Here is a 135,063-nt window from a genome sequence, read left to right on the forward strand (position 1 = left end):
GCCTGCTGCTAAGGACAATGGACCGGCAGGCCCCTGAAAAATGTTCAGCGTCAAGGAAGGAATCCCCAAAAGATGGGAGTCCAATAGAGCAGACTGCTCCTGGGACCTAGCCTAAGGGTGTTTAGATTGTAACCTGTGTGGTTACCTTGTAAGTATTAGTGATTCTTGAACACTAGGGGGCTGAACTATGCTGGTCCACTTATGTGGGAATATTTTTCAATAAACAGTCAGCTCATCAGCTGTATTCCATCAACCAATGGAAAACTATTTTCAATCTGCAGTTGGAATTGTCGACTGGCCAAATAATTCTCCAGGTAATCCACCAAAAGAAAATGGTTTATTGAAACAGAATCACCAAGGAGTGCGTGCACACTGACCTACCTGCTTATTATCACCCATGTGGGAAAAAAAAAGGGTACAGCCCAACCTGGCTTTCCCCTTTATTTGCATCCCCTCATCCCCCCCACACCCGAAGTTATCATAGAGTTCAAGAGGAAGTCAAGACTAGAGAGTTAACAAGGGGGCCCAGCTCCACCCATAGTCCTCCCAGCTCTATGGTTAAACATCTTAAGGGGCCTTCGAGTGACTCAGTTGGTTAGAGCCGGAGCTCTGGGCAACCGGGACCTGGGTTCAATTCCCACATGGGCCAGCCAGCTGTGCCCTCCGAAACTAGAATGAAGTCAATGAGCTGCAGCTCAGCTTCCGGGTGGCCAGATGGCTCAGTTGGTTAGAGTGTGGACTCTCAACTACAAGATTACGGGTTCGACTCCTCAACTGCGCCCCCTGCAACTAACAGCGGCAACTGGACCTGGAGCTGAGCTGGGCCCTCCACAACTAAGATTGAAAGGACAACAACTTGACTTGGAAAAGTCCTGGAAGTACACACTTGTGGGGACAGAGCCAGGAGTGCAGTTTCCAGGCTCTAGACCTCACGTGGAAATGTGCTGGCTCAGGTAGTAAATAGCCATCAACTGTGATTGGATGGCCATCAGCTGTGGCTAGTTGGCCATCAGCTGCAACCAGTGAGCCATTGGCCACTAATATAACTGCTGTGGTTACGCTAGCAGAAAATGGGGGCTGGTCAGGAGATGGTGGCTGAGCTAGCAAGCACGGATTGTGGATTGCAGCTAGCAAGTGAGGTTGGTTGGCAGAGACAAGTGGACGGCAGGTTGCGGATCGTGTGGCTCCTGTCTCCTGTGTCTCCAACCCAGATGCCAGCAAGAATATAGTGGTATGACTCCCCTATCTATGGCTCCGTGGATGTTCCTTTTTGTCCTCACCATATCCTGCGTTCTTGTGCGGGGAGCGGGAGCTGAGACCCTGCATGACACATGGCGCAGCGAGCAGGGTATGGCGCCAGGAAAAGCTCTCCGAGGGATGGTAGAGCAGATTGTGCGTGTGAAAACTCAGCCTTGGGAAGCCCATGAGGAGCGGCGCTGGAAACAGGAAACGCAATCTGCCTGGGAGAAAAGTGACCCCCTCGGTGAATTGGTGGTCCTCTCAAGCCTCTGGATGGCATGCCGCCCTGTTGGCCATAGCAGGCATCACCTGCTTTTTGGTAGGCTGCTGCTGCCATAGGCTCCTAGAGTTGTGGAAGTCTTGCGCCAGGGCCACCACCCACTTGGATGCCTGGCACGGCGAGCAGGATCCCGGCCAGGTAGAAATGGTGTCTGACTCCAGGTAGGAGAACAGATGGCCTCCACAAAGTGTGTGGCACCCGGTGGCCACTGTTCTCAGGAGTTGGACCCCCCAGGAAGGGTGGGAGGACATGGACGGCTCTCAGGCCAGTGTGGAGAGGGCCCTGCAGGCTCTGGCTGAGCGGTTGCCGGAGGAGGAGAAGGCTACAGCCGGCCACGTGGGCTGGATGTTCCTCATGGCCTTGAGTCTCAACACGGAAAGTATGCTTAATAAAATGGCCCAGGTGCCAGACCAGGTGTCCTGGTTGGAGGCGCTGGAAGCCCGGGTTCACCTGTTAGAAGAGGGGCCCCACAGTGAAGACTCTGAGGAAGAGGCGGAGGAAGTGGAGACAATGTAGTGAGACAATGTAGCTCCCAACCCCCAAGCCCGGCCAATCTTGAAGCAAAGGGTAAAACGTGAGCAACCTTTGGGCCCCAGGGGTGTTGCTGCCGGCAACCCAGCTATGACTGAGTTCACGACCTACACCCCTTACACTCCCACTGACTTGCAGGAGCTGGGGAGGCAGTACAGACAGCGCCCTGGAGTCTCGGCTTGGCTACTACGTTTATGGGATCAGGGAGCAGACAGCGTTCTCTGCTCCCCAGGCAAAATGGAAAAGCTAGCCTTCGTGACAAGGTTACAGAATTGCCATAGGTTGTCCCAAGACCAGGGCAACCACACCCTAATGGAGTGTGGCTCACTGCTGTGGTACGCACAATATGGGGAGAGGCTGGCGAACTGCCAGATACTGTGGGTAAATGGCAGTCATATACGGAACTTATTCAAATCATCCATGAAATGGGTATGAGACATGCTATTTTTAACCCTAATATGCGAGGGCCGGATGACGAGCTTTTTACAGCCAGCATGAGAGATCTGGTTTTGGATACTGCACCTGCGAGTGCTTTTGGATCCTTGGTTGCCATTCTTACGCCCTATGTGGGGCGGCGGATCCATGAAGTTACCATTCCATGGCCACCCTAGGGGATGTTGAAAGCTGGAGGCAAAGGAAGTTAAGACAGGAGGTCTGGGAAGTTGAGACCTGGAAGCCCAAATCAAAAGCAAGGGGGCGAGGTCATGGGCCTCAGAGAGTAATACGCATGCAGATGTGGCGTGATCTCGTGGCAGCAGGGGTCAATTGGGAAAAAATAGACTGACAACCCAATGCACTCTTGTTGGAACTTTGGGAGCAGTTGCATCCGGAACAGCAATTCAGGAGAAGCCTAAAGGAGGAGTCTGGCAAAGCACGACCCGTGTCCCTCCAGGACTTCATGCGGCCACTTGAGGCCAACTCCTTTTAGCTTGATTAAGAGTGGGGCCAAGGTACCACGTCAAAGGAGACAAGCGGGGACCGGAGGCCCCACGTGGAACTGTCCATACATTGGTCCCCTTCTAATGTGCAGAGGGTTTTAGCCCTAGTGGACACTGGCACAGACTGCAGTCTTGTTTATGGGAACCCAGAACTGTTCCCTGGACCAGCAATCTGCATTGATGGCTACGGGGGAAAGACTGACTGTAAAAGCCATTTCCCTAACACTGAGTATAGGAAGGCTTCCTCCTCGTACCTACAAGGTTTATGTCCCCCCCGTTCCGGAGTATATTCTAGGAGTGGATGTGCTACATGGCCTCAGTTTACAGACGTCGGTTTGAAAGTTCCGTCTCCGGATCTGGGTGGTGAAAGCGGTGACACGCGGGCATGCTCACCACCCTCCTCAAGTGTTGCCACAGCCCTGGCGCGTGGTTACAGTGCGACAGTACCGCCTGCCAGGAGGGCAGGAGGAGATTGGTCGTACAATATTGGAATTGGAGAAGGCACATATTGTGAGGCCAAACACACAGTCCCTTTAACTCCCCAGTATGGCCTGTCAAGAAGCCAGAGGGGGACCTGGCGAATGACTGTGGACTATAGGGAGTTAAACAATGTGACGCCACCTTTGCACGCATCAGTGCCTTCAATACACGATTTGATGGATCGTCTGACTGTCCGCCTGGGAACATGTCACTATGTAGTGGACTTGGCCAATGCTTTTTTCTCCATTGACAGTGCACCCGATTGTCAAGAGCAGTTTGCTTTTACTTGGGACGGGTGGCAGCAGACTTTTCAAGTCCTTCTGCAAGGATACTTGCACAGCCCCACTATCTGCCACGGGCTCATAGCCCAGGATTTGGCACAGTGGGATCACCCATCCTCTGTGGCCTTGTTTCATTATGTCGATGATATTTTATTAACAACTGATTCTCTTTCAGATTTAGAGCAAGCAGCTGCCTCTTCTCTGCCACCTGAAGTCACGTGGCTGAGTGGTGAATGAGGAAAAGGTCCAAGGCCCTGGCCCATCCATCAAGTTTTTGGGTGTTGTGTGATCAGGTAAGACAAAGGTCATACCTGAGGCAATTACTGACAAAATACAAGCCTTTCCCCAGCCGACCAGGGTCTTCCACCTGCAGACATATTTGGGTCTGCTAGGATATTGGCGGGCATTTGTACCCCATTTTGCACAAATGGCAAGGCCCTTGTATAACATGATAAAAAAAAGGGGCCTCATGGGATTGGACAGAGGCTATAGAGCAAGACTTTGTTGCCACAAAATGGGCAGTGCAGCAGGCACGGGCTCTGCAAGTAGTAAACCCTAGCCGCCCATTTGAACTTGATGTTCACGTAACCCAAGAGGGGTATGGTTGGGGTCTCTGGCAACGGCAGGAGCGTCTCCGGCTGCCAGTGGGATTTTGGTCCCAATTGTGGAAAGGAGTGGAAATCTCTCCAATAGAGAAACAGCTGGCTGCTGTGTACGCAGCCCTAGTGGCCACAAAAGCCATTACAGGAACGGCATAGGTGTTGGTTCGAACAACCTAGCCCATCCAGGGGTGGGTCCGTACATGGACCCAGGGACCCAAAACGGGGGTGGCACAGACTACCACCCTTGCTAATTGGGGTGCCTACTTGGAGCAATGTAGCACCCTTAGTTCAGGCCCTTTGAGCACAGAGCTACAACAGATCCTGTGGCCTGTGGAGCTTGTAGCCCAGGCTGAGCCAAGCACTCTGCCTAGGGGGCAGGACTTGGAGCCCTTGCCCTACAAAGGACAGCCCCCAGTACCTGAGGATGCCTGGTTTACTGATGGTTCTAGCCACAGAACTGCAGCTGTTTGGACGGCTATTGGTGTGCAGCCCAAAACAGACACCATTTGGTTTGATACTGGGATGGGCCAGAGCAGCCAGTGGGCTGAGCTATGAGCTGTGTGGATGATAATCAGCCATGAGCCTGGGCCCCTAGTTATTTGTACTGACAGCTGGGCGGTGTTCTGGGGCCTAATATTGTGGCTCCCTATGTGGAAACACCAAAACTGGTTGGTAGGACACTGTCCATTGTGGGTTCAAGCCATGTGGCAGGACCTCTGGGACCTAGGGCACAGAAAGGAGGTGACCCTAATGCATTTCACAAGTCTCTCCACCTTAGTGTCACCAGGTAATGATGAAGCAGATGCCCTAGTACATGTCCGGTCGTTAGAATGGGCCCTTGCCACTGATGTGGCCCATTGGCTGCATAGGAAATTGCGGCACGCTGGAAGCCGAACCATGGGGTGGTGAGCAGACGCTGGGGTCTGCCTTTGAAATGGCAAGAGATAGCAGATGTCTGCTATGATTGTGCCATCTGTGCCCAGGACAGCCCCAAAGGCGGAGGCTTCCCTGGTAGACACAGCAGATTATGCAAGGAGGGTGCCCCTCACTTGCTGGCAAGTGGATTACATTGGACCCCTGCCTAAGGCCCGCAATGCGATATATGCATTCACAGCAGTGGACACTGCTACGGGGTTGATGTTTGCTTGGCCGTCTCCGGTTGTGGATTGTGTGGCTCCTATCTCCTGTGTCTCCAACCCAGACGCCAGTGAGACTATAGTGGTATGACTCCCCTATCTGTGGCTCTATGGGTGTTCCTTTTTGGCCTCACCATATCCTGCATTCTTGTGCAGGGAGCGGGAGCTGAGACCCTGCAGGACAATACTGTTCCCCAATAAAAGTTCTGTTACCCTTCTCCCCCCCAAAATAAATAAAACCAATGCAATACAACATTTCTTCTTAAAAAAAAAAAAAAAAGCATCTTAAGATGCCAGTTCACTTTTAACAGAATCCAAGTGTCCACGAGAAAAACATCCAGCCTAAGAAAAAGGTTATGAGTTTATTTGAGCCAAACTGACGACAATTGCTGGGAAAGAGTCTCAACAGATTGATAAAATGCTCCGGTTGTTTTGCAATTTAGTCCATATATTTGTGGGGACAGAGCCAGGAGTGCAGTTTCCAGGCTCTCGGCCTCACGTGGAAAGGTGCTGGCTCGGGTAGTAGATGGCCATCAGCTGTGACTAGTTGGCCATCAGCTGTTACCGGTTAGCCATTAGCCACTGATATAACTGCCATGGCTATGTTGGGGGGTTGGTTGGTTGGCAGAGAAGTGGATGGCGGATTGCACATCGTGTGGAGCCTGCTTCCTGTATCTCCAACCCAGTGTCGTGCGGGGAGGCCTGCAGGGTCTCTGGTCCCGCTCCCCACATAATGCAGGATATGGTGAGGCCAAAAAGGAACACCCACGGAGCCATAGGTAGGGGAGTCATACCACTACGGTCTCACTGGAGGCTGGGTTCACTGGACGTGCGACCTGCTGTCCGTTTTGTCTGCAACCCACCGACGACTCTCTTTCACTCTCCTCCACTCTCCTCGGCTCCTCCGTAGCCGCAGCAGTTATATTGGCGGCTAATTGGCTAACTGGCTACAGCTGACGGCCAATCAGCCACAGCTGACGGCCATCTACTACCCGAGCCAGCACTCCTCCACGTGAGGCCGAGAGCCTGTAAACTACTTTCTGGGGCAGAGCCACACCCAGCCACTAGTGAGACTATAGTGGTATGAACCCCCCATCCATGGCTCCGTGGGTGTTCCTTTTTGGCCTCGCCATATCCTGCATTCTTATGTGGGGAGTGGGACCAGAGACCCTGCATTACACGTGGCACAGTGAGCAGGGTACAGCACCAGCCAGAATCCCCAAAGGGGTAATGGAGCAGTTTATATGTGTGAAATTTCAGCTTTGGGAGGCCTGTGAGGAGCAGCACCGGGAACGGGAGGCGTGGTTGGCCTGGGAGATTCGATCCTCCAGATGGCATACCACCCTCTTGGCCATAGAAGGTGTCGCCTTCCTTTTGGTAGTCTGCTGCTGCCGTAGGCTCCGAGGGTTGCAGACATCTTACACTGAGGCCTCCACCCACTCAGAAGCCTGGCACGGCGAGCAGGATTCCGGCCAGGTAGGAATGGTGTCTGACTCTGGGCAGGACGACATGTGGCCCCCACACAGTGTGTGGTACCCAGTGGCCACTGTTCTCAGGAGTTGGACCCCCGAGGAGGGGTGGGAAGACATGGAAGGCCTCTCTGGCCAGCGTGGAGGGCCCTGCAGGTTCTAGCTGAGTGGTTGCCAAAGGAGGTGAAAGGTACAGCCGGCCGTGTGGGCAGGATGTTCCTCACTGTGTTGCGTCGTAACATGGAGGACGCGCTTAATGAAATGGCCCAGGTGCGGGATCACCAGACCCAGGGGGAGGTGCTGGAAGCTCGGGACCGCCAGTCAGAGGAGGTCCTCACCGTATTGCGTCATAACTCGGAGGAAGCGCTTGCTGAAATAGCCCAGGTGTGGGACCAGCAGTCACAGTGGGAGGTGCTAGAAGCTCAGGTCCGCCTGTTAGAGGAGGAGCCCCACAGTGGAGACTCTGAGGCAGACAATGTAGCTCCCAACCCCCACACCCGGCCTATCGTGATGCAAAAGGTAAAGCATGAGCAACCTTTGGGCCCCCAGGGGCATTGCTACCGGCAGTAACCGAGTTCATAGCCTACACCCCTTACACTCCCACTGACTTGCAAGAGCTGGGGAGCCAGTGCCAACAGATCGGCCCTGGAAAGCCGATCTCAGCTTCGCTGCTACGTTTATGGGATGAGGGGAAGACAGCATTCTCTGCTCCCCAGGCGAGATGGAAAAGCTAGCCTCTGTGGCAGTGTATCCGTCCCTGTGACAAAGGTTACAGAATTGCCATAGGTTGGCCCACGACCAGGGCAACAACACTCTAATGGAGTGGCTCACCGCTGCGGTACACACAGTATGGGGACAGGCTGGCGAGCTGCCAGACACTGTGAGTAAATGGCAATCGCATACTGAACTTACTCAAATCATCTGTGAAATGCGTATGAGACATGTTATTTTCAACCCTAGTATGTGGGGAGCTGGACCAGAGACCCCGCAGGCCGCCTCGCACGACAAATGGCGCAGCGAGCAGGGTCTCCTGCATGACACACCAGTACCCCAATGAAGGGTCTTCCAGCACCCCAGTCTCGCAGGCGGCCAGGCAAGACACAGGAAGTAGGATCAACACGATCTGCAATCCACAACCCACTTGCTAACCACACTTGCTAGCCGCAATCTTCCATCCGCTTCTCTGCCAACCAACCCCACTTGCTAGCTGCAATCTGCAGTTATATTAGTGGCTAATGGCTAATCGGTAACAGCTGATGGTCAACTAGTTACAGCTGATGACCATCTACTACCCAAGCCAGCACCTTTCCACGTGAGGCTGAGAACCTGGAAACTGCTCTCCTGGCTGTCCCCACATTGACTACCCTATTTTATATAAAATTTGAGCATCTGTGGATTTGGGTATCCCCACAGGTCCTAGAAACAATACCTCTGTGGGCACCAAGGGCCGATTCTGGAATTAAGTTTTAGGGAAGTCAAAAGTCATAGGCAGAATTTCTACTCTGTAGGGTTGGGGGGTTTGGCATTCTTACCCCCACCTTGTTCAATGGTCAACTGTATATGAATTTCTAGGCCCCATCTATTATTAAGTGGTTGATTTTAAGAGTAATTGATATTTTCCCCATGTCATTATTTATTTTTAAAAAACTTTTCCTTATTTTGACATTCCTTCTACATCCATTAACTGGTATATTTTTATAAAGTAAGTCTACCTTTATAAAGCGGAACTGTGTGGTTACATCTAATATTAACCCCATTCTAAAGGCAGGATGTATGTATGCCTCTTTAATTGACACTTTCTAAAGTAATCAGTTGTTTTAAAAACCACTTTGAATGTGGATAACTTGTTATTTTGGCTTTTTCTTTTGAGATTAGAGCCATAAATTTTCATTGAATCAGTGTATTTCAAATTACAGAAATCAATATTCCTTATATTGGCCCAAATGTTCACAATAGCAAGGATATCTTCTTCACAACACCGTTTTTTTAAAAATTTGATTTCATTAGTTATTGAAAATTTTCTTGCTTTTTGACCAGCCAGCTCTCCCGGGTTCACTTTATTCTTTCTCTATTCCAGATGCAGAATGAGCCACTTCTCCAAAAAGTCCTGGTTCCTTTCAGTTGGAAGTGACATTAGTGAACACAATCTGGGCACTGTTGGGTTGACACTGCATTTAGACATTTTCAGTGGACAGAAGTAGGAAAAGAATGCTTGTCTCCCATTCATATTTTCAAATAAATTTTAACCCTATAATGTTTTTCTCTCAACTTACTGAATCCTAACTTTATTAACATAATTATATCCTGTTGCCTACAATATAAAGAAAATACTTTCAAAATAACAATGGCGATAGTTCTAAAATAACTATGGTATAACTGAAGGAAATCTGAAATATTTTTTGTAATCCCTTTTGTCCTTTAAATGGCTCCCAGTAAGCATATAAAGTCAAGATACCACATTGCTACTTTGTTGATGATGAACTATTTAAAAATGCTGTTGGGATAACAGGGTAGTTATGTGGAAAATGATCAAATTCATTCAATACCTCAAACTATATGTCAGAACAAGATACAAAGCGATCAGAAATATAAATGTAAAAAACAAAACAAAACAAAAAACTCATAAACATAATTAATGTGTTGTTTATAATGGAAAGTCTAACCATAATGCAAAATCTAAGAGTCATAAGAGGCACATTATAAACTGCTGAAAGCTAAAGAAAAAGAGAAAATCTTGAAAGCAGCAAGAGAGAAATGACTCATCTCATTGAGGGGAATGATAGACAATTTGATTAATGCCTGGCACTTCATTAAAAACAGTGAACAAAAGAAGCCAGTGGAATAAAATATTCAAAATGTTGAAAGAATATTTAAAAAAATCAAATAAGAATGCTATATCCAGCAAAACTATTAAAAAATTAAGGGCAAAATAAAGACATTTTCAGATAAATAATATGCAAAGAACTTTTACAATTCATTAAGAAACCAACCCAATTAAAAAATGGGAAAAAGACTTGAATAGACATTTCACTAAAAAGGATATATGAATGGCTCATAAACAAATGAGAATATGCTCAACATCATCAGGCAAATGAAAATCAAAATAATAATGAAATATTACACCCACTAAAATGGTTACAATACAAAAGAGCGGGAATATTGTTCCACAGGCTACGGAGAAACTGGAACCCTCATATATTTCTGCTCAGAATGTAAAATAGTACAGTATCTTCCATTTAAAAAAACTATTTAAGGGAAATGTATTATTTTCTAGGAAATTATGTTACAAATACTGACTGAAAAATAACCAGACAATCAGAATAAATCTGAATAACCAATTTTAATATACAGATTTAAAGGCATTGTAGGGGATTAACAAAGCCTGACTCATTTTAAGCCAGATATAGTTCCAATGTGACATAAACTCTTCTAAAAAATAAGTCTGTTCCCATTATTATACATCAGGCTATTAAAAAAAAGAACGAAAACAATTTTAACTTGAATCTTCATTAAATATGTAGGGACGGAGTCCCAAAGAGCAGTTTCCAGGGTCTCGACCTCACGTGGAAAGGTGCTGGCTTGGGTAGTAGATGGCCATCAGCTGTAATCAGATAGCCATCAATTATGATCACATGGCCATTAGCTGTAACTAGTTGGCCATTAGCCACTAATATAACTGTTGTGGCTATGCTAGCAAGTGCGGATTGTGGCTAGGAAGTGCGGTTAGCAAGTGGATTGCGGATTGTGTTGATCCTACTTCCTGTGTCTTGCCCAGCCACCATCGAGAATATAATGGTATGACTCCCCTATCTATGGCTCTGTTCCTTTTTGGCCTCACAGTATTCTGTGTCCACCCACCGAGAGCGAGACCAGAGACTCTGCATTACACTTGGCACAGCGAGCAGGGTATGGTGCTGGCCCAAGCTCTCCAAAGGGCGGTAGAGCAGTTTGTGCATATGAACACTCAGTCTTGGCGGGGCCTGTGAGGAGCAGTGCTGGGAGGAGGAAATGCGATCTGCCTGGGAGGAACATGACCCCTCGGTGAATTGGTGGTCCTCTGGAGCCTCTGGATGGCACATCGCCCTATTGGCCATATCAGGCGTCGTCTTCCTTTTGCTAATCTGCTGCTGTTGTAGACTCCGAGGGTTGTGGACATCTTGCACCGGGGCCACCACCCACTGGGATACCTGGTGCAGTGAGCGGGATTCCGGCCAGGTAGGAATGATGTCTGACTCTTGGCAGGAGGACATGTGGCCCCCACAGTTGTGTGGTGCCCAGTGGCCACTGTTCTCAGGAGTTTGACCCCCGTGGAGGGGTGGGAAAATGTGAACAGAACGGTTCTCCGACCAGCATAGAAGGAGCCGTGAAGCTGCCAGAGAGCTGGACCCCCGTGGAGGGGTGGGAGGATGTGGATGGTTCTCCAGCCAGCATAGACCGGAGAAAGTGAAGGTCGTTGTGGCCATGTGGACTGGGAAGTGCTTGCCAAGGCACTTGGCAAGTCCCAGGTGTGGGACTTGTAGTCCTAGGAGGAAATGCTTGCTTAGTCCTTGGTGGAGGATGCGGGTGAGGTCAAGGTCGTCCCTCGCCCCCAGGTTGGGGAGGACTGGGAGCCCTCACCCTGTGGAGAGGGCACATATTGTGAGGCCCTGGCGAATGATTGTGGACTATGGGGAACTGCCTTCCAGACCTGATTTGATGGACTACTTTGACTGTTTGCTTGGGAAAGTACCACCATGTATTGGAACTGGCAGATGTTTGCTTCCTGTGTCTCGTCTGGCTGCCAGCGAGACTGGTGCAGGAAGACGCCTTGTTGGGGTACAGGCGGATGTTTACTGCCTGTGTCTCGCCCAGCTACCAGTGAGACTGAGGTGCAGCAAGACCCCTGTAATGCACGGTCTCTGGTCCCGTTGCCTCTCTTGGCGGGTGGACAGAGAGTATGGTGAGACCGAAAAGGAACAACAACAGAACCATGGATAGGGGGTTCATACCACTATATCCTTTCTGGCAGCTGGTCAAGACACAAAAGGAAACATCTGCCAGTACCCAACAAGGGGTGTTCGTATACCCCTGTCTCGCTGGCGGCCAGGCTAGACACAGGATGTAGGATCAACACGATCCGGAATGTAATCCACTTGCTAACCGCACTTATTAGCCACAATCAGCAATCCGCTTCTCTGCCAACCAACCAACCAACAAGCGTAACCACAGCACCACAGCAGTTATATTAGTGGCTAATGGCTAACTGGTAACAGCTGATGGCTACCCAGCCACAGCTGATGGCCATCTAATAACCGAGCCTGCACCTTTTCACATGAGGCCGAGAGCCTGGATGGAAATTGCTCTCTGGGATTCTCTCACCACACTCCACCCCTGTAGGGTCTCACCTCAGAATCTACATCACTAGCGTCTTCCACGAGGGGCCCTGTGTGAGGAACCTGGAGGTGGATGCAACATCCTGGGCACAGCCAGGCTTTCTGGGCACAGCTAGGTTTCCTGGGCACAGCCAAGTTTCCTGGGCACCACCAGGCTTTCTCAGGGTACCGCCAGTTTTTCTGGGCATAGCCAGGGTTCTCAGGGTACTGTCAGTTTTTCTAGGCACAGCCAGACTTCCTGGGCACAGCCAGGGTTTCTCAGGGTACTGTGCTGGAACAATAGTGGCTCACAGCCAAGGTGCTTATATATTCTCGATGGCGGCCAGTCAAGACACAGGAAGCAAACATCTGCCTGCACCCCAACAAGGGGTCTTCCTGCACCACAGTCTAGCTGGCGACTGGGTGAGACAGAGGAAGCAAACATCCGCCTGCACCCCAACAAGGGGTTTTCCTGCATCACAGTCTTGCTGGCAGCTGGGTGAGACACAGGAAGCATACATCCACCAGTTCCACTACATGGTGCTACTTTCCCAAGCAAACAGTCAAGCGGTCCATCACATCAGGCAGGGATGGAAGGCACTGCAGTGTGCAAAGGTTGTATCACCTTATTCAATTCCCCATAGTCCACAGTCATTCACCAGGGCTGTGAGTTGGCCTCACGATGTGTGCCCTCTCTGCAGGGCGAGGGCTCCAACCTGGGGGTGAGGGACGACCTTGACCTCACCCGCATCCTCCACCAAGGACTCAGCAAGCATTTCCTGCTGGGACTACAAGTCCCTCACCTGGGCTGCCTCAGCAAGCACTTCCAGCTATAACGACCTTCGCTTTCTCTGGCCTATGCTGGTTAGAGAATCATCCACGTCTTTCCACCCCTCCACCAGGGTCCAGCTCTCCAGCAGCTGCACACCATTTCCTATGCTGGTTGGAGAACTGTCCACATCTTCCCACCCCGCCATGCGGGTCCAACTCCTGAGAACAGTGACCACTGGGCACCACACTGTGTGGGGGGGCCCATGTCCTCCTGCCCAGAGTCAGACATCATTCTTACCTGGCCAGAATCCTGCTTGCTGAGTCAGGTGTCCGAGTGGGTGGTCGCCTGGGTGTAAGATGTCCACAACTCTAAGAGCCTACAGCAGACTACAAAAAAGAAGGCGATGCTTGCTATGGTGAAGAGGATGGTATGCCATCTGGAGGCTCAAGAGAATCACCAATTTACTGAGGGTCATGTTTCACCCAGGCAGATCAGGTTTCCTGTTCCTTGTGCTGGTTGAGACCCTGCTCGCTGTGCCAAGTGCAATGCAGGGTCTCTGGTCGCATCCCCACTCTCGGTGGGTGGACACAGAATATGGTGAGACCTTAAAGGAACAACAACTGAGTCATGGATAGGGCGTTCATACAACTATCTCGCTGGTCGAGACACAAAAGGAAACATCTGCCAGTACCCCAACAAGGGGTCTTCCTGCACCCCAGTCTTGCTGTGTCTTGCTGGCGTCCAGGCAAGACACAGGAAGTAGGATCAACACGATCTGCAATGTAATCCGCTTGCTAATTGCACTTGCTAACAGCAATGTGCAATCCGCTTTTCTACCAACCAACCAATGCCTAGCGTAGCCACGGCAGTTATATTAGTGGCTAATGGTTAACCGGTAACAGCTGACGGCCATCCAGCCACAGCAGATGACCATCTGATTACACCTGATGGCCATCTAATAACTGAGGCAGCACCTTTCCTCGTGAGGCCGAGAGCCTGGAAACTGCTCTCTGGGACTGTGTCCCCACAACCCCTTGTTGGGGTACTGGCAGATATTTGCTTTTGTGTCTCGACCAGCTGCCATCGAGAATATAGTAGTATGACTCCCCTATCTATGGCTCTGTTGTTCCTTTTTGGCCTCACCATATCTTTCGTTCTTGTGCAGGGAGTGGGAGCTGAGTCCCTGCATTACAAATGCATAATGTGAAAACATAAATATGACTTTAGCCGTTTAAATTTAGCCAGTTAGCAATCAATATTAGCCAAATGCAATTCATTCTAATTTAAAAAAAGATTCAATATTAGGACATCGGTTGATGCTATACACTAAAATAACAGATTTAAATAGAAAAAATATTTCAGCACTGCAGTAGATCCTTGAATAAGATATTTGATAACTGAATCATGCCAAGTAATGACAATTTAAAGTCTTTTTAAGCAAGAAAGTTTCAGTAAACGTTATGAGCAGCAAAAACACTGGGAGTATTTCCATGAAAGTGAAGCTCAGACCTAGCCATTCACCACTGCACAGGATGCCTAAGCCAGAATCCAAAGAGGAGGAAACAAGAAAAGAGAATCAAATAGCTAGGACAGCTATTATTCACAGGTGACATGATTACATACCCGAAACAGTGGAGGATTTATTTTAACTGTTAGGGCTAATAAGAGAATTGAGAACATAGAGCAAATTCTTAACATACACCAATCTTTCTTTTGTAGCAGTAATTAAAAAAACAACACAAACAAAAACAGAAACAGCCTGCATTCCCATTAGCAAATATACTGTGACTTCTTCTTAGAAGGCATTTCCAGATTTATGTGAAGCCGTCAAAATTTTTCAAAGGACATGATTAAAGACTGAAAAACACATCATTGCTGATATTTAACACAATGTAAGGGAAGAAATGAAGCTGTTGAATATTAGGTGATCTGGTTAAACTAATTTTTGACAGTCAATATAAAAGATAATCATCATTATTATGAGTAAAATTAGGCCCCCCTCCAAAGATATGTTGAAGTCCTCACCCCAATACCTCAGAGTGTGATCTTATCAGGAAATAGGGTCATTGCTCATATAATTAGTTAAGATGAGATTATTCTGGAATAGAGGGGGACCCTGGCTTCTAATTCAATGACTGGTGTCCTTATAAAAAGAACACCATATGAAGGACATGCAAAGAACACCTTGTGAAGACCAAGGATGGGGTTGGTTGATACACCTACATGCCACGGTACCTCACCTCAATGACTGCCAGAAGCTATTAGGTTGGTGCAAAAGTAACTGCGGTGTAAAAGGTTAAAAAAAAAAAAAAAAAAATTTGCAAAAACCGCAACTACTTTTGCACCAACCTAATAGAAGAGGCTACTTTCAGAGAGAACAGGGCCCTGCCCACGCCTTGATTTCACCAGACTTCTAGCTTCCAGAACCATGAGTCAATAATTGTTATTTTAAGCCACCCAATGTGTGGTACTTTGTGATGGCAACCCTAGGAAACAAATACACTCACCAAATGCACAATGAAATATGTAAAATTAGTTACCAGATACTGAAGAGTATTTTCAACATATAATGATTAGAAAGGCATTGAGACTGCATCTGAATCTGATACGATATATTTAAAAGGAAAAAAGTAATTTGGAAATTAAAAAGAAAAATGTAATAAATGTGGGACCAAATTTAAATAAAATTTGAGAATACAGGAATGGAATAAAGTTGCTCCCTATATGAAAAGCACACTGATCAGTGGGGCTTTGGGGCTGTAAACACACCACGACTAGCCAGCCCTGTTATGGGATGAGCCTTGGGATGGAAGAAACAGGAGGTTCCACAGGACAGGAGTCTGTCACCTCGCCCAGGAATCCGGGGGATGACTCCTCGAGGTAGTAACCGCGAAGTGGGGGCCAGGAGAGAGGCATGTCTCGGCTTGGAGAACGCGATGAGGGCGGGGAGGTGTCTCAGGACCGGGTGAGATCTGCAGAATTCCAGGACCAGGGAGGGGATTTGGCAACACGCACTGCCCGCAAGGGGTGGGCACCCGCGACGGAGGTGGGAGAAGGGCAAGAATCCACGTACAGAGTGAGGCTTTTACACGGCGTAGGGGTGGATGAGGACGGTCAGTGAAGGGTTTTAAGCAAGGAAACGAGGCAGGTGGCGCCCACACGGCCAGAATGCAGAGAGGGAGCAGGGATCGACCTCGGAGCGATTGTAATACGTAATGCACGTGGATTCCTGAATTCGGAAGGTCTCCTAACGACACTGGGACTCACCACGGGAAGGATGGGCGTATTTTAACGTCCGTAGCGACTCCCAAAACCCGAGCTGTGGAGGTCTACGGACTGGGAGGCCGCCAAACCCATGTTTGAACCAGAAAGACAAAATCTCCCTAAAGTAAACTTGACCTCCGCTTCTCCGGATCAAACTCCGGGTCTGCCGGAAACTGTGCAAACGCCGATGCTGGAAGGTGCAGGGGGCGGGGCCCGGGCGGGGCCTTGGCCAACGAGTGGTGGAGGCCTGGGCTGTCCTGGCTGGAGAGGGAGCACAGGAACTGCGGGTTAAGGTTACGTAAAGAGGGGGTCTGAAAAGGGGCGGGTCTACCCTCCGCCCCGCCCCCAGGGCGTTTCTGGTTCGGCCGAACAGAATTTGACCTGGGTTCATAAGCGTTTGAATTTCTTTCCCTTAATGGAGTTACTTCCTGCTTATTTGAAGTAAATGTTTCAAACAATGTAAGATAAAAGTTTAGGGTGCTGTGGACCAATTGTATTTGGAAGGTGAGATCTTGTCCTTTTAATAAACTGAAAAAGTTTTAAATCAAAGACAGTTTTTGCTGGTGGGTGGAGACACTGTGAGTGGAGCGGGGGCGCTGGCACCACAGTGGGGATTGAGGTAGTAGAGCAATTGTTGGTGACTGTCCAAACCTGTAGATAACTTTCATAAAAAGTTGAGCGAAACAGAGGAGGCGCCTGGAAGCAAGACTTCAATAGACTGAGCAAAATGTTTTGGAGAATGGTAGTTTGCAGCTTCTTTTATGCAGGAATTGAGGGAACAGGAGGAAGATTATGTGAAGGGGAGAGAAAGCAAGGTGGGGATGGGATTCCAAGATAGGTAACAAGATTACGTGCTGTCTTGAGGGTGGTTACAGTTTATTTCAAAGGTGTGTTAACCTAGATGCACAGAAACAATGGATAGGGCTTGTTTAAGGCAAAGATAAACCTTTTCTACTAAAGAAGTTACAGGCCTGGGGCTTGACTACCCACGACCAGCCCAGTTAGGGATTTATGATCAGATCATCCTGTGAGGTTATTTTCCGTAGAACCCCTTTTTCTTCCACACAGTGGTTTGGTCTGGGAATATTTATGGCTGTGACAATTAGAACAGATTATTTAATTAATCAAGGACTGGAGTTGTCTGTATAGGGGATAGAAACTGGAAGATGAAATGCAAAAATCTGCTGGTGAGGAATGTGCAATTTTATAACGACTTCGTCAGTACTTAATTCCTGTTTCTGTTCTCCACTCACTCAGAGTAGTAACCCTGGGGTCACGTCCAGGGTCTTTCATGGACCAAGGAAGGACCTGGGTATGTGGGTGGAGGGTATCTGATAATTGAGGTCACCAATCCATTACTTTAAAATATCAATTAAAAATTAAAAAAAATAGATATTAATGTTTTAATTCCTCTTTATCTTCAGTTTGTTGATCTATTACACACTGGAGGTGATCTATAAATCCATATATTTTAAAAATAAAGTTGGATGGCATCTACTTTTTTCAGTTAGCTGAAATTTTCTTTTGCCCTACTGTAATCTCATATTTGATGGATGTTCTAGAGGTGCATTGAAGCGGAATAAAGAACATTTCTTGGTTTCATTTGTGTTTACTAACTTAGGTATACTATATCTGCAGTATGGACCTCACTGTAGGATTGATTACATGAGGACCTTCCAACAGGTAAGAGTTTTAAGGTAATTTCTAGTTCAACAACTGTTTGTACTCACTATTGTCATGGAGTGGAATTAACCCCTGGTCATTCGCAAAAGGTGAAAGCATTCACACAAGACTCTACAAAGTGGGAGAGTGAAGAAAGGTTTTATTAAAGTTGAGGCAGAGAGAGAATGCCCATGGCAATGTCCAAAGATGACGCTGCCATTGATTGTAAGGAAACACCAGCAGGGTAGGGTGTCGCTGGGGTAGAGTCCAGAGTCTGAGAGTAAACAGCTGCAGTTAGCTTTTTCTTACATAGGAAAGAGGGAGTCGGTCAGGCAGGTTTGAGGGCTGACATCCTTCCTGGGGTCTGGTCTGCTTGAAGATGAAATCTCCAGATTCTGGACTCGGACTCGGCCATCGAGGTCTGGGACTTTAATGTGTCACCAGTAAAAACTGCAAGAGGTTGTAAATTAGATTCCAGCATCCGGTGTCTGGGCACTTGAGGATTAAGAAATTGCTCTCTTCCAGGTTAGGATGTTGTTAATTAATGAGGCATAGGTGGCCTTGAGAAAGGGAACACACAGAGTTCTTCAGTTTTATCAGTGAGGGGAGAAACAAAGAGCAAACAGATGAATATCAGGATGAATCAAACTGCAAACAAACTAGGTTTAATCATAGGTGGCTAGACAGCGAACTATGCAGTGAGTTAAACTGCAAACTGGCTAAGTCTATTAACTGTGCTATTGATTTACTGAGTTTCACCCTTACAACTATATGCCCAATCAGAATGAGAATTCGCCTAATTTCCTAGCTCGCAGAAACAATAGGTCTTTCCCCATTTTAACAAAGAAAAACGATTTTTCATCTGTCCTCCAGTCTTAAAATGTTGCTTTAATTGCTAAGTTACTAAAAGAGGGACATTGATCTCAGTAAAGCTACTTTTTTTTTTTTTTTTAAGATTTTTATTGGGGAAGGGGAACAGGACTTTTATTGGGGAACAGTGTGCTCTTCCAGGACTTTTTTCCAAGTCAAGTTGTTGTCCTTTCAGTCTTAGTTGTGGAGGGTTGCAGCTCAGCTCCAGGTCCAGTTGCCTTTGCTAGTTGCAGGGGGGCGCTGCCCACCATCCCTTGGGGGAGTCGAACCGGCAGCCTTCGGAGTTAGGAGCATGGAGCTCTAACCGCCTGAGCCACTGGGCCAGCCCAGTAAAGCTACTTTTATTGAAGGCGTTTAAATCCATATCCATTTCATTCAGGAGTATAGTTATAATCCAAATACAGTTTTCATGTTTAATATTTATTTCTCAACATACATGGTATATTAGATTGCTTTTATCACTTGTGCATTAGAAATTAATGTTAACTTAATGATAATTTAAAAACTCATTGTTTATCAAAATTTTAAGAAGAAATAGCTTTAAACACATATTTTTTATAGAGAACTATCATAAGGTATTAAATAAAAGTATTGTGATGGGAGAAAAAATTAATATGAGTATATAATTCTTTGGGGGAGAAAATTATTCCACAATTTCCAGAGGGAAAAATGTACCATATTCATCAACCCTAGGATGCCAGAATTCCACTGAAAAGGAAACCAAGGTATTTCTCACTTGCTTCAAAGTCTTTCACAAGTTTTCCTGACAATCTAGTGAGATATTGGCACGTTAGATGATGAGACAGGCAGAGTTAACAGGAGTGAGCATGTGAATTAGCAGGAACGAGCTTAAAAATTAACCACTTGTTTTTGAATTCCCTGTCTAGCACTGTACCTATAAGCTGACAAGCACCTTCCATCCATCATAGATGGGAACAGAACAGTTCCCAGGGGAGGCCAACTGCAATGGCAACCCCCTGCCAGGGGTAAACACCCATCGTAGATGGGAACAGAATGGTTTCTAGAAGAAGCTCCCTGCAAGCTGGTGAGCACCCTGCATCCATCATGGGTGGTTGCCAGAGGAGGCCAATTGTAATGGCAACCCCCGGAAGCTGACAATCACCCTACATCCTGCACAGAAAAATATAAAGCCCCAACTAAACAGAAACCTGCTGCAGCTGTCTAGTCTACACTCTACTCCGGCAACTTCTCTGCTGGTGCTTCTGTCTGACTTCTGCTCCGTTGTCTGGGCACAGCTGCCTGTTCTAGACACTGCCATGGGCATCCTCGCTGCCCGACTTTCTCTTACTTACAACAAACTTTTTCTTGTTTTCCTACTTTTATGAGTCCCATGAATTCTCCCATGTTCTGTGAACAACCAGGGGTATCAAAAAAGCCCCAATCCATTAAATGTCTTTAAAATAATTAATTCTACTCAATTAAAAGAAAGCATATAATTTCCTGGTCTATTTCAGTAGCTGCTGCTCCTTTTTTTTTTTTTTTTTAGATTTTATTGGGGAAGGGGAACAGGAATTTATTGGGGAACAGTGTGTACTTCTGGGACTTTTCTCAAGTCGAGTTGTTGTCCTTTCAATCTTTAGTTGTGGAGGGCGCTTCAATCTTTAGTTGTGGAGGGCGCAGCTCAGCTCCCGGTCCAGTTGCCGTTGTTAGTTGCCATTGTTAGTTGTGGGGGGGGTCGCAGCCCACCATCCCTTGGAGGGAGTTGAGGAGTTGAACTGGCAATGTTGTGATTGAGAGCCTGAGCGCCAACCAACTGAGCCATCTGGCCACCCAGGAGCTGGGCGGCAGCTCATTGACTTCATTCTAGTTGCAGAGGGCACAGCTCGCTGGCCCACGTGGGAATCGAACCGGCAACCCCGTTGCCCAGAGCTCGTGCTCTAAACAACTGAGCCACCCGTCCACCCCAGGAGCTTCTTAATGAATCTCTTCCTTTATAAGCTTCACTTCACTTGGCAATCATAGAGAAGTCGTTTACAAACATAGATTTCATATTGTCACTTTCCTGCTTAATTCCCCATGGTCTCTGATTGCTCTCAGTTTGAAATCCAGATGTGTTACCAAAGCTGCTTACTATAATCTGGTCCATGGCAACCTCACTTTTCTTCCCATACCAATTTCATTCCATGCACACACACTCCTGGCATACACGGCATATTTCTCTTCTTCCAACACATCTTGTCTCTCCTCGTCCAGGGGTTTTGCATAGCTCTGTCCTGTGTTTTAAATGACCAGCTCCTTCCTCTAGCCATGGCTGACTTCTGCGCATTCCTCTTGTTTCAGTTCAGTATTGTCTCCTAGCAGAGACTGTAAAGGACACATTTATGCATCCCTTTGGGTCCCCTCAGGAGAATTACCTTCTGATCATTCTTGTGAAAATTTGTAGGTTTTTCATTTTTATCATATCCAACTGTAGCCTCCACCCCTTGCCTAAGGTAACCAAAAATCTGACATTTCTCTCTCTCTCTCTCTGTCTCTCTCCCCCTTAGATTCCACCCATAAAAGAGATCATACAGTATTTGTTTTTTCTCTGTCTAACTTATTTCACTTAGCATAATGCCCTCAAGGTCCACCCATGTTGTTGCAAATTGGGATATTTAAAAAATTCCCTTTAGATTTCCTCTTTGACCCAGTGGTTAATCAAGAGTATGTTATTTCGTTTTTGTGTACTTGTGAATTTCCCGGTTTCCTTGCTGTTACTGATTTCTAGTTTCATTCCATTGTGGTTCCACTAAATTGTCACCAAGTGTAACGTTTTAAATTATATACTTGTTTTGAGTTAAAATTTCAAATACGTGTAAAGTAGCTGAGGAAGAAGTAACATATTTCCTTCAGTTCCTTATCTCACAATGCCAATCTTTCTATTAATAGAAACAATCATTCATACTGGTCCTGCCTGTATCTTTCCAATTCTTTTAGAAATATGCATATAGATACCTAGTTAAATTTATGCATTTTATATTGCTTGGGTATTTTATGTATAATCTGTGGCTTCCTTTCAACACTTAACCCATATATTCTGGAGATGTTTTCATCTTAATTAATATATCTTTAGTACAAACTTTAAAACCCCCCATGTAAGCATTCTGCTATTCACAATATATAGATTATTTTACAAGAATGCTGCAGTGACTGTCTTCAGAAAGTCAACCTTTTAAAGTACTTCTTTACCTGGGTTGGAGGATGTGACTTGTAGCTGCACTGTCAAAGGGGATCGCATTTGAAATCATGACAGAGACTGGCTAACATCCTCCTCAAAGCTCTACCAGAAAGAGGCTGCAGCAAGATTACACTATATCCCCACCTGAAACAAATAACAGCAGCAACAACAACAACAACAACAAAAAAAAAAACCAAAAAAAAGATTACACTATCCTCTGGGCCTGGGTATGGATAATGCAAGGGACCAGATGGGGTAAACATGGGGGGACTGGGAAGGAGAGTGGGGAGTTTTTTCCTTTTGGCTCCTCACCCTACTTCTGTGTTTTCTTCCCCTCCTTGTATCTCCCAGCACCCAGACAGTGTTCCAGGCAGTGGCTCTTCATTCTCCCCAAGCACGCACCAGGTTGAATCCCTCAGTCTGGGGCACTTTTATCTTCTCCTGCACCCAGCGCTCCCTCATCCCTGCACTACAGAGGGTAGGATGGTGACCTAGAATGGACATTTGTGTCCAACAGAGATATAAAAGTTTGAGTTTTACCCTTCCAAAAAGAATCCAGGAATATTCTTTAATGCTGTTGAAGTAAGAGTGTGGACAGAGGGAGGAATCGGGACAGAGAGAGAGCAATTCTGCACTAGCAAATGAGGCACTAGCAAGACACATTTCCCTTCAGTATCTAGCAGCCTCTCAGCTGCTGTCAGCTCAACCAAATGATGATATAATGTTTTCCAATTACGTGAGGCTCTATATCAATTTAGAGACACCTTGACCCTTTTTCCTCCTGCTTGGAAGAGAATGAACAGCAAGCAAAGCACATTCAGGTTGCTTGTTTCAATCCTGTTTCTCACCCATCAGCCTCATTCCCAGGTAGGACAGTGGAGGGTCCTGATTCCTCCTTTCCCACCAGCATCCCATCATCATCAAAACTGGGAAGAAGAATGTAGAGACTTAAAATTTACACTATTTACAAGCCAGCAAGTTAGCATGACTAGTTGCATGGATCCCTGCAGAACACATGAGATTCCTGGATAGAACACAAAAGACTTAATTCTTTATGGCACGATAGGCAGCAAGCACTTCATGTTTGCAACTATGCCCCTTGCTCTTCCCAAATCCTGCAGTTGGGGTGATGCAAAGAGGCCCAGGTGTGTGCTGTACAGTGTAGATTTGCACCACAGATGACGATCCTCAAACTAAGGAAACCCCAGTATTTTAAAATGGGTTACAAGAGCATACTGTAAATTGGTAAATCCAATCCTAAATTATGCAGTATTATATTGAACATAAACAGACTACTCCCGTTAAAGTTGAACATATTTTACTATATACAATTTGGATATTTTTTCAAAAGGTATAGCTAAAACATAAGGATTGGAATAGAAAAATAAAAACACATTCCATATCATTTTAACTAACTAAGTAGAATGCGTACATATATGTACCAGGGGTGCCAAAGAAAATGTATGCAAGTGGACACTTTGGTCAATGTTGCTCAAGCAGTAGTTCGCCGTAATCAGAAGTGTCTGGATGCTGATGGTAACCACTGTGAGCACCTCTTGTAATTGCAGAAATCAAACGTGACTTGTATTCATCTTTTGTTACCGGTATATATTGAGTATTACAATTTTAATAGTTTTTTTCTTTCCTTAAAACGTGTATACATTTTTTGGCACCGTGTGTGTGTGTGTGTGTGTATAGAAACTAAAAATGTTTTTGCACAACATTCAGTATATAGTAGGTTAAACCAATTCTTCTGTTTTTTTTTTCCATTTTTGAATTTTTAATACTTTGCATCAGCTTTACAATGTAAATACAGACAAAGTTATATTAAAATACTTCCTAGAATTGAGGAAATATCCATTTTACTGCTTTAGAAAATCACAGGCCAGAAACTTTACATGAATAAGTTGAATTCATGACTTTCCCCTCCAAATGGCTATTCTCCCACTGTTTCAAAGTCAATGGAAGGCTCCAGCAAAACCTTATTCCTTTGCCTGAGAGACATGCGCATGTACCCTCAAACATTTCTTTGCAACATGTTCAATTGGCATCTTCACATAATAGACAAAAATCTTCCTTCTACAGATCCCCGAATCTGTGCAGTTTTGTCCCAGACAGCATGTATTTTTTCATAGTCAACACTTATTTGATAATTTTTAAAAATCAGCAAAAACATCCTTTTGTGTTCTCTTTTATCACACTGTTGGTCAACCTGGTCATTTCTACATGAAAATGTTTTTAAATATACTCATCTCCCTCATAGCATTGTATTTCATATTATAATCTCTCTAAATATGTAATGTACAAAACTTGTGTTTGGCCCTCGATGACTGCTTTTTGAAACTGAATCTACCCTATAGCTAAATTCCATGCTATTTACTAATCTATGGGAACTTTTTTCTTTCTTCAGTTTCTCAAATGACCACCTGAAATGGTATTCTTCTTACATGTGGGTTTTCTTACAATCCACTGAAGGTTAAAGCCTGGGACAATTAATTATGTCAGATTGAAAGCTACACATACGACTTTCCTGTAATCTGCAGATTGTTTTAGGAAAAACTGTTTAAAAGTGCATAGACTATGAATTTCTCCACTGCAAATATTAATGAGACTCCAGTTACATAAGAATTAACATGGTAATTTTATCATATTTCATTTACAATTGATTCTGTCTGGTTTACTACTCTCTTATAACTGTTTTAGAATTGTACTTAAACTTTGAGAAGATTAATGAATAAACAACTAGGCATTGTGAATATACTTACATTTTACATTTTTCTGATAATTGTAGGGGATGTTGTACTCCTTATCCAGGCAAAGCAGGACCTGGGCAATCTAGAGTCATCATGGCTCACGAGAATGTAGGGGCTGACTGCTGGGAAACATACAACAATCAGTGTAGCGATGTTCACCAGCCACAAACTGGGTCTGTTAAAAACAGCCAAGCAAACGTGAAAGATGGAGGAGAGGGTGTAAAAAGACACAAAGGTGCTCACCAGGGCACCAGGGCCCTGGGTGCCTCTGGTCTCAGGAGAGGGTCTGGGGGACAGACTGTTGCTATGTATGTATTGGACCTGCTGCTGGTGCCTGTACAGGATGGAAACCATGGAGGCACTAGCCCAGATCATGAGCCCCAAACAGAAAACATCATGCAGTAATACCAATGCTACATACAGTGACTGTGACTTTGGATAGAATAACAGTAGCCACAATCTCTTTTCTTTGTGATTTGTTTGTTGTTCCATTTGCCAGTCACATACACAGGAACTATAGTATTTAGCGTCACGTACAGAATCCAGCAGAGGAAGGTGGAGGTACCCATATACGTGGCAGCTTTCCTTTTAAGGTGTGCCTACCTGGAATTCCTGAGGCTGATGGTGAGGGCCTGGAAGACACTCAGGAGGCAGGTCGTGCCCACGGACACATCCCTGCTCATACTGTGAACATAGAAAATAGTTTGCATTCAATATCACTGAGGAAATATTTCAACCCAAAAGCTGCCACTGTTTCGGGTACTCCTTTAGACAGAACGATTAAGGTGTTGGCGACAGTCATGTGTTTGTGAATCAGATCTGCAGACCTCAACCTACATTTTGTGAAATGAAGGAAGAGATAATGGTAAAGAAGAGAGAAATTCCCTAGAGTTCCAACTATTGTCTGTAATAAAAAGGTGATTCCTAGCGCCAAGTTTCTGGTTGCCATCCTCTCAGTTCTCAGGGGCTGATATTGTCTTCAGAGCCGGAGATTCCTGTGTGGGAACATGAGGTGAAAGATGGAAAGAAATCAAGATTCTCTATGGGCATTAGTTCCCACTTAGAAATAATTACTTAAATTATTTCTTTTATTAATCATTTCCTCAGAGTTGAATATATAACCTTTAAAGCATACTGAGCGAATACGAGTCACAGTTATGAAGGCTGAACATGTAATAAATCCTTTATTCTTCCTAATGCCATGAGATGAGCAGCACTGTTGTTCTCTCTGAAAATATAAAGAGCATTTAGATAGATAAAGGTTAATGATTTGTCTAAATTCAATTCTTTATAAAGGGCAAAGTGGGCACTTGAACCTGGCTGGGCTGGTAAAAAGACAATGTCTTTAAAATACTCCGCCCAGCTAGTTAGCTGTGTTCTTCCAAAAAAAAAAAAAAAAAAAAAGTGCAGACGAATGTTTAGTCTTGATTGGTTGTATTTTATTTTGTAATTTCTAATGTTTCCATTAATGTGTAAAGATTTATTGCATAAACCAATACCAAATTGTGACGAAAGATTTAAATATTTAATAAAATGTATATACACTGATTGTCATATAAATTTATAGGGATCTGCTCCATAACAAGTTGTATTTAAAGAACAAATTGATACTTGTCACAGGAACCACTGAACACAATGTTAGTTCTAAACCATGGGGCATGAAATACCAAGATGTGATGAAATAGTAAAGAGTGGAGAATAAATATTACCAAATCTAAATCATATGGTTATCTATACCAGTGCCTTACTTAAATAAAAATGTGAACAATAAGGCAAGATTTGTGAAAGAAGTTAAGATACGAAGGTCTGACAATTAAGTTCGTTAACTTGTTGGAACGATGTTGCTAACTTTTTTGATAGCAGAGGGATTATTCACTTCGAATTTGTACCAACTGGACAAACAGTTAACCAAGTTGACTATTTGAAAGTGCTGAAAAGGCTGTGTGAAAAAGTTGGACGACTTGAACTTTTCACCAACAATTCATGGCTCTTGCATCACGACAAAGCACCAGCTCACACGGCACTGCCTGTGAGGGAGATTTTAGCCAGTAAACAACTGTATTGGAACACCCTCCCTACTCATCTGATCTGGCCCCCAATGACTTCTTTCTTTACCCAAAGATAAAGGAAATATTGAAAGGAAGACATTTTGATGATATTGAAGACATTCAGTAATATGATGGTGACAGCTCTGATGACCATTCCAGAAGAAGAGTTCCAAAATTGCTTTGAAGGGTGGACTAGGCACTGGCATCGGTGTGTAGCTTCCCAAGGGGAGTACTTCGAAGGTGACTGTAGTGATATTCAGCCATGAGATATGTAGCACTTTTTCTAGGAAGAATTTGCCAAGTTAATTGTCATACCTCGTATGATCCAGGAGTTCCACTCTGGGTATATATCCAAAGGAAATGAAATCACTATCTCAAAGAGAGAGCTCCATCCCCATGTTTATTGCAATTATTCACAATACCAAGATAGGGAAACAACCTAAGTGTCCTCCAACAGATGAATGAATAAAGAAAATGTGGTATATATACATACAATGGAATATTATTCAGCCATAAAAGAGCAGGAAATCCTGTCCTTTGTGACAACATGGAGGAACCTGGAGGAACCTAGGCTCAGTGAAATAAACTAGACAGTGAGAAATAAATACTGTATGCTCTCCCTTATATATGGAATCTAAAATAGTTAAACTCACAGAAGCAGAGAGTATAATAGTGGTTGACAGGGTAGGAAGATGTTTTTCATGGGGTACAAACATTCATTTATGGGATGAATAAGTCTGGGGATCTAGTGGACAGCATGGTGACTATAGTTGACAATGCTGTATTATAATCTGAAATGTGCTAAGAGAATAGCTCTTCAATCAGCTCATCATACATAAATACTAACTATGATGGATTTAATTGGTAATCATTTGACAATGTATACTGTATCAAATAATCTTAAATACACCTTAAATATATACAAGTTTGATTTGTCAATATTTCTTCAATAAAGTTGGAAAAAATCAGCCAAAACATTTTTTGTGTTCTCCCCTTTCCATTCCAGTTTAATCTGACCATTTCTACATGAAATATGCTTATCTCCCTCTATGTAATCATATTTGAAATGACTACCATCTTTGTCAGGACGTAAGGTATAAATTTCATTACTTGGGCCCAAATGCAACTACTATATGAAACTTAACTTTCATTCCAGCATCACCACATATTACTTCATTATTCCCTGGGAACATATTTTCTTCAGTTTCTTCAATGATCATCTCACATGCTATGTCTTCTTCTTTTCTTTTCTTTTTTTTTTTTAATTAAATTTATTGGGGTGACAATTGTTAGTAAAATTACATAGATTTCAGGTGTACAATTCTGTATTACATCATCTATAAATCCCATTGTGTGTTCATCACCCAGAGTCACTTCTTCCATCACCATATATTTGATCCCCCTTACCCTCACCTCCACCCCCACCCCCCTTATCTTTTTTTTTTTTTTTAAAGGACCATTTTTTTTTTTTTTAAAGATTTTATTGGGGAAGGGGAACAGGACTTTATTGGGGAACAATGTGTACTTCCAGGCCTTTTTTCCAAGTCAAGTTGTTGTCCTTTCAATCTTAGTTGTGGAGGGTGCCGTTCAGCTCCAAGTTGTTGTCCTTTCAGTCTTAGTTGTGGAGGGCGCAGCTTAGCTCCAGGTCCAGTTGCCGTTTCTAGTTGCAGGGTCACAGCCCACCATCCCTTGTGGGAGTCAAACCGGCAACCTTGTGGTTGAGAGCACGCGCTCCAACCAACTGAGCCATCCTGGAGCTCAGCGGCAGCTCAGCTCAAGGTGCTGTGTTCAATTTTAGTTGCAGGGGGCGGAGCCCACCATCCCTTGCGGGACTCGGGGAATTGAACTGGCAACCTTGTGGTTGAGAGCCCACTGGCCCGGCAGCCTTTGGAGTTAGGAGCATGGAGCTCTAACCGCCTGAGCCACCGGGCCGGCCCCCATGCTATGTCTTTTTTATGGAACTTTTCTAGAAACTCCATGTTCAGTTATTTTCTAATTAAATTGTTAGGTCAGATTGAACATCACACACTCAAAGACATTCCTATAATCTCCTGATTGTTCCAGGACCTACTACTGACAGGGGACATGGCCTTCTGGGCTCTACCTATGTCTTGAAGAATGTTAGTGCCTCAAGTCTGACATGATTTAAATCTTTTTGTTTATAGTGGTATTTCCAAAAATATAGTAAGAAAATAAAATACATCAAGGCAGAATAGAAATTTGAAAGTAGTGAATCTGGCATTTATTCATGTAAAACATAGGGATAAATAGCTAAAAATTTGTTTCCATCCACAAATATTGAGTAATCCATTATTTTCTGAGTTCCAAAGCCTCTTCTGACATATCACTGTATATTTTATATGAATATTTAGCGGACATATATTTCACATCATTAACTTCTATGTTTATTATTGCACAATCTTAGTTACTATTTCATTAAAATAGAGGGTGGTACCTAGAGGGGTACATTTCTCACAGTGTAATATTTCTTAGATTCATTTGTCTTCATAATTTTTGTCTCTGTGCTCTTTTCTGTTAATTTTTCAATTGCATTTGAGTGTTCTAAAAACCTGTTGAGATTTTGATTGGAATTAATTGAATTATACATTAATTTTGGGAGAATTGAATTTTTATGGTTTTTCCAACTATAGTCATATGTCACTCTCCATTTATTTGAATACTCTATCATGTCAACCAACAATATAATTATCTTTGTAAAGCTTTGAAGAACTTTTCCTGGATTTAGTCTGCAGAACTATTTAATATGGGCTGGTAATGTCAATAATCTTTCTTATAAATTATATTTTTGCTAATATGAATTATCTCAAATCCTGAAAGGCCTCTAGTATAGGCATTAAGATGTTCTCTCCATCACTTACCGCACCCAAAAGAGGGGTTTGGAATGGATGATGCAAGACTGGCAAAGTTTAACAAAATTTGAGTCTATGAGCTTAGGTTTTTTTTTGTTGTTGTTTCTTTGTTTTGAGATCATATAGTATGTCTTCCTCTGACTCACTTATCTCACTTTTCATAATGCCCTCAAGGTCATTCCATGTTGTTGCAAATGACAGATTTTTTGTGTGTATGGCTGAATTATATTCCATTATAAATAAAGCAAATGCGGTGTGCATATTTTCTTTATTCATTTATGTATTGATGGCTGCTTAGGTTGCTTCCATGTCTTGTTTATTGTGAATAATGCTTCAGTGAGCAGGGGAGTGCAGATATCTTTTTGATTTAATATATTTGTTTTCTTCAGATAAATACCCAGATGTGGAATTGTTGGATCAAATGGTAGTTCTGTATTTAATTTTTAGAGGGAACTCCATACTACTGTTTTCCATGTGTTTTTTTTTTCTAACTTGACAGAACAGAATCTTTACCCTACTCAGGTGTGTGCTGACTTGCATATTTATTTGCATATTAATGTCCTAATGCTGCTCATGGGAAGTAGCATCCCCACTATTGTCACAAACAACACTGAGAAACACAATATTACCTGTGTTACTCATTTAAAATTACATTGAAGCTCTCCCAAGGCAATTTAAAGTGGCAGAAGAATTGGAAACAATGATGGAAGACCCAGTTTGGAGATGATATTATTATTATATATCTAGGAACACAAAGGAATTGAAAGAAAAAAACTCATTAAAAATGATTCATTAAACTAATACAATATAACATTGACACACACACAAAAATAATAGTCTTCCTCTGTACAACTAACAGTCATTTATGAAGTGCACTGGAAGACGGTATATGATGAAAAAAATGAAGTAAATAAAAAATGTGACAATGTCTAGGCAATGTGAAATTGCGCACATAACTTCAATGAATTCTAATGTGAAATATTGGCATCATGTTCTTCCTTTTACTTGAACATCTGAAAATCCTGCTCAGGAAATTGTGTCTCATTTTTGTCTCTGCTCATGACTTAAATGGTGGTGCAGCTCAATAGTCTGAATATAAGAAAATACGGGGGGTTTTTTTGTTTGTTTTTTGTAAAATGACTTCTTATGGAAGTTGTTAGAGAATGCAGTGAGACACATGTGCTTGGCTGCCGGTCCCACATGTCAGACCCTAGATTTCCCTGGTTCCTTTGTTGCAATAACTGTCTTCAAAAAAGCCCACTTTTACAAGTGTCTGCCTGTAGGAATCGTGGAGAAAGAGCCTGCCTCAAACATTCCAAAGGTCCCTTTGGAGAAGCTAACTAGGAACTTGTAATTGTTTTGTTGATTTCTTTTTTTGTAATTAGCAACTGAAAGTAGATTTCAGAAACATTCTCCCTCGCCAGCCTGTACTCTGATGGCTGCTATAGCTGAAATGACAAATGCAGTCCTGAAGGGGTTGGTGAGTGATATCACAGAATCACTCACCAATTGTCAGGTTCAGCTGACTCCTTCCCTCATTTGCGTTGGCTGCTGTGACCTTCACATGAGCACCAACCATCCTGTCAGCAGGAATCAGTTGGGTGTTTTCTGTTTCAACTTGAGAGGCACAATCTGTAATGAAAGTGGGGCTGTCAGAAGTCTGGATAAATCTGTTGGAAAAACTGATGCTTCTGGGGTTGAACTTAGTCCAATGTCAAAGCCACGCAAGAGTGAGGAATAATTCCTGAGGCATGAGCCGGGCTAGTAAAGGCAGATGAGGTCCTACACCTCACACCAATCACGACTCCTAATTTAATTTACTGTAATTGACAAAGTCATTTTGGTGTTTAAGTAATAATGAAAACTGATCTTTAAGGTGCTTAGGAACTGAAATTCTTTCTGAGATCAATCTGCTTATTCTGTCTGCTTTACAGAATCATAAACTAAATTTCAGGATTACTAGATTTGTGCTTGTAACACATTCATGCTTGTAATAAAGAACAGGATGAATCTATAAGGACCATATAATACTGTGCAGAATCAGTGTATTCGAATCACAATTGCTGGAATAGAAATGTTTTCTCTAACTGGTGTCAGTAATTGTGTTTCTACTGAAACACCTGTGGTCTGCTGATAATTATATAAAGTTAGGGAAACAGCAGTGAAGGAAAAGATAACTTTATAACTATCAATTTCAGACAGTAGCTGTCAGGAATGCATATTTTGTGATACTGTATTTGGTTTAAAAACATTCTTATATCAAATAAAAAACTCTACTGTTGCAGTTCATAAAATATGCAAGATTTCATGCCCTAGAGATTCCATTTTGTTCATATGTCTCATATTTTAGTATCTTTCAAAATCTGTGCATCATTGCTCATAATTTTACTAAGTTGGGTATTAATAAATATATAAGTAGATGATCTGAAAATAATTAGTTTCTACTCTACACTATTTTATCACACAATATTGTTTTATGTCCTATAGAGTACAGCATGAATTTTTCAATAATTCCTGTAATAGGTGCCACTGTATTTTTTTTTTTTTCCTGGCATAAAAGCAAAGAAATCTTTCTTTTGCTCTCCTCATATCAACGCATTCTTCTGTTCATTTAATCCAACTTGTTATGCGGCAGGTTCCTGTAGCATTAAATTCCTATCAGTGCATCAACATTTATTAAAATTTATAAATCTTCATTCATAATGGCTTTTGGCCTATAGAAAATCTATGCACATAAATGGAAACTTGTTATAATCAAAATTATAAAATCACGACCAACCTAAAACCAAACAACAAAGGAAGAACGACACTAAATATGCATCTGGATTATCTGAAGAGTGCGGCCAGCCGGCTGTTTAGTGTAGCTTGGTGGTTCAGTGCACTGTTTTGTTACCAGCCAGGCATTTTCAAGTCCTCACTCTGCCCCTCACCAGCATATGGATTTAGACAAATCAGTTATCCTCTGTTTGCCTAAATTCCCCTTATCTTTATAGTTAAAGTAATAATAGTGTGTGTCTCATAGTTTTGTGAAGAACAAAGAAGTTACCACATGTATGCTCCTTGTAGCAATGATCCATACATCGTAAGATTTCTCTGAAGCTTATATAGTCAATTCTTCAACATCTCTTAATAAAAGACAAAAAAATTAAATCGAACCTAGAAATAAGTCAGACAGAACAGTGAATGGGGATATTGGAATTCAGTTGACCCTCCTGCATGCCTCTTATTCCCACGCAGGATCCAATGACTTTGAACACAAGTGTCAGTCACTGAGAACAGGATGGTCACCAGGGATCTGGCACTAGGAATGATCTTCTTATCACAGACTGTATTTGGACTCCTGGGGAACGTCTCTCTTTTTCACCATTATCTCTCCCTTAACATCGCTGGGTGCAGGGAAAGTGCACAGATTTGATTCTCACGCACATGATAGTAGTGAACTTTTTGGTTTTTCTTTCTAAAGGAGTCCCCCGGACAATGATAACTTTTGGATTAAGACATTTCCCCAATGACTTTGGATACACACTTATTTTCTATGTTCAGAGAGTGGCCAGAGGTGCGTCCATTGGCACCACCTGCCTCCTGAGTGTCTTCCAGGCCATCACCATCACCCCTGGAACTCCGGGTGGGCAGAGCTGAAAGTGAGAGCCTGCAAGTACATTGGCCCCTCCACCGTCCTGTGCTGGGTCCTGAACATACTGATAAATACCATTTTCCCTCTTTGTGGGATGGGAAGGTGGATCAATACAAACATCACAAGGAAAAAAGTCTATGGATACTGTTCTGTTCATCATGACAGAATCACTGACACATTGTATGCAGTGATGCTGTCGTCCCCTGATGTTTTATGTTTCGCGCTCATGCTCAGTGGCTCCATGGTCTTTGTCCTGCACAGGCACCAGCAGAGGGTCCAACACATTCACAGGACCCACATCTCGTCCTGGTCCTCCCCTGAGTCCAGAGCCACCAAAACCATTCTTCTCCTGGTGAGCACTTTCGTATCGTTTTACACCATCTCCTCCATCTTTCAAGTTTGTTCGGTTCTTTTTAATAATCCCAGTTGGTTGATGGTGAACATGTCTGAAGTATTTGCTGTTTGTTTCCCAGTGCTCTGCCCCTTTGTTCTCGTTACTGTGACTCCAGTGTCTCCAGGCTCTGCTTTGCCTGGATAAGGAATAAAAAAAACACCCTAATCTTGTCAGAAGCATGGATATTGCATGTTTTTTCACAATATTCAGTTGTTAATTCACTCATTCCTCAGATTTATAAAATTGTAAGCACAATTATGTGAGTCACATTACAAGTGGTGGCATGTGCACACATTATATGCATTTGTATACATATAAATGTGTGTATATACCCACACACATAGAAGGGTAGATGATAGATAGATAGATAGATGATAGATAGATGGAGCTCTAGATATAGATATGTATGTATACACACAATTAGATTATCTTTCTTAACCCCTAAGCAATAATGCTGGAAAAGTATACATTAATAGAGGTAAACATAATACTAATTATGACAAACTATTTTAAACTTCACATTTATTTTATCTGGTAATTACATGGCCTTCTTGGTTAATTGTTGAAAAGGACAAGGAATGTATCTTTCACTTTTCTACTTTAACTTTTATGTTTTAGCCATGTTTCTTGAAAAAAAAAAATCCAATTGAATATAGTCAAACAATGTTAGCCTTTAACAGGAGCAATTAATATATGTGTTTAAAATAATGATATATTTGGGATTGAAGTTATCGATTTACTGTGTTCTTCATGACACCTGTTCTATTTTCTTATTCTTTCTGTCTTCTGTGTTAACTTTTTAAATTATTGCACATTTTGCCTGTTTTTGGAGGTTGTATTTTCAGTATCTCTTTAACCGAGGCATTGCAGCATACTTAAAAAAAAAAAATCACAATGTGAAGTTATTTAATATTTTTACCTTCTACCTTGACAATATAAGACAATAATGACATTAACCTATTCATACCCTCCAAAATTTCTCTTTACTTGCAGATATGTATTTAAAAAATTAATATGTACGCACAGGTCAATGACATTTCACAAACTGAACACACCTATATGCAGTTCCTATGCCAAACAATGGAACATTGTCAGCCTGTGGCAGCTCCTACTCACTGTCCTTAATGGTGACCACTATTGTGACATCTAACATCTGAATCTCTTTACCTATTTTGTACTGTATATGAATGGAATCATATAGCACGAATTCTTTTGTATTTTGATTTTAACTTCCATATTTTGTTTTTGATGTTATTGCTATTTTGCATGTTATTGGTGATTCATTTGCACTGGTGACAGAATTTCATTGTGAGTGATTTTCTGTTTGGCACTCTAGGAATAGTGCCTATATCTGAATTCTAGGATGTGTTTTGATGAGATGTGTAGAAATTTCCCTTTGATGTATATGTGACAATGATATTGTTGTGTCATAGGGTTACAGGCAGACCTCAGACATATTGCAGGTGGGTTCCAGACCACAGCAATAAAATGAATATTGCAATAAGGTGAGTCACACCAAACTTTTTGGTTTCCAAGTGCCTATAAAAGTTATGTTTATGCTATATTGTAGTCTGTTACGTGTGCAATAGAATTATGTCTAAAAATACAATATATATACCTTAGTTAAAAACCATTTTACTGCTAAAACATGCTCACCATCGTCTGAGCCTTCAGTAAGTCCTAATCTTTTTGCTGGGGGAGGGTCTGGCCTCAGTGTTGATGGCTGCTGACTGGTCAGGGCGGTGGTTACTGAAGGTTGGGGTGGCTGTGGCAGTATCTTAAAACAAGGCAAAATGAAATTTGCCACATCGGTTGACTCTTTTTTTCATGACCGATTTCTCTGTAGCATGCGATGCTGTTTGATAGCATTTTACCCAGAGTAGAACTTTCAAACTTGGAGTCAGTTCTCTCAAACGCTGCCACAGCTTTATCAGCTAAGTTTATGTAATAGTTTAAATCCTCTGTTGTCATTTCAATGATCTTCACAGCATCTTCACCAGGAGTAGTTTCCATCACAAGAAACCACTTTCTGGTAGAAGAGGAATGGTAAAGGGGCTCAAATATAAGGTGACGGAAGGAGATTTGACTTGGGGTGGTGAACACATAATGCAATATACAGATGATGTATTGTAGAGTTGTACACTTGAAAACTATACAATTTTATTAAACAATGTCACCCCAATAAATTAAAAAAATAAAGAAATCACTTTCTTTGCTCACCCATAAGACAAGGGCACCAATAGACTTGCATGACACAGAGTTGCCACAAACCTTCATTTGTAAAAAACGCAATATCTGCAGAGTGTATTAAAGTGAAACACAACAAAATGGGGTATGCTTGTATATCTGTCCATCTTTAGGAGATATTGCCAACAGTTTTCCAACAGTTTGCCAACATAATGTGTGCATGAATTTTACACCCCACTGCAGTTGATGAGGTTCTTAGTTTATTTGCATCCTTGTCAACAAAACGTTTTCTGTCATTTTCATTTTAGCTTTCTGGTTATTGTGCGATAGTACCCTGTGGTGACTTTATTTGGATTTTCTTGATGAGTAAGAAATTTGAACATCTTTTCACACATTTATAAGCCATTGAGTAAACCCCCATTTTTTTTTTTTTTTTAAAGATTTTTATTGGGGAAGAGAAACAAGACTTTATTGGGGAATAGTGTGTACTTCCAGGACTTTTTTCCAAGTCAAGTTGTTGTCCTTTCAATCTTAGTTGTGGAGGGCGCAGCTCAGCTCCAGGTCCAGTCGCCGCCGCCAGTTGAAGGGGGCGCAGCCCACCATCCCCTGCGGGACTCGAGGAGTTGAACTGGCAACCTTGTGGTTCAGAGCCCACTGGCCCATGTGGGAATTGAACTGGCAGCCTTCGGAGTTAGGAGCATGGAGCTCCAACCGCATGAGCCACCAGGCTGGCCCCAGGTGTTTTGTACTTTTGAAGAAATCTTTTCCTATTCTAAGATAATAAGGATAGTGTCTTCACCTCCATTGGCTCACTCTTACTCGGGATGCTAAGCTACCTGTCAGAGGTGTTAGGACAAAGATTCTCTATGGTTTGAGAGATTTCTCGGGGTTTATTTTCAAAAGTTATTCCAGGAAGAAAGTGAGCATATTTTTATCATGCCTTTGGTTGAAAATCGAGTGGAAATAGTCTAAACACACAAAAATGGAAATGGAATAATTCTCGTGAGGAAAGACTGAAGACTTTGAGTAATACCATAATACATATTGGATAGCTCACAAAGTAGTTTATGACCCATAATAGAAATAAAGTAGTTTTTTTGACCTATAAAAAAAATAAAGCCATTCTAACTGGTGTGAGGTGGTTTTTATTTTCATTTCTCTGATGATTAGTGATACACAATGGAATACTATTCTGCCATAAGAAAAGATGAAATGGTGTCATTTGCAACAACATGGTGGATCTTGAGATTATTATGCTAAGCTAAACAAGTCAGACAGAAAAAGTCGAGAACCATATAACTTCACTGATATGTGGTATGCAAAACTGAAAACAACAAAAGAACAAGACAAACAAATGAAGAAACAAAAACTCATAAACACAGACAATAGTTTAGTGGTTATCAGAGGGTAAGGGGGGAGGGGACTGGTAGATGAGGGTAAACGGGATCAAATATATGGTGATGGAAGAACTGACTGGGTGGTGAACACACAATGTGATATATAGATGATGTATTTCAGAATTGTACACCTGAAACCTATGTAATTTTACTAACCATTGTCACCCTAATAAACTTTAATTTAAAAAAAATAAAGCTGGAGATAATAAAACATTTAGAGATAATCAGAGGTTTTTTTTGTTTGTTTGTTTTTTTAAAAAGGCAATGTATGCATAACAGTGTTTCCACAGAACATAATGTGGGAAGGATGTACGTATGTGTCCACACCAAGATGTTAAGATGTTAAGAGTGGTTTTCTATAAGATGTGGTATGATAGCATGTTCTTTTCTTTCTTTTTGTCACGCAGCTGCCTTCCCGTCTGTCCCCTCGTGCCTACCCCTAAAAAGAAAGAAGAGTCTGTGAGACTAATCCTTTCAGGGACTTTGCTTCACCTTTGTGCTTACACCTTATGTCTCCTTGTTTGGCCCGAAAGGATGGCTGGTCAGCCAATGATGGGTAAGACTCCTCAAGAGAGGAACAACCTAAGACAGGCACAGTCACGTGGGGAACTCACAGGGTTGATAGAGGTGGGCATAGACCCCCACTTCCCCCGTCGAAGGAGAGCTTCTGCCTCTGTGGCTGTATTCCTTCCCACAGCCTGCTTTGGAAGTGATTCTAGATGTGATAACGTCAGTTCTCCATCTCAGCAAGTTTCAGCATAAAGGTTTTGTCCCCTGGGGAGGTACAAACCACAATTACTAATACATCATGGGACTTTCGACAGGCAAGGGTGATTGGTTTGAACCAGCTTTCTGGTATCGTGTATGGGACTCACAGACTGTGGAGAAAACAATGCTACTTCCTTGTATGTGCATCAATAAAAGCCACAAGGAGGCCCGATGTGGGGCTCTCAGTCCTTTGAGGCTGTGAGACCCTTGGCCCCTGTTTCAAAACTTTCTTGATTTCTATTTCCTTCTTAACCCTTCGCCGCCCCTTCTCATTCTACTGCCCATGTTGCGCTGGATGCAACACTTTCTTTCCTTTTTTTTTTTTTTTTAAAGATTTTATTGGGGAAGGGGAACAGGACTTTATTGGAGAACAGTGTGTACTTCCAGGACTTTTCCAAGTCAAGTTGTTGTCCTTTCAGTCTTAGTTGTGGAGGGCGCAGCTCAGCTCCAGGTCCAGTCGCCGCTGCCAGTTGAAGGGGGCGCAGCCCACCATCCCCTGCGGGACTCGAGGAGTTGAACTGGCAACCTTGTGGTTCAGAGCCCACTGGCCCATGTGGGAATCAAAACAGCAGGCTTCAGCATTAGGAGCACGGAGCTCCAACCACCTGAGCCACCGGGCCGGCCCCAGGTTCTTTTCTTCATTGACTTACTTATATTTTCTCATCTTGTGAAAATGCATAATTGAAGGGGAATATTTAAAAGTTAAACATGACTATGTGTCAAATATTCTGACAACATTTACTCTTTTAAATATTACTTCAAAATGCAGTGTGTTATACTCCATACATCTTTGCGAATGAAGAATCGAGTAATAAATATTTTCCTTTGATACCTGTGTTCCAAAATTTCCACCTATGCGATATTTAGAAATGTTTGTTCTAAAGGGTTAGATGAATTTTCTTTTGTGAGCTTTGCTATTAATCTATGCCTATTCCATTCTTATATTAATTTCATATCTGCATAAAAGTTTTTACATTATTTCATAAATAGCAGTAGTAAGTAAAAACAGATTTGAAATTTAGACAAATAGAAATAAAATAAAGAGCAAAACCCCCCTTTCTTCTCCCAATCCTTTATCCTTATCTCTTCAAAAGACCCTTAACCACAGTTCCTGGTGGGACATTCCAGAACTTGTTATTCATACACTAATGTAAGTATGTACATCATGGAAAGCACATACTGTAGTGGTAGCAGAAATTCTGGGGACAAATTGGAATCCTCGTGCGGTCACTGCTTATGTAACATTAGGTAAGCGATTATGTTCTGTGTCTCACTTTCCTCATCCGTAAAATGGATATTATAGGAAGAGTACCTACCACAGGGTTATTATAAGGACAAAGTGTGTTACTATTAGTCAAGCATCTAGCATAGTATTTGGAACATGGCAAGCATTGCGTAAATACTGTTTGGATTTTTAAATATCCTTTTTGGTTTGCTTAATAAAAATACTGTTTAATTACTTGCACTGTAGCATGGAAATTTGGAGATGTTTTCACATGAGGACTGACTGAGCTATTTCAGCTTTTTAGTATTGCAATACTTGAATGTACTAAGGTTTCTTGAAGTTGTTCCCTGTCGTTGTATTTTTCGTGTTACTTGAAATTGTAAATTCACCTGGAATAGACATTAATCTACTATGTATCTATCTGTTAATGTGAGTCTAGATGGAGATATTTTAACAATTTGATTGGACAGTAAGTTTAGTATGACAGCATGTATGTCAATATTGATACAAGTACAGAATATATGCCTTATGTTAATATGTAATGGCATGTGATATCCCAAATTGCATAAAAAGGAGAATACTCCTTAAAGACATGAAAATTATTCCATCTGGAGATCAAACTAGTATTGGGCAGGGGTGATTAAATGGGGACTTTTATTTTAACTTAAATATTTTATAATAAAACATGCATGTAATTGTTTTCAATGGAAAATATTACAATATATCCATGAAACTATTACTAATGGTTACCTCTTGGGATGGTTTCTTACAAGGGAATAAAAGTTCTTCCAGACATAAGCAGAGCTTAGTATGGGGACAGCCACAGACATTTATTTCCATCAGTAATGATCAGGTACAAATAAACATCCCCTGCCAGACCCCTCCAGTGTCACTCTCTGTACCTGGCATCCCCAAAGAAGAGAGCAAAAGGAATTGTTGTTCTCCCTAAATCTTACTTGCACCCCTATAATGTATATACAGTTTAAGGGTATTCTCAGGGATATCTTGTATATACAAGATTTCTGTCTGCTGAGCTAAATTTTTTTAAAAAAGAGACAAACAAAAAACTCATAGACACAATAGTTTAGTGCTTACCAGAGGGTAAGAGGGAAGTGGGGTGGTAGGAGAGGGTAAAGGAGGTCAAATATATGGTGACAGAAGAACTGACTCTGGGTGGTGAACACTCAATGCAATATATAGATGATGTATTATAGAAATGTACACTTTAAACCTATATAATTTTACTAACCAATGCCACCCCAATAAATGTAATAAAATTTTTTAAAAAATGAGTAAATTGTGAGTCAACTATAAATGAGGAAGTTTAGTGAATTTGTGATTTTTCACTGTGACTTTTGTCCATCTCCCCATCTCTATTCCACTCACCCTCCTGATTCCATTTCCCTACAATCTCAGACCTTCATCCATCAATCAGGTGAATGAGCTCTGTCCCACATCCTTCATTCGCTGGGTCACCCTCCATCTCCTTGACTGCTACCTGCCCCATTATATCCACCCAACCATTTTGGGCATCCATATTGCCACATCACCTCCAGTCTGTGCCCTTTGGACTTTCATCCCACTAAGAAGTCTATCCCAGCACTCCAAGAATGTCAGTCCCAAACTCCTTGCCTTCCTCCTTGTCCTGTATCCGATCCCCCATTTCAGTGACCCTAGTCTAATTATTGCATCCTTTCTGTTGCCAGCCTTCGAGTGTTTGGTTTGCTCCATCTCCCCCATCCTTTCATCACTCTCCATTACTTCCTGGGTCTATAACTCCAGCCCTTTTTTCTGGGTCCTTTAGCCCACTGATACCTCTTTCCACTGATTGCCTCCCTTGTCTCATACACATTTTATCCACCTGTGTCCATTTCCCCTCCAATCTCCATTTCCTCTTTCACCCTCTCCCTCTGCTGTGGACCACCATCAATCCCTGGGACCTGTACCCCAAGCTGCTGCCCCCTGCTTCCTTAGCCCTGCCTTGATAGAATCTCCAGTGCATTCACCCACCTCTGCCCTTTAACCCCTGCACTTGTTCTCCTTCGTCCCCTTTATGACATTCGCTTTCCAACACCTGGCACCCAGTATGCTTTCACCACCCAGTGTTCTCTTCATTTTTACACCTTGACCCCTTGTGCCCTTAAACTCTGCAATGCATTTTACCCCACTGCACCCCAATACCATGTGTCTTTGTAGCCTCTCACTTTCTCCCCTGTACCCACAATCCCACATGCACCTTGTTCTCTGCAACCCCACTTTATCCACATGCCACATTTGCCCTATGTTCCCTTCTTACTGTGCTCCCTACCACTCACCCACCTGCCTAAACTCTCCACCCTTGCCACTGTGTCCCTTGATTCAAGGGGCAAAGCTAACAGTGGTTTTATAGTCTGGCACATAGTAATCTTTTCCTTGTGGGATGTTTCAGGGTGGGTACCCAGGTTGGAGTCCCTCCAGGTCCCCGGTGCCATGGTGAAGAGCACTGAGCCAGGTATGGAGGTGTAAACTGATACAGCCATTGTTCCCACTTTATATGCCCCTTGAAAAACACAGATGAAGCTGTCATGGTTTCTACCACCCAAGAACATTTGGTTTAGAACAACCAGTTAAATGGTTGAATTCAGGACTCTGGGTGGAAGGAAGGGGTGCTTTAGAGGGGATTTTGACTTCATTTGGACCAGTTCCCTTTCTCTGTTTCATGAGTTCCGATATCGTCCCTGATGGACCATCTATGTATGGAAGAGTTTTTAAAATTATTATGGTATTAATATTCCTTTTACTTTTTAAAGAATAAAATAGCTTCTAATATTATTTTCCCAGGAAATTCTAAGGTTCTACATTAAGTTACTTGTCAGTTTGTACTATGAAACAGACACAAAAGTGTCTTAAATAGATTAAAATTATGTGAACTTTGGGTATTAGTTTCTGTTGGGCAGGCTTTGAAAAGATGGGTATGTGTGGGAGGAACATTAAGACTTTCTCAGAAAATTCAAATACATAGTACAGTATCATTGTCTATAGTTCCCATGCTGTACATTAGGTCTCCAGAACTTACTCATCTTGCATAACTGAAACTTTGAAACTTTTGATCAATGTCTCCCCATTTCCCTCACCCTCACCTAAGGAAACCATCATTCTGCTCTTTGCTTTTATGAGTTTGCCATTTTAGATTCTAGATATAATTGAGATCATGCAATCTTTGTCTTTGTGTCTCTGGATTATTTCACTTAGATAATACCCTCAAAGTTCATCCATATTGTTGCTTATGGAAAGAATTTTTAAAGGCATAAAAACATTCCATTCTCTCTCTGTATTTCTCTCTCTCTCTCTCTCTCTCTCTCTATCTCCATATATACCATATACATGTAAAATATCATATATATATATATATATATATATATATATATATATATATATATATCACATTTTCTGAAATGGATTCATCCTAAACACCAGGGAAACTATAATGAGATAGCACTTCATATTTTCTAGAATGGCTCAATTAAAAAAACAACAACAACAAACAAACATCAGTGAGAATGTGGAGGAATTAGAATGATCATATACTGCTGACAGAGAAAGTACAATGTGCATTCACTTTGGAAAACTGTTGGGCAGTTACTTATAATTTTAAACATTTACTATCCTTTTACAAAAAGAAGTAAATTAGAAACAACAATGAAAAATCCCTCTGAACGACTACTCTACACTCCCTTTCTCTGTTCCTCTATCCATCTGTATTTAGCTTTATTCTATACTGGCATTTTTCAAAAAAAATATCAGTGATGCGGGGGGAAAGAAGTGCTACTGGAAACAGGTCTAGAGAGAAAGGACAGCTCTCCCCAGGGAGACTTAAAGATGCCATGTCCTGGGCCCCCTGCAGACATGCAGAACCATACGTGCTTAGAGTGGGCCCTGATCCCCCAGGGACCTGCATGCTTATTGAAGCTAAATGTTCCCATCCGTTTCCTCCTAGGTCACGTCAGGAATTCAAGGAGTGATGTCACCTGCACTCTCCCCCTGGGAGTTGGACAAGTGGTCTGGGTGGAGCATCATTATTTTTTTAGCGAGCTGTTCCATGATGAGGCAAAAAGAGTAAATAAAAGTGAGCCCAAACAGGGACTGCCTAGGCCTGCATCCCCTCCCCGGGAACTGCTCACGCTCAGCCCCTAGAGATCAATCGAGCTGTCCAAAGACTCCTAAAAAGACTCAACTGGATTTAGTTCATTCCTAACACATGTGCAAAGTGCTGGAGCCTGGCCGCTACCTGAACTCTAGCCTCATTATAATACAATTAAAATAAAATGAACATTAAGACTTACACCCCCCCCATGGGTTTTTCTGTAGCAGCATGCACAGAAAGAAACTAGTTATATAATCAACGTATGTCAATCAAATGACCTCAGTCTATACATCACATTTCCTGCTGTAAGGAAATTTACCTACCCTTTCCTATATGAGAAAAAGCTAGCCTACAGTTAAGTGAAGTTGTCTATTCTAAGACTGCACTGGCAACCCCTCTGCCAGTGTTTCTCTCCTTACTACCTGGGGCAGCTGTCTTCTTTAAACATGAACATTCTCTCTCTGCCTGACCTTCAATAAAATTTTCTTTGTTCTCCTACGTTTCTGAATCTGAATTCTTTCACCTTTTGCGAGTGACCACGGGTTTCCAATGACAAAACATCTGGTGCCGAAACCCAGGAGTTCAACTCTACCTCCTCATCTGTCGTGCCAACCGACCAACGACTCTCCTCCACTCTCCTCGACTCTCCTCGGCTCTCCTCCACTCTCCTCGACTCTCCTCGGCTCTCCTCCGTAGCCGCAGCAGTTATACTAGCAGCCAATCGGCTAACTGGCCACAGCCGACGGCCATCTACTACCCGAGCCAGCACCTTTCCACATGAGGCCGAGAGCCTGTAAACTACTTTCTGGGGCTCTGTCCCCACATCCTCTCCTGGAGTTCAACTCTTTCTTTTCTCTCCCTCAGGAGCCTCTCACAGAAAGATGTTAAACCCTTCCACTCCCCTGTCTCCTTTACTTTCCCTCTCCACGAGGCACTTCTGGTGGTCTAGCTGGGGCATCAGTAGGTAAGTGGATATGCTTGGGGACATCCATGGGGCGCCAGCAATGCCCCAGACCTGGTCCACTACCCCTGACCTTAGTAGTGTTGAGGACGCTGTCATAGCTAACGGTCAGTCTCATACTCTTGTCTCTCTCTGAAGTACATGGTAATATGCACTAATTCTGAAACTCCAGAGATAGAGGCCTGTGGGGACAGAGCCAGGAGTGCAGTTTCCAGGCTCTCGGCCTCACGTGGAAAGGTGCTGGCTCGGGTAGTAAATGGCCATCAACTGTGATTGGATGGCCATCAGCTGTGGGTAGTTGGCCGTCAGCTGTAACCAGTGAGCCATTGGCCACTAATATAACTGCTGTGGCTAAACTAGCAGCAAATGGGAGCTAGCAAGAAGGTGGTGGCTGAGCTAGCAAGAGTGGATTGCTGTTAGCACGGCGGACTGCAGTTAGCAAGTGAGGTTGGTTGGCAGAGACAAGTGGACAGCGGGTTGCGGATTGTGTGGCTCCTGCTTCCTGTGTCTCCAACCCAACCGCCAGCGAGAATATAGTGGTATGACTCCCTTAGCTATGGCTCCGTGGGTGTTCCTTTTTGGCCTCACCATGTCCTGCATTCTTATGTGGGGAGAGGGACCAGAGACCCCGCATAACACCTGTGGGGACAGAACCCCAAAAAGTAGTTTCCAGGCTCTCGGCCTCACATAGACAGGTGCTGGCTCAGGTAGTAAATGGCCATCAACTGTGATGGGATGGCCATCAGCTGTGGCTAGTTGGTCGTCAGCTGTAACCAGTGAGCCATTGGCCACTAATAACTGCTATGGCTATGCTAGCAGAGAAGAGGAAAAAGAGAGAATGGGGGCTGGAAAGAAGATGGCGACTGGGCTGGCAAGCGTGGATGGCGGTTTGCGGACAGTGTGGATCCAGCCTCCAGTGAGAGTATAGTGCCGCCAGAGAGAATATAGTGGTATGACTCCCCTACCTATGGCTCCGTGGGTGTTCCTTTTTGGCCTCACCATATCCTGCGTTCTTGTGTGGGGAGCGGGAGCAGAGACACCGCAGGCAGCCCTGCATGATAAATGGCGCAGCGAGCAGGGTCTCCCGCAGGACAACACCCCACATGACAAAGCCCCTCAAAAAACTGGCAGAAAATCATGGGTATGCCCCTCAGTTTTCTGGCTTAGCTATCATGAACCACTACCCCCACAGCCATAGGAAGTGGCCCCTCTATTCTGCAAGCTGGGAACTTATACTCCCTTGTCTCTGCTGTCAAAGCCTCTCTTAGGCTAATCACCAGCACCTGTTCTGGATTTATACACCATCTGGGCTTTGTGCCAATCTGGGGTCTCTCTGAGGCCAATCTGCGGTGCTGGGCTGGTTAGAGACCAAATTTTGACCCCCCAGCTCCTCATTTCGGGAGGATTTGGTTCTGTGAGTACTCTGGTTTATTTGACTTGTTTATTTTGTTTGCCTCTAGTCTGTCTTTTCCCTCTTCCCCTTCCTTTTCTATTTGTGTCTTAAACATCAAGCTAATGGGGAGCTCTGTATCTATACCTCCTGAGAGCCCCCTAGGTTGTATATTAACAAACTGGTCAACTTATAATTATAAGCCAGTGATATTTTATTGTAACACTGCTTGGTCCATATATGTTCTAAATTCTAAGGAAAGGTAGCCTCTCAAAGGTCTTTAAATTACTATACTATTTTTGCAGTTAAACTTGTTTTGTATACCAACTCTATATTCAGAAACTTGGTGTCATGTGGGGTCTCTGGTCCCACTCTCACTCTCGTCGGGTGGACGCAGAGTATGGTGAGGCCAAAAAGGAACAACAATGGAGCCATAGATAGGGGAGTCATACCACTATATTCTCGATGGCGGCTGGTTGAGACACAAAAGAAAACATCCACCAGTCCCTCAATGAGGGGTCTTCCTGCACCCCAGTCTCGCTGGTGGATGGGTGAGACACAGGAAGCAGGATCAATACGATCCGCACTGTAATCCACTTGCTAACCACAGTTGCCAGCCGCAATACTCAGTCTGCCAACCGACCACTCCCCTAGCGTAGCCACGGCAGTTATATTAGTGGCTAATGGCTAACCGGTAACACCTGATAGCCAACCAGCCACAGTGGATGGCCATCTGATTACAGCTGATGGCCATCTAATAACTGAGCCAGCACCCTTCCACATGAGGCCAAGAGCCTGGAAACGACTCTCTTAGCTCTGTCCCCACAATGCTCATGCAGTAGTTCACCGTAATCAGAAGTGTCTGGATGCTGATGGGGTAACCACTTTGAGTAACTCTTGTAATTGCAAAAGTCAAATAAATGTGAGTTGTATTCATCTTTTGTTATGAGTATATATTATTATAATTAATACAGTTTTTTTCCTTTTTTAAAAATGTGTATACATTGTTTTTTGGCACCCTTCATGTATATATATATATATATATATATATATATATATATATATATATATGTGTGTGTATATATGTATGTGTGTATATATATATATATATATACACACACATATATACATATGTGTATATATGTCACTTTCTTAATCACAGAAATAGCATTAAGTTGATTTGTCATAGTTTGTTATTTAAGATTCATTTATTTTTCTACAATATATTTTCAATTTTCTATCCGTAATATATTGAGTGTCTGGAATCAGCATGTTGGCGTTGGTATACTGAATTAGTACTTAAATATATCATTGTGTTTTCCAGGAAACTTAGCTGATTTCTTGCATGACTTTAAGGACTTCTTGTCCCCTGGTATTTATAACACCTGTAAGTTCTGTAAAATTTCTAAAGTTCTGGAACTTGTATCCTTGAGTGAAGACTTGAATACTGTTTTGTTTCCCGTTTGTTTCCATTTGAACCTCATGTAGAACCTGGGCCCTGAGGTCCCCTTCTAGGTGCTGTGCTGTTGTTCTCTGGCTCTTATTTGCTGTATATGTTGCTAATCACCTTTGTACATTGACCTGCTCTATGGGTCTCCACCCCACTTCTACATGTTTCTGCACATAATTGCTGCTACTTACAAGGCCCTTGAATACAAGCCCTTCTTGTTTGTGGGTCATTTACTTCTTTTCTCCAGAAGGTTACTTACATTCTCCTGATGATATTTATGGAGTGGAACTTAAGAATTTTGGATAAGTACACCTTAAGTGTCATTGACTCATAACAGTTATGCGTCTACTAATACATGCAGTGGGAATTCCTCTGACCTTATATGTCTCTCTCTCTCTTTTTTAATTTAAGACCTTTATTACCAGGTGCTTGCAGTTTGTTGAGTTTTTTGAGAAAAATCAAGTTGTAAATTTTTTTTACAAATTAAAAATCTCGGCTTCACCAGATATGAAACAATTTAAAAACCTTTAAAACTGTATTGAGAAAAAACAGACTTTTTAAAATTAAAAATCATGTTTGTCATTACCAAAAAGATTCATCTTTAGGTAAAAATAATAAAACCCCATGCTGCCTAGATAATGCAGATAATTCTTGTTATCTGGTCAATGGGCAAAATGCAAGCATGTAAGATCTTTACCTCCAATCTTTTGTTCATTTCTTCTTTCTGGAATTTCATATTCCTTTCTTGTTGGATGACTAAACCAGATGATGGTAGAGATGGTAAGCTGGTATTTACTCAGCCCCTCCTTGCTCAGCTTCAGCTGATGGATTGGCTGCTTTTGTCTCTGCCATCTTGTGGGTTAGGGTTTTCTGGGTGTCTGCGTCGGTCATTGAAGTTACGGCGGTACCGACAGTGTGGTGTGTCGCAAGCGCCTGTGAAGGACAGTCGCCACATTTTCAGTCTATTCCTGAAAGTCAAGGGGACATTAACCCCTCGGCAGGCCCTACATCCCTGCGTGGTACTCGGGACGCGAGTGGGGAACAAAGTCCCGGCACACAGGTTCAGATAGAGTAAGTAACACAGCTTTATTTGGGAGCCAGTGTCCCTCCAGAGGCCAATGCTCTGGTAAGTACAAAATATTATACAGAATAGAATAGAATTTCATAATGAACCAAGTCCCAGGGTCAATTGAGGTGGTGAAGGTTCCTGGTCCGGGAGAGATGACTGGGCCCACGACGGGTCTGAGGTGAGCTGGTCTTGCAAAGAAGAACTTCAGAGAGTCCTGGCTTGCCACTCGCAGGTGACGCTGTTTGATATTGTCTCACCCATAGTCTCGCAGAGGGTCTTAGCTGAGCGCCCAGTCAGACTGCTCATGGCATTGCTCTGCAGTTCTGCTTTTATCCTCTTTTCCTTGGACTCGTTGACTTCTTAGGTGATAACCAGAAATTGTTTGCCTCTTAGATGACAACCAGGAGTTGCTTGGTAAGGGTGTTTATCACTCAATTTTGTTATGCTCAGTTTTCACACAAAAACATGTGTTTCACTTCACTCTTATCAGTCTCAAACATATGTGGCCATAGTCCTGTCCACGTCACAGGGGCCCTCCAAACTAGCAACCAATTTATTTTGCAAGCCTCAGTCCAGCACATATAATACATTTTATATGTGCTCTGCATGGTGGTTGTTGACTTTGGGTTTCATCTCCTTGATTTTCCTTGTCTTCTTTATTGCTGTCCTCTCTAGGCCGTCTTTGGCAAGGAGGGCCTTGCAGAATCATGGTCTATCCCCCGATGCATATTCTGTCTCACTGGTCTACCTTGTTCTCCTGCACCCTGGTTGTCAGCACCCTCCATTGCTTCTCCCTACACAGGAGGGTTGGAATACTGTGGTGGACGCCCATCGGGTCTCCGAATGTAATGAGGTAGGAACCGCAGTCTGTGGGAGGGCTGGCGCTGTGGGGCCTGGCCTTCGGGAGCACTCTCCCATCCCTCATTCTTTCCCCCACTCTCACTCTTCCGGTAATTCTGCTGGTAATTGTGTGGAGGACCCCTGCAATGTACGTGGCATTTATCATGGTTACCATCTGCTGCATATTTACTGCCTTGCCCCGGAACTCCACCAGGGCAGGGCCTGTGACATCTGCTGCAACCCCCCACCCCCCCTTTTCTCCTTCAACGACTCCACAGTTTCTCCATCTCCTACACTGCGAACGTACTTCCTGGGGTTATTCTTTATGGCAGTCTGGTGTGCAAAGACGTTTTTATTCGTGTCACTCCTGTTGAAACCATACCCATTTCTTACACTGAACCATTTCGCTATTCCCAAAACTTTCATTTGAATGACCTTCTTGTCCTCATTGGGGCTGCTGCTCCCTGGCGGCTGTCCGCGGTGCTCGGTGACTGCTGGGTCTCAGCCCCGCTGCTCATGGTTGCTGTGACGTGACAGGCCTGGGGCTGCTGCGGCAGCTGCGGCTCCTCCCGAGGTGTAATGGTGACTAGGTCGGTGGCGGCAGTGGGGTCTCTGGGGTCTGCTTTCCACTCCCGCTACGGATGGAACTCCTCATGTCTCTTTTTTTATTGTGTCGTATAACTTACATTATTTCACATCATTTGTGCCTAGCAGAGTTAAACCATACCATATATTTTTTGTTGTGATTTGAGAAGGGATTCAAGTGATTACCATGAGTATATAAAATCACTTTTTTTTCTCTCCCTTTTTCCCTTTTCCCTCAGCTCCTGGCAGTCTCTTTTCTATTTCTAGTAATTTGATTATTGTAGGCACTTCCCATAAAGAGAATTACATAGTATTTGTCTTATTTGTGACTGCTTCATTTCACTTAGCATAATGTTCCCAAGGGTCATCCATGTTGCAGCAAATGACTGTGTAAGTGCCTTCTTTTCAACACTGAATAATCTGTTATGCCTATTTACCACGTGTGTTTGACCAGTCATCTGTCAGTGGACATTTGGGTTGTTGCTGCCTGTTGGCTGTTGTAAAGAATGCTTCTGTGAACGCGGGTATGCAAATATCTCTTCGAGATCCTTCTTCCACTATTTCGTATATGTACCCACAAGCGGAATTGCTGGATCGTACAGTGTAGTGTGTTAGTCTGTTCACATGCATATAACAAGGTACCCAACAGGGTGGCCTATTAACAGGAAAATATATCTCACAATTTTTGGGCTGAATGTCTGAGATCAGGGGCCCAGCATGGTTACACTCTGAGGAGAACCCTCTTCTAGGTTGCAGATGGCTGACTTCCCACTGTTTATTCATGGCAGAGGGAGAGCTAGCTGGTCTCTGGAAGGGTCTTACTCATGATGGTTCCACGCTCATGACCTACTTACCTCCCAAACACCTACCATTGTATGTTGGAACATTTTAGCATCAGAATTTTAGAGGGACACCCATATTCAGTCTGTAGTGTATGGTAATTCAGTGTTAAATTTTCAAGGAACTGAATTGCCCTGTTTTCCATGACAGCTACAACGTCTTACCTTCCCAACAGTAATACAGAAGAACTCCTGTTTTTTCACAGCCTCTCTAACACTTACTTGCTCTTCTTTTAATAGTAGCCATCATAATGGGTGTGAGGTGATACCTCATTGTGGTTGAGATGTGTATTTCTGGAATGATTAGTGATACTGAATATCTCTTCATATGTTTGTATATCATCTCTAGAGAAATAGCTGCTCAAGTCCATTGCCCACTTTTTAATTGGAATATGTGGGTTTATTGTTCTTGTTGAGGTGTAGCACTTTATGATACTGTGATTTGTAATAAGAAATATATATTTGGTCTTCATCCCATTCTGACACGAGCTCCCAAAAGCCTTGGAGTTTCCTGATTGATAAAAGCAGTGGGCGGATCTCTTGTTATAACACTTGGTCTCTTGTCCTTACTTCCTGCAATTTTTTCAGTGTCTTAAAGGTAAAGTGGGTGTCAATCATCACAGGTCCCTCTCATTCACAACTCTGTTTATAACAATGAGGTGACTTTTGGAAATCCCCACGGATGATCAGTCTACTTGTTGTGGGAGCCAAACATAATTATTGGGTTGGAATTTCAGCCCCACCTCCTGAACTCTTGGGAGGGGGGAGGGGCTAGAGTTTGAGTGTAATCACCAATGGCCAGTGATTTAATCAATCATGCCTATGTAATGAAACTTACATAAAACCCAAAAGTAGAGTATTCTGAGAGCTTCCAGGTTAGTGAACATGTGGAGAATAGGGTGGGGTGGGGGGTGGCATGCTGGGAAGAGCATGGAAGCACCTGGCCCTTTCTCCATACTTTGCCCTCTCTGTCCTTTCATCTGGCTATACTTACATTATATTCTTTCTTAATAAGTCAGTGATGTAGTAAGATGTTATCTCATATATGATTCACCAATATTTTTTCCTATTCCATGGATTGTCTTTTCACTTAATTGAGTGTATTTTTTTTGTGCACAATAGTTTGTTATTTTGATGTAGTTCAATTTACCTGTGTTTACTTTGGTTGCCTGTCTTTATGGTGTCATATCTGATAAATTATTGTTGAATCCCATGTAAGTTTTCCTCCTATGTTTTCTATGAGTTTTATAGTTTTTGGTCTTTTGTTTTGGTGTTTGTTTCATCTTTGGTTAATTTTTGTATATGGTGTAAGGAATTGGTCCCAGTTTATTATTTTGTATGTTTATATCCCATTTTCTTAGCACCTTTGGTTGAATAACGTGACTTTCCTTCATTGAGTGGTCTTGATACCCTTGTGGAATATTGTTAGACCATATATACCTGAGTTTCTCTCTGACATCTCTATATTCTGTTCTGCTGGTCTCTCTGTCTTTATTCCAGTATGACATTGTTTTCATTAGTATAGATTTGTAATAAGTTCTGAAATAAGGAAGTGTGTCTTTCAACTTTATTTTTTCAAGTTTCTTTTTCCAATTAGAGTCTCTTGAGACTTTATATGAAGCTTATGATGGATTTATGTATTTTTTCAAGAAAGTTATTGTAAATTTCCCGAGAATTACATTGAATCTGTTGATATTGGTTAATATTGACAGCTTGACAATATTGTCTTCAAATCTGTAAACTTGGGATATCTTTGCATTTGTTTGTGTTTTCTCTAATTTTTTTCCAGCAGTTTTTCATTAACAGTACACAAATTTTCCCTTTCTTTCATAAGTTTATGCATAAATGTTTTATTTTTGATGTTATTGTAATGGAATTGTTTAGTCAATTTCCTGTTCGATTGTTCTTTGTTAATGTATAGAACCAAAATCGATTTTTGCATTTTGATTTCATATCTTGCAACTTTTCTGCATTCATTCATTAGTTCTAGCAGTGTTTTTTTTTTTGCAGAGTTTTCATGTTTTGACATATTAGATTATATCACCTGTGAATAGAGAAAATGTTGCTTCCTCTTTTTCTATTTGGATACCTTTTATTTCTTTTTTCTTTTTAACTTTTTATTTGTTTAAGTGTGTTTTCCCAGGACCCATAAGCTCCAAGTCAAGTAGTTGTTTCAATCTAGTTGTGGAGGGCGCAACTCACAGTGGCCATGTGGGGATCAAACTGGCAACCTTGTTAAGAGCACGGCCTCCAACCAGTTGAGCTAACCGGCTGCCCCTTATTTCTGTCTCTTGCCTCTTTGTCCTGGCTAGGGCTTCCAGTATCATTGTTTACAGAAATATTGGGAGTAATTATGTCTGTCTTGTTCCTGATCTTAGAGGAAAAGCTTTGAGTCTTTCACCTTTGAGTATGATGTCAGCTGTGGGCTTTTCATATGTATCGTCTTTTGTGTTGAGGGAGTTAATTTTTATTCCTAGTTCATGGAGTGTTTATCATGAAAAGAGAACTTTTATCAAATGCTTTTTCTGCATCAGTTGAGATGATCATGTGTTTTTTTTTTCATTCGTTCTTTTACTGTGCAGTATTACATTGAATGATTTTCATATGTTGAACCATACTTGCATTCCAAGGACACATTCCACCTTAGTCATAGTGTATAATCCTTTTAATGTGCTGTTTAATATGATTTATTATTGTTTCACTGATACTTTTTCATCAGTATTCATTGGGGATATTGATCTGTGGTTTTCTTGTACAGTAGTACCTCAGTTTTCTAACGTCTCCATTGAAGAACATTTTGGTTTATGAACGCCGTAAACCCAGAAGTAAATGCTTTAGTTTTCGAACACAACTCAGAAGTCAAACATGTCACACAGCTTCCGCTGAGTGCAAGATCCTGAGGCCTAGCTGTCGGCTGTTTTTGAACATTTCAGAACTCATGGATTATGTTTGAAAACCGAGGTACCACTGTATTGTCTTTGTCTTACTTTGATATTAGCGTAATTCTGGCCTCCTACGATGAGTTTGGAAGTGTTCCCTCTTCAATTTTTAGCGAAGTGTTTAAGGAAGATTTGTGTTAATTCTTTTTAAATGTTGGGAAGAATTTTGCAGTGAAGCTATGTAGCTTTTCTTTGTTAAATGTTTTTTGATTAGTTATTTAATCTCCTTACAAGTTACAGGTCTGTTCATATTTTTTATTCTTGCTTTAGCTTTGGTAGGTTGTGTGTGGTTTGTTTTGTTTTGTTTTAGGAATTTATTAATTTCTTCTAGATTATCCAATATTTAGGCATAGAATTGCCCATTGTATTCTCTTATAATGGTTTTGATTTCTGTAGGATCAGTTATAAGCAAGTATAATGTCCCTTCTTTCATTTCCAATTTTAATTATTGGAGTCTTCTCTCTTTATTTCTTAACCTAACGAAGGGTTTTTCAATTTTGTTGAACTTTTGGAAGAACCAACTCTTAGTTTTGTATTCTTTCTTATTTTTTATGCTCTATGTTTATCTCTAATCTTACTCTTTTCCCCCCTTCCTCTTGTTAGTTTTGGCTCTCTCTCTTCTTTTGAAATCTTCTATTTGGAAATCTTTTTTATGCAATGGTAAGCCAGGATCTCTTTGAATATTCTTTTGTACTTTCTTTTGTTCCTAGCTTTTAACATATAACATACTGTAAATTTAAAGTGTACATGGTGATATTTGATATACATGTATATTGCTAAATAATTACCATAGTAGGTTAATTAACATGACCATCATAATTTATTCATCTTATTACTGGAAGAATGTATTCTAATTAACATCCCATTCCTGCCACTCACACTGCCCCTGGAAACCACTGTTTCTCCTCTTTTTCTATTTGGCTTTCTTTTTCTTTTTTTTTTTTTAGATTCCACAGAAAGCTGTAGAAGAAAGCTGTAGAAGTGAAATTATACACTATTTGTCTTTCTCTGTTTGAATTATTTCACATAGCATAATGTCATCATAGTTCATTTATTTATTTATTTACCTGTTGTTGGACACTTGATTGGTTTCCATGTATTGGCTTTTGTACATAATGCTGCAATGAGCATGGGTTTGCAGGTATGTCTTTGAGATAGTGATATATATATATATATATATATATATATATATATATATATATATATATATATATATATTCCAAGAAATGCAATGGCTTGATCATGTGGTTTTCCTTTTTTTGAATATTTTGAGGAACCTCCATACTGCTTTCCATGGTGGCTGCACCAATTTACATTCCCACCAACATTGCACTAGTGTTCTCTCTCTCCCATATCCTCATCAATGCTTGTCTCTGATTTTCTTTTTTTTTTCTTCACATTTTTATTCTTTTATTCTTTTTTTTTTTTTTGTGGGAGTGGGGAAGGTGAACAGGACTTTATTGGGGAACAGTGTGTACTTCCAGGGCTTTTCCAAGTCAAGTTGTTGTCTTTTCAATCTTAGTTGTGGAGGGTGCACAGGTCAGCTCCAGGTCCGGTTGTTGTTGTCAGTTGCAGGGGGCACAGCCCACCATCCCTTGCGGGAGTTGAGGAGTTGAACCAGCAACCTTGAGGCATCTGGTACTGGCCCGTGTGGGAATCGAACCGGCAGCCTTCGGTGTTAGGAGCACGGAGCTCCAACCGCCTGAGCCACCAGGCGGGCCCCTGAAACTTTTATTTAGGAACTCATTAATAAGAAAACTATGGTCTTTTTATATCTTGTAGATATCTGTCCTCCATATGTGATCAAGAAATTAAAACCAACAAGACCCAATAATACAAGAGAAATCTTCCAAATAGTGATGTTTAGAAGACATGACAGCCATGTAATAAAAAATGTTCCCTTCAGAGAAATACAGAAAAATATGCATGACTTTGCATGTCAGTGGAGAGATGATGAAACAAATTACCAAGGAATGCCTATAACTCATAAAAACCATCTTCCTGATAGGAGAGATCAACATGGTAGAAAGCAAGCAGGAAATAAGCCTATTCAAAATAGGCTTGGACTAAGCTTCTAGTCACATCTGGCTGATGTAGAGATAATTCATCATGAAGGGAAAACTTATGAATGTAAAGTAACTGAGAAGTCTATCAACAATACTTCCTCTGTTTCTCCACTTCAAGGAATGCCTCCTAGTGCCCAAGCCCACATTTCTAATATATATATATATATATATATATATATATATATATATATATATATATATATATATATATGGGAATGACCTTAGGAATCGTTCAATACTAATAACAGACCAGAAAGCATGAAGGAAAAATTCTTACAAATGTAATGATTGTGGCAAAGAATTTAGGGTGCGTTCAACCCTAACTAGACATCAGATAATCCATACTGGAGAAAAACCTTACAAGTGTACTGAGCGTGGTAAAACTTTTCATAGAAAATCACATCTGGCAAGTCATCAGAGCATTCATACAGGAGAGAAAAGATACAAATGTAACAAGTGTGGCAAAGCCTTTAGGGTGTGGTGGAGCCTAACTTACAATCAGTTCATCCATACTGGAGAAACACCTTACAAATGTAGTGAGTGTGGCAAAGCCTTTAGGGTGTGGTCAAGCCTAACTTATCATCAGGTACTGCATACTGGAGAGAAACCTTACAAATGTAATGAGTGTGGCAAGGTTTTAGTAAAAAAATCAAACCATGTACATCATCAAAGCATTAATACTGGTGAAAAACCTTACAAAGTAATGAGTGTGAAAAGGTCTTTAGTCAGAAATTCCACCTTACAAGTCATCAGAGAATTCATATAGGAGACAAACCATACAAATGTAAGAAATGTGGCAAGGCCATTTGTGTGCGTTCAAACCTGTCTAAACATCAGTTAATCCATAGTGGAGACAAACCTTACAAATGTAATGAATGTTGCAAAGCCTTTGTTGTGTGTTCATACCTGACTAGACATCAGTTTATCCATAGTGGAGACAAACCTTACAAATGTAATGAATGTTGCAAAGCCTTTATTGTGTGTTCACACCTGACTAGACATCAGTTTATCCATAGTGGAGAGAAACCTTACAAATGTAATGACTGTGGCAAGGTCTTTGTACAGAAATCACACCTTACAGATCATCAGAGAATTCATACTGTATAGAAACCTTACAAATGTAATGTGTGTGGCAAAGCCTTTAGTGAGCATTCAAACCTAACCAGACATCAGGTAATCCATAGTGGAGAGAAACATTACAAATGTACCAACTGTGGCAAGGTCTTTAGTTACACCTCACCCCTTGTAAGACATCTGAGAATACATACTAGACATCTGAGAGAAAAACCTTAAAAATGTCACAAGTATGACAAAGTCTTTAGTGTGAGCTGAACCCTAACTTACCATACTGGCGAGAGACTTGATAAATGTACTGGATGTGGAAGGCTTTTAGGTATTGCCTTAAACTTGGGGTTCATCCAGTAGTTCATATTTGCACATGCAGTGAATGTGGCAAAACTTTAAATTAGAGCTCACTCTCTACTGGATATATGAAAATGCATCCAGGAGAGAAATCACACAAATTAGTGTGTGGCAAGATTTTTACAGGTGCAATGAGTGTGACAAAGGCATTACTTTGAGTTCAAGTATTAATCAACAGCAGAGACCCCATAGGGAAGAGAAGTTATGTAAATGTATGTGGCAGAGCCTATTTCCAGGTCTCACAATTCACTGGACATCAGAATATACATCCTTGAGAGAAACCACACAAAATTGATGTGTGTGTTAATGCTTTTACCCAAAGGTCAAAAGTGTGGGACATCAGAGGATTCATACTGGAGAGCAACCTTACAAATTTGAATGTCATAGGCTCTTCACCAAATGTCTATGCCTTTGGAGTAATGACAAAATTCACACAGGATGGAAACTACACTACCGTTTCACTGAAAATAAGACCTAGCCGGACCATCAGCTCTAATGCATCTTTTGGAGCAAAAATTAATATAAGACCCAGCATTCTATTATATTATACCCAGACTTATATTAAAATAAGACCAGGTCTTATATTAATTTTTGCTCCAAAAGACACATTAAAGCTGATGGTCCAGCTAAGTCTTATTTTTGGGAAAACACGGTGATATACTGAACATGGAAATACTAGGAAACTGTCCTCAGGATTCATTTAAGATTTCATACTGGGGAGAACCCTTACAAGTGTAGTGAATTTAAGCAAGTCTCACAACTGACCACACAGTCAGCATTCCATACTAGGAATAATTACCGTATTTCCCCGAAAATAAGACCGGGTCTTATATTAATTTTTGCTACAAAAGATGCATTAGAGCTTATTTTCAGGAGATATCTTATTTTTTTCATGTACAACAATCTACATTTATTCATTCATGTACAAAAATCTACATTTATTCAAATACAGTCATGTCATCTTCTTCTGGAACATCGTCATAATTCTCCAAACCCCTAATTCCAGCTTGAATTTCTTGCAGCTCCATGTCCTGTATAACCATTGGCCCTAATCTCTCATGTCCAGGAAAACAGCTCTCCTTAAATGAGCACTTCTTGTCCATTTAGCCTGCTCGTAGTGCATTGGCAACACAGCTCTCAGTGATTTTATCCCATGAATCCTTCACTTAAGTCACGACCTCTTGCAGGCTAGGCTTCACAAAGTTTCCACGCTGATTTCTCTCCATTTTATTTTCAATGTAGTCATTTATTTCCATGGGCAAATCGTCCTTGAATGGCTTGTTTATTGCAATATCAAGAGTCTGGAGATAGGCAGTCATTCCTGCAGGAATCATTATTTGATCTATTCTTCTCTCTACAAGAAAGTTCTTCATGTCTTTAGTGCGGTGAGTGCTGGCTGAATCCCAGACTAGCAGACCTCTTTGGCCACCTCACAAAACAAGTGGCAGCATTAAATCAACCCACTTCCTTATAACTGTTTATGTGCACCAGGCTTTTTCGGTTTCAAGAACATAAATGCCTGAAACACGTCCAACCTTATCTTTCTTGCCCTTAGTGATGATTAGAGATGGGGCTGTTTTTCCATTCAGACGAATTGCCAAAATACAGGTAACACGTGTACTTTCATAACCAGTGGAGGGAATGTAGATTGACGAGGCACCCCTCTGATCAATTGTCGTTTGAGATCCTTGGCCTATAAACACTGCAGTTTCATCCATAGCAATCATGTTGGAGAGTTGGTATTTAGAAAAGTCGATGCCGTCAACAAAGGACTTGAATGCAGGTGTGTGTTTAAATAACTCCAGTATCTTTCAGCTTGAACAGTGTTGTCGATCTTAGAGGCAGTTCATATCACTGAAGGAAGCCATCCAGCAAGTGTTGTGATGCTTTGAATTCTTCTGGGATATTTCTAACTGTGGTGCCACTGCAAGGGCAAATGCCTGAATGTCAGCCCTGAGCACAACCAAAGCCTTTGCTCTCCTGTCAGCAACCCATTCACAGATGATGTCTTCCAGCTCAGGAAATAATGGTTGCCGACCTGATCCACACTTGCGCTTCTTAGCATTTCCCTTGTCCACCTGTTGAATGAGGTTATCGTACTCTGCTCGCCATTTTCAGACCATTCGGAGATCCAACTTATTCTTTTTGTAGAAAGCTGTAAGATTCTTGCCCTGGGAGTCCTCCACAATTCCTTTCTTGTACTCAATGGGATGGCTCTTTCTTTTTGCACTCATCTTGTCTGGGGGTCAAAATATTGTTCCCTTTAAATCTACCATTAAATCAAGTGTTAATTGAAGACTTACGAGACAGGAGTGGCAACAAAAATAATGACAAGTTAAGAATGATGGTCCACGCAAAAGCAACAAAAAATTGCAGGCACCAAAATTCAGAAAACGTTTCTTTATTTCGCATGAGTGCATTAAGTACATCCATTACAATGCACGATGTATTGAATTATGAAGATTCATATTAGACACAATCACGTCCGTTCGTTATCAAGTGCGCACATTATTTATTCTGTACTCCAACTGGTCATTGGGCAATCAGTCTCTAGTTCATCTGTTTAGATAGGTGTTTACCTCTCACCCAAAGGCGCCCATTTGGGTACTTACAAATATTTAATTATAATTTATATTATAATTTATTTTAAGTATTAGTGTCAATAATTTAATTATATATTAATATTGTTATTTTAAAATTCAATATGTTCATTGTGTGTTGTAATTGATGTACTAAATGTGTCTGTCTGGCTGACGATCTTAACTGGGGCTTATTTTGGGAGTAGTGCTTATATTACGAGCATCCTGAAAAATCATGCTAGGGCTTATTTTCCAGTTAGGTCTTATTTTTGGGGAAATATGGTAAGTCTCTAGTTCTCTGAGATTAACCCGTGACATTATATGCTTCAGAACAATTACAAAGCAAACTTTTAAAATTCAGGACATGGTATATATCACAGGAACAAAGATGTGTACAAACAGCCCATTATTTTTAATGTTTATAATATTTAGTTATTTGACTTTTCTGGAAAAGACTATATTACTATTTATGATTTTTAACCTGAAGTTCAAAGTCTGTTGAACTTACAAGCCTTTCATGATGGTCCCTGGGAAGCAATCAATACAATGAAAGGGCCTACTTCATTAGGCATTGTTCATTCATATCCATATCCCCTGGAAAAACAAAGACACTGAATATCAGATTCATTATTGTATGAATTAGCATCAGGAAGGCAGAGAGTAATGTTAAACTATGTTACCAGTCTTCATACAAAGTAGGCTTAGGATGCCCACCTCTAGACAAGCCCCTGTAGGTCATAGGAAAGAATACCAAACAGACCAAGAAACAGCAGGCTGGACATTGAGGGCTGGGTTTTTCATGGGAGGAGAGTGATAGGTTACTGGGGGGTGATTCTGTGGTAGAAATAATGCAGAGGAAATGGTGACTTTTTTCCATTGACTGGCAATAACTTGTATATCAATAGTAATGAAAAATTTGTTTTGCTCTTGGAAATTGTAGAGAGCAGTAATCTGAGAGAGCACCTAAATGAAAAGAACCGGAAAGGTTGTGTGTGTGTGTGTGTGTGTGTGTTTCCCACCTAAGGGCTGGCATTACTTCTTGCCCGTGTTATTGGGAATGTATATTTGGGCTCATGTTTTTAATGAATACAGTTAATCATTTTTCATAACCCTGAATGAATCATGTTACTTGTATGAACACTGTTATATTCCACCTCCATAGGGTACTTCATAATAAACGAGAAGTGCTTTGGGCTCTCGAGGTTGAAGGAATTGATAACAATTTCCTTCCATCGTGGGATCAAGGAACATACAATTTATGGGTCACGTACTTGCACTTGAGTTATTCCCTCCACATTCTGGCTCATGACATTTCTTACACTATAATAAAAATACAATAGTGGTGCAATTTCAGACTGTGATCTCTAAAACCTGCCTCACATTTATGAATATACACTATAGGATTATATTTATGTCCTCAGTTTTACCAAAGTACAACCCATCGTATACTCCTTGATTTACATGAAGTGAAAATAGAAGCAAATATGGAAAAAATATGAAATCAACATTTCAGGAATAAGTATAAATCTTTTGAGCTTGGAGCACTCAATGAAATAATTTAGGTGAGCAGTATACAATGAGAACATTTTGTTGTTGGGAAAATTGGAAATTTCATATATTCACTCTCAAAACATTTTTGTTAATTTGCACTTGTAACCATTCACAACAGAGTGGAACCCCGTCCAAAACTTGGTTTGCATATAGAGACTGATGACACCATACACTCAAATGTTAAGAGATTACTTTTTATATAAAAAAGCTTGCTTTCTGAAAGTAGTGTTATGTGTTCTTTCATGTCAGGCAAATCAGAGTTAAAACCATAGGTCGGGCCAGCCCGGTGGCTCAGGTGGTTGCAGCACCGTGCTCCTAATGCCGAAGGCCACCAGTTGGATTCCCACATGGACCAGTGAGCTGCACCTGCTACAGCTAAGATTGTGAACAACAACTCTCCCTGGAGCTGGGCTGCTGTGAGCAGCTGGAGGTTGGCGTGAGCTGCTGTGTGCTGCTGCGGGCTGCTGTGTGCTTCTGTGTGCTGCCATGAGTGGCCAGCAGCCATCGTGAGTGGCTGGCAGCCAGCAAGAGCTGCTGTGAGCTGCTGTGAACAGACGACCAAAGACTGGCGACCAGCTGCCTCAGTGGAGGGGAGCGCAAGGCTCATAATACCAGCATGGACCAGGGAGCTGTGTCCTACACAACTAGACTGAGAAACAACGGCTTGAATTGGAGGAGGGGCAGGAGGAGGGGGAAAAAAGGGTGGGACGGAAGAAAAACAAAAAGAAACCATAGGTCAATTTAATATGAGATTAAATACTACAGAAATAAACTATGAACCAACCATCAGTGTGGATTACACCACAGTGTATTAGCGGCACTCAGATTAGTATGGTTTTTAGGACCAATCGTTTATCTCCACACACTAAGTGCATTTGTCAGGAGTTATTCCTCCTACGCTATCTTTTCCACTGGACTAATTCCTACCCTGCAGGAATCCCTTTTTGTGCTGTGAGCACTTACCCCATCTTCTCATCCACCTCTTTCCCATACAGACTCTGGCTCTCCCACTGAAATGGGTAAAGATTCATTGGGTTCCTTCATGTTGCCTGGACTGCAGTTTCCACCCCATTGTGACAATAAAAAATGTCTTCACATATTTGGGGCTATTTCCTAGGAGAGGTGTGACCACTCCTGGGTGTCACCTGCATCCATGTAGAAGTCAGAAAAGCAAAAGATAACATGCCATGTTGTTTTCAATTGCATATGAAAAAATATGACAATGAAGACCTGACATCGGAAATGAAGAAACTCATTTGCAAGCAGGATTTAAAAGGCGTAACTGTGTCTTAGACTGGTAAAACTTACCATTTAGAAAAGGTGAGAATGGCAGAGGTAGTATCTTTGTGAGGTGGAGCTGTTTGGGTCAGGCCCTAAGCCTCATCCTACCTGAGACCCTCTCGGGAAAACAAGTCAAGGGGAGGAAAAGGAGCCACTAATGCCAGAAGCAAGACAAGAGATGGAACCTTAGGGGGCCAGGGTAAGTGGGGGAAACATGGGAGTAGAGGTGCTTCCTGGGGTGGGGGAATGGCACTACAGTGTCTCTCCCTTCCCTGTTCCACCCCAGCTCCAGCCCTGGCCTTTTGTTTTCTTCCCTCTCCTCCAAGGCCGAAGCTGTGGCCCTGGCCTTGTCATCATGTTCCTGTGTCCCCTGCATGTTCCCCACCCTTCACCCTCTCCTTTTGTGCAGATCCCATTACAATACATTTTAAATAAAAACGTGGAAAAAAATGCTTTGTGGGTCAAGGGCAATTGAAACTCAAAACATAGCATAGTCATGTAGTGATGTCACAGAAATGGTGGCATGAGGGGTGCTCTTGAAATCTGTGGAAGTTACAACAAATTGAATGACTATAATTCAACAAATAATTCTCTGCTCATCACACAGGAGCAACTAAGAGACCTGCACAATGAATCACCTGAAGGTGTGCGAATTGGGCGAGTAGGGTAGGAAGAAAAGGGGAAGTGTGGAGACGCTGCTGACAGGAGGGTTATGGGCCCCAGGACACAGACTGGAGACCACAAGGACCATGGGAAAAGGAAAAATCCAGGCTTTGGGCTCTCTCCCTGTGCCCTGCAGTCCTGCCTGAAGGATTAGCACGTAAGATTGCTGTGCCCAGCTGAGAACTGTGGCTTAAACCTCACAGCTAGGCAAGAACCAGAAAAGACTCAAGCCTGTACATCTCCCCCTGACCCTCCCAGAGTTCGCGCCACCCCCGCCGTCCCAGAGTTACAAGCAGTCTCCAGAAGAAGCAGGAGCAGTGTCTGTCAGATTACAGAACAGAATAACTGCAACTACAGCCACTGAGACACAGGTCTAGCATCAGGTTGCAGAGGCAGCTCTGGGTTTTCAGATGCTCAGAAATCTATTGCCTTCCATATCTCCCCTTGTAAGACCCAGGCAACCTGCTCACACAAAAGAAGCCCACCTTCTGGTGGTTGGCTTTGGTGTTTTCAGCACAAGTTTGTGTGGGTGAGAGCAGAAACTGCACTGACTTTGTAAAAACTACCGAGCACACCCTATTGCCCCGCCCATCTAGAATTGCATTGCCAGGGGCACTCTGGGTGCCTGGTGACCAACCCCACCTCCACAAGACCCAGAGGAGATTTTTTACAGCTGTGGACAACTTGGAGATAGCTGGTGAACGTTAAGCCAAGACCTGAGCATTTTTCTTTTTTTCCTTCCTTTTTTCCTTTCTCTTTGTTTCTTTTATTTCTCTCTCTCTCTCTCTCTCTCTCTCGCTCTCTCTCTCTATTTTTATATTTTCGTTTGTGTTGAGTGTTTGTTGTTTCTATGTGTGAGTGTATTTGGTTTTCTTTGTTGTGGTTGTTGGTTTGTTTTGTTCTGAAATTGCCCTGCACAAGAGCCCCGCCCATGAGGCACAAGAATCAACACACCCAGAGGCCACCTTCAGAACAAACCAGAGGACTACCTGTTTGACCTACAAGCAGCACGCACAAAGGGAATTCTCAACAGGCACAAGAGCCTGTAGGGCCAAAGCCTCTGCTGAAGGATCAGTCCTCACACAACAGCTCACACACTGTGGGCATAGCCAATCATCATAGCTACTCAGCCTGGGCGTCATTCCCACCCACTGACAAGCCAGAAGCAATCAAGGCTCAACTACAACAGGAGAACACACACAAATCAAGGGATACCTCTGGAATATATGAACAGGAGATTAGGGAGACTGAGCAATTTGACTACAAAGGACACATACTACATAAGGTCACCCAGCAAAGACTCAGAGACATAGATGATCTACCTAATACATGGAAACAAACGCAGAGCAATAGCCAGAATGAGGAAACAAACACATCCCAAATAAAAGAACAAAAGAAACCTCAAAAGATGGAACTAAATGAAATGGAGGCAGTCAATCTATCAGATACAGAGTTTAAAATACTACTAATAAGAATGCTTACAGAACTTAGTGACAATTTCAACAAAGAAATAGCAAGCATAAAGAAGGATACAGAAACCATGAAAAATGAACAGTCAGAAATAAAGACTACAATAACTGAAGTGAAGGACACACTAGAAAGAATCACCAGCAGATTAGATGAAACAGAGGATCAAATCAGTGATCTAGAAGACAAAGTAGTAGAATTCACCCATTCAGAAAATAAAATGAAAATGAATAAAAAACAATGAAAATAGTTTAAGGGTCCTGTGGGACAACATCAAGCGCGACAACATTCATATCATAGGAATACCAGAAGGAGAAGAGAGGGAGCAAGGGATACAGAACATATTTGAAGAAATAATGACTGAAAACTTCCTTAACTTGGTGAAAGAAAATGACATACAAGCCCAGGAAATGCAGAGAGTTCCAACTAGATATCCCCAAACAGGTCCACACCAAGACACCTCATAGTTAAAGTGGCAAAGGTTAAAGACAAAGAGAGAATCCTAAAAGCAGCAAGAGAAAGACAGAGGGTTACATACAAGGGAGCTCCCATAAGACTATCAGATGACTTTTCTACAGAAATTTTGCAGGCCAGAAGGGAGTGGCAGGAAATATTCAAAGTAATGAAAAACAAAGGCCTACGACCAAGATTGTGCTACCCAGCAAGGCTATCATTTAAAATTGAAGGAGAGATAAAGAGCTCCCTAGAAAAGAGGAAGCTAAAGGAATTTATTACCACCAAGCCAGTCTTGCAGGAAATGTTAAAAGGGCTTCTTTAAGCAGAAGAAAGGTGAAAACGAACTAATGAAGACTAGAAATATAAATAATAAAGGGGCAATAACTATGTATCTATCAATAATCATTTTAAATGTAAATAAATTAAATGATTCAATCAAAAGACATAGGATAGCTGAGTGCATACGAAAACAAGACCCATTCATATACTGTTTACAAGAGACCCACCTCAGATTACAAGACACACACAGACTGAAAGTAAAGGGATGGAATAAGATATTTCAAACAAATGGAAATGAGAAAAAACTAGAGTAGCAATACATATATTGGACAAAATAGACTTTAAAACAAACACTATAATAAAAGACCAAGAAGGGCACTACATAACAATAAAGGAATTGATCCAAAAAGAGGACATAACCCTAGTAAACAACTATGCACCCAACACAGGAGCACCTAAATATATAAAACAGACATTGACCAATATAAAGACAGAGATCAACAGTATCACTATCATAATAGGGGACTTCCACAACCTACTGACACCAATGGACAGATCCTTCAGACAGAAAATCAATATGGAAACAGTGGCCTGAAATGACATATTAGACCAGTTGGATTTAATAGATATTTTTGGAGCATTTGACCCCAAAGCGTCAGAATATGCATTTTTCTCAAGTGAACATGGAACATTTTCCAAGATAAGCCAGATGCTAGGCCACAAAACAAGTCTCAGTAAATTTAAGAAGATTGAAATCATATCAAGCATCTTCTCTGATCACAGTGCTATGAAACTAGAAAATAATTACAAGAAGAAAACCAGAAAACACACAAACACATGGAGGCTGAATAACTTGATACTAAATAATGAATGGGTCAACAATGAGATCAAGGAACAAATCAAGATATCTTGAGAAAATGAAAACATAATGACACAAAATCTATGAGATGCAGTGAAAGCAGTCCTTAGAGGAAAATTCATAGCGATGCAGGCCTACCTAAAGAAACAAAAATAATCTCAAATCAATAGTTTATCTCTACACTTAAGGGAACTGGAGAAAGAACAGCAAAATAAGCCCAAAGGGAATACAAGGAAGGAAATGATAAACATCAGAGTGGAAATAAATTAAGTAGAGGCCAAAAAGAAAAAAAAATACAAAAGATCAATGAAACCAAGAACTGGTTTTTAATAAAGATAAACAAAATTAACAAATCTTTAGCCAAACTCATGAGAGAGAGAGAGAGAGAGAGAGAGAGAGAGAACCAAATTAATAAAATCAGAAATGAAAGAGGAGAAGTGACAACAGACACCACAGAAACACAAAAAAATTTAAGAAAACACTACGAGCAACTGTACGCCAACAAATTAATCAATCTGGAAGAAATGGGTAAGTTTCTAGAAGTATACAATCTTCCAAGCCTGACTCAACAAGAAACAGGAAATCTGAACAGATTGATTGCTAACAATGAAACTGAATCAGTAATCAACATGTTCCCAACAAACAAAAGCCCTGGACGAGATAGCTTCACAGGTGAATTTTACCAAACATAGAAAAAAAGGAATTGTCACTTATTCTCCTCAAACTATTTCAAAAAATCCAGAGGGAGGGAAGGTTCCCAAGCTCATTTTATGAGGCCACTATCACCCTGATCCCGAAAACAAAGACATTGCAAAAAAATTAAACTGTAGGCCAATATCCCTAATGCGCGTAGATACAAAAATCCTCAACAAAATATTAACAAACCGAATTCAGCAATACATTAAAAAGATCATACACCACAATAAAATGGGTTTCATTCCTGGTGTACAAGGTTGGTTCAATATCCACAAATCAATTAACGTGATACACATTAACAAAATGAAAAATAAAAATCATATGGTCATATCAATAGATGCAGAAAAAGAATTGGACAAAATCCAGCAACAATTTATGATAAAAAAAAACTCTTAGCAAAGTGGGAATAGAGGCATCATATCTCAACATAATAAAGGCCATATATGATAAACCTACAGCTAACATCATACTCAATGGGGAAAAGCTAAAACCATTCCCTTTTAAGATCAGGAATAAGACAAGGTTGCCCACTTTCACCACTTTTATTCATCATACTTTTCAAAGTTCTAGCCACAGCAGTCAGACAAGAAATAGAAATAAAAGGCATCCAAATATGAAAGGAGGAAGAAAATTGTCATTATATGCAGATGACATGGTACTATATGTAGTGAACCCCAAAGACTCCATCAAAAAACTGTTAGAACTGATAAATGAATTTAGTAAAGTAGCAGTATATAAAATTAATATTCAGAAATCAGTTGCATTTGTATACACCAATAACAAACTATCAGAAGGAGAAATCAAGAAAACAATCCCATTTACAATTGCTTCAAAAGCAATAAAATGCTCAGGAATAAATTAAACCCAGGAAGTAAAAGACCTGTACTCAGAAAATTATAAGACATTGAAGAGAGAAATTAAAGAAAATATAAATAAATGGAAACATACACCAAGCTCATGGATAGGAAGAATTAATATAGTTAGAGTGTCCGTACTACCTAAGGCAATATTATAGATTCAATGCAATCCTTATCAAATTATCAATGACATTTTTCACAGAAATAGAATACATAATCCTAAAATGTATATGGAAAAATTAAAGGCCCCGAATACCCATGGCAATCTTGAGAAATAAGAACAAAGTGGGAGGTATCACTCTACCTGGCATCAAATCATACTACAAGGCTACAGTAATCAAAACAGTGTGGTATTGGATAAAAACAGGCACATAGATCAATGGAACAAAATAGAGAGCCCAGAAATAAATCCATGCCTATATGGTCATTTAATCTATGACAATGGAAGCAAGAATTTACATTGGTATAAAGAAAGTCTATTTAATAAATGGTGGTGGGATAACTGGACAGACATATGCAAAAATATGAAGCTGGACCACACTCTTATGCCATATATGAGAATAAACTAAAAATGGATTAAAGACTTAAATGTAAGACTTGAAACCATAAAACTCCTAGAAGAAAATACAGGAAGTAAATTTTCAGAGATTAACTTTAGTAATATATCCCCTTGGGCATGAGAAGCAAAATAAAAAATAAACATATGGGACTACATCAAACTAAAAAGATTTTCACAGCAAAGGAAACCATCAATAAAACAAAAAGACATCCTACAGAATGGGAGAATATATTTGTCAATGATACATCTGATGAGGGGCTAATATCCAAAATTTATAAAAATCTCATGCAACTCAACACCATAAAAACAAACAAACCAATTAAAAAATGGGCAGAGGATATGAATAGACCTTATTCTAAAGAGGACATACAGATGGCCAACAGACATATGAAGAAATGCTCAACTTCACTAATCTTTAGAGAAATGCAAATAGAGACCACAATGAGATACTACATCACTCCTGTGAGAATGGCTATCATCAATGAATCAACAAACAAATGCTGGCGAGGATGTGGAAAAAAGGGAACCCTTGTGCACTGTGGGTGCAGATTGGTGCAGCCACTATGGAAAACAGTGTGGAGGTATCTCAAAAAAACTGGAAATGGAACGACCTTATGACCCAGCAATTCCACTCCTGGGTATATATCTAAAGAAATCCAAAACTAACTTGAAAGAACATACGCACACCTATGTTTATTGCAGCGCTGTTCACAATAGTCAAGACATGGAAACAGCTGAAATGCCTGTTGATAGACGATTGGATAAAGAAACTGGTACGTTACACAATTGAGTATTACTTGGTCCTAAAGAAGAATGAAATCTTACCATTTGCAATGACATGGGTGGATCTAGAGAATATTATGCTAAGTGAAATAAGTCAGACATAGAAAGACAAATACCATGTGATCTTACTTATACGTGGAATCTAAAGAACAGAAGAAATGAACAAACAAAATGGAAATAGACTCAGAGATATAGGGGGGAAAAAACCTCTTGGTTGTTAGATGGGAGCGATGTGGGAACAGGGGAGAAGGTAAAGGGATTAGAAAGTTCAAATTAGTAGTCACGGAGATATGAAATACAGTATGGGGAATATAATCAATAATGTTGCAAAGTTTATGTAGGGGGCCAGATGGGCACTGGACTTATTAGGGAGACCACTTCATAGACTGTGTAGTCTATGTATTGCGCTAACTACTGGGCAATACACCTGAAGCTGAAGCTGAAGTTGAATAGTATGGAATCTCAACTATAATTATATATATATATATATATATATATATATATATATATATATATATATATATATATCACAGAATGTGGAGTACAGCATAGGGAATGCAGTCAATGGAATTGTAACAGATATATATGATGTCAGAGGGGTAGTAGATTGGGAAGGTTATCACTTTGTGAGAGGTGTAAATGAATGAGGTCAGACAATTAAGTTTGCGAACTCATCCTAGAAAAAGTGCTATGTATATCGTTGCTGAATGTCACCACAGTCACCTTCGAAGTACTCCCCTTGGGAAGCTATGCACTAATGCCAGCACCTAGCAGACACTTCAAAGCAATTTTGGAAGTCTTTTTCTGGAATGGCTATCAGAACTGTCGTCACATTACCCTTGATGTCCTGAATGTCATCAAAATGACTTCCTTTCAATATATCCTTTATCTTCAGGTAAAGAAAGAAGTCATTGGGGGCCAGATCAGGTGAGTAGGGAGGGTTCCAATACAGTTATTTGTTTACTGGCTAAAAACTCCCTCACAGACAGTGCCGTGTGAGCAGGTGCATTGTTGTGATACAAGAGCCATGAATTGTTGGTGAAAAGTTCAGGTAGTCTAACATTTTTACACAGCCTTTTCAGCATTCCAAATACTAAGCATGGTTAACTGTCCAGCAGTTTAAATGAAGGACAGGACCCCAATGCCCTTTTTTATTTATTTATTTATTTTTAAAAAATTTATTGGGGTGACAATTGTTAGTAAAATTACATAGATTTCAGGTGTACAATTCTGTATTACATCATCTATAAATCCCATTGTGTGTTCACCACCCAGAGTCAGTTCTCCTTCCATCACCATATATTTGATCCCAGTGCCCTTTGAAGTAATGTGCCGGTTGGTAAGATAGCTCCTGTGAAATTGCTCCCTTTGGACAAAATGGTTTAGTGAACAGAAACTACAAGTGTGGCTCTTCTAGGAAAACCTGAGAAGCATGAAGACCCTGGAATAAATCTAAAGAGATAGGCATGCCTCTCAAAAAGTGGAGGGTGGAGCTAATGGAAAGTGGATCTATTTAGTATCACAACATGTAACTTTTTATTTAAATTAAAATTTATTAGGGTGAGGGGCTGGCCCGGTGGCTCAGGCGGTTGGAGCTCTGTGCTCCTAACTCCGAAGGCTGCCAGTTCGATTCCCACATGGGCCAGTGGGCTCTCAACCTCAAGGATGCCAGTTCAACTCCTCGAGTCCTGCAAGGGATGGTGGACTCCGCCCCCTGCAACTAAGATTGAACATGGCACCTTGAGCTGAGCTGCTGCTGAGCTCCCGGATGGCTCAGTTGGTTGGAGCGCAGGCTCTCAACTACAAGGTTGCCAGTTCAATTCCTCGAGTCCCGCAAGAGATGGTGGGCTGCGCCCCCTGCAACTAGCAACGGCAACTGGACCTGGAGCTGAGCTGCACCCTCCACAACTAAGACTGAAAGGACAACAACTTGACTTGGAAAAAAGTCCTGGAAGTACACACTGTTCCCCAATAAAGTCCTGTTCCCCTTCCCCGATAAAAAAGAATCTTTAAAAAAAATTTTATTAGTGTGATAATGGTCAACAAAGCTACATAGGTTTCGAGAGTACAATTCTATAATACATCATCTATATATTGCATATGTGTTCACCACCCAGACTCAGTTCTCCTTCCATCACCATGTATTTGACCACCTTTTTTACTGTCTTCTACTATCCCCCATCCCCCATTCCCGCTTGTCCTCTGGTAACCACTAAACTGTTGTTTGCGCCTATGAGTTTTTGTTTCTTTATTTGTTTGTCTTGTTCCCATGTTGCCTTCAGTTTTATATCCCACATATCAGTGAAGTCATATGGTTCTCAACTTTTTCCGACTTATTTTCCTTAGCATAGTAATCTCAATATCCATCCATGTTGTCGCAAATGGTACTATTTCATCTTTTCTTATGGTAGAGTAGTATTCCATTGTGTATATATACCACATTTTCTTTATCCAATCATCTATCGAATGACAGTTTTTTTTATTTCCATGTGTTGGCCACTGTAAATAAAGCTGCAATGAATATCGGAGTACATATATCTTTATGGATAAATGTTTTCAGGTTTTTTGGGTAGATACCCAGGGGAGGGATTGCTGGATCATATGGTAATTCTATTCATAATTTTTTGAGGAACCTCCATATTGTTTTGCATAGTGGCTGTACCTATTTACATTCCCACCAACAGCGTATGAGGGTTCCTTTTTATCCACAGCCTCTCCAACACTTGATATTATTTGTCTTGTTGATGATAGCCATTCTAATAGGTGTGAGGTGATATCGTACTGTGGTTTTTGTTTGTATTTCTCTGATGATTAGTGATGTTGAGCACTTTTTCATATGTCTATTGGCCCTTACAATTCCTTCCCTTTCACCAGAATTAGTTGTGCTGTGAGTCTGTGGCTGTGCGGCTTCAGTTCTCAGGGCTGTAAATATTCTGTCCTTTAATTTGACACTGCTACTGTTTCTTCTGGAGCCCACTTCTAACACTGGGAGGGTGGGGTGGGGGGAGTAGCGGCTAGGCTCCATGTCTTTCTCTTCTGTTTTCTGTCTGAAAGTCAGGGCTTACATCACAGTTCTCACCCAAGGTCTCTGCCACAAACGCTGGGTTCAACTCTCTCATGTGCTGATCCCTCAGACAGGACTGTGGACCACAGCGGGTGCACCTGCAGCCTGAATTCTTTCCTCTCCCACGACTGTAGTAAGCTCTGGACTCTAGCGAGCTCCAGTCTGAGTCCTGTAGCCCTATGGACCGCATTTCTGCACTTGCCCCTTCCCACCTTCCTCTCTCGCCCAACTTGCCAACCTTTAGGTGATGAGATTTGTGGGTCCCTTGATGTGCCTGTGTGTCACGCAGGGAATCCTTTGTTGAATTATAGCTGTTCAATTTGTTGTAACTTCCAGGAGAGATTTCAAGAAGCACTCTTCATGCCGCCATTTCTGTGCCGTAATACCAAAAGTGTAATTATTTAATGTCCTGTTGTCCTGTTGAGAGTTCTACAAACTTGTCCTATAAAAAATTTGAGCTAATAGACTCACAATAATCTTTGGAACTATAGGTGTTAATGAGAAGGATGTAGCTGGGGAAAGATGCTTGTTTCACCAGGAATGAATGCATCATTTCTAATCCTGTATTACATGTGACTATGTGACATCGGGGAAAAGAAACAGAAAGACTGGCTATCCATTCAAGGGATAACTGGACTCAAGAAAGGATCCTTCTTCATTCCCATCCCCATGGACTAGGGCCCCAACTCCTTTGGGGAGGATTTATTGAGGTGTTATTTCTGTGTTCCACTGTAACATATTATGTGATGAGGACTCCACTCAGGGCTCTGAATCAGATGAATCTCATGACAGTCTTATAAGACATTTGTGATTGAAGTCATATGTAGGTAGGACTTTTAAACATTTTTTTGGGACACATGTAAATGTATGCTTTTGGGGGCAAATGAGGAACAAATTATTTCTGATGGAAGCTGCACTGCCATATGTTGTAGCATTATTCCCAATTATCATTCTCCTGTGATATTGTACATCTCTGCCCTTTGATAGTAACCTTCACTACTTCACCCAGGCCACCCTTCCTCCTTTGGGATGATTGTACTTCGTACCAACATCATGGCAAGCTTGACTGTGAGTTTTCGTGACTTCCTTGGTCAATTTGGTGTGAGTAGAGAGGGCATAATTCAATTTTAAAGGGACGCTTTAGGCATTTTTGTTTACTTTTAACTCCATCATTTTCTGCTTCTGTCCTGGATGAACTTAAATTTCCCAGAATTGAATTATGGGGCCATGCAAGTGTGGATGATGAGAGATATAATATGAGGAAGAAAGAAAGGTTTGTTGTTGTAAGCCAAAGAGAATTCAGGGGTATGTGCTACCACAGCTAAACTTCCAGAAAGCTGACTGGTATTCTTTCAATGACATTTTCTTTTTTCTGTACGCCCCTATCCTCCCAACGCTGAGATTACAGATGGGAGAGCATTATCTTCAGCAATTGAAATCTTGATTTCAAGAAATCTCTTCCTATATTATTATGCTCATTCATTTTGTTTTATCTTTTCAGTTTCCTTTATAATATCCATTTATTTTTAATTCATCGAGGAACATATTGTCTTTCATTGTCTAACAGCCCTCAGTGGCCTTATGGTGTCAGTTACATTTTCACCTTGTTTATCAAATGTCCATAAAGGACCTCACGCACCTTGCCCATGTTCACCTGCTGCCTTCACTTGACAGCCTCAGGACCTGATGAGCTGTTTTCAACTCACGTCCCTTTACAGGCAGGAAGTTCACAATGATGTACAGAAAACCAAAGCAAACAAACAAAATAAATAAAAGAACACTTAGCTTATGGGTGTTTGGTTCAATTGCCATCTTTTTTTTTTAGATTTTTTTTTTTTTTTAATTGGGGAAGGGGAACAGGGCCTTATTGGGGAACAGTGTGTGCTTCCAGGACTTTTTTTTTTCAGTCAAGTTGTTGTCGTTTCAGTCTTAGTTGTGGAGGGCGCAGCTCTGCTCCAGGTCCAGTTGCCGTTGCTAGTTGCAGGGGGCACAGCCCACCAACCCTTGCGGAAGTCGAACCGGGAACCTTGTGTCTGAGAGGACGTGCTCCAACCAACTGAACCATCCGGGAGCTCAGCGGCAGCTCAGCTCAAGGAGCCGTGTTCAATTTTAGTTGCAGGGGGCGCTGCCCACCATCCCTTGCGGGACTCGAGGAATTGAACTGGCAACCTTGTGGTTAAGAGCCCAGTGGCCCATGTGGGAATCGAACTAGCAGTCTTCGGAGTTAGGAGCATGGAGCTCTAACCACCTGAGCTACTGGCTGGCCCTGCCATCTCTTTTCGAATGGTGCTATTTATAATTTCTGTGTTAGTGACAAATTATAAATGTTGATATGTTCTGTTCTTATTAATTCAGATTGCATTTTATAGGACTAAGAATTTGCTTTGTCTTGTTATAGTACTATGTGCATTTTTAAAAAAGTTTTTTATTTGAGAATATTGGGAGCAGTGTGTTTTTCCAGGGCTCATCAGCTCCAAGTCAAGTTGTCCTTCAATCTAGTTGTAGAGGATGCAGCTCAGTCGCTGTTTTCAATCTTAGTTGCAGGGGGCACAGCCCACCATCCCATGCGGGAATTGATCCAGCAACCTTGTTGTTAACAGCTCATGCTCTAACCAACTGAGCCATCTGGCCAACCCTACTATGTGCATTTTTAAAGATTGTGTATAATTCTCTTGGTCAGTGCAGTGTTCTTATGAAGGAAGATTTCAGTTTTCCACTTCCTGTGTCAGATAAAATCCAGTTCTTCCCTACTGAGTGTTTCCTTCTTCTGTGTCCCCTGTACTGTCACAGCACTGCCATAATCACCCAGAAGTCTTCACTTGAGACACTTTTGGTCAGCAAATATGTGGAGGTTTTACCCTACACGAAGCAATTCTATGGTACACCAGCTGGGTGTCCTAAATTTTAATGCAATTCTGTCACTATTGGTCTGGTCTGGAGATAGCATCAGGTCTCACAAGTTAAGGGATTCATTCCATCGGTTGTTCCTATTGCCTCCAGCACAGATGCCAGTTGGAGCTCCAGTTTAAGTGTACTTCTGACCAACTGGCTATAGATTGGAGGTTTCTACAACCCCCTCCTTGGGTTCAGTTAATTTGCTAGGTCTTTTCACAGATCTCTAGTTTATTAAAGGATGTGATAATACAAATGGACAGTCAGATGAAGAGACACATAGGGTCAGGTCTGGGAGGGTCCTGAGCACGGGAGCTTCTGTCCCCATGGAATTGGAGTGCATCATCCTCTTGGTGTGGATGTGTTCACTGCCTGGAAGTCTCTGAACCCTCAACTAATGGGATTTTATAGCAGCTGCCTCATGTAGGCATGATCAATATGTAACTCCATTTCCAGCCCCTCTTCCTCTCTGGAGTGTGGGGGTGCAGCTGAAAATCCCACCCTTCTAATCATGGCGTGGTTTTTCTGGTGACCAGTCCCCATCTAGGAGCCCACCAGAGTCACCTCAATAGAACAAAAGATGCTCCCAGTGCTCTGATGACTTAGGAAATCTTAAGAGTTTTAGGAGCTCTGTGCCAGCAACCAAGGGCAGAGTCAAATTTATATATTTTGTTATCTCCTAGTTCTATAAATGTCAATAAATTGATTTATTAACAATTTAATTGTTAGAGTCTTCTATGTACTAATTTTCTTTCTAATTGTTTTATGTATTATTGAGAGAGGGAGTATGGGAATCTCTGAACATGTGTGGATTGCATTTTTTCTCACTACAGCCTTGTCAAGGTTGTCAGGGCTTTGGAAGTTCTGCTGCTCAGTGCATGGATCATGGTTGTCATGTCCTGGTGATGAGTTTATCCCTTCCTGATTGTGAAATAGAGTTCATCATCCCTGGTCATAGTATTTGTTCTCTATTCTCCTTTGATGTTAATATAAGTACTCTATTTTGAATAGTGCATATATGGTTTATCTTTTTTTTAAGATTTATTTTGTGTCCCTTTCTATCCTAATTTTCCTGTTGTTGTTTAGATATTTTCTTTGTTATTACCTTTAAAAAATTTAAAATATCACTTCAGTATATATTTCCCTGAGACTGTTTATAGTTCAGTAATTTTAACTTCCAACCATGGTGAGGACCTAGAATGTTTTACCCCCACCCCCCACCAACAATCATGCTACTGCATTTCAAGTTTTCATTTCTCCTTTTTTTATAATACATTTTTAAAAAAATTTTATTTTCTTATTCTCACCTCTAGCCCCTCACATTCAGTGACCCTCGGCTTGTTCTCCATATCTTTGGGTTTGTTTATATTTTATTTTGTATATTCTTGCTAGACTTGTTGATCCCTCCCTAGAATAGAAAAGCCCTCTTCTGCCTGACCTGTGAGTGTAGATCTTGTACTCAGAATATTCTGTCTAGAGTAATGATGTTTCCTGTAAAGTCTCTCCTTACCTACATCCAGATTTTTAAAAACTCGATAGTGGTAAATATTATGTGTTTCATGTGTGCAGTCACACAACAGCCTAGCCAACTGTCCCCCTGTGTCTTTCCTTAAGGAAAGAAGAGTCTGTGAGACTGTGCCTTTCTGGGTCTTTGTTCCATCCTTGCGTTTACACCTTATGTCTCTCTGTCTGGTCCCCAAAAGATGGTTTGCAGCCAAAGACAGGTAAGATATCTCACGGGAGATACAACCTAAGCTAGGCGGAACCAAGTGGGGACCCCCAATGAGCTGCCTTAGAAAAATATGGGAAGGGGCCTTGCCTCTCCTTCCCCCTGCCTGGGAAAAGCTGTTGCCGGCTCTGCCTTTTCCCTGGCACCTGTTTGTGAGAGAAGTCATGAGGACAACAAAGATCAGTCCTCTCCACTTACCTCAACGGAACTGTTACCATATGAGAGACTTGACCCTGAGAGGGTACATACCTTAGGTAAGACATCATGGGACCTTGCGCTTCGGCTCTTTACAGACAAAGGGTGATTGGAATAAACATTTTTCTGCTATGATGTATGAGTCTCACAGACCGTGTAAGAAACAATGCTACTTTCTTATATTTGTGTAACTATCAATAAAAACCTCCAGTCAGCCTTATTCTGGGCTCCAGTCCTCTGAGACTGAGAGACCCCTGGCCTTCGGAGAGATTTAACTACATTAAGTCTCTGTTCGTTTCTTTCTTAAAAACTTAACCCAAGCTGCCCCTTCTCACACCCTCACTGCCCGTGTTGCGCTGGACGCGACACATGTGTGCTTAAAAATGTATGGTCTCTGTTTTCGTAACCCAGATTTCAATTCATAAGGTCAAACTAGTTCTTTTTTCAAATTTTTGAGGTCTTCAATAATTTTGACATCTCTAATAATCATAATTTGCATGTGTTTTATAATGATATCACAGGGCGACATGTGACATTTTTGCATTGATTGAGGAAATTCTTTCTTTCTTTTTGAATATTTTCTTTTTCCTCCCTGTAAATTTTACAAGCAACAAAACTCCCCAAGAACAAAACGAATTCTCGACTTTCACCTATTATTGGCTTTGCCTCAACTATTCTGAATTTGATGAAATGTTCCACCAGCCATGCATTTATTTGCTTGAGAACATGTGAGTCCCAGATGAAATCTCTTTCATGCCAATTTGGCTGGTTGGTTCAATATTCCACGATACTGTATAATCTCCATAATCTACTTTCAAAAGATCGCCAAGATTGTGCCTTTAAAAACATGTTCAAGAGACAAACGCATGGAATGATTTGATAAAAGGATTGGATCAAAGTTTAAATACATCAGGGTAAGCCATAGAGATTATAACTGAGGATGCACAAAGTATAATCAGTTAAGAAATCTATCCAAAAGGTTTCAGTTTGCAGAACTGGAAAGAATCCTTGCTAGTATCAAGCTCAACATTTACAATAAAGATGGGAAAGTTTTGATCCATTCTTCAATGATAACCAAATCTCACAGGTATACATATTAGAGAAAAAACTTTACAAATATAATGAAATTAGATAAATTTCACTAATCATCAGAAATTCAAACCGGGGAGATCTTAAAATATAATGAAAACCAAGAGTCAAGCATTACTAACATCAGTAAATATACATCTAAGAAATCTTAAAAATATAATGTGGGTGGGAAAGATATTTGTATCCAAACTACAAAGCTAACGAACAACTATAGTCTATAACCAATGAGAGCGAAGCGTAGGAAAGCCCCGCCACGCCCCCGCTCTGGCCCCACCGCGTCCCCCGGTCCCGTCCCTCCCTCCCGCGGGCCCCGCCCATTACAGGCCACAATTCCCGCCCCGCCCGAAACCTTAGGGCTTCTCACAGGTCCCGCCTGCCGCCCAGGTTTTCACGTCGCGTCCCCGCGGAGTTGGTTGCAGACCCGGAAGCGATTAAGGCAGAGAGAAGGTCGGGTTGGCGCCGTGACTTTCGGTCTTTCTGGTTTAAACCTGGGCGTCTCAGTCCACGGTCCCGCACACGTGACGCCTGGCGGTCACTACGGACGTTGAAGTCCCCGCACCAGCGCCCCCCACAGCGGTGAGTCCCGCGTCCTGGGGAGACGACCCGATACCAGACCTTTTCGCTGCCGGGTGGAGGCTCCGCGGGGGTTTCCGGGTAAACTGAGGCCGTCCTCCCTCTGGTCTCTCCGCCTTCGGGCCCTTAGACCTCTCCTGCCGCGTTTTCCTGCTTAAAACCCTCCACCGGGCAGCCCCCACGCGCGGCGTGAAGTCCTGGGAGATGGACTCGGGAGATGGAGTCCGGCCGTTGGCGCCCCTCCCCCAGCCCCGCCACGCGGCCCCTGGAGCCCCGCCTCCCCCCGGGGCTGGGGTTCTGCAGACCCTCCGCCGCCTGCAACCCCCCTCGCCCCAGTTTAATAAGAGGCCCCGAATCCCAGGTAGAGCACACTGTTCAGGGGGGTGGGATTTGGGAGGGAACACCGCGGGGTGTCACCAGGTCACCCCCTCACCCGGGGAGGGGCTTTGTGTGAGCGGGGACTGAAGGGACGGCCAGGAAAGCGGCAGAACGAGGGTGTGAGGGGGTCACGAGAAGGAGACAGATGAGAGAGGAACAGACAGGTGAGAGGGCAGAACGATCGGTGCGGGTCGGTAAAGAGGAGGCAAAACAGGATGTGGGAGGGACTTGTAACGCGACGGTAAGACAGAACGAGTGACTCGGAGAAGTAGCCAGAGGAGAAAGAAAATGGAGAAATACGGAGGGAAGGGGGAGCTCCAGAGAGATGAAGGGGAACCTAAAGGGAGAGGGGCCCCTGGTTAGCAGAAGTGGGGGCAACAAAGGACAAGGCACTTTAGAGGAGAGAGGGGTTAGGAGAAGAGTTAGGGGAGCCGAGTGCAGGAACTGAAAGGGGTTGGGGGTTGACAGCACAGCAAGAAGCCTCCCTGAGCTAAGTTGGGTGTGTCAGTGAGTCCCGACACAGGGATGTAACAGGACAGACAGTGTCACAGGGGAAGAGGAGGGGCACATGGACAGGAAGAAAGGCAGAAATACATGGAGATGGGGAACAATCAAACAGATTAGGCAGAAAGAGCAACTGAAGGTGAACCGGGTTTCAAGAGTTTCAAGGAACAGGTGCAAGGAAGGGGATAGAGAAAAAGGGAGAAATCAGGGAAGGGGAGAGGGGACAGGACAGGACAGAAGTGGAGAGAATCCTATGGAGAGGGACACAAACCATAGACAGGAATATATAGTAGCAGAGGAAGAAGGGGAGCCCCCACCTGCATGAGTTGTGAGTTGGTGGGATGTGGGTGGTCAAGTCGTGATATATTGGTTTGTGGCTTTATAATCTATTTAACTTTACTTGTGCTGTATTTTCAGTCACAGATGAGAATGAGAATTACAAAATTCCAGTTTCTAAAGCCTTGTGCATTTAATAATTAATTTCATCACCAGATGGCTTCGTTGTGCAACCTTCATGCAGCCAGAGAGGAGAGACCTGTGTCAGTCAGTCATGGGTCCCTTCTCATTTGCTGGGATGGCATGAGGGACGTGACCTGGGACAAGAAAAGACTGAGTCTGTCACCACATGATGCTTTTCAAGGAATATTGAAAGCATTGCATCCTTTTTTATTTGACAAGGCATTTACTTTTTTCTTTTTAGCTCTCTTACACTTGATTCATTGTTTTTTGTGTGTTTTTTTAAAAGCACATTGAGTTAAATCTTAGTCTGCTGAATTTCTGGTTTGTTCTAAATAGCCATTAACTGCTGGAATAAGCTTTGGTGACATCTCATTAGCAGCTCTTATACTAAATATGAGGTAAAATTAGTTTTTTTAAAAATTTTGACCCTAGAAGTCATTACAGTAAAAAACATGTAGAATAGATTTCCCTTCTAATAATATTGTGACTGGTTTAGGTGAGAAGCCCTGCATTCTTTCTACTCTTTATTATGTTGAAACATCCATTGGTACTTATTAATAATACTAAGTCACTTCAATGTGCATTTGGTGAGGAGGTCTGCGGTGAGAACCTAGTTTGGTGTGTTAGTCTGATATTCAGGAGCTTTTGTCTTCTGTTTAGATGATTTGTTAAATTAGTGAGCTGGGAGCTACCAAGTAGCTGTCCCCTCAAGTCCCTTTTTCCATTCTCTGAAAATGTGGACGGATGGACCGGATGGACCTAAAACTCCCATGGAGCCCACCCATTCACAGTGAAGTATTAATAATTTGCTCAGCGTGTTTTCATAGCTAACCTTTTTTTTTTTACAAGTTTCAGCACCAAATGCATGTTCATCATTTTATAGCTGTTAGCTGATTCCCTGTGATTTCCTGGAAAAAGGAAAGAAAATCCACCCGAGGGGCTGGCCCTTCTAGAAGTTCCCGCCCCAACCCCTCACCCACTCCAGAGCTCTCAGGTGTGAGGTGTTTGAGATCTATAGCCCAGTGTGACAGGAAACAGGTGTGGGTAGCAAGTCAGCTCCCCCAGGGAGACTTAGAGATGCCATTTCCTGGGCGCCTTGCAGACCTGCAGAACCATAACTGCTTAGAGTGGGCCCTGATCCCCCAGGGACCTGCATACTATAATCATTGATGCTGAAAGTTCCCATCTGGGTTCCTCCTAGGTCTGTGGGAATTTCAAGGAGTGATGTGACCTGCACCCTCCCCCTGGGAGTTGGACACATGGTCTGGGTAGAGCGTCGTTGTAGTGAGGTGGTCCAGATGATGCTCAGATGAGGACAGGGATTAGCTGGGGCTCCTGGACACAGTTCTGAGAGTTGAGAGCAGACTTGGTCAAGGGGAAATAGTGGATACTGCGTTGGGTTTGTGGGGGCAGGAGAGCAGCCCACATTCTCATTGCTGTAGGAATTTGTGAGTGACTTTTTGAGGAGAGAGCAGGTGAAGACCGGAAAGAAAAAACTCACAGTTCTGTCTTCACTTAGGAGCTCCTTGTCCCTGACTGTCCTGGGACACAGGACAGGAGAGGGCAGCATTTTCAGCATTTCAAGGTCCTTCTGCCTGTCAGTTGGGAGGAAGCAGAAGGGCCTGTGCCCACGCCTATAAAGGCACATTCTCAAGATGCAGGAGTGATTCCTCCCCAGAAGTTTCCTGAGGAAACAACCTAGAGCAGGAGGACAAGGACGAAATGGCTGCTTGTCAGGTAAGTGTTCCGTCCTGGGTCACAGGCTATGTCCGCTTTTCTCTATTTGGCTGGGTCAGATGCTCCCTGTCCTGAAAAGGAGCAGTAGATGTGTGTCCTGTGACTATAGCTTCAGGGCTGTAGAACGACGGTAAGAATATGCAGGACGACCCAGGATGCCTCAGTGCTCAGAGTAGCCTGGAAAATTCTGAAGAAAAAGAGTAATTGGAAGAGACACTTACTCACTAGGTTGATAAGAAAGACTTAGTGGGTTTTTGTTTGTTTTATTGGGTGTTTGGGTGTATTGGGTGTTTATTGTTTAACAGGGTGTTTTTTCCAGGACCCATCAGCTCCAAGTCAAGTCGTTGTCCTCCAGGCTAGTTGTGGAGGGCGCAGCTCAGCTCCAAGTCCAGTCGCTATTTTCTAGTTGCGGGGGGGTGGGGTGGGGGCATAGCCCACATGTAGGAATTGTAAACGCAACCTTGTTGTTAAAAGTTGCCGCTCTAACCAATTGAGCCATCCGGCCTCCCCAAAAGACTTACTGTTTAAATGCACTATTAGAGTCTCAGAACTGGGGAGCTATATCTGCATTGAAATTTCCATAAAACTAATGTTTTTATGATCACATTATGATTTCCTTATTTGTTCATTTGTGCTGGTAATATCACAGCGGTGATGGTGTGTCCTTCCATGTGCCTCGGCCAGCTGATACCATTTGTTCCTTCCACCTGATTTTCACCTGGTTGAGGTCCTGTCTTCTGTCTTCACTATAAAGTTAACATTTTTTTTGTCTTTATCATTAATAAAAGTCTGGAGGGATTTATAGAGAGATGTGCAGAAACCATCACATTTCATCTGGAAACTCCCTTTTTCTTAGTTTCTCTGCTTTGGATAATGAAGGCCCTCAGCTTTCTTTCCTTGAGATAATTGCCTTTGGAGTGGAGGCTTTAATCAGTCAGGCCTTGTTCCTGTCAATTTTAATTATATTCCACACTCATGTCACAGACATTCTCTACTTCATCACTTTTTGTGTTTTCACGAAAGTTTACAAGAATCATATTATTAAGGTGTTGAAGTGTGGTAAATTTGTAATGTATAGCTCAGCACAAACGATATACAATTTTTTTCAAAGAAACACCAGCTCGAACTTATTTTATGTTACTGTGTGTTCCTCTCCCTACTGTGTTTTTTAAATAGAATCATCCACAAAGACATTTATGAGATTTACACAATTGAAAATAATTGTGATTTCAGTGACATGAAAACTTCCTTCTCTGTCACTTGTAATATGCACATAGTACTCATACATCTGTGTGTGCACATAAAATGTTAACACTATTTGAGCTATTTTTTCTTGCTTAAGTTGTTTCTCTTCTTCTGAGTCACGGAAACTGCTATGAATGTTCATGAGGTTTGTCTATGCATATTGGTCTGGACCTTTCTGATAAATTCTAGAGATAGTTGGAGTGAACTCAAAGCTCTACCATTGACTGGATGCTTCATAAAATATTCTCAAAGAAGAAAAAGGTGAATGTTGTTCTAGATTAATTAAGTGCTTTATGAATTAATATGTAAAAAACAACTCTGGTACACAGCAAGTTTTCAGAAAGGTTTATTTTGCTATGCTTCTAGAAGTGTAAATTCCATAAAACTGTCAGTTCAAAGTTACGTATGAATTTTTCCGTTTCCTTCCTCTGTGCTATTCAACAGTGTGACACATGGACCAGAGACATTGGTGTCACTAGTTAAAAGTGAGTTTTGTTATATATAGAAACTTAGGCCCCACCCCAGGACTCCTCAGTTGGATTCTGCATTTTTACGACAGTCCAATTCCTCGTTGTCCATGTGACAATTTGAGAAGTACTTTGCATTTCTAACTCACCATGATATTTCCTGCCAAGAAATGAACACAATGTATGAACACAATACAGATATGATACAAACACAATACTCAAAAATCCATATGCCTGTGTTGACACCTGAATTTAAATCTACCTTTCAGAAAAGTAGATTTTTGTCTACTATGGTTTGTGGATCATACGTCATCCTCCTTTCTCAGAGTTAGAAAATAACACTCGAGAATATTACTGTCTGACGTTACTATTTAATTCTGGATACTCTCCTAGGTCAGCATCAGTTCTCTTAACTCTGTTTTCATATTGAGTTACGTTATGACCTTGCCTGTGACCACGTGTAAATGTGTCTTGTTTCAGGGACGGTTGACATTCAGGGATGTGGCCATAGATTTCTCTCAGGAGGAGTGGGAATGTCTGCACCCAGCTGAGCGGAAACTGTACGTGGACGTGATGCTGGAGAACTACAGGAACCTGTGCTCCCTGGGTGAGGGTGACTTCCTTCCAGAACTCCTACCCCACCGCAGGGTTGTGCTTCCTTCATCAGTACAGCGTCTCCTGGGAGCTTCTGCTTTGTGTGGTAGAGTTTCAGATCCCGGCTCTGAGGAACAAACTGGGGGTTTGCTGGTGTAGAAAAGAAGCAAATTGGGGGTTTGCTGGTGTAGAAAAGAAGCAAATTGGGGGTTTGCTGGTGTAGAAAAGGAGTCTTCATGATGCCCTTGGAGTGGAACTCAGGATCTGAAAAGTTTCTATGTTGTCTAGTAAAGGTCCCGTCAGGAAAGAGTGTTTTGGGGGCATCCTTTTCTAGAATATTCTAATTTTCTGCAATGTCCTTTCTTCTCAGCTGAGCACATACTGGATTGGAAATTGGAGAATCTCCATCAAAACTCATGTTCCTTTTTCTAATAAACAGGTCTTGCTCTCTCTAAGCCAGACCTGGTCATCTTTTTGGAGAGAATGAAGGAGGCCTGGGATGTGAAGCGAAAAAAGACAGTGTCCATCCACCCAGGTAGGTGGGAATGAAGGAGGCAGATGACACAGGTGAGAGGGCCAATGGTCCTGGAGGAGCCAGACCTTAAGATGAGGTTTGGGAAGCTCCGCTTCAGTGGAAAGGGTGTGAGAAGCCCAGGTTTTTTCTGTTGCTGTCACAGAGGCACAGTCCTGTCCAACACGTCCCGTGCTCCTACATCCTCTAGGGACTGTCCTCCTGCTCAGTTATCTGGGTCCCATCGCAGTGAGGGCCAACGTCATCCCCCTGGACTGTGGGGGCCGCCATGGTGTGGTTGTTGTTCCATTGCCTCAGGGGCCGGGGAAAATCTGCTCTGTGCTGAGGAATTCTCCCTGAAGCCATATTTAGAGTTCTGTTCTTGCCTCACATAAGGAGTTTGTGATGGCAGTGGTGGAGGTCCTGGAATTAGGTTCAGAAATCTCAGGGGCACTGGAGACACATGTCTTATTTTTCTCTGCTATATAATTTCTAATCCTAAGGAGGTTTCAAACATAATCCTACAAAGGTTCAGACTCAGTAATTTCATCTCAGCACAAAGCACCTCCCTATGGTGAGAAACCCTCAATCTCAGTTTCACTTCAAAATATCCTTTTGCTTTTTATGAACTAACATGAGAAATTTCTAATCTGTATCCCCCATTCCTCCATGTTAGAATAGTTTAATGTATCTGTTTACCTCACAGAATTCTTAAATGAATTCATGCCTTAGGGGAGCTTAGAGCATTGCCCACTATATAGGAAGAACTCCATAGTTGCCTGATTTCTTAATGACTCTTGTGTTATAACTGTGTTGTTCTGTCCAAAACTGCCCTAGCCTGTGTCTTGTATGTTTTCACTCTCTAATTAGATCTTTTCAGATTAGTGATTTTAGATGCAGAAGTACTGATGCCGCGTGCTTGAATGAACTCCTTTGGTAAGAAGTGAGTTGTAGAATTATTAGGCTCGCATGTTTCAGAAAATGTGTGCTTCCTCAATTTCAGTTTACTTCAGGCAAAAAATAATGAGGTTTATCATCTGCCTTCCTCAGCATGTTTATAGATCACTGATTCTGTTACATTTTACAACTTTTTTGTTGTTCCTTTAGAAATTAAGGGTTCTTTTGTTCTCTACATGCAGATTATAGTGTACATATTTTCTGTAAGAATAGTAGGAATGTATTAATAACCTAATAAATTTCTCCAGTGTCAATTCCATGCTTGTTTATTAAGTTTTTCTTTAGATCTTTTTATGAATGATTCTAATGCATTGTCTGAAATTTACCTGCAGTGCAACACATATTGTAATGCTTCAGCATGCTTGTTACTCTTCATGGGCCCACACTCACAGTGGAAGCTGAGTTCTATGGAAGAATTCTCTTCAATAGTACATCTGTGTAGTGTTCACAGTTCTGGGGATACATTGTGTTGTGTTCTCGTTTTGCAATTCCATGACAATGCCTTTGTTTATGGTAGTTTTTTCAAATTTAGTTACTTGTGTTTTGGGTTGTTACTTAGACATTATGAACGTCAATGTCAGTTTTCAGCTCCGTACACTTAAGACAATGTGGGGTTTGATTCAACATGAATCAGGCATATGTCTATTTCTGTTAGAATTATGTGCATGTCTGTCTATCATTTTACCCTGACTTTGTGCATGATTCATCTTGTTCATTTCTTTTTTTTGGTAATGGTCAGTCTTTTCTTATCCTGAGTAGTTAAGTAGTTGTGGTAATAGTCTCAATTTCACATCTATTTATTGATGATTTTATATTCTCTTTGTGAGAGAACCAGTATTTTGAATTCTAGATTATTTTTGAAATGTATTATAACTGTATCTGTTTTACATCTTATTTTTCATTTTTAATTTTGGTAAAACACGCCACTAAAATTCTACCCTCTGTAACTGGAGACCAGTCATGTTAAGTATAATCAGATTGTTGTGCAACTGATCTCTGGAAATTTCCATCTTGCAAAACTGACTGAGTACCCATTATACAACCAGTTTGTCATTTCCCTTCACCCCAAATCCCTGGCTACTACCCTTCCTTTTGTTCTATGAGGAGGACTGCATTAGGTGACTCACAGAAGTGGACTCTTATAGTATCTGTGTCTTTGTGATTCATGAGCTTTATGTAAATGTCCTCAAGGTTTGTCTGCATTGTATCAGGTGAGAGCATCTGTTTCTATTTCAAGGCAGAATAATATTCCGTTGTATGTATATGCTACATTTTCTAAACCCGATCATTTATCGATGACCAATTGTGTTGCTTCCAGCTATTACAGGCTTTGTGAGTAATGCTACAGTGCGCATGTGTGTGCACACGGCTCTTGCAGAGCCTCCTTTGAAGTCTCTTGGAAATGTACCAGAAGTGGGAAGTTTGCATCATAGCACGATTCTATTTTTAAGTTTTTCAGAGACCTTCATATCGTTTTTCATAGTGTTTGCACCAATTGATATTTCATCCAACTGTGAATAAGGGTCCAATTTCTCCATATTTTCACCAACATTTGATATTTTAGGTTTCCTTGATAGTGGTCAGGGTAATTGATGTGAGGTGATATGTCATTGTGTTCTTTTAAATAGAGGATACAAGCATGTGTGTTCTCGTAGAAGCATAACGAACCACTGGAAAGACATGGCACTGAGATTGGATAGTTCAGAGAAGCAGAAGTCTGAGGATGACTTTTATGTTAAGTGCAGTTTTCGGTCACAGCAAAATTGAGTTGAACTTATAGAGAATTTCCACATGCCCCTCCCATATGCACAGCCTTCCCCTTCCCAGTGGTAGATTTGTTGCAGAGATGAAGCTACATTGACACGTCATTGTCACCCAGAGTTCATAGTTCACCTTGGGGTTCACTGTGTGGCTATCCATTCTGGGCATGTGGACACATTTATGATGACATATGTCATACAGAGTAGTGTCACAGCCATGAATATTCTCTGTGCTCCACCTGTTCATCTGTCCCTCCCCTAAACCCAAGCCACCAGTGATCTTTTTACTATCTCCATCATTTTGCCTTTTCTAGAATGTCATAGCTGGACTCATAACATTATGTGGCCTTTTCAGATTGGTTTCTTTCACTTAATATCTATCTAAGTTTCCTCCACTTCTTTTCATGGCTTGATCACTTCTTTCTCTGTAGCACTGAATAATATTCCATTGTCTGTATGTACCACGTTCACTCCTCCATTCTCCTCTTAACAGACATCTTGGTTGCTTCCTCATTTTGGAAATTATGAATAAAGCTGCTGTGAACACACACGTGTAGGCTATTGGGTCGATAAATGTTTTCAACTCTGGATAACTACTGAGGAACACAATTTCTTGATCTTATAGTGAGAGGATGTATAACTTTGTACGAATCACCAAAGTGTGTACCCAAAAGGCTGCAGCATTTTGTGTTCCCACCAGCAGTGAGTGAGAGTTCCTGCTGCTCCACGTCCTCACCAGCACTTGGTGTCGTCCGTGTTCTGGGTTCTGGCCCCTCCTAATAGGTGTGTAGTGGTGTTTAGTTTGCTGTGTGTTTAATTCTTGTTGTTTTCATGTGCATTTCCCTGGTGACATATGATGTGGAGCATCTTTTTATACATCATTTTGCCTTCTGTATATCTTGTCTAGTGTGGTGTCTGTTTAGGGCCTTGGTCCATTTTTTAATCAGGTTGGTAGTTTTCTCATCGATGAGTTTGAAGGCTTCCTTGTATGTTTTGTATATGGTCCTTTACAGGTATTTCTTTTGCAAATATTCTTTCCCATTCTGTGATTACTCATTTCATACTCTTGATAAAGATAATTCCTTCATTTTTGCTCCTTAATATGTTGTTTCAAACTTGGGAATTCTGAACTTAACATTAGAGATAGCAAAAACAAGAACTTATTTAAGAATTTGCCTGGCAAAAAGTCTGAAGTGTATGAAATTAAGTTCCCTTTATATTTAATAATATTTAAATTAGAATTCCAGCTCTGTGTTCTTTCCTGCAATAAACACATAATAAGTCACGTGTTGATGGAGAAGAGTTTACAGATAAATTTTCTGATGATATTATGTCAACTCTAATGAAACCTTTTAATTCATTCCTAATTGTATAGCATCATCAAAGATGACCTTTTTTTCAATCTTTTTCTATTATTTTGGTGTTTCTTGCATTATAAAAATAATACATGTTTGCTACAAAAATTGAAAAAGTAGAAAGATATTCAAATATTCATTGTGGTGGAAAATGTCATCCATTTTGTTTGTTTATTTCTATTATTAAAGTCTAGTTGACATGCACTGTATTAGTTTCATTTATGCAACAGAGTGATTCTTCATTTGCATATCTTAGGAAGCGGTCGTCACGCTGAATCAAGTTTCAATGTTGTCACCTGTCAAGCTGTATCAGGATATCGTTGACTATATTCCCTCTGTTACATTACATCCTGCGCCTTACTCATTTCATAACTAGACATTTATACCTCTCAACCCGTTTCCCCTTTTTCAACTTTCCTTATGGCCCTCTCTTCTCTGGCAAGTGTCAGTAAATTGTATATATGAATCTTTTTCTGATTTGTTTGTTTGCTTTTAGTTTTTAGATTCCTCATAATAATGAAATCGTATGCTGTTTAGTGTTCTGTGTCTGACAAATCTCACATTGTGTAGTACCTTCTAGGTCCTTCCATGATGTTGCCTCTGGCAGCATTTCTTTTTTTTTTTTTTTTTTTTTGATGAATAATATTCCATTTTGTGTATTTATCACATCTTTATCTATTGATCTATCCATGGACACATAGATTGTTACCTCATCTTGTTGTCTACTGTAAATAAGGTTGCAATGGATGTAGGGTTTACATATATCTTTGCAAATTAGTATTTTGGTACTGATTTGATAAATGTCGGAAGTGGAATTGCTGGGTCATATGGTAGTTGTGTTTGTAATGTTTTGATGAACCACCATACTGTTTTGCTGCACCAATTTTTACATAAATATTGTTATAGCTTCTTGGTGAATTCACCCTTTTATTGCTATATAATGTTCTTTGTGTTGTAACAGTTTTTGACACTTATTGTGTATTTCAGTAATGCCAGCATGGCCACTGTGCTTTTTATCAGTAACCGTTTGTATGGAATGCCTTTTCCCATCCTTTTAGTTATGTTTTATGTCCTCATCAAAATAAGTCTCCTGTAGGCAGAATGTGTTGGATTTTATTTTTCAATCCATTCAGCCAACTTGTGTCTGTTGATTGAGGGAGTTTTATCTGTTTTCATTTAAACTAATTAATGAGAGGGAGGGACTAAAACAATTTTAGAATTATTTTCTGCACTTTTTGTAGCTCTTTTGTCCCACGTTTCCCTTCTCAACTGTGTTCTATTTTGTTTCTTTGACCTTTTTAGGCAGTGACATGCTTGTGATTTTTTCTCAGTTTCTTTTTGTGTCTGGTATAGGTATTATATTGTGGTTACCGCGGGGGTAACTTAAAACATTTTAACTTATGAGAGTGTATTTTGAATTCTTGGTGGTAATTAATAGCTCTGTTAGTTTAGGGCCAATATCTGGAGATTTAGTTTGTTAGTCTGATTGGACCATGTTTTTCTGTTCCTTTGTATGCCTTGTGGTCTTTTGTTGAGATTTGGGAGAAATAGCTACCATCCCAGACTGTGTGGACTTGCTTTGTACAGGAAAACACAAATAACAGGAAGATTTGATGGGAATTCTAAGGCCTGTCAAACTGGTTCTGGGGATGTGTGTTCTCTGTTTTTTTTGTGCGTAATTTTCCACTTTAGAATGTTTTCTTTTTCTTCTTTAGAGGCAGTGGTATCTTCCTATTATTATTGTTTGTTTTTTTTTAGTGAAATTTTTTTTTTTTTAAATTTTTATTGGGTAATGTTGGGGAACAGTGTGTTTCTTCAGGGCCCATCAGCTTCAAGTAGTTGTCCTTTAATCTAGTTGTAGAGGGCGCAGCTCACTGGCCCATGGGGGAATTGAACCGGCAACCCTGTTGTTCAGAGACTGTGCTCTAGCCAACTGAGCCATCCCGCCCTCCCCTATTCCTGATGTTTGTCTTCAGTACTGCAGTCTTTGTGGTGTTACCTTTTTTCTTAGTGGCCACCACAATACACTGACATTGTATTGCCATTTCCTTAGCACTTTGTGTCATGCAGAAGATAAACAAGTCCCTCAGGCAGCTGTGATGAAGGGACATCATTGGACACACAGTATACTCAGCTATTTCCCTCCTGAGAAGAAACTGGGAATTGGTCGTTCTCACAATGTTACCATAGTGTGCCAGGGAGGGTTAGTGGCTATTATCGGCAAATGTAAGCAACTTTTCTTCCTTCTTTGATGTGACTCTCTTTTTGTACTTTCCTGAGTGTGCTGTGAACTCTTCGCTCCCTTCTAAAAGTATCAGTAACTCTCCATGGAGGAGCGAAGGTTTGGTACTTGCTCTTATGCCATCTTCCTATCTCCAATAATCGATATTAAATTCATGCAATAGAATTTATCTGACTGTAGAAAGAGTGATAATTTATTTGGTGCCTTGCAGTTATGCCTTCTGAAGACACAAAGGGCCTGTTGCCAAAACCGGGTATAGAAGATTCAGTCCACAGAATGCTTCTGGTAAGATATGAAAGGTGTTTCCTTGAGTATCTACCATTAATGAAAAAGTGGTAATACGAGGGGGAGTGTGAACGGCTGAAGGGATATTATTATGGACATAACCAAACTGGGACCGTTACTCATAGTAAAATCCCTGTTGCCAAAAGACATGAAAGATATAAGATGTCTTGGGAAACCATCACTTTAAGGCAATTGCATTTACAGAATAATGTGTTTCTGAATGTAAAGACGGAAAACAGTTTCGTAAAGATATATATTCTGACAAATATATAAAAAGTATAAGCAAATGTGGAGTATCTGGGAAGTCCTCTGATGCATGGTGTGATAATCATTCAAATAATTTCAAATGTAGGATTGTATTAAACATTGAACCGAAAGATTTCCTCAATCCCTTAACCAGGCATTCATTATTCTTTCACCAAAAAGAATCCCTCCTTGTTTCAAATTCTGTAGTTGTCATGAATGTGGGAGGGTATGTATACAAGCATCATGGTTCCATAAGTATCATGGTGGAATTGGGAACAACTTTACATGTTTAATGAAATTAGAGCCCTCACTAAAGTCCTTTCTGTCTTTAATGATTACCAGAGTATGTATAATGGAGAGAGAAGTTATCAGTTCAATGAATCTTGGAAAAACTTTAGAGAAGGGTCAAATCCTAATAAGCATCAGAGAACTCAGTATCCAGAGAACCATTGTACATGTGGGAATGCCTTTGATCAAAGCTCAAATCTTGTACATCAGAATAGTCATATTGTAGAGAAGACAAACGAATATAAATGTGACAAATCTTTGAACCGATCTTTAAATCTTACTGAACATGAGAATATCCATACTGGGGAGGAACCTTTCAAATGTAATCCATGTGGGAGAGTCGTTACTCAATTACCCAATCTATTAAATAGATGTAAGAAAATCCGTACTGGAGAGAGGCCTTACAAGTGTAGAGAATGTGGCAAAGCCTTTATTCGGCGTTCACATCTTACTAGACATGAGATAATTCATACTACAGAGAAACCTTACAAATGTAAACAATGTGGCAAAGCCTTTAATGTGCGTTCACATCTTACTAGACATGAGAAAATTCATACTGGAGAGAAGCCTTACCATTGTAGAGAATGTGGTAAAAGCTTCTTTTGGAGTTCAAGTCTTACTCAACATCAGAAAATTCATACGGGACAGATGCCTTACAAATGTGAGCAATGTGGCAAAGCATTTCATTGGCGTTCACATCTTCTTCTGCATGAGAGAATTCATACTGGAGAGAAGCCTTACAAATGTAGAGAATGTGAAAAAGCTTTTATGTACTGTTCACAGCTTACTATACATATGAGAATTCATACCGGAGAGAAGCCTTACAAATGTAGAGAATGTGAAAAGGCTTTTATGTACTGTTCACAGCTTACTACACATAAGAGAATTCATACTGGAGAGGGTCCTTACAAATGTAGAGAATGCGGTAAAGGCTTTACTCACCCTTCAAATCTTGGTGTACATAAGAAAATTCATACTGGAGAGAAGCCTTACAAATGTGAACAGTGTGGCAAAGCCTTTATTCAGCGTTCATGTCTTGCTGCACATAAGAGAATTCATGCTGGAGACAAGCCTTTCAAATGTAGAGAATGTGGTAGAGCCTTTACTCGGTGTTCATCTGTCACTATACATCAGAGAATTCATACTGGAGAGAAGCCTTACAAATGTAGAGAATGTGGTAAAGCCTTTACTCAGCGTTTATATCTTACTGGACATGAGAGAATTCATACTGGAGAGAAGCCGTATCAATGTAGAGAATGTGGTAAAGCCTTTACTCAGCGTTCATATCTTACTAGACATGAGAGAATTCATACTGGAGAGAAGCCTTACAAATGTAGAGAATGTGGTAAAGCCTTTACTCAGCGTGCACATCTTACTGTACATGAGAGAATTCATACTGGAGAGAAGCCTTACAAATTTAAATAGTGGGGCAAAGCCATTACTCATCATTTACAGTTTACTCAACACGTGAATATCTATCATAATGGAGAGAAACCTTAAAACTCAAGAATCCAAGAAGCCCTGTAGCTATATCTACAGCCTCACTCAATTTCAGAGAAAGCTTACTGTCGAGAAATCTACATAATAAACGATGAAAGCCCTTGGTTCAGAATACACACTTCTAGAAAACCGACAGAAGTCATGCTTCAAAGTAACTTTAAAGATGTAAAAAAACTGTAATCCAAAATAAAATCTGAAATACCAGAAAATTGACATTAGAAAATAGTAAGTGAAGAACACTTTTCAGATATCACTTTAAATCAGAATACTTATAAACAATAAGCAAATGTTAAAAAACTTGTTTAATATGATTGAAAGTATCAAGGGCATGGATGTTGGACAGGTATAATTATTTACAATGAGTCTTTATATATTGACAGTACTTGACGTTTATTGAAAAAGAAATATTAATTTCTAGTATGATTCTAGTATGAAGTTACTTGGTGCTATGTTTTTACAGCTAGTGTGTGTGTGAATCGTGGGTTGATTGTTGCTGCCTCAACAATTGTTGATTGTTGAGAGCCCTCGTATGTTGGTGGGATTCACTCAGATCTTCTCAGACTCAGATGCACTGAGACTGAGGGCAGTGTAATATAAATGTTTGTAGAAAATCTATGTGGGGATGCTGTTTGGTTGACTTAAATATTGATGTAAGTCACCATGAAGTAGGTGTTCAGGGCATTGTTCTCTGCATTAATGTAAGACAGAAACATTCTGAATTTTCACTAGTTTTACCCATTGCTCTTTAAGGAAAATAGGTGGCGGTTCATTAAAACCATGATGTATTTTTGTAGTAGCCAAAGATAGGAGTTGTTGAGTTTTATTTGATGTGGTTGAAATAAAGAAGTCCTCAGAGGTACCTGAGAAAAGGACAGAAACTCATCCCTAAGTGCATAATTATTGTACATTCATGTTTCCTAAACAATGAGCCTCAGTCTTCAAACCCATTGAAAACAGAGCTCTAAGGTTACTATATCAGAACAACCAGAATGCTTCTTAAATGCTTATTATCTGTATTTTGTCCATGGACCCTACAGGTGGTTTAGACTATGTGTGAACTTATATTTTTAATAATAAAGGTGATTGATTTTTAATGTACCAACACTGATCTGTAATGAATGATTTGTTTTCCTGCCAACTACATTAACCTCTCCCACCTTAGTCATGGTTGTAATCAACAATTCACTATTCGGTGATGCAGTGGAATGACAGCCCTAGTAATCCCTTTTTCCTGTGGTTTTAATCTGCAAATAATGTGAGGCCATTTTCCCCATGATTTATGTATTGTATCCTCTTCTGATTGTAACTACTGGAGAATTATTACAATAAAGACACAGTACTGCTGTAGAGAGTTTAGCTAAACTACCATATTGCCTCAGAATCCATGTTGTGTAGCCAAGTTGCCTTGAAGTGACACTGGCCCCTCCCACTAGTGCATACACTAGACAATAGGTCACAGACTCACGAGTAAATGTAAGTTCACGATAGGACTTCTCCAGCAGCCCTTATGAGCAACAGTGTCCCCTGCCTGTGAGGGACTTCACCTTGTATACCCTTGGATAGATCCCTGCAGAGCTTACCAAAACCTTGCTGTTTTTTGTTTGAATTGATTAATGTGGACTTAGCTTGAGAACCCCAAAGCACTGCTCTCATGGACCCTAATAAAGGCATGTGCCCTGGGTTCTGCCCTTCTCTGGTGCATCCCGCCTTGGCCTCCCCATGTGGCCCTTCCAGGTGTACTGTGTCCTTCCTGCAGGATCCCCATGAGGATAAGAAACTTGTCTGTTTCGGTTTCCCTGTGGTCCTTTTTTTACCCCCTCTCCTGCTCCTCCCCCCCTCCCACTCCAGTTCAAGCCATTGTTTCTCAGTCTAGTTCTGTAGGACACAACTCCCTGGCCCATGCTAGTATTATGAGCCTTGTGCTCCCTCCAGGTGAGGCAGTCGGTCCTGCTCACGGCAGCCCAGCTCTAGGGAGAGCCATTGTTCACAGTATTAGCTGTAGAGGGTGCAATTCACTGGCCCATGTGGGAATCGAACCAACAACCTTGGCGTTAGGAGCACAGTGCTCCAACCATCTGAGTCACTGGGCCGGGCAGGGCCCCCTGTGGTCTTTCTTTGAACTGCGTGTTCAGCATCCAGTGAAGGAGCTGTGCTTAACAAATGCTAATTCATCAAAGTAACAAGAAATGTAATTAGGAGCTGTACTTTAGTCCAAGAGGAGGTAACAGTCTGCTTTACATGGCCTTGCAAAGTGGGTATGTCCATGCACCCCTCAATCCCCATCTGTATCAAAATTTGTGGGTGTTTGTGGGAAAGTAGGGAGCTTGAGGACAGGAAAAAACTCTGTTTGGTCTCCCTGTGGGAGCTCATTGTCCCTGATCCTCTCCTGTGACTGAGGACAGGAAAGGGGGTCCTCTGCATTACAGGGTCCTGCCTGTGGATGTGGTTAACAGATGAATGGGCTTTGCTGGTGCTATAAACACAGATTCTAAGGTTGCAGGTGTGACTCCCCACATCACTAGATGAGGAAGAGTTAGAAACGGCAGGTTCTCCCGTAAGAGTCTTGTCTCAATTCAGTGGCTCTTGTTTTTGCCTGTTAACGTCATGTATTTAGAACTTGCAAACCTTTACTTCTTCTGCTGTTCCTAGCTAACCAATGTTTTCAACTAGTTTTTCCCCTCTTTTTCTTATGATAGTCAGGGTCAGCTCTTTAGATTACTTCTTTTCTGTGTCACAGAGTTTCTGTCCACTTCTCCATCATGACTTCCTACATCTTCAACTACTGACCTGCAACTTTTGAAAGTGTTCCCTTTGTGACAGGACGACATAGGAATGTATCGATAGCCAAGATTCGCACTGGTGTTGGGCTTGGGTCCTGGGATATCAGTGAAGGAGAATATTTCATGTTTGGGTCCCACTGGATGCTCCCTCAGTTCTGCTGGAGACTGGGCTTCAGAAGATGCACAGACAGTATGGAAAGTGTCTTGCTGTCTAGAATGCTAGCAAAAGACTTTAAAATAAAGGTGGGCTGGCCCGGTGGCTCAGGTGGTTGGAGCACCGTGCTCCTGATGCCGAAGTCACCGGTTGGATTCCCACATAGGCCAGTGAGCTGTGCCCTCTACAGCTAAGATTGTGAACAACAGCTCTCCCTGGAGCTGGGCTGATATGAGGAGCCGGAGGTCGGCGTGAGCTGCCGCAGGCTACCATGTGCTGCCGTGAGTGCCTGGTGGCCAGCAGCCAGTGTGAGTTGCCAGCAGCCGGCGAGAGCTGCCGGTAGAGAGCTGCTGTGAGGGCCCAAACGACGACTGGTGATCAACTGCCTCAGCTGTGGGGAGCACAGGGCTCATAATACCAGCATGGGCCAGGGAGCTGTGTCCTACATAACTACACTGAGAAACAACGGTTTATCCGGAGTGGGGTGGGGGGAAGCAGAAGAAGGGGAAAAAGAGAAAAAAAAGGTTAGCAGACATGGAAGCTACATATAGCTTGAAATGTGCATAAAGCACCTGTTTTCTTGTGATCAGAATCATATAATTCACTTTTCCCCAGTGATAACTGGATAGATGATGTGTTCATCTGTGTGCGTCAGGCAGCCCACACCAGTTTGTCCCCTCACAGTTGATACTACCTTCATCCACTTGATGGAGGTCTTGTATGCCCGATTTCTCTAGAACAGTAACAGTTTTCCTATTGTCAGTAATAACGATTTGGGGGCATATATAGAGTGTTGTATATAAACCTTGACATTTACTCTGGAAAATCCTTTCTTCTCAGTTTGTCTTTGCTTGTATTTTGCTTTGGATAATAAAGGCTCTGACCTTTGTTTGTTACACGTACTGGTTTTTATAACTGGAGGTTCTAAGTCAGGCCTCAGTCCTGTAAGTTTCCATTCTATTCCAACGTTGTGTCTGACATTATTCTTCATGTCTTTGTTGCATTTTCAGAAGAAGAAAATAAGAGTCATATAGTTAATAGATATTCAAGTGTCTTCATGTTCTAAGATGGAATTTAGCACAATAACTAAGAAATTTTCAGTAAGTACACATTCACAAACAATAGCTTTTATATGAGTTTATGTCATTGGGTGTGTTTGTCCCCATAGTATTTTTAAAACATGAAAGAAGATTCATCCCCAAGGGGCGACTGGATGGCTCAGTTGGTTAGAGCACGGGCTCTGAACAACTGGGTTGCTGGTTCGATTCCCACATGGGCCAGTGAGCTGCACCCTCCATAACTTGATTGAAGACAACGAGCTGCAGCTGAGCTTTCGGAGGGGTGGCTGGATGGCTCGGTTAGAGCGCAAGCTCTCAACAACAAGATTGTCGGTTCAATTCCCGCATGGAATGGTGGGCTGCACCCCCTGCAACTAAAGTGTTGTCACAAAGCAGCCTACCCGTCTGTCCCCTCATACCTGCCCCTAAAGAAAGGAGAGTCTGTGAGACGGATCCTTTCAGGGACTTTGCTTCACCTTTGTGCTTACACCTTATGTCTCCCTGTTTGGCCCCGGAGGATGGCTGGTTAGCCAATGACGAATAAGATTCCCCATGCGGGGGACAACTCAAGCCAGGCACAGTTGAGTGGGGACCAGCAGGAGAACCCATGGGGTTGATAGAGGTGGGCATAAACCCCCACCTTCCCCTGGTTAAGGAGAGCTTCTGCCTTTGTGGCTGCATTCCTTCCCACAACCTGCTTGGGAAGAGATTCAATGGTGTAATAACATCACTTCTCCATCTATCCATTTCAGTAAGTTTAAGCATAAAGGTTCAGCTGTTTGCAGGAGGTACATCCTGAAATTGACGGTACAGCTGCCTGCAGGCAAGGGTAATTAGTTCAAATCAGTTTCTTAGTATAATGTGTGAAATTCACAGACCTTGGAGAAAACAATGTTGCTGTCTTGTGTGTGCATCAATAAAAGCTACAGGGCAGCCCCATTCAGGGCTCTCAGTCCTTTGAAGCTGTGAGACCCTTGGCCCCTGTTTCATAACTTGCTTGATTTCTGTTTCTTACCTTCTTAACCCTTCGCCGCCCCTTCTCGTTCGCTCACTGCCTGTGTTGTGCTGGACGCGACATCTGGCGCCCCACGTGGGGCTCGAGGGAAGGACGACTACGAGTCGAAATTAACCGGTGGAGCAATGGCAAGGACTCTGGGTAACGGTCGCGACAACTACATGGTGAGGTAGGGAAGGTCCCGGAGAATTTAACCAAGGAAAAGGGGAATTGGTAAAAACCTTACTAAACACTTTTGTATGTGAGAGTGTGACTGTGTGAGTGATTGATCTTAGCTCCATGGCCTCAGTTATGGAGCTTGTGTGGGCTCTAATCTGCGGTTCCGTGGTCTAGGTCATACGGCAAAACGGTGACTTAGCCCCTGATGGCGTTAACCAGGCCCGTGGTTTATACGGGTTTACCTTAGCCAAGACCGACCTAAAGTCCCGCGAGGGACATGGCCAGACGAGCATCAGAGTGAACTTGAAGTGAAAGCGCTTCTCTTTTCTCTTGTCTTTTACTAACATGGACAATGCTGAGAGTAAGTATAGGCCTTATATTTGCCTGCTTAAACAACTTCTTAAGAAGGGAAAACATAAAACCTCGGAAAAGAAAGTAGAGGAACTTCTTAAGGTGATTGAAACTGATTGTTCCTGGTTTCCAGACCTTGGAACATTTGATTTAGATCAATGGGAGGACGTGGGACAAGACCTCCATAATTTACATTCCAGTGGGGTCTTTTTGCCCGGTTCAATCTGGGAAACATATGAACTAGTTCCTTTAGTTTTGGAACCTCTGCAGACAGACTCAGAGGAGGGGATGAAGGGAGAGAAGACCAGATGGGGGAAAGGGAGGATAGAGAAGATGAAGACAGAGTCTGAGACAACATCAACAATGGTCCCCAAATCATTAAATTCAAACTTGGGAGACTGTTTAAAGGATGTTCGGTCCCCCTCCCACTCGCTTGTCTCATTTATCTTCACCACCGCCTTCCTTTATAAAGCAGGTGTGTGGACCTTCAAGATCAGTAAAAATAAATAACAATCCTTTTCTTTGCAAAAATGTACCTCCCACACTGAGGAAGGGCACCCACTCTTCATTATCAGCCATAGAGCGCGGCATATGCCAGGGCAGGTTAGAAGGGGATGTGGATGCCTTGGCCTTCCCTGTAGTCATTAGGGAACGCGAAGCCCCTACTGCAGAACACCCCGATGGGATTCATGAGGCAGTTCATGAACCTTTTTCTTTTAAACTACTCAAAGAATTAAAACAGGCAGTTTTGCAATTTGGACCTACTTCACCTTATACTACAGGCCTTAGATGCAGTGCCGATAGCAATTGGCTGATTCCTATAGATTGGAATGCGTTAGCAAAAACCTGTCTGGCCCCTTCTCAATTTTTTTTGGTTCCAATTTCCTTTATTCAAGTTGCATTATTTTCATATTTAAATTCAATTTTGTTTTTCCCCTTCTCAAGTTTTACAGTTTAAAACCTGGTGGATTGATGGTGCAGAGACTCAGGGAAGATATCATCAGATTCGTAATCTTGATATCAATCAGGACTAATTATTAGGAAAAGGAGATTGGGTGGAAACACAAGATCAGTTGGGAATGGAAGATCATGCTATTGATCAGTTAAAACAGATTTGCCTGATGGCCTGGGAAAAGATAGAGGTGGGAGGGAAAGCTCCATCTTTCCAAAAGATTTCACAAGGTCCACAGGAACCTTACTCCGATTTTCTTGCTTGCTTACAGTAAGCTATTAACAAACAGGTGACTAATTCTCCAGCAGCAGATATAATTCTACAAATTATGGCTTATGATAATGCAAATGAGGATTGTAAGCGAGCAGTTGGAACACAGAGAGGAAAAACTGATGCCATGGGATATCTTTGGTTATGTCAAGGAGTAGGGACAGAACAGTTTAAGACCACTATGGTAGCCCAGGCAATTACAGGATTTATAAAAGGAAATAAGTTCGCAGGCACCTGTTATAATTGTGGGAAAACAGGACACACTAAAAGGGAGTGCCATAAGAAAAGTAACAGCTCTCAACCACAAAATTCCTGTTTCCCAGGGTCCTAAACAACCTGGGATTTATCCTCGATGTAAAAAAGGAAATCATTGGGCATCAGAATGTAGGTCAATATATTATAAGGATGGAACACTCCTTCAGGGAAACGAGAGGCAGGGCCAGCCCCAGGCCCAGACAACAACCAGGGCATATATGAGCCAGGCAATGCCTCAAAATTACCAGGCTGTGCCTCTTCCCCCAAATTATCGGTACAACAGTTAACTCCTGCCACCGAGGGAAGTGCTGCAGTAGATATCTGCACAATTCAAGATATTCTGCTTCCAGGGGAAAGCCCCCTTCCTGTGCCCACAGGTGTAAGGAATAGAAAATATGAAGGCCTGCCTGGGAACATTTGGGGATGTAAACTGTCACAGTGGTTGGGGTACGTGCTTGGCCTTGGAAGGATTGGCTACCCTCCCAAGGACCAAGAAAATATTTACAGGATGTGGAGCCTGGCCTTTGCCTTGGCGCAGGTGGGCCGAGCTCCGATACATCTAATCTCGTACCAAGGACTGGCCCCGGCTCCTAGCCAGGTCCGAGTCCAGTTCCTTGTGTTGTTAACACGTATGCTTATTGGCTCCTTGCCGCTGTTGTTAGTGAAGTCCTCAAAACCCCAGAAAGCAGGCAGGTAGCAGCAGTAGTTGTTGTTATTCCCTGGCCGCCTCGGCTGCTGCAAGATACTCCGCCCGTGCTGATGACTTTACTTGACTGGGATTTCGCCCACGCTGATGAAGGGCTGGTGCTGTTTCTGTGCGTGATGTTTTGCCCGTGCTGATGAAAGGCCATTGCTGTTTCTACGACTCTAATTGACTGGGCCCTGGTGGTATGATGAATTGCCTCCTTGCTTGTTAGTGGTATGATGATATATTCCCCTAATCTCTGTCTTGTCTTACTTACTTTCACTCTGTAATAAAACTCTTTAACCCCTTCATCCTGGCTTGTGGTGGTGTGTCTTGCGTATCGGGCCTTGAAATTAAGTCTGTGCACAGCAATCGATAATACTTATCGATGCAACAGGAATAATTGGACCAATCCCTCCAAATACAGTTGGACTTCCCCTTGGTTGTTCAAGCTTAACATCAAAGGGAGTCACAGTCCACGCTAGTAGCATAATTGATCCAGACTATGAGGGAGAAATTCAAATTATAATGTCCTCTTCTGTTCCCTGGTCGGCTAAAAAGGGGGAACGAGTTGCTCAACTCCTTCTGATCCCCTATGCACCCCAGAAAAAAGGGAACACAAAAGAGAGGAACCGGAGGATTTGGAAGGACCAGTCTGGCAGGTATTTTTCTGGCAGAAAAAAATCTCAGGAATCCGTCCTATTTGTCAAATTGAAATGCAAGGCAAGAAATTTAAAGGTATTTTAGATACAGGAGCTGATGTTTCTATAATTAGCTCTCAGGAATGTCCAGCAAACTGGCAAGTCCAGGAGACCAACATTAATATCATTGGGGTAGGCCGAGCCTCAGGTCTGTGTCACAGTGTTTGCATTTTTCCTTGTCTCGGACCTGAGGGACAAAAGGGATTTTTACAACGTTATGTTGCTGACATTCTGGTAAATTTATGGGGTTGAGATCTGCTCACTCAATGGGAAGCAGAAATCTGGATACCCCCTGGACAATATAGTCCTCAAAGTCAAAATATGATGAGTCATATTGGCTATCAGCCAGGAAAAGGTTTAGGAAAATTTAATCAGGGAATCACCCAATCTATACAGCCCTCGTCTCAACAAGGACGTGAGGGACTGGGATTTAAATCAGAAAATCAGGAGCCTTTTGTGTAGGGGCCTCTGTTGCAGAGCTATGGACTCCTATAGCTCTTCAATGGATTAATGGCAAGCCTCTTTGGATAGAACAGTGGCCCCTCTCAAAAAAATTAGAGGCTTTGACAAAATTAGTACAGATCCAATTAGAACAAGACCATATAGAGCCCTCCACTAGTCCATGGAATTTGCCAGTGTTTGTAATGAAGAAAAAACCAGGAAAATGGCGAATGCTCACTGATTTGTGAGCTATTAATGCTCTAATTGAACCTATGGGTCCTTTACAACCTGAACTCCCACAACCGTCCATGAGTCCTAACATTTGGCCATTAGTACTGATAGATTTACAGGATTGTTTTTATACTATCCCCTTACATCCTCAAGACTGCCCTAGATTTGCATTTTCAATACCGTCTATAAATAACAAAGAACCTATCAAAAGATACCAATGGAAAGTGCTTCCACAGGGAATATTTAATAGCCCTACAATTTGCCAGTTTTTTGTAGCTTGAGCTGTTTTGCCAGTTAGAGAAAAATTTCCAGATTGTTATATCATTCACTATATGGATGACATTCTCTGTGCTGCATCATCTACAGAGATTTTAGCTGATTGTTTTCAGTTCCTCCAGGAACAGCTTGAGTCAGCAGGTCTCTGTATTGCTCCTGATAAAATTCAAACTACAACTCCTATGCGATATCTAGGAGCTGTAGTAGATAGGCAAACCATCCAGCCACAAAAGGTGCAAATTAGGAGAGATCAAATCTCTACATTGAATGATTTACAAAAATTATTAGGAGGTATTAATTGGCTATGTCCTACTTAGTATTCCTACTTATGCGCTTAGTAACCTATTTGGTCTTTTGTGGGGCCCCCCTCAACTAGTTAGCCTCCGCACTCTAACCCCTCAGGCCAACAAAGAGTTAGAATTAGTTGAAAAGAAAATTCAGGATGCTCAAATTCAGCGCATAGATCCATCTCAACCTTTACAAATTTTAATTTTTCCCACTCCACATTCACCTACAGCAGTCATTATTCAACAAAATGACCTGGTAGAGTGGATTCTTTCACCTAATAATTTTGTTAAATCACTCCCAAGTTATGTGGAATTAATTTCAGAGCTCATATTGTAAGAGACCGTTAGCATGAGAACTGCTACCTTACGGTCAGGGTTAACAGCCCTTAGCTTAAAACAACCTAATTGTAAATTCCAGGATGTGGGCAGTTGCAGCACAGAGACCAGAAGTCCTGTAGCTTATCTGTGACGGGCCAGCCGCCACGAGTCGATCAGTACCTGAATGGGGGAGTGGGAATGAAATAAAAGACACACACAAATGCTAATGCGGCCGGTCTTCAGTCATGCTGAAGCCCTGAGTTTATTATCTCTAACCAATATATACAATTTGAGTACGTGCAGTTAAACGAAGAAGATACGTATTATCTCAGTGAAAGTAAATCTTTCCAGCTTCAACCTTACTTTGACATAGAAGATACAAGGTCACTGAAACTCACAAAAGTAAATATCTCAAGGAGACAGAATCTACTAATTGTCCAGAAAGCCCTTAGTTTTCTGTGTCTGGGAACTGGCCGTTTCCACCACATTCCTCAGCAGCCGTTAGGCGCTTCTCAGATAAGGCAGAGACAATGTTATGGGGGCAGAAACCGAGCCAGTCTGCAAGGTTCAGGGCTGCAAGAAACCATGGCTCCCCACACTTATCTTATACTCCTTGAAGCTATGTAAGTCCTGTAGTTTATCTTGTACTCCCTAAGACTATGGAAAATTACTGAGTGCCTTAAGAACGCTATAAAAACCCTTAGCTTTAAGGGTTTGGGGTCCTTGTTAAAACCCGCTGCGTAGGGCAGAGACTGGGACCCCAGCTGGCTGGAAATAAACCTGGCTGTGTGACTTGCATTATCGTGTGTGTCCTCTGTCTGTCTGTCTGAGGGGTGGACGATTCCAGGCCTTAACAATATCACGAGCCCATACCAGAATCTTACATCTAAATGGAAAGGAACCCAATAAAATAATAGTTCCCTTTAAGAAACAACACATAACACATTATATATTCATTCTGAATCTTGGCAGACAGCTATTTGTGAATTTTTTGGAGTCTTGACAATCATTATCCAAAAAAATAGTTATTCCAGTTTCTTTTAAAAACTAAATGGATCTTGCCTAAAAAACTCAGACAGATCCCTATTCCACAGGGTGTCACAGTCTTCACTGATGGATCAAGTAATGGTAAGGCAGCAATTGTCAGTAAAACGGATAAACAGATCATACAAACTAACTGTACCTCTGTGCAAAGAACAGAGTTAGCAGCTGTTATAACCGCCTTAAAAATTTTTACTGAGCCTTTAAATATTGTCTCTGATTCTGCTTATGTTGTACATACAGTACAAAACATTGAGACAGCATCTTTATCTTATAATTTAAACCTGCCTCTCCAACTTCTTTTTAATCAACTCCAACAAGTTGTAAGAGACCGTCAACATCCATTTTTTATCACACGTATTCGCGCTCATACCCCTTTACCGGGATCATTAACGCGTGGCAGTGCTGTTGCTGATTTACTAGTAATAAGTGCCCAGATTACTGAGGCAATCCGTTTTCATTCTTTAACTCATACAAATGCTGGTCGCCTCCAGGCCTGTTTTCCTGTTACTCATAAACAGGCTCGACAGATTGTTCAAACTTGTCCAACTTGTCAAATTCTTAATGTCCCACAGGAGTGTCCTGAAGGGGTCAGTCCCCGGAGTTTGGTCCCCAATGCTATCTGGCAAATGGTTGTGACTCATGTCCCCTCTTTTGGACGTTTGTCCTTTGTTCATGTTACTATGGATACCACCTCTGGCTATCTCACTGCTACTGCGCAGACAGGTGAGACTGCCACACACTCCTGCCTCCATTTACTTGTCTGTTTTTCAACTATGGGGCTCCCTCAAGCGATCAAAATGGACAATGGCCCTGCTTATACCAGCACAAAATTTACAAAGTTTTGTGAACTGTGGAAAATGAATCACACCACGGGAAATTCCTTATAACCCATAAGGCCAAGCCATTGTGGAACGTGCTAATTGTACTTTGAAAAAACAACTTCAAAAACAAAAAGGGGGAGACGGAAAGGATTCTCCACAAGTACGGCTAGCTAAAGCCATGTTTACTTTAAATTTTTTGAATTATTCTGGCTCCAGCACAGAACTACACCTTGGACGCACAGCTGCAGAAAGACATTTTAACAATCTCCATAGTCCTAACGCTTTGGAGAATGTGCCCATTTGGTGGAAAGATATTCAAACGAATCAATGGCAGTTGGAACCATGGAAACATGGGGGCGAGGTTATGCTTGTGTTTCTCCAGGACCGGAAGAACGTCCTTTGTGGGTGCCCAGTCGGTGTATTAAACCATACCATGAAAAACGCAGCGAAGACCAGCCTGACAGTCAACCGCGGGAAGAACCAAAAGATTTATTGGACTTTTAATTGCAGCTATTATGGGAATAATTGCTATGGCCACTGTAGCTGCCATTTCTGGAGTAGCTCTCCACCAAACGGTACAAGGCCACTGAATTTGCACAAAAATGGCATGAAAATGCTGGTAAATCTTGGAAAAGACAAGATAGATCAGGAAATTAATGTTAGATTAGCTAATTTAGAAACTACTGTTGTATTTCTTGGTGATCAATTGGAAAATCTCCATACTATGTGTGGGGACAGAGCCCCAGAAAGTAGTTTACAGGCTCTCGGCCTCACGTGGAAAGGTGCTGGCTCGGGTAGTAGATGGCCATCAGCTGTGGCTGATTGGCCGTCAGCTGTAGCCCGTTAGCCAATTAACTGCTAATATAACTGCTGCGGCTACGGAGGAGAGCCGAGGAGAGCCGAGGAGAGTAGAGGAGCAGAGTCGTCGGTCGGTTGGCAGAAAAACAGACAGCAGGTCGCACGTCCAGTGAACCCAGCCTCCAGTGAGACCATAGTGGTATGACTCCCCTACCTATGGCTCCGTGGGTGTTCCTTTTCGGCCTCATCATATCCTGCGTTCTTATGTGGGAAGCGGGACCAGAGACCCCGCAGGCCGCCCCGCATGACAAATGGCGCAGCGAGCAGGGTCTCCCACACGACACTATGATTACTTTAAAATATGATTGGAATATATCTACCTATTGTGTAACCCCTTTCTCTTATAATCAAACTCGTACCCCTTGGTCTGAGGTGCGAGCCCATCTCCTGGGACACATGCCCAATCTCACTGTGGACATTTTACAACTACAACAAGAAGTTGACCAGATGTCTAACGCCAGCTTCAACTCCTCCCTGGAGAGGAGACACTTTCTGCAGCTGCAGAAGGACTTTCTACTTTAAACCCTGTCAGTTGGATAAAGACTTTGGGTGGAGGGTTTGTTGTTGCTGTTGCTGTTGTGTTTATTGTTCTATGTTTATTTTGCTTAGTCCTCAGAAGTGGACAAAGAGCCCTCCGACGGGCAATTAATGAAAAATCTGCAGGGTCTGTGTTTTTCATATTTCAAAAACAAAAAGGGGGAGATGTCATGCAGCAGCCTACCCGTCTGTCCCCTCGTACCTGCCCCTAAAGAAAGGAGAGTCTGTGAGACGGATCCTTTCAGGGACTTTGCTTCACCTTTGTGCTTACACCTTACGTCTCCCTGTTTGGCCCCAGAGGATGACTGGTTAGCCAATGACGAGTAAGATTCCCCATGCGGGGGACAACTCAAGCCAGGCACAGTTGAGTGGGGACCAGCAGGAGAACCCACGGGGTTGATAGAGGTGGGCATAGACCCCCACCTTCCCCCAGTTAAGGAGAGCTTCTGCCTTTGTGGCTGCATTCCTTCCCACAACCTGCTTGGGAAGAGATTCAATGGTGTAATAACATCACTTCTCCATCTATCCATTTCCGTAAGTTTAAGCATGAAGGTGTTTGCAGGAGGTACATCTGGAAATTGGCCGTGCAGTTGCTTGCAGGCAAGGGTAATTAGTTCAAATCAGTTTCTTAGTATAATGTGTGAAATTCACAGACCTTGGAGAAAACAATGTTGCTTTCTTGTATGTGCATCAATAAAAGCCACAGGACGGCCCCATTCAGGGCTCTCAGTCCTTTGAGGCTGTGAGACCCTTGGCCCCTGTTTCATAACTTTGATTTCTGTTTCTTACTTTCTTAACCCTTTGCCGCTCTTTCTCGTTCGCTCACTGCCTATGTTGTGCTGGACGCGACCCTGAAGATTGAAAACTGCAACTAGAGTTGGAGCTGAGCTGCACCCTCCCCAACTAGATTGAAGGACAATGACTTGGAGCTGATGGGCCCTGGAGAAACACACTGTTCCCCAATATTCCCCAATAAAATTTATTTTTAAAAAATGGCCCATATGTCCGGGAATTGTTGGACACTACTACTTGATACTTAGCCATTATTAAGATTCCAGGGCATTCTAAACTCGATTCCCTGGAAGCTAAAGGAAATCACCTTGCTGACATTTCTGCTAAGAATGCTGCCCTAAAAGGTGTCAGCAGCAGTCAAACCTCTGTCATGGTCCAAAAAGAAATTTCTCCAGTTGATAAGTTAGAAAAACGGCCTAGAGAAGCCCAACAATCAGTTTCTAAAGAAAAACAAGACTCAACAGTTGCAATTCAACAATTGCTGGATTAACAAGGCAAAGAAACTCTGGTTTGGACCAAATAATCCAGTCCTATGAGAAACTCTAAAATTCCCACTCCTAACAACTGTACATGCGTTGAACCACTGTTCAGCTGACAAAATGGTAGTAATCATGCACCAACACTGGTCAGGAGATGTTAATGCTGCGAAAAGTGCCTCCGTTAGGTGTCCCACCTGCCCAAAGTATAACCCAGGGAAGCCTGTTTTGCTGACCCTGGACATGTTAAGTTGCCAAACGGACTGGCAAATCTGTTTGACTTCATACAGCTTCCCACATCTCATGGATACAAGTATGTTTTAGTCATGATATGTATGTTTTCTCACTGGACTGGATTCCCTTGCAGACAAGTTAATGCGTCTGCAGTGGCTAAAATACTGTTAGCGGTTATTCCTGCTTGGGGAACTCCTTGAACTCCACAGTGATTAAAGAATCCGTTACACTGGCCAGGTGCTAAAGCACCTGTGCTATTAGGCCACTTCTACATTTCCACTGTGCTCACCATCCTCAATCTTCAGGATTGGTTGAATGCATTAATGGCATTATTAAGACTCAAATTGGCAAAATTTATGGAACTCTTCAAATACCTTGGCCAAAAGCATTGCTGTTAGTCCTTTTAAATCTCAGATCTACCCCTTTTAGGACTCATAAGCTTTCACCGTTTGAGAGAATTACAGGATGCCCTATGCATTTGGCTCCTGCCACTCTTGGTCCACAGTTGGTGAAAGGAGACATACTTCAAGATTGTAAAGGCTTAATTGCTTCTATTGACAATAACCACGCCTTGGTAGAACAATCATTTCACCGTGCACTCCAGGGAAATGAAAAACTAAAAATACGTACTCTACAAGCTGGAGATTTTGTTTACTGGAAGAGACAACTCAAAAAGGATTCACTCCAACCACGCTGGAAGGGCCCTTTCCAGGTGCTGTTGACTAATCCCTGTGCTGCTAAACTGCAGGGAGTAGGTTCTTGGATTCATGGAAATGCACACAGTTTGGTGACCTGAAACTGAAGTTGTCAAAATTTAAAGCAGGTGACGTCTAAAGGAGACGAGTTACCAAATCTTTCTACAACTTTGGTCTATTTAAGGTAATACTAGTCTTCGTCTCATTATCTACAAGCTTGGGCTCCTGATTTGCACCTGCCACATAAGCTAGGTTGTTATGTCCTAATTCTATCTGTAATTCTTATTGTTTTAAGCTCTGTTCCTGATGCCTGTCAACCCTGGACACCAGCTGTTCCTGATCCTTGCACTCTCCCTCTGATGAAGAGATGACATCCAGAGAAAGTCCTTCCTGACATCAAGGGACAAAAGGCTGAGGACTGGAAAACATGAGATCTAAAGAGCTGACTGTTGATCAGTGATACTTTTGGAGAAAAGATCTTGATCAAAAGAGGGGAATGATAAAAGCAAACTGGCACTTTCAGGAAACTGACCAGGGAGTTGGGAGGACTGTGGATGAAGCTGGGCTTCCTGTTACTCTCTAGTCCTGACTTCCTGTTAAACTTTATAGTTCTATCTTCCTGCCGGGGGCGGGGGATATATATAAAAGAGCCATCTTGGGAGATCGCTCATCTCTCTTGGCATGTGGGTGGCCGTCCGGAAGGTGCGTGTTCCCACACTGTTGTGGTGGTTTACTTTTTTTCCCCCGAATAAACCTTATTGACAGACTATCTAAAAGATTATTTTTGTTCAACCAACAGGGTAAAATTTGGTGAATCAATAACGTAATTAGATTTAGGTCGTTTGCAGTTTGACTCACCACATAGCTTGCCATCTAGCCACTTGTCAGTTTGATTCACCCTGATATGAAGCTGTTTTCTCTCTGTTTCTCCCCTCACTGATTGACTTAAGAACTCTGTTTTGTTCCCTTTCTCAAGGCTACACATACCTCATTAATCCATTTAGTCAACTCAATCCTAACCTGGAAAGGGCAACTTAATCCTCAGGCGCCCAAACAATTTGAAAGCCACAGGCCACGGAAGCCGATTCCCAAGTCTGGGTTCCAGAGATATAATTGTCTTAAAACAGACCAGACCCCAGGAAGCAATGTCAACCATCCGACCTGCCTGACTGACTCCCTCTTTCCCTTTGTTCTTATTGTGTACGAATAAAACCTGTCCGTTCTAGGAACAGGGAGATGGCCTTTGAAAGGAGTCTGCTATCCTCCCAGAACGCCGGCATTCTGAATAAACCTTTCCACCAATCTTGTCTCTCAATTTTTAACTTTTTCAAGCAGCAGGCAGCCGGACCTTATCATGGTATCATTGGTACTTCCAATTCATAATAATATAGCATAGTTACATTTTGTCACCAAAAAAGATTTATTTGGGAAGAAGACAAAGGAAAGGGTTGCAACCCAGCAGAAACAGACATAGAAAACCACCTTCACATTCTGGCCAGTGTGGCAAGATGGAGGGATATTTAAGGAAGGGAAAAAGGAAGTTAGAACCATAGAGTTCTATTATCTTGCTCCCCAGCATATGTCATTAGTTTGGCTCAAACTCATAAAAATGGTCTACAGAGATCTACATGTTTTATATTGACAGCTCTTTGGTAGGCTTTAGGAGTGAGAAAATAATGGTGGGAGACTTCAAACAGAGTGGGGAGAGGATAGAGGTATTGGATCCATGGCCCATAGAACCACTTGTTTTCTCGGATTGAAAGAGAGGACAAGGGGGTGACAGGGAGAGCAGAGGAAGAAACAGCAGGATGGAAGTGTAGCCTCCTGGGTGTGGCAGAGTGGGGATGAATGGGGTGTAACTGGGAAAGAAGGAATGTAACTGGGAGAGTAGAGAGGGAGCTGAAATGGGGAAAAAAGTGAAAAAATTCAGGGAGATTAGGGACAATCAGAAGTTGTGGAAAGAACAAGAGGGTATCAAGTTGTTGAGTGGGGTTAGCACAGGTGAGAAAAATACTGAGAAAGGGAAACAACAGGATGAGGGCAACAAAATGAGCAGAATAGTAAAAAAAAAATAAAATGTGGCGATAGAAATACATAGCAAAGGAGCGAAATACATAGTAGTGAAGAGGGGGATCCACTTCTGGGTACATATATCTAAAGGCAATGAAATCATATTTTGAAGAGATATCTGCACTTCCAGAGTGTTACTGCATTATTCACAACAGCCAACGTGTGGAATCAACCTAAATGGTGACAGATGAATGGATAAAGAAAAAGGTCTATATATGAGGTCAGCCGAAAAAGTTTGTGAACTTATCCTAGAAAAGTCTTACATAACTCATTGCTGAATATCACTACGGTCACCTTCGAAGTACTCCCCTGGGGAAGCTATGCACCGATGCCAGCACCTAGTCCACCCGTCAAAGCAATTTTGGCACTTTTTCTGGAATGGCCATCAGTGCTGTTGTCGGATTACCCTTGATGTCCTGAATGTCATCAAAATGCCTTCCAATATTTCCTTTATCTTCAGGTAAAGAAAGAAGTCATTGGGGGCCAGATCAGATAAGTATGGAGGGTGTTCAATACAGTTATTTGTTTACTGGCTAAAAACTCCCTCACGGTGCCGAGTGAGCTGGTGCATTGTCTGTGATGCAAGAGCCATGAGTTGTTGGCAAAAAGTTCAGGTCGTCAAACTTTTTCATGCAGCTATTTCAGCATTTCCAAATAATTTTAAGATCCAGTTATGTTGTCGCAAATGGCACTATTTCATCTTTCTTTATGGCAGAATAGTATTCCATTGTGTATATATACCACAACTTCTTTATCCAATTCTATACTGAAGGACACTTTGGTTGTTTCCATGTCTTGGCCACTGTAAATAAAGCTGCAGTGAACATTGGAGCACATATATCTTTACAGATAAATGTTTTCAGATTATTTTGGGAGAATCCTCCAGGAGAGGGATTGCTGGGTCATATATTAATTCTATTCTTAATTTTTTTGAGGAACCTCCACACTGACTTCCATAGCGGCTGCACCAGGCTGCATTCCCATCAACAGTGTATGAGGGTTCCTTTTTCTTGACAGCCTCTCCAATACTTGTTATTATTTGTCTTGTTGATGATAGCCATTCTAAATGGTGTAAGGTGATATGTCATTGAGTTTTTTATGTGCATTTCTCTGATGATTAGTGATGTTGAGCATCTTTTCATGTGTCTATTGGCCATCTGTATGTCCTCTTTGGACAAGGGTCTTTTTACTCTGCCCATTTTTTAATTGGATTGTTTTGCTGTTGTTGTTGAGTTGTATGAGTTTCTTACATATTTTGGATATCAGCCCATTATTGGAGGCATTTTTTGCAAAAATCTCCCACTCGGTTGGTTACCTGTTTATTTTGTTGATGGTTTCTTGTGCAGAAGCGTTTTAGTTTGTTATAGTCCCATTCATTTATTTTAGCTTCTACTTCCCATGCCTTTGAGGTCAAATTCATAAAATCCTTTTTTAATCCAAGGTCCATAAGTTTAGTACCTATGTTTTCTTCTATGCAGTTTATTATTTCAGGTCTTATGTTTATGTCTTTGATCCATTTTGAGTTAGTTTTGGTACACGATGACATATAGCAGTCTAGTGTGATTCTTTTGCATGTGGCTTTCCAATTCTCCCAGCACCATTTTTGAAGATGCTTTCTTTTCACCATTGTATATTTTGGGTTCCTTTGTCGAAAATTATCTTTCCATATTTATGTGGGTTTATTTCTGGGTTTTCAATTCTATTCCATTGATCTGTGTGTCTGTTTTATTGTCAATACTATGCTGTTTTGATTACTGTTGTTCTGTAGTACAAGCTGAAGTCAGGGAATGTGATTTTTCCAGTGTTGTTCTTTTTTCTTAGGATTGCTTTGGCTATTCAGGATCTTTTATGGTTCCATACAAATCTGATGATTTTTTTGTTCTATTTCTTTAAAATATGCCACTGGGATTTTGATTGGGATTGCACTAAATCTGTATATTGCTTTGGGTAATATGGCCATTTTCACTATGTTGGTTCTTCCAATCCATGAACATGGGCTATCTTTCCATTTCCTTGTATCTTCTTCAATTTCTTTTAAAAATGTCTTATACTTTTCAGTGTAGAGGTCTTTCACATCCTTGGCTAAGTTTATTCCTAGGTATTTTATTCTTTTTGTTGCAATTGCAAAAAGAATTGTTTTTCTAATTTCTTTTTCTGAGATTTTATTGTTAGTGTATAGGAATGCAATTCATTTTTGTACATTGATTTTTTTTTTTAAGCTGGCAACTTTACTGTATTTTTTTATTGCTTCTAATAGCATTTTGGTGGAGTCTCTAGGGTTTTCTCTATATAGTGTCATGTCATCTGCAAAAAGTGACAATTTAACTTCTTCATTCCCAATTCAGATGCCTTTTATTTCTTTCTCTTGCCTGATTGCTCTGGCTAGGTCTTGCAATACTATGTTGAATAGCAGTGGTGATAGGGAACAACCCTGTCTTGGACCTGAACATAGAGTGAAGGGCTTCAGTTTTCCCCTGTTAATTATATTAGTTGAGTGTTTGTCACATATGACCTTTATTATGTTAATGTATTTTCCTCCTATACCCATTTCATTAAGAGTTTTTTTGTTGTTGTTTTTAGATTTTTTTTTTAATTGGGGAGGGGGAACAGGACTTTATTGGGGAACAGTGTGTACTTCCAGGACTTTTTTCCAAGTCAAGTTGTTGTCCTTTCAATCTTAGTTGTGGAGGGTGCCGTTCAGCTTCAAGTTGTTGTCCTTTCAGTCTTAGTTGTGGAGGGCGCAGCTCAGCTCCAGGTCCAGTTGCCGTTTCTAGTTGCAGGGGGCGCAGCCCACCATCCCTTGAGGGAGTCAAACCAGCAACCTTGTGGTTGAGAGGATGCACACTAACCAATTGAGCTATCCGGGAGGCAGCTCAGCTCAAGGTGCTGTGTTCAATCTTAGTTGCAGGAGGCGCTGCCCACAATCCCTTGAGGGACTCGAGGAATCGAACTGGAAGCCTTGTGGTTGAGAGCCCACTGGCCCATGTGGGAATCGAACTGGCAGCCTTTGTAGTTAGGAGCATGGAGCTCCAACTGCCTGAGCCACCGGGCCGGCCCATTAAGTGTTTTAATCATAAATGGATGTTTTATCTTGTCAAATGCTTTTTCTGCATCTATTGATATAATAATATGACTTTTGTCATTTATTTTGTTTTATGTGGTGTATTACATTGATGGATTTGCATATGTTGAACATACTTGTGCCCCTAGGATGAACCCCACTTGATTGTGATGTATAATGTGGAGACAGAGCCCCAGAGAGTAGTTTACAGGCTCTCGGCCTCATGTGCAAGAGTGCTGACTCGGGTGGTGGATGGCCATCGGCTGTGGCCGGTTAGCCGATTGGCCGCTGGTATAACTGCTGCGGCTACGGAGGAGAGCCGAGGACTGCCGAGGACTGCTGAGGATTGCCGAGGATTGCCGAGGAGCCGAGCAGAGCCGAGCAGAGCCGAGGAGAGCGGAAGAGAGAGCCGAGAGAGAGGAACAGAGGAGAGAGTGGAGAAGAGTCGTCGGTCGGTCGGTTGGCGGAAAAGCAGACGGCAGGTCGGCGTCCGGTGGGCCCAGCCTCCAGTGAGACCGTGGTGGTATGGCTCCCCTACCTATGGCTCCGTGGGTGTTCCTTGTTGGCCTCACCGTATCCTGCGTTCTTATGTGGGGAGCGGGACCAGAGACCCCGCAGGCCGCCCTGCACGACAGTAATCTTGTTAATGCATTGTTGTATTCGATTCGCTAGAATTTTGTTTATGATTCACATCTATATTCATCAGAGATATTCATCTGTAATTTTCTTTTTTTGTATTATCCTTACCAACTTTTGGTATCAGGGTAATGTTAGCCTCATAAAATGAGTTAGGGAGTATTGTCATTTTTTCAATTTTTTGGAAGAATTTGAGTAGGACAGGTATTAGATCCTCTTTGGATGTTTGGTAGAATTCACTAGTGAAGCCATCTGGACCCGGAACTTTATTTTTGGGAGGTTTCTGATAACTGATTAAATTTTCTTACTGCTAATCAGTCTATTTAGATTTTCCAGATTTTCGTGATTAACCTAGGAAGGCTATATGTTTCTAAGAATTTGTCCATTTCTTCAAGGTTATTGAATTTGGTGGCATATAGTCAGTCCTTCATAGTATTCTTGGATGATCCTTTGTATTTCTGGGGCAGCCATGGTAACTTCTCTTTCATTTCTGGTTTTGTTTCTTTTGTCTTTTCTCTTTTTATCTTAGTGACTCTACCAAGGGTTTTGTCTATTTTACTAACCTTTCCAAAGAACCAGCTCTTTGTTGCATGCATTTTTTCTATTGTCTTTTTGTTGTCTATTTCATTTAGTTTTGCTCTGATTTTTATTATTTCCTTCTTTCTGCTGACTTTGGGTTTCATTTGTTCTTCTTTTTCTAGTTCTTTAATGTGTAACATGTGGTTGTTCATCTGGGATTTTTCTTCTTTCTTGAGATAGACCTGTAATGATATAATTTTCCCTCTTATTACTGCTTTTGCTGCATCCCAATAATTTTGATAGGATATAGTTTCATTCTCATTTGCTTGTATGTGTCTTTTCATCTCTCTTCTTATTTCTTCTTTGACCCAGTTGTTCTTTAAAAGCATGTTGTTTAATCTACACATATTGTGATAGCTTAAACCACAGTAGAAAGTGTTTTTTCCTACTTGCTTTTTACATTTGATATCCAATTTCGAAGGCTTGTGATCAGAGAATATGCTTCGTATGATTTCAGTCTTCTTAAATTTTTGGGACTAATTTTATGTCCTAATATATGGTCTATCCTTGAGAATGTTCCATGCACACTAGAAAAGAATGTATAGTGTGATATTCTAGGATGAAATGCTCTATAAATGTCAATTATGTCCATTTTGTGTAATGTGTCATTTAAGGTTGATATTTCCTTATTTATTTTCTGTTTGGATGATCTATCCATCCTGTCAATGATGTATTTAGTGATATACTACTATAATTGTGATTTGGTCAGTTTCTCCTTTTAGTTCTGTTAGTAGTTGCTTTGTATATTTTAGTGCTCCCTGTTTGAGGGCATAAATATTGATGACTGTTATATCTTCTTGTTGTATAGTCCTCTTTATCATTATGAAATGTCCATCTTTGTCTCTTGTTACCTTTTTTTATCCTGAAGTCTGTTTCATCTGATATCAGTATAGTTACACTTGATTTTCTTTGAATACCATTTGCTTGGAGTGTCAATTTCCACCCTATCACTTTGACTCTATGCTTGTCCTTGTAGCTGAGATGTGTCTCTTGGAGACAGAATATGGTTGGGTTTCGTTTTTTGATCCAATCTGGTACTCTGTGCCTTTTTATTGGTGAGTTCAGTACATTTACATTTAGGGTGATTAGTGATGTATAAGGATTTCCTATCATGGTATCTTTTGTTTTCTGGTGGCTTGGTGTCTCCATTGTTTCTTTGCCTTTTTGTTGCTGTCCATTATTTCAATGTGGTGGTATTCAATGGTTTTTCCCTCTTTTTCTGTGCTTTACGATGTCTGACAATTAAGTTTGCAAACTTGTTGCAATGATGTTGCTAACCTTTTTTGATATCAGAGGGATTATTCATTATCAATTTGTACCAACTGGGCAAACAGTTAACCAAGTTTACTATTTGCAAGTGCTTAAAAGGCTGCATGAAAAAGTTAGAGGACCTGAACTTTTTTCCAACAATTCATGGCTCTTTGCATCACGACAATGCACTAGCTCACATGGCACTGTCTCTGAGGGAGTTTAGCCAGTAAAGAAATAACTGTTTTCCCATTCAGTTAGTTGCCTCTTTATTTTGTCGATGGTTTCTTTTGCTGTGCAGAAGCTTTTAAGTTTCATATAGTCCCATTCATTTATTTTAGCTTTTACTTCCATTGCCTTTGGAGTCAAATTCATAAAATGCTCTTTGAACCCAAGGTCCATAAGTTTAGTACCTATGTTTTCTTCTATGCAGTTTATTGTGTGAGGTTTTATGCTTAAGTCTTTGATCCATTTTGAATTAATTTTGGTACATGGTGACAAATAGGAGTTCAGTTTCATTCTTTTGCACGTGGCTATCCAATTCTCCCAGCACCATTTATTGAAGAGGCTGTCTTTCCTCCATTGTATGTTTTTAGCTTCTTTGTCAAAAATTATCTGTCCATATTTATGTGGCTTTATTTCTGGGTTCTCAATTCTATTCCATTGATCTATGTGTCTGTTTTTCTGCCAATAATATGCTGTTTTGATTATTGTAGCCCTGTAGTACAAGCTAAAGTCAGGGAGAGTGATACCTCGCATTGTTCTTTTTTCTTAAGATTGCTTTGGCTATTCAGGGTTTTTTGTGGTTCCAAACAAATCTGATGATTTTTTGTTCTATTTCTTTAAAAAATGCCATTGGGATTTTGATGGGGATTGCATTAAATCTGTATATTGCTTTGGATAATATGGCCATTTTAACTATGTTGATTCTTCCAATCCATGAGCAGGGAATATCTTTCCATTTCTTTGTGTCTTCTTCAATTTCTTTCAAAAATGTCTTATACTTTTCAGCATATAGGTCCTTCACATCCTTGGTTAAGTTTATTCCTAGGTATTTTATTCTTTTTCCTGCAATTGAAAAAGGAATTGTTTTTTGTATTTCTTTTTCTGAGATTTCATTGTTAGTATATAGGAAGGCAATGGACTTTAGTATGTTGATTTTGTAGCCAGCAACTTTACTGTATTCGTTGATTGTTTCTAATAGCTTTTTGGTGGAGTCTTTAGCGTTTTCTATATATAGCATCATGTCATCTGCAAAGAGTGATAATTTAACTTCTTCATTCCCAATTTGGATGCCTTTTATTTCTTTCTCTTGCCTGATTGCTCTGGCAAGGACTTCCAACACTATGTTGAAAAGCAGAGGTGATAGGGGACAGCCCTGTTGTGTTCCTGAACGTAGAGCAAAGGGCTTCAGTTTTTCACCATTAATAATGAGATTAGCTGAGGGCTTGTCATATATGGCCTTTATTATGTTAAGGTACTTTCCTTCTATACCTAGTTTATTAAGTGTTTTAATTATAAATGGATGTTGTATCTTGTCAAATGCTTTTTCTGCATCAATTGCTATAATCATATGATTTTTGTCCTTTATTTTGTTTATGTGATGTATCACATTGATGGATTTGCGGATGTTGAACCATCCGTGTGACCCAGGGATGAACCCCACTTGGTCGTGATGAATAATCTTTTTAATGCATTGTTGTATTCAATTTGCTAGAATTTTGTTTAGGATTTTTGCATCTGTATTCATCAGAGATATTGGTCTGTAGTTTTCTTATTTTGTGTTGTCCTTACCAGGTTTTGGTATCAGGGTAATGTTGGCCTCATAAAATGAGTTAGGGAGTACTGTCTCTTGTTCAATTTTTTGGAAGAGTTTGAGCAGGATTGGTATTACATCCTCTTTGAAGGTTTGGTAGAATTCACTGTGAAGCCACCTGGTCCTGGACTTTTGCTTTTGGGAAAGTTTTGGATGACTGATTCAATTTCGTTACTGATGATAGGTCTGTTTAGATTTTCCAGTTCTTCATGGTTCAGCCTTGGAGGGCTGTATGTTTCTAAGAACTTGTCCATTTCTTCTAGGTTATTGAATTTGGTGGCATATAGTCCTTCATAGTATTCTTGGATGATCCTTTGTATTTCTGTGGTGTCCGTGATAACTTCCCCTTTTTCGTTTCTGATTTTGTTAATTAGTGTCTTCTCTCCTTTTATCTTAGTGAGCCTAGCCAAGGGCTTGTCAATTTTGTTAATCTTTTCAAAGAACCAGCTCTTTGTCACATTAATTTTTTCTGTTGTCTTTTTGTTCTCTATTTCATTTAGTTCTGCTCTGGTTTTTGTTATTTCCTTTCTTCTGCTGACCTTGGGTTTCACTTGTTCTTCTTTTTCTAGTTCATTAAGGTGTAACATGAGGTTATTTATTTGGGATTTTTCTTGTTTCTTGAGATAGGCCTGTAATGATATAAAGTTCCCTCTTAAAACTGCTTTCGCTGCATCCCAAGAATTTTGGTAGGATGTATTTTCATTGTCATTTGTTTCTATGTATCTTTTGATCTCTCCTCTAATTTCTTCTTTGACCCAGTCTTTCTTTAAAAGTATGTTGTTTAATCTCCATATATTTGTGTTTTTCGTGCTTTCTTTTTGCAGTTGATATCCAATTTCAAAGCCTTGTGATCAGAGAATATGTTTAGTATGATTTCAATCTTCTTAAATTTGCTGAGGCTGATTTTATGTCCCAATATATGGTCTATCCTTGAGAATGTTCCGTGTACACTACAAAAGAATGTATAGTCTGATGTTTTAGGATGAAGTGCTCCATATATGTCAATTATGTCCATTTCATCTAATGTGTCATTTAGGGCTGCTACTTCGTTATTTATTTTCTGTTTGGATGATCTAGCCATAGCTGTCAATTATGTATTTAAGTCCCCTAGTATAATTGTGTTTGGTCAATTTCTCCCTTTAATTCTGTTAGTAGTTGCTTGGTATATTTCGGTGCTCCCTGATTGGGGGCATAAATATTGATGACTGTTATGTGTTCTTGTTGTATAGTCCCCTTTACCATTATGAAATGTCCATCTTTGTCTTTTGTTATCTTTTTCACCCTGAAGTCTGTTTCATCTGATATCATGATGGCTACACCTGATTTCTCTGGGTACCATTTGCTTGGAGTGTCAATTTCCACCCTTTCACTTTGAGTCTATGCTTGTCCTTGTAGCTGAGATGTGTCTCTTCGAGACAGCATATGGTTGGGTTTAGCTTTTTGATCCAATCTGCTACTCTGTGCCTTTTTATCGGTGAGTTCAGTCCATTTACATTTAGGGTGATTATTGATATGTGAGGATTTCCTGTCATTCTATCTTTAGTTTTCTGGTAAGGCTGTGTCTCCATTGTTTCTTTGCCTTTTTGTTGTTGTCTATTATATGTTTGGTGGTATTCTATGATGTTTCCCTCTGTTTCTTCTTTTATTACAGTATATACTTCAGTTCTGGATTTTTTTTGAGTGGTTACTCTTAAGTTTATGTAAAAGAAACTTTGATATTTAGAGTATTCAATTTTCTTCAGCACGCTTACTTTCTCCATTCCCATATTGCAGTTCAGGCCTTTACTCTCCCCCTTTTTATGTTTCAGTTGCCACAAATTGTCCCTGTTGATGGTGGTCGAATAGCCTCTTTTAGTATTTCTTGTAGTGCAGGTCGTGTATTAGAAAATTCCCTCAGCTTCTGTGTGTCTGGAAAGGTCTTTATTCCTCCTTCATATCTAAAGGATATCTTTGCTGGATATATTATTCTTGGCTCATAATTTCTCTCTTTCAATTGTTTGAATATTTGGTTCCACTCCCTCCTGGCTTGTAGAGTTTCTGCTGAAAAATCTGATGATAATCTAATGGGCTTTCCTTTATAGGTTACCATCTTCTTTTCCCTGGCTGCCTTGAGGATTCTTTCTTTGTCGTTGATTTTAGACAGCTTCAATACAATGTGCCTTGGAGAAGGCGTGTTGGGATTGAGGTAATTAGGTGTTCTATTTGCTTCTTGGATTCAAGGATCCAGTTCTGTCCACAAGTTTGGGAAGTTCTCATCGACAATTTGTTTGAATGTATTCTCTGTTCCCTTCTCTCTTTCTTCTCCTTCTGGTATGCCCATTATTCTTATATTGCTCTTTCTGATGGAGTTAGAAAGTTCTTGTAGAGTTCTTTCATTTCTTTTAAGTCTCAAGTCTCTTTCTTCTTCCATCCGTGTCATTTCCAGGTTTCTATCTTCGACGTCACTGATTCTTTCCTCCATCTGGTCAACTCTACCACCTAAGCTGGTTATTTCATTCTTAATTTCTTCTGTTGAGTTCTTAATCTCCAGAAATTCTGTTTGGTTCTTTTTTAAAATTTCACTCTTTCGTAAAATGCTCATGCTGTTCTTTGATTGTGTTTCTGAGTTCATTAAACTGCCTTTCTGTGTTTCTTGCATCTCATTGAGTTTTTTCAGAACTGCAATCTTGAATTCTCTGTCATTTAAGTCACATATTTCCATGTCTTTAAGTTCCTTTTCTGGAGACTTTTCACTTTCTTTCTGAGCTGTCTTGTTGCCTTGGTCATTCATGGCAATTACTGATTTATTATTTCTCTTCCTAGAAATCTATAGGAGTGGCTTCTGCAACAGGTTGATAGGAAGAGGTCTTTCTTTTGTTTTCCAGTACTTGTTGGTAGAGTGTTTTATTTTCTCTCCGACTGCAGCCTTTTTTTTCTCTCTCACACGGTAGCGCTATGTTTTCTCTGCACTATTCCAGCTTCTCACACAATGGGTGGATTCCCTGGGAGAGGGGCTTCTCCTCTGTTAATAGTTCGCCTGGGTCACAGGGCACAGTGTCCGTGTGGGTATGCGGAGAGCTTTTGAAGTTCCAAAGCTCTCCCTGCACCAGATTCATAGCCTGTGTGTTTCAGCAATTCTGTTTACTCCTGCAGGGATCCACCCAGATAGGTGGGGCCAGGGTCAGTGTGAGTTGTGAGAGGTGGTCCAGAGCAATGGTGTTGACCACCACCAGAGCCGGTCCTGCTTCCACAGCTCCCTTCCCTTTGCTAGAACTAGTTGGGCTGCGAATCTGTGTCTGCGGTCCACAGTTCTCAGAACAGCAAATATTCTGTTCTTTTGATCTGAGACTGCTATTGTTCTGCTTCTATCACCGGGTAGGTGGGGGTGGGGCGAGCTCTGGGAGGGTAGGGAGGGGGCGGCTAGTCTCAGTGCCTAAGGCTTCCGTTCTCAGCTCGGCTTGAGGGCTTAAACCACCGTTTTCACCCTTCTTCCCTCAGTCTTTTCTCCGAGGTCTCTGCCGTGAAAGTTGGGTTCAGCCATGTTATATGCTGCCCCCTCAGCCCTGTGGGCCACAAGCGGAGCCCTAGCAGTCCGAGTTCTTCCCTCTCCCGCAGCTGCGGTAGTTCCGGGAAGCAGCGAGCTCGGAGCACTGAGCGAGGTCTGCGTCCTGCGCGTGCGCGGCTCCGTCTCCACCCACTTCTCCGTTTCCTCTTCCCCCCACTCACGCGAGTCTCCCACCTGTAGGTGACTTCGGTAGTGGGCCACTTTGTCTTGCCTGTCTGCTGTGCAGGGAGTCCTTTGTGGAGTTATTGTTGTTCGATTAGTTGCAAATTCCAGGGGAGCTTTACAGAGGCTCACCTCACGCCGCCATTTTGATCAGTTCTGGATTTTTTTTTTGAGTCATTACCATGAAGTTTATGTAAAAAAAAGTTGCATATTTACAGTATTCCTTTTACTTCAGCATGCTTCCTTTCTCCGTTCCACTTTGCAGGTTCAGACTTTTACTCTTTCGCCTTTATTTTTTTGTTGTCACAAATCATCTCTGCTTATGCTGTGAGTTGATTTCTGTGTAGCAGTAGCAAGTTGTCTTTTTCCTCTTTTTTTGAAAATGTTTTTTTTCCTTCTTAATCCTGTATGTTATGTTTAAGTGTATAGTGTCCTATTTTGTGTAGTGATTGTTGTTTTTCACAACTGTCTGTCTGTTTTAGTACTATTCATGGTGTTGTATTCTTTTGCTTTTTTGTTTCAAGTCAAATAGCCTCCTTCAGTAGTTTTTGTAGTGCAGGTTATATATATGTTAGAAAATTCCCTCAGCTTTTGTATGTCTGCAAAGGTCTTTAGTCCTCCTTCATATCTAAAGGATATCTTTACTGGATATATTATTCTTGGCTCATAACTTCTCTCTTTCAATAGTTTGAATATTTGATTCCACTCCCTCCTGGCTTGTAGACCTTCTTCTGAAAAATCTGATGATAATCTAATGGGCTTTCCTTTGTAGGTTACCATCTTCTTTTCTCTGGCTGCCCTGAGGATTCTTTCTTTGTCGTTAATTTTTGACAGCTTCAATACAATGTAGCCTTGGAGAAGGCCTGTTGCGATTGAGGTAATTAGATGTTCTATTTGCTTCTTGGATTCAAGGATCCATTGCTTTCCACAAGTTTGGGAAGTACTTTTCGACTGTTTGAATATACTTTCTGTTCCCTTCTCCCTTTCTTCTCCTTCTGGTATTCTCATTTTTATGTTTCTCTTTCTGATGGATTCAGAAAGTTCTTGTAGAGTTCTTTCATTTCTTTTATCTTTCAAGTCTCTCTCTGCTTCCATCTGTGTCATTTACAGATTTCTATCTTTGATGTCACTGATTATTTTCTCCATCAGGTCAACTCTACTACCTAAGCTGGCTCTTGTATTCTTCATTTCTTTTATTGAGTGCTTAATCTCCAGAATTTCTATTTGGTTCTGTTTTAATATTTCAATCTCTTTGGTAAAATGTTCATTTTGTTCTTTAATTGTGCTTTTGAGTTGATGAAACTGCCTCTCTGTGTTTACTTGCATCTCATTGAGTTTTTTCAAAACTGCAATCTTGAATTGTCTGTCATTTAAGTTGCATATTTCTGTGTCTGGAAAGTCATTTTCTGGAGACTTTATTTTCTTTCTGAGTTGCCTTGTTACCTTGGTTATTCATGGTAATTAATGAATTGTTATTTCTGTTCCTAGGCATCTATAGGAATGGGTTCTGCAACAGGTTCATAGGAAGATGTCTTTCTTTTGCTTTCCAGTAGGTGTTGGTGGAATGTTTTATTTTCTCTCCCGCTGCAGCCTTTCATTCTCTGTCACACTGTAGCATTATATTTTCTCTTGCACTGTTCTGGCTTCTCAAGTGATGGGGGTTTCCCTGGAATGTGGGCTTCTCCTCTGTGAATAGGTCCCCTGGGTCTCAGGGCACCACCTCTGTGGGGGGATGTGGAGAGCTTCTGAAGTCCCAATGCTCTTCCTGCAACCAGATTCAGAGCTTGTGTTTCTGGCTCTGGTACCCCCTGCAGGGCTCCTCCCAGATAGGTGGGGGCTGGGGCAGAGTGGGTTGTGAGAGGTGGCTCTGAGCAATGGCAACTACCAGCTCACAGTTGTCTTGCCCCTACTGTTCCTTCTCTTTCACCGGAATTAATTGCACTGTGAGTCTGTCACTGTGGGTCTGCCATTCTGTGAGCTGTAAATATTGTGTTATTTAATCTGCCACTGCTACCATTTCTTCTGGAGTCTGCTTGTAGCCCTGGGAGGATGGGGAGGAGTCGGCAGGTCTTTGTTTCTTCCATCCTCTACTTGGCAGTGAGGGCTTTAACCACCGTTCTCACCCTTCTTCCCTCAGTCTTTGCCCCAAGGTCTCTGCTGTGATGAGGGGGTTCAGCTGTGTTATATGCTGATCCCTCAGGCAGGTCTGTGGGCCATAAGGGGAGCACTAGCAGTCAGAATCCTACCCTCTCCTATGACTCTGGTAGCTCCGGACTACAGGGAGCTCTGAGCTTTGGTGTGTGTCCTGTGGCCAGTGGCCCGAGTGTCTTCACTTCCCCCTTCTCTCCTTCCCTGCTTGCCTGATTTGTCCACTTTAGATTATTCGATTTGGTGGTCTCTCAGGTGTGCCTGTGTGCCGTGCAGGGATTCCTTTGTTGAATTATAGTTGTTCAATTTGTTGTAAATTCCAGGGGAGATTTCATGAAGCATTCCTCATGCCACCATTTCTGTGACATAAACCTACAATTTCTTTATCCGGTGGTCTATTGATGGGATTTTGATTGTTTCCATATATTGGCTATTGTGAATAGCACTGCAGTAACCATACAGGTGCATATATGTTTTTTAAATTAGTGTTTTGGATTTCTTTGGATAAATACCCAGGAGTGGAATTGCTGGATCATAAGGTAGGTTTATTTTTAATTTCTTGAGGAACCTCCATATTGTTTTCCATAGTGGCTGCACCAATTTGCAAACCTACCAACAGTACACGCAGGTTCCCTTTTTTTCACATCCTCACCAGCACTAGTTGTTTGTTGATTTATTGATGATAGCCGTTGTGACAGGAGTGAAGGGATATCTCATTGTGATTTTTATTTGCATTTCCCTGATGATTAGTGATGTTGAGCATAATTTCGTATGTCTATTGCCCATCTTTATGTCTTCTTTGGAAAAATGTCTTCATGTCTTCTCTGAATTTTTTCATTGAAGTGTGTGTGTGTGTGTGTGTGTGTGTGTGTGTGTGTGTGTGTGTGTGTTTTGGTGTTGATTTGTATTTGTTTTTAAAATAAATTTTGGATATTAACCCCTTATCAAATATATCATTGGCAAATATCTTCTCCAATTCAGTATGATGTCTTTGTTTTTGTGATGGTTTCCTTTGCTCTGTAAAATACTTTTTAGTTGGATGTAGTCCCATTTGTTTATTTTTTCCTTTGTTTCCCTTGCCCAGGAGATATATAAGTACAAATATTCTTAAGGGTAATATCTGAGAGTTTACTTCGTATATTTTCTTCCTGGAGCTCTATGGTTTGGGTCTTACATTTAAGTCTTTAATCCATTTTGAGTTCATTATTGTATATGGCATTAAAAGGTGGCCCAGTTTCTTTCTTTCTTTTTTTTTTGCAAGTATGTGTCCAGTTTTCCCAGCACCATTTATTAAATTGATTGTCTGTACCCCAATGTAAATTCTTACTTTTTTGTTCACAGATTAAATGATCATATAAGCATGGATTTATTTCTGGGCTCTCTATTCTGTTCCGTTGACCTATGTGTCTGTTTTTATGACCATACCATGCTCTTTTGATTACTATAGCCTTGTAGTATAATTTGATATCAGGTAGCGTGGTACCTCTAGCTTTGTTCTTATTTCTCAGGATTGCTGTGGTTATTCATGATCTTTTATGGTTCCATATAAATTTTAGGATTATTTGTTTTAGTTCTGTGAGAAATGCCATTGGTATTTTGATAGGGATTGCATTTAGTCTCAGATTGCTTAGGATAGTATGGACATTTTAATTATATTAATTCTTCCTACCCATGAGCATGGTATATGTTTCCATTTATTTGTATCTTCTTTAATTTCTGTCTTCAATGTCATACTTTTCTGAGTACAGGTCTTTTACTTCCTTGGTTAAATTTATTTCTAAGTATTTTATTTTCTCATGCAATTTTAAATGGGATTGTTTCTTAATTTTTCTTTCTGATAGTTCATTTTTGGTGTATAAAAGTACAACCAATTTCTGATATTAATTTTGTATCCTGCTACTTTACTAAATTCATTTATCAATTTTAATAGTTTTTGGTGTAATCTTTAGGTTCTCTGTATATAGTATTATAAGTCTACAAACAATGACAATTTTACTTACTCCTTTTCAATTTGGATGCTTCCTATTTCTTTTTTCTTGTCTGATTGCTCTGGCTAGAGCATCCAGTACTATACTGAGTAAAAGTGGAGAAAGTGGGCATCTTTGTGTTTTTCCTGATCTTAAGGGGAATGCTTTTAGCTTTCCCCCCGTTGAGTATAATGTTAGCTGTGAGTATGTCATATATGGCTTTTATTATGTTGAAATATGGCCCCTCTATTCCCACTTTGCTGAGAGTTTTTATCATAAATGGATGCTGGATTTTGTCATATGTTTTTTCTGCATCCATCGATATGACCATATGATTTTTATTTTTCATTTTTGTGTGTGCTGGATCACGTTGAGTTAAAGATATTGAACCAACCTTGCATACCAGGAATGAATCTCACTTGACCGTGGTGTATGATCTTTTTAATGTATTGCTGAATTCAGTTTGCTAGTATTTTGCTGAGGATTTTTGCATCTATGTTCATTAGGGATATCAGCCTATAGTTTTCTTTTCTGGTAATTTCTTTGTCTTGTTTTGGAATCAGGGCAATGGTGGCCTCGATGAGCTTAGGAGCAGTCCCTCCTCCTGGATTTTTTGGAATAATTTGAGAATAGGTGTTATGAGCACTGCACTCTAACCACTAAACCAACTGGCTGCCCCCTCTCTTTTTGGTAAAATTCACCTGTGAAGCCATCTAGTTGCACTTTTATACATCATCAATAACAACTATCAGAAAGAGAAATTAAGAAAACAGGAAAAAGAACAGCAAAATAAGCCCAAAGTGAGTATGAGAAATAAAAGAAGGAAATGCTAAAGATCAGAATAGAAATTAATGAAATAGAGACTTTAAAAAACAATACACAAAAAACATGTACTCAGAAAATTATGACCTGATTTTTTGAATTGATAAACAAAATGGACAAACATTTAACCAGCTCAGCTCCAGGTCCAGTCGTTGTTTGTAATCTAGTTGTGGATGGTGTGGCTCACCGGCCCATGTGGGGATCTATCTGGCGACCTTGGTGTTATGAGCACTGCGCTCTAACCACTGAGCCACCTAGCGGCCCACCGGCGGCTCAGCTCCAAGCTCAACCTGTTGTTTCTCACTGGTCCATGTGGGAATTGAACCAGCGACCTTGGTGTTATGAGCACTGCATTCTAACCACTAAAACATCCGGCTGCCTCCTGTCTTTTTTCCCTTGAGTCTGGTTAAAGGTTTGTCAGTTTTGTCTATCAATTCAAAAAACCAGGTCTTGGTTTCATTGATTTTTGTGTTGTTTTTTAAAGTCTATATTTCATTAATTTCTATGCTGATCTTCATCATTTCCTTGCTTGTACTCACTTTGGGCTTATTTTGCTGTTCGTTTTCCTGTTCCCTCAGGTGTAGAGATAGACTGTTGATTTGAGATTTTTCTTGTTTTTTGAGGTAGGCCTGTACTGCTGTGAATTTCCCTCTTAGGACTGCTTTCTCTGTGTCCCATAGGTTTCGGGTTGTTGTGTTTTCATTTTTGTTTGTCTGAAGGTATCTTTTGATTTCTTCCTTGATCTCATTGTTGACCCATTCATTATTTAGTAACATGTTTATTCTGTGTGTGTGTGTGTGTGTGTGTGTGTGTGTGTGTGTGTTTGTGTGTTTCAGTTTTTTCCTTGTAATCGATTTCTAGTTTCATACACTGTGGTCAGAGAAGATGCTTGATGTGATTTCAATCTTCTGAAATTCTTCGAGACTTGTTTTGTGGCCTAACATGAGGCCTTTGTTGGAAAATATTCCAAGTATGCTTGAAAAGAATGTATATTCTGCTGCTTTGGGGTGAAGTGCTCTAAAATATCACTTAAATCCATCTGGTCTAGTGTGTCTTTAAGGCTGTTGTTTCCATGCTGATTTTCTGTCTGGAGGATCTGTCCCTTGGTATCAGTGGGTGTTACAGTCCCCTACCATGATTGTGTTACTGTTGATCTCGCTGCCTTCATGTTGGTCAATATTAGTTTTATATATTTAGGTGCTCCTTTGTCGGGTGCATAGATGTTTACTAGGGTTATGTCCTCTTGTTGGATTGATCCCTTTATAATTATGTAATGTCCTTCTTTGTCTCTTATTATAGTGTTCGTTTTAAAGTCTATTTTGTCCAATATGAGTATTGCTACCCCAGCTTTTTTCTCATTTCTATTTGTGTGAAATATCTTTTTTTTATTTTTTTACTTTCAGTTGTGTGTGTGTCTTTCAATCTGAGGTGGGTCTCTTGTAGACGCCATATGCATGGATCTTGTTTTCTTATCCACTCAGCTACCCTATGTCTTTTGATTGAAGCATTTAATACACTTCCATTTCAAGTGATTATTGATAGGTACATAGTTATTGCCATTTTATTATTCATATTTTTAAATTAAAGTTTATTGGGGTGACAATTGTTAGTAAAGTTACATAGATTTCAGGTGTACAATTCTGTATTACATCATCTGTAAATCACATTGTGTGTTCACCACCCAGAGCCAGTTATTATTCATATTTTTATCTTAGTTAGTTTCCAAAGTTTCTGTTCAGAAATCAGCTGATAGTATTATGGGAGCTCCCTTGTGAGCAACTAATTGTCTTTCTCTTGTTGCTTTTAGGATTGTCTCTGTGTCTTTAATCTTTGCCATTTTAACTATGATTTTCTTGGTGTGGGCCTGTTTGGGTTCATCTTTTTTGGGATCCTCTGTCCTCCCTGGGCTTGTATGTGTATTTCCTTCACCAGGTTAGGGAAATTTTCAGTCATTATTTCTTTAAATAGTTTCTCGATAATTTGCTCCCTTTCTTCTTCAGGAATTCCTCTGATGCAAATGTTGTTATGCTTGGTGTTGTCTCACAGGTCCCTTAATCGATCTTCATTGTTTTTTATTATTTTTTCTTTTTGTTGTTCTGATTGGGTGTTTTCTGCTATCTTGTCTTCTAAATTGCTCATTTGATCCTCTGCTTCATCTAATCTGCTGTTGATTCCTTCTAGTGTATTCTTCATTTCAGTTATTGTATTCTTTATTTCTGACTCATTGTTTTTTGTTTTGTTTTTTCGGTTTCTATGTCCTTTTGTTTTTTGCTTGCTGTCTTTTTTTGAAATTCTCACTAGGTTCCTTAAGCATTCATATAATTAGTGTTTTAAACTCTGTCTCTGGTAGGTTGGTTGCCTCAGTTTTATTTTGTTCTATTTCTGGAGGTTTCTCCTGTCCTTTTATTAAGGCATGTTCCTTTGTTGCCTATTTCTAGCTGCTGCTCTGTGTTTATGTCTATGTATTAGGTAGCTCTTCAGTGTTTGCTGGTAGGCTTTATGTAGTATGTATCCTGGGTAGTCCAGTGGCACAGTCTTCCTGATCTTCTGTGTGTGTATTTCAGGAGTGTCCCTTGAGTGTGTTGTGTGTGTTCTCCTATTGTAGTTGAGCCTTGATTGCTTTTGGTACATTAGAGAGTGGGACTGACTTCCAGGTTGAAGGACTGTGAGGATTGGCTTACCCACAGTGTAAAAGGTGTGATAAGTTCGTGAACTTGCCATCATGTGCTTACATTTCTAGCACTGTACAAACAGCTCAGTAAGGTTTCATAACCTTGGTATATCAGCATCTCACAGCTATGATCGTGTTGACATGTGGCAGTGTCTTGCTGAGTGGTGTTCATTATTGTTGTTGTGTGTTTTTGTGTGCTGTCACAAGAATGTCCGAGTTTGAATTAGAGCAATGATCAAACACTAAATTTCTTGTTAAACTTGGCAAGAGTGAAAGTGAAATCCGGGACATGTTAGTCCAAGTTTATGGGGATAATGCCATGAAAAAAACGGCAGTGAATAAATGGATTAAATGTTTTTCTGAGGGGGAGAGAATGTGTCACTGATAAAGAGAGGTCAGAGTGGGCAGTAACCAGTAGAACTGACAAAAACGTTGCAAAAGTTCATCAAATTGTGTGTCAAAATCATTCGCTGACTGTGAGAAGCATAGCAGACCAAGTAAACAAATCTTAATTGAAAATCTTGGCATGAGAGAGGTATGTGCAAAAAATGGTCCCAAAGCAGCTCCCCAGTGAAAAAAAGCAAAAGAGAGTCGAAGTTTGCCAAGTCCTTTTGGAGCGGCAAGACGCTGTTTTGGATTATTTTATCACTGGTGATGAAACATGAGTGTATCAATATGAACCTGAAACAAAGCGTCAAAGTGCACAATAGAAATCAGCCAATTCTCCCTGATCAGAGAAGTTCCGTCAGTCCAAATCAAGAATCAAAATGGTGTTACTAACGTTTTTTGATATCACAGGGATTATTCGTTATGAATTTGTACCAACTGGACAGTTAACCAAGTTTACTATTTGGAAGTGCTGAAAAGCCTGCATGAAAAAGTTAGATGACCTGAACTTTTCACCAACAATTCATGGCTCTTGCATCATGACAATGCACCAGCTCACACGGCACTGTGTGTGAGGGAGTTTTTAGCCAGTAAACAAATAACTGTACTGGAACACCCTCCCTGCTCACCTGATCTGCCCCCCAGTGACTTCTTTCTTTACCGGAAGGTAAAGCAAATTTTGAAAGGAAGATATTTTGATGACATTCAGGACATCAAGGGCAATACGATGACAGCTTTGACGGCCATTCCAGAAAAAGAGTTCCAAAATTGCTTTAAAGGGTGTAGTAGGTGCTGGCATCGGTGCATAGCTTCCCAAGGGGAGTACTTCGAAGGTGACCGTAGTGATATTCAGCAATGAGTTTTGTAGCACCTTTTTCTAGAATGAGTTCGCAAACTTAATTGTCCAACATTGTATGATCTCACTTATGTGTGGAATCTAAAGAACAGAATAAATGAGCAAACAAAACAGAAATATACTCAGAGATAACAGAAAACGAACTGCTTGTTGCTTCATGGGAGGTGGGATTGGGGGATGGGGAGAAGTTGAAGGTATTAGAAAGTACAAATTGGTAGTCACAAAATAGTCACAAGGATGTGAAATACAGTATGGGGAATATTATCAATAATGTTGTAAAGTTTATGTACTGTGCCAAATGGTACTGGACTTATCAGGGGGAATCACTTCATAGACTGTGTAGATGCCTGACCACTGTGCTATACACCTGAAGCTAAAGTAGAATAATATTGAATGTCAACTATAATTAAATGTGTGTGTGTGTGTGTGTGTGTGTGTGTGTATGTGTGTGTATAGTATATGCATATTTATGATCATGGGATATGAAGTATAGCATAGGAAATGAAGTTAATGGTATTGTAACAGCTATATACAATGTCAGATGGGCAGTAGACTTGGGGGTCATGGTTATTACTTTGTGATAAAATAATGTCTAAGCATTATGTTGTTTTATACACCTGAAACTAATATAAAAAATAAAATGAAAAAGAATAAGTACATAAAAAAAGTTTTCCGGGCGATGTAGCGCCAGCTATACGGGACAAGGGGACAGGGGTTGGGAACCAGGGCATCACCAAGGTGGTATGCAAGTGCTGATTTTACCATATCAATGTGGTCCCAGACTTGCCCTTTGGGGGAGGGGTTAACACTGAAAAAACAGTGTTTTCCTCTAGGCCACATATGTGTCAGTTTCTACACAGCGATAACAATGGCTCCTATCCCTCCAGCTCCTGTGCCAAAGCCAAACAACTCAGTCCTTCCTCACACATCCCTCGGACTCCCGAGCTGCCACCCCTCCACCAGAGACCAAGTGAGCGAGTCCATGTGCCAGCTCTACAAGAGGGAGTCTGGGTTTCTAGCCACCTTCCACCCTATTGCGAAGGGCAGACAGCATCCTTGATTTTCACAGCCAGATGCCATTGGAGCTCCTCTTCTCGGCACAAGACCCCTGCACTGGGGAGCCCAGCATGGGGCTGGGACCTGTCCCTCTTCAGGGGGGACCTCTGCCACTGAGGTGTCCGTCCCAGCATTTAACTGCTATCTGTCGGTTTGGGGTCAGTGCATTTCACGCCTCCGTCCCTCCTACCAGTCTTAATGTGGCCTCTTCTTTATATCCTTAGTTATAGTGGTTCTGTTCAGCTGGTGTTCAGATGATCTTGAGGTTGATTGTTCTATAATTTATTTGTAATTTTGGTGTGATCCCTGGATGCAGTAGGCATAGCATTTACCTAATCTGCCATCTTTCCTGGTTCTACAAAGTGCTATTTTTTAATGACCTGTTGCACTGTTGAGTGTTGTACAAACTTGTCCTATCAAAATGCTGACCTGATGGACTTACAATGTTCTTTGGAACTATAACTGTTTATGAGAAGGATGTAGCTGAGGTAAAGCTGCTAATCTTGTGTTAGATGTGACTAGGTGATGTCAGAAACAAGAAACAGAAGGACTGGATATTCACTCATGGGAGAACTGGAGTCAAGAAAGGATCCTTCCTGAGCCGGCCCGGTGGCTCAGCTGATTAGAGCTCCATGCTCCTAACTCCGAAGGCTGCTGGTTCGATTCCCACATGGGCCACTAGGCTCTCAACCACAAGGTTGCCGGTTTCGACTCCAAGGGATGGTGGGCTATGCCCCCTGCCACTAGCAATGGCAACTGGACCTGGAGCTGAGCTGTGCCCTCCACAACTAAGACTGAAAGGACAACAACTTGAAGCTGAACGGCACCCTCCACAACTAAGATTGAAAAGACAACAACTTGACTTGGAAAAAAGTCCTGGAAGTACACACTGTTCCCCAATAAAGTCCTGTTCCCCTTCCCCAATAAAGAAAAAAAGAAAGGCTCCTTCCTCATTCCCGCCCCCGTGGACTAGGGCCCGCACTCCATTCTACCCAGCAAAATCGCACATTTGCTGTGCACCAGAGGCTATGGTGTTCCTCCTTTCTTTTTGTTTTCTGAATGGGAGGGTTTATTGACGTGTTATTTCTGTGTTCCACCATAATGTGTTTTGTGACAAGGACTCCATATAGGGCTTTGAATTGGGGGAATCTCATAAAACCCTGATAAGATACTCATTTGTGATTGAAGTCATATGTAGATAGAACTTTTTAACATTTCTTTTGGGACAGAAGTAAATGTATTTTGTGTGAAGAAAGGAGGGACAAATTATTTCTGATGGAAGCTGGACTGCCATATAGTAACATTATTTCCAATTATCATCCTCCTGTAAGAGTATACATCTCTGTTCTTTAACATTAAACTTCACTTAGGTATACGGTATATGATATATAGATATAGTATGAGGAAGAAATAAAGGTTTCTTGTAAGCCAAAGAGAATTCAATAGTATGTGTTACCATAGCAAAACTTCTAGAAAGTTGTCTGGTACTTCAATGACATTCCTTTTTTTTTAATTAAAATTTTTGTTTTGTTTTCAATGACATTTTATTGTACCCATCTTAATCTCCCAATGTCAAAGTTATAGATGGGAGTGCTTTATCTCCAGTAATTGTACCACCTCTGAAATCTTGATTTCAAGAATTCCCTTCCTATATTATTACCATCATTCCTTTCATTTTACTACTTCTATTTCCAGTAGAATGTCCATGTATTTTTAATTCATCAGGGAATGTATTGCCTTTCATTGTCTGACAGCCCTCAGTGGACTATGTGTTCTCCATTACAACATTTTCAACTGGTTTATCGTAATCAAATGTTTATAAATGACCTCATGCACCTTGCCCGTGTTAACCTGCTGCCTTCACCTAAGTCAGCCTCAGTACCAGATGAGCTGTCTTCAACTTACATCACTTTACAGGCAGGACGTTCCCAATGGTGTACAGAAAACCAAAACAAACAAACAAATTAAATAAAAGAACCCTTATCTTATAGGTGTTTGGTTCAATTGCCATCTCTTTTTGAATAGTGCTATTTATAATTTCTTTCTTAGTGGCAATTTACAAATATTGATATGTTCTGTTCTCACTTATTTAGATTACATTTCACATAGCCAAGAATATAGTTTGTCTTGGTTTAGTACTATGTATATTTTTGAAGATTGTGTATAATTTTCTTGGTTGGTGCAGTGTTCTTGTGAAGGAAGACCTCAGTTTTCCATTTCCTGTGTCAGAAAAATCCAGTTCTTCCCTACTGAGTGTTTCCGTCCTCTGTGTCCCCTTTATTGTCACAGTACTAGCACTCACCCAGAATACTTCACTTCCAACACTCATGGTCAGCAAATATGTGGAAGTTTTCCCCTACACCAAGCAATTCTCTAGGACACCAGCTGGGTATCCTACATGTTAATGCAATTCTGACTCTAATGGCCTGGATTTCACAGGTTAAGAGCTCAGTCCCATAGACTGACCCTCCTGCCTCTAACGCAGATGTGAGTCGATAATCAGATCATAACCAGTGCTTCTGACCAAATTGCTATAGATGGGAGGTTTCAACAGCTCTCACCTTGGGTTCAATTAATGTGTTAAATAGGCTCACAGATGTCCAGTTTATTAAAGGTTGTGATAATACAGATGGACAGTCAGATGAAGAGATACATAAGGCCAGGTCTGGGAGGGTCCCCAGCACAGGAGTTTATGTCCCCATGAAATTGGAGTGCATCACTATCTGGGTGTGGATGTGTTTACCCTCTTCGAACCGCCAACTTTTGGGATTGTATGGCTGCTTCCTCGTGTAGGTATGAACAAATTGTAAATTAATTTCTAGCCCCTCTTTCTCTCTGGGGTGTGAAGGTGGGGCTGAAGAACCCATGCTTTTAATCATGGCGTGGTCTTTCTGGTGGCGAGTCCCCATGGAAGAGCCGACCCTGAGTTGCCTCAATAGAACAAAAGATGCTCCTAGTGCTCTTATCCCTCAGGAAATCACAAGGCTTTCAGGAGCTCTGTGCCAGGACCCAGGGGCATAGACTATGTTATCTCATAGTTCTATAAATGTCAATTTCATTGATTTATTATCAATATCATTGTTAGAATCTTGTAGGTACTCATTTTTTTTTTCTAATTGATCTATGTATTATGGAGAGAGGGGGCATGAGAATCTCTGAACATTAGTGTGGATTGCATTTTTTTCTCATTAAAGCCAAGTGAATTTTTTTTAAGAAATAAACTTTGTTTTAAAAATTTTATTGGGGAACAGTATGTTTCTCCAGGGCCCATCAGCTTCTAGTCATTGTCCTTCAGTCTAGTTGTGGAGGGCGCAGCTCAGCTACAAGTCTAGTCACCATTTTCAATCTTTAGTTGCAGGGGGCACAGCCCACCATCCCATGCGGAAATTGAACTGGCAACCTTGTTGAGAGCTCGCACTTTAACCAACTGAGCCATTGGGCCACCCGAAAGCCCAGTGACTTTTTTCAGGGGTCTGCAAGTTCTGCTGCTTGGTGCATGGTTCATGATTGTCATGTCCTTGTGATGAATTTATTCCT

General features: G+C 41.5%; 2 protein-coding genes, 1 long non-coding RNA gene and 1 pseudogene across 15 annotated transcripts; 3 read left to right on the top strand and 1 right to left on the bottom strand.

The window, feature by feature from the left end:
- Window positions 1-16,713: 16,713 nt before the first annotated feature.
- LOC141567702 (uncharacterized) lies at window positions 16,714-40,565 on the top strand. 4 transcript variants are annotated; one of them, XR_016022200.1, is made up of 6 exons: window positions 16,714-16,847; window positions 17,965-18,026; window positions 33,620-33,710; window positions 35,186-35,257; window positions 37,744-37,892; window positions 38,524-40,565. It is a non-coding gene; the product is annotated as an uncharacterized LOC141567702 (long non-coding RNA). The 4 variants fall into 4 exon arrangements; XR_016022202.1 differs by lacking the exon at window positions 33,620-33,710; XR_016022201.1 differs by lacking the exons at window positions 37,744-37,892; window positions 38,524-40,565 and adding an exon at window positions 36,475-37,733.
- Window positions 40,566-48,045: 7,480 nt separating this feature from the next.
- On the bottom strand, window positions 48,046-50,860 carry LOC109437006 (Y-box-binding protein 1 pseudogene; annotated as a pseudogene).
- A 380-nt stretch (window positions 50,861-51,240) lies between these two features.
- Window positions 51,241-63,464, top strand: LOC148757489 (uncharacterized). Its single transcript, XM_088800726.1, is given in 4 exon segments — window positions 51,241-51,245; window positions 55,919-56,225; window positions 56,309-56,836; window positions 63,291-63,464. Coding segments are annotated over 4 exon segments (1,014 nt in total).
- A 14,863-nt stretch (window positions 63,465-78,327) lies between these two features.
- LOC148757490 (KRAB domain-containing protein 5-like) lies at window positions 78,328-109,283 on the top strand. 10 transcript variants are annotated; one of them, XM_074315929.2, is made up of 6 exons: window positions 78,330-78,588; window positions 81,446-81,663; window positions 83,856-83,982; window positions 84,409-84,504; window positions 91,006-91,079; window positions 92,153-94,211. In XM_074315929.2, the coding sequence occupies exons 2-6, from the start codon at window positions 81,649-81,651 to the stop codon at window positions 92,156-92,158; spliced, it is 318 nt and encodes a 105-aa protein (XP_074172030.2). In that variant the 5' UTR covers window positions 78,330-78,588; window positions 81,446-81,648; the 3' UTR covers window positions 92,159-94,211. The 10 variants fall into 10 exon arrangements, with proteins under 10 accessions (XP_074172032.2, XP_074172028.2, XP_088656651.1 ...); XM_074315927.2 differs by lacking the exon at window positions 92,153-94,211 and adding an exon at window positions 108,799-109,278 and having other exon boundaries at window positions 78,329-81,663; XM_088800525.1 differs by lacking the exon at window positions 92,153-94,211 and adding an exon at window positions 107,164-107,302 and having other exon boundaries at window positions 78,329-81,663.
- The last annotated feature ends 25,780 nt before the right edge of the window (window positions 109,284-135,063 follow it).

This window comes from Rhinolophus sinicus, chromosome 8, assembly GCF_057876585.1.
Source record: "Rhinolophus sinicus isolate RSI-liver-muscle chromosome 8, RSI-T2T, whole genome shotgun sequence".
In the NCBI taxonomy this organism is placed as follows: Eukaryota; Metazoa; Chordata; class Mammalia; order Chiroptera; family Rhinolophidae; genus Rhinolophus; species Rhinolophus sinicus.

Bases quoted from the DNA above. Each gene is read 5' to 3' on its own strand.
- LOC148757490 (XM_074315920.2), top strand. The intron at 84,505-91,005 runs GTAGGTGGGAAT...GGTGCCTTGCAG, and splicing joins GACAGTGTCCATCCACCCAG to TTATGCCTTCTGAAGACACA. The intron at 91,080-91,667 runs GTAAGATATGAA...AATGATTACCAG, and splicing joins CAGTCCACAGAATGCTTCTG to AGTATGTATAATGGAGAGAG.